The 142,023-nt window shown below is 48.7% G+C and overlaps 2 protein-coding genes across 12 annotated transcripts; one reads left to right on the forward strand and one right to left on the reverse strand.

Moving 5' to 3' along the window:
• Positions 1-35,056: 35,056 nt before the first annotated feature.
• Positions 35,057-111,040, forward strand: SCMH1 (Scm polycomb group protein homolog 1). Of its 11 annotated transcripts, none has more exons than XM_075047708.1 (16): positions 35,057-35,153; positions 52,119-52,225; positions 55,585-55,669; positions 58,403-58,471; positions 64,397-64,467; positions 65,243-65,477; positions 68,536-68,624; positions 69,585-69,828; positions 90,475-90,707; positions 91,274-91,400; positions 92,468-92,668; positions 93,345-93,530; positions 99,605-99,736; positions 105,472-105,675; positions 106,867-107,009; positions 108,879-111,040. In XM_075047708.1, the coding sequence occupies exons 3-16, from the start codon at positions 55,645-55,647 to the stop codon at positions 109,002-109,004; spliced, it is 2,085 nt and encodes a 694-aa protein (XP_074903809.1). In that variant the 5' UTR covers positions 35,057-35,153; positions 52,119-52,225; positions 55,585-55,644; the 3' UTR covers positions 109,005-111,040. The 11 variants fall into 11 exon arrangements, with proteins under 11 accessions (XP_074903809.1, XP_074903817.1, XP_074903815.1 ...); XM_075047712.1 differs by lacking the exon at positions 35,057-35,153 and adding an exon at positions 35,696-36,091; XM_075047709.1 differs by lacking the exon at positions 35,057-35,153 and adding an exon at positions 37,527-37,959.
• Positions 111,041-113,822: 2,782 nt separating this feature from the next.
• Positions 113,823-135,788, reverse strand: CTPS1 (CTP synthase 1). Its single transcript, XM_075047719.1, has 19 exons — positions 135,658-135,788; positions 135,100-135,273; positions 134,473-134,643; positions 133,595-133,695; positions 132,280-132,396; positions 130,720-130,803; positions 130,394-130,474; positions 128,514-128,665; positions 125,570-125,702; positions 124,043-124,131; positions 123,029-123,123; positions 122,438-122,500; positions 121,508-121,551; positions 120,436-120,532; positions 120,111-120,166; positions 119,930-120,026; positions 119,538-119,682; positions 117,109-117,199; positions 113,823-115,560 (listed from the first exon to the last, which is right to left on the reverse strand). Exons 2-18 carry the CDS (start codon positions 135,263-135,265, stop codon positions 117,115-117,117), a joined length of 1,776 nt encoding a protein of 591 aa, XP_074903820.1. The 5' UTR covers positions 135,266-135,273; positions 135,658-135,788; the 3' UTR covers positions 113,823-115,560; positions 117,109-117,114.
• Positions 135,789-142,023: the final 6,235 nt, after the last annotated feature.

The raw sequence follows: 142,023 nt of genomic DNA on the forward strand, positions 1-142,023 counted from the left end.
CTTGGCACAATAAAGCCTTGGTAATTATTTCCAATAACTAATTTAGATTATCATTAGCCCCACATTGGAGGCACAGAGAATGCTGCCCTTTCAAACACTTGAACCACTGAGCCTCAAAAATAAAACGTTCGCTCTCTGCAAAGAGATCTTTGCCAGCTCTAATAAATTAGAATATATTTGTGTGCGTTAGCGCCTGTGGTGGCTCAGGATAATGAGAGCAGGTTGTGTCTGGGAACGGAGGAGAAGGCGGCACCTCCTCTGCCCCCCTGCCTCCCCCTGCTCCGCATGGTGCACATTCCTTCAGGCCCCAATTTGTCCCCATTATCCTCCCGCACCCCCCAACCCCAAATCACCCAGGCCTGGCAGCCGACCCTGTCACAGCCAGTAATAACCCATAAATCACTCCACGCCTTAAAAGAAAATTTCTATGCGGTGTTAACAGCCTCCTGTGACCCAGCCTTTGCTGCCAGCCCCGTGCTGAGCTGGGCTCTGCACCCCATGGCGGATGCTCTGCCCCGACCCTGCTGCCCTCTGCAGCTGGGGGAGGTCCAGCAGCTCTGCCCACACCTTCCCTGCAGTGCCCAGGCAAAGCTCCCCAGCTCCTCGGCTGCCTGTGCTGCCATCGCATCCAGCTCTGGGCATCCCCAGGAGGATCGCAGCACTGTGGTCCCCAATACTGTGGGGCTCCTCCAGCTACTGTCAGGCTCGTGGGGAGCTTGTGCTGCCTGTCTACCTGCCTGCCTGCCTGCTCACCCGCTGCCACAGACTCAACCTCCATGGAGCAATCACCGGCCAGCAAGGATGTCCCTGGGAGGAGGTGGCAATATGGCACACCTCCAACCCGCAACCAGCCAGCTAACCTCCGACTTCCCCAAGACGAAGGCGAAGCTCTTGGTGCCCCCGCCCCGACCCCAGAGCCTGCCCTGCACCCCCTGCCTGCACCGAGGAGACCTGCCTGTAACTCCTGCCTCTGCCACCGCAGGGGCCTTGGGACCTTGGGTGAATCACTCCAGCTTTCACAGCCTCCGTTTCATCAACCGTGTCATTAGGCTAATGATAATTAATGCCTGCAAAGGGCTTTATGCTCTTCAGCTGGAAGGTGATAGTGAAGGGTAAATTATTGTTATTACCATAAACACAGGGTACCTACTACTTACCACGGGTGGGACCTGCTTTCTGACTTGCCTCAGCTCTTCTTGGATTAGGACCAGGGTCAGGTGCAAGCTTCGCTTCCTCTGTTGTTTCCAAGTGAACCTGTGTTTGAGACAGGCACAGCTGGGGTCTGATCCTTTCTCATGTAAAGACGCAAAAATAAGGGTTGAGCTAATTTCATGGAAGCGTGCATGTTGCAGCACCGCTGGGGTAGGATGCAAGAGCTTCCTCCTCCATCTCCATGCCCATTCTCCAAGGGGATGGTCACTTTCCTCTCACTAGCTTTGCTATCTACCCCTTTAGTGGTGAAACCATCTGAGCTGCACCCCTTCTTCAGTACATAAACATGTGTACGTCCATGGATGTGTGTGTGCACCGAGAACATGCGTGTGCTAGAAAATGCCTTGTGCATTTCTGGAAGGGATGCAGAGGACAGTGTCCAGCAGATGTGCAGGCAAACCACACTGCTGACCTGCCACGGGCTGAAGCAGCCATGACGCAGTTTAGCCACTGTCCCTGGAGCTGTGGACATCCAGTGTCCCCACGTGCCTGTCGCAGCCAGACCAGACAGCAGCTAGTGATGGGATGTGAGCAAACCCTTCAGCCCGGGGGAGGACCCCACATCACACAGTGCAATTCTGCATGTCCCAAATCTTCCTGCCACTTGTCCACCATCATGGCAAAAAAAAAAAAAAAATCTCCATCATGGCCACGCATCCCAACACCCTTCCCATCACCGTCACACCACTTCTTCCCACTTTCTTATTAAACTTGTTTGTGGCTCAAATTTGGTTGGACAGCTGATTGACTTCATTATTTACTATTTTTTTAAGCTTCTGTTCCCTATGGACAGTTTCAGTTTTCATTAAAAATCTTTCATCAGAATGAGCCAAAATTGTCAAAGTCTGTTTCTGGTTTTTGATTAAAAGCTGAAATCTGCAGTGGAAAAAAAAAAAATTAGATATTTCCCTCCATCCCTTCCCACCCCTCCTCCCCATTTTTATTGAAATCCTCCTTACGGAAAATTCCCGTTGCTGGTCTACAGGATTGCCTGCTGTGTGGGATGAAGCGGGGGCTCATTTCTCCCAGGGAAAGAGAGCAGGAGCATCGCCTAGCCATGCCAGTTCCTCGCCGACTCCACAAGCACTGCTGAAGTTTAACAGCAAGTTCAGATCAGGTGCTTGCTTATCCTTGGCTGTTGTGACCAAGCTGGGACATCAGCATGAGCAGGCATGCTGGTGGCATCAGGTGCCCGCTGGTGGGCTCTCCCCAGGGCTGTGTCTGGCTGCACGGCTTGTCTGCTCCATCTGTCCAACCTCCCCCAGTCTTTGCAGAGTCACAGCAGTGCTGGTGGTGGGGACATCTGGAGGTCCCAGTCCATCCTCCCTCTTGGAACAGGGCTGTCACCAGCAGTAGATCAGGGTAGCCATGGCTTTTCCTAGCCAAGTCTCACCAAGGATGGAGATGCCTGTGTCTCTCTGACCCTTCTCAGAGCTGCACCACCCTCCTGGGGAAAAAGGTTTCCCTCCTATCCAACCTGAACCTCCCGAGCTGCAATCTGTGGACACTGCCCCTTGTTATTGTGTCTGCCACAAGCAAGAAGAGTTTGGCTCCATCATCTTTTTATTGACCCTTCAGGTAGCTGCAGGCTGTTACCAGCTCGTGTTTCCCCAGACTAACCCAGCCCAGCTCCCTCCCGCTCTCCTTGCAGGTCGTGTGCCCCAGGCCCATCACCATCTCTTCCTTCTAGTTTCCTCGTGTCCCTTCTGAACTGGAGGCCTGGCACTGGACATGGTACTCCAGATGCAGCCTCACCCACGCTGCGTGGAGGGGATAACTGCCCTTGATCTGCCAGCCGTGGCTGTCCCAGCATACCATGGTACATTTGCCTTACATGCAGTGAGCATGCGTTGTTGGCTAACACTCAGTCCAGTCTCCACTGTAACCTCCAGGTCCTCCATAGCCTGCTGCTCAGCCAGTCATGTCCCAGTCGGGACCAGTGCACAGGGCTAATCTGCCCCAGGTGCACTACTCTGTACTCCTCATTGCCCTCAATAGAAATCAAGCAGCTATGACTGAATCACTTTTCACCAGCAGCTGAACCAGCCAGCTGGTGTGTACCAGCGCTCTCAGCACCTAATTTCTTTCTGTACTTGACCTGAAGCTGCCCCTCAAATTAACCTCTACTCAAATGCACCATTCCCACCTTGTGTTGTAAACACACACGGCACTATAAGCATCGCATCTTCAAAGACCTTCATAATCCTCGTCATTCACAAGTGGACCAGGAGCACTTGCCACAGCATGCTGCTCAGAGGGATGCCCCGCAGCCCCACCACTGTCCATGCACCCCTCCTGCCTCCTGGCCACTGGGCCAGGGTTCTTGTTCTTGGTTCATGCCATCTAAATCGTTATCTATGAAATGTAATTACCTCTCCTCCTTCCCCCTCCTCCCCGCCCCCCCCCCCCCCCCCCCAGTTCCTCTCTCTCAATCCCGGAGTGATTTCTTCCAGCCCATGTTAATGTTCTTGGAGGAAATGGGTTATCTTTCCTATCTTTCCATATGTGCAAAATCGCAGCTCCTACCCCCCTGGCTCAGCACTGCATACTAATAGGGAGGAGGCTGAGATTGAAATGTATCAAAATGCAAGAACTCAGCTTTGCTTTTGCATCCTCAGAAGCCTTATTTTGCTTTTTGGGCCAAACATATTGTGCATTTTCTGTAACAATGAACTTATCACACTTATTATGATAAACTGAGAAGGCACTTTCCACAGTAGACTAAAATCCTGCAGACTGACTTCAATTCTCAAATATTTTTGGATACACATACATTTTTCCATGGCTTTTCTGACAAGGGGAGTATCCTGTCTGCAGCTAGTCTTTGTGCGAGTGCAGCAGCTAAGCCCCAAACAACGGGACCTCTCACCACTCCTCCTTGCGCTGGGAGTAGGCAGCTGATGCCATTGTCCTTGCTCCCTGGGCAGTGCCAGGGCCTTACCCTGCATAGGAACTGGATACCCTGCATAGAAGTACTGGAAAATGTTTATTTTGCCACTCTAGGATAAGTCCAGTCCCAGCCCTGTGACTACCCAAGGCAGAGGGGCTTTTCAGCCGCCCCGCCTGCCAGGACATCCCACCCAGCCTGTGCAACCACCCACTGAGCTGCACTGCAGAAATCATACCCACTCTTGAACACCATCCCTTGGGTTCCTGATTAGCAGGAGGCATTGGAGAGCCTCTGGAAAACTAAGCCAGGCAGATATCCCTGTAGCTTTGCTCTCTTGCTAAGCAAGATGAGACAAGAAGACTCATTCACCTAATGCCCGACCACAGCTAAGCCGCCACTGCAAAATCCCAAGCTAAGCAAACATCTGGCAATTACAGCTGGAGCATTTCCCTGTGTGACAATCAGTGAGGGCACCAAACACATCCCCTTGTATCCCACACTGGCCAGCTACATCCCAAAGCCTCTGCATCTCCTTGAGTGCACTCACCCAGTGCTACCTCGACCTCCCCAATCACCTTTTGTAGACACTTGGTTGCACATTTCTCTAGACACCAGAGATCCTCCATCTCCTGCATCCATCACATCCCCACCAAGTAGTGTCCAACCACCTGTCTCCAGGGACCATGAGCAGAAATATGCTTAAAACCACACCATATATGGTAAAAAAGTGTTTTCCTTCTTCCCGCAGACTGGTCAAACCTGGGAGGATGCTGTGTGGGAATAAATCCTCAGGACGCAGCAACCTACAGCCAGCTTGTCAGCCAGTCCCTTTAAGCACATTTGGTGACATGGGGAAATAAGCACTGTGTAAAACTCTCTGGAGTTAATTCCTGGGAAACGAGAGTGCCACGCCGTGGTGAGCGCCCGGCAAGCGCAGAGAGCTCACCCCGTGCATCGCCCCGGGTGGCCGCCCCAGCCCTCAGCCTCTAGTCGAGGGCAAGAGCTGGGCCAGTGGGAAGCTGTATTTTTGCACATCACCTCCATCCTTCACCTTCAGAAACGAAGCATGCAGAAAATGAGAGCAGAAATGCCTTCGCTGACAGGTTTGAATTAAGAGATTCCAGCTTTTTATAAACAGTCTTCAGATTTCCTGAAAGTTACAGTGCCGGGCATCATTTGTATGCAGGATGTATTCTAGCTCAAAGGTACCAGAACTAATGCTGTCCTGTTAATGAACTGAGTGAGTAATAGCCATGGGTATAGAAAGCTTATGTCTGAAACTAATCCTAGTTAATGAATCTATTGTTACAGGTATTAAATGGTGACAGGGGGTTTCATCCATCAGCCCTCCATTAATCACGGCGTCCCCGCCTATGCTTATTATTTAGAAGCCAGCAAAGGGATCTTAATGATATTAGTAATAGACCAGTTGTGGTACGTGACCTAGGACAAGCTAGGGATTTAAGGTGATAAGTGTCTGATCGCATAAGGCATTTTAGAGGTGATCCAAGCGGCTTTGCTCCCCATGGCATGTTATCTTGTCTCTGCCAGCTTGCTCTGCTCAGACAGCACACTGCTCTGAGAGCATTAGTGCACAGAGCCATGGTGGCCACACTGGGAGTCTCACCTCACCTGCTGCTGCCAGCGAGGAAAGCCAGCGGCTGCACGGGGGTCTGCCCATGTTCTTCAGCCACCCCCTCCCTGCAGACACACACCAGTTGCCCGAGCCTGCAGGGGCAAAACACAGGGCCTGAGTATGCCCACAGGGTGCACGCATGGACACGGGATGAATTTGTCTGCACAAGTAGCCAGGTGCAAGCCCACGTGCATGAGCACAAATACTCACACACCCACACAGCCTTGGAGCAAATGACTCAAAGGTTTCTCTGGAAAGACGTGAAGAGCATCTGATATTCTACGCTAATTCTCCATCTGGACACTCTCAGCATGTACATTGGGATGGGATACATCTCATTGTGGTCCCCTAAAGTCAGAGATATTTCAGCCCAGCAAAGGGACACCATCAACTCCAGGGCAAGGCAGGCTCTCTGAGAGGGCCAGGACAGTGTCTAAGGTAAAACAAGGCACCACCTTCAGGGATGGCCCTTTGCTGCCTGCCTGCAAGGCAGCCTGCATGGTTGGCTTTGACTGCATGGACCACCTTGGGTTGCTGTTGGTGGGAATGAGTCCCAGCTCTGCATGCCTTGGCTCCAAAAGGGTGAGGCTGCATTTCATGAGACCTCTCAATGGCGGCATGCATGGATAGGTTTGGGAGGAGGTCTTGCTCTGGTGGGTTAAATAGTTCCTGTCCATTCTTCTCCAGAAGACTACCGTACCCTGAAGGTTCCTTCTCCTGAAGATTACCACGGTGGCCCTGGGTGAGGGATGTACCCAGAGCCACTGCAGCAAGGCTGGCTGGACACCACGGCAGCAGGGCCAGCAGGTCATCCTGGTGAGGTGGGCAGGGATGCTATGTGAGCCAGGAGCCTTCCACCAAGATGCGAGTGCAAAATCTCAAATATAAAAACCAGAGGTCCCCACATTCCTGCACAGCTTTCACCTTCAGCCACCACTGCAGTTCATGATCTGCTTACAATTTCCAGTTGAGAGCTAGCTCCCCAGTTAGGTAGGTGCCATAACTATAGCAGTCCTGGTGATCTACTCCCACTGATGGAAATAGAGGGATGCCCAGACACCATACAGGCAGCTGTGGTGCTGGAAGAGCAACGGTCCTAGAGCTCAGTGCTCAGGCACCCACTGTCCCTGAGGTGCTCACAGCACGTAGGGAGCATCTCCCTGCCAGGCCAAGGCTGCAGGGGACAAGATGGACCGATTTGATAACCAAATGTAATGACTTCAGAGGTAGCCACTGATTCGCCTGCTCAGGGAACATCACACACTGCTGAAGAACACTCCAGCAGAGACCAGCTCTGAAAGGGAGCCGCAGACCGGGGGTGAACCGATTCCTCTCTCCCAGCAGATTGAAGAGGAGAGGTGAATATCACCTGCCACCATGAGACACTTTTGGGGAGCTGTGCTGTCAGGACATCTTGGGGCCACTTAGGTGATGGGAGGTCAAACTACATGGTCCAGCAGCCCTGGAAATAGGTGATCCTACCTTCTTTTGTGGGAAGCCAGGAACTCAGATGGGCACTGAGATAATTTGCAGAAGAGGGGTGCTGAGAACTGGGACTCCCCAGGGCTCCCTCTGTCCGCAGCAGGGGAACCTGCTCTGGTAGCTGGTGTGGGAGACCTGTGTGATACCCACTGCTCTGGGGGAAAAGCTGAGCTGTGATAAATGCTGTGCATCCAAACATCGACTGGGCATCCTCAGGGTTTCTTCCCACCGTGCCCATTTCACAGTGTCATCCTGTGCTGCATTGGCACCGACAAGCTGGGCATGGACCAGCTCCAGAGACCTGCAGGGTTGATCAGTCCTTTTCTATTCTCTGCAAGGTCTCTGAATTTCCATGAAAAACCAAGACAGGTAATCTGCCACTCGATTATATTTTTAGGTTAATAACAGATGTGTAAATATATATATGTCTCATCTTCACAGGTATTCAGAGCCAGGAGCTCACCACTTGCCAGTGTTTAAAACAAGCCCAGATCTAACCCGATAAGCTGAGTGTAAACCCAGATCTAACTTGACACCTTGCATTGCCAGCCACACAAACATCACCCTGTTGCGCTGCCATTTGCACAACGCAGCCCCACATGACTGGAGCCCAGCAGTGAGACTTCGGAGCCTGCTGCTCCGCAATAGCCAGCCCCATCCCTAGCCCTGCTAGCTCCCCACAGCCTGCTTTTGCTCTGCTCTCTGGGTTGAGGTTGCAGAGCTTCCCAGGACAGCTGACGCCAGAATCAGCCCACAAGCAGGAGGGTGACCCCTCCAGCTGAAGACTCACCCCAAACCCTCCTGCCACAAGAATGATGCGGTTTGGGGGTTGTGTTTTTTTGCAGTGTTAAGAAACCATCCTCACTTTCCTGCCTGCTCCAGAGGGAGAAGATGAACGATGGCTCCAAGGGCTACATTACCATGATCATGCCCCCAGAAAACAGGAGACTGCCCAGAAATCTCTTTTAAAGAGGGCAAGAAATGTTGGTGCCTTTGCTTTGTCTGTTCTCACGGCTTGCTTCCCCATCAAGCAGGAAACTGCCTTTATCCAGCAAGGAGAGCTGAGATCCTCCCATCACCTGCTTCCAAGAGCTGGGGTTTTCAGCAAAATCCCCAAGACTGCAGGGTCTGGCAAACAAGGCTAAGCCTTGGCCAAGGCTGGCCAGAAAAAAGAAGCAGGGCTTGGTCTCCACATGCTGCGTGAGCCCTGGCACGAGGCAGGTGGATACCTGGTCTCCAGTAGTTCCACACTGCGCTAGGACAGCAGCCAGCAGAGGAGGAAAAAGGAAGAGGAGAGATAATTATTAGTGATTGAAACTGATTGCATGAAAGAAGGACAGATGTTTCTTGTTGTGCTTGTGTGCCTGAGGCTACAGAGCCATGCAAGGGACCGGGGAAAACTCCTTCTCAGCCTGGGAATGCTGTGGCACTGAGCTGCATTCAAACGAGGACTGAAATCCACACACACTTTCCCTCTGACTCTTGCAAATTCACACAGGATCTGGTTAAAATGCCAGTCTCCTGATTTCCCCCATGCAGCTAGGTGATGTCCATATAGGCACTCTCTAGCCATGGGCCACAAGGTGCTGCAGAGATCCCCCAGCTTACCTCCACCCCCCCAGACATGCAGCCATCCTAGTAAGGCCAAGGCACTGGGAGATGATGGGACTGGAGACGGCGCAGCCAGATCTGGGAAGGCAGGCAGGGGGTAGAAATTTTGAGCACAGCATCATATAAAGCACAGGACTGAAGGCAGGGAAAGTTCCTGGCCATCCTGCTGCAAGAGCAAAACAGGCCTTTCTGTGAGAGCAGGAGGATTTACTAGTCATCGTCCTCCCTTGTAGCACGCAGGATGGGGGATCCTCCTGGTGTTTTCCTTCAGAAAGGATGGGTCACACACAGGGAGAGCCAGCTGGTGTCCCCAGCAAGCAGAGGAGCTGCTGTCGAGGGGACACAAAGCCCCTGTGATGCGTTGTGTGGGCTGCAGTGCATGTTTAATGCTATAAAATATGTAAATAGAGGGCTTGTCTTAGCAATGTTAATGTTGGTGGTGATGTGCATTTGGCACCAGTTCAGATGGCTTCAGTGTAAAGGCAGGATGGAGCTGGAGATGGGTAAGGGAGCTGAGAAGGGGTCTTGCCCCATCAGGAGAGGAATCAGCCCCCTCCAGCATGGCGTGGCTCCCTTGGGATGACCTGAGCTCCTCCCCTGGGAGCTGTTCGAGGGACCATCCAGACTCAGATCTGCACCGGTTTCACGGGAAATAACTGTTCGAGCACCTTAGGTTAACGGAGGTTTTAGGGAAGGTCCGCAGGAGGCAGCAGGGCTCAGACCAGTGTGGGTCTCACTTCCGAGGGAATACAAGGGAGATTAAATGAGCAAGCGGTGCAGCGGGCTGGGAGAAGGTGGCAGCTCAGCCCTGCAGGTGCCAACATCAGTGCCTGCCGTCGGCCGAACCAGAGGACCCGCAAGGAGGAGAAGATGCTCACTACCCCAGCAGGTCCACGTCCCCGGGCTGACCCCAGGGCTCCCCGAGCTCACAGCCGAGAACGGCACCGGGTGCCCCGAAGATGAGCGGGGTGCGCGCCCCCTCACCCGTGGGGTGCTACCGTCCGATCCCCGCAGCTCCTTCCCCACGGCGGGCTGCAAAGGCCTCCGGCGTGGAGGGCCGAGGCCCGGGACCCCGTCCTGGGACCCCGGACCGGCAGCGGGGCCGGCTGCCCCCCGCCGCCCCCCGTTCCCCCCGCCCAGCCCGGCCCCTCCCCGGGGCAGCGGCGCATCCGCGGGCGCCCAGTGCCCTCTGGTGGGGATCTCCTCCGCCGGGAGACGCTCGGTTGCCACGGAAACGGGACGTTCCGCTCCTCGGCGCCGGTCCAGCCATGCCTCCGGCTGCTCCCAGCCCCGGGCGGCGGGACCGAGGGACGGGGAGGGCAGGGGAGGGAGGGCGGCTCCCACCCGGGTCCTCAGGTCACGGGCCACGGGGCGGGCTGGGGATGCCGGACGTGCGGGGAAGGCCCACGGCTGGGTGAGGGCACGGCTGCCCATCACCCGTACCACCATGAACTGTCCCCCCCCATCTTAACTGCTCCAACAGCACAGCGTTGGCCTTTTCCCACACAAACCCCTGGTCCTGGGTGTCCCCGATCCTCTCCAGTGGCCCCCTGGACTGGCACTGCGCAGAGGAAGGTCAAACACTCACCTCTTCAGTTTGGGGGAAAGGCCCTGATCTTCAGGACTTCAGTCCTTCTAGGCCATTCCTGCTCATTTCAGGAACACCCATGCACGTACGGCCTTTGGAGGGGTCCGCAGTGACCTGGTGGCAGCCAGGGACCAGCCCCTGGGGTTTCTCCAGTCACCGTCTGCCCTGCATTGCAATATCAAACAGTACTATGCCCCCCTTCCCCCGCCAAAAATCACCTTCTTCCCCCAAGAAAGGGCACCAAGGAAAGCCTTGTTCCCCCCACACTGCAGATGTCCCCTGGATATCCCATGTCATGCTCCCAGGCTGGACTGGTTGCTCCATGAAACGAGGTGCAAGCCAGTGAAGAATCCATGCCCATCCACAGCTCTCCCCTGCCCACAGAGCAGCTTCCCCCAGCCCCACAGGACTGCCTGCCTGCCCACATCTCCTCTCCATCCCCTGGGAGCAGCCAGGGGCTTGGGGTAGGCTGGAGCAGCCCTTGGCAGTTGAGTTCTCCTGGTGCCTGGACACGTTCCTGGGAAGGCCCTGGAGTCATGCTGGGGCCCTGAAGAAGGAGGAATCCTGTTTCCATGACCTTCTCCACATCTTGTTGTGAAGATCTGCTCATCCAAGGGAGCTGGTTGCATGGTTTGGGTGTTCACTTGGACATGTCTTTCATTTACCCTGTGCAGACCTAGCCCAGCACTTAGCTGGGGGGCTGAGGCAGCAGCGGGGCAGTGTCAGCCCATGGCAGGGACAGGAGGGACCAACCCCATCCCACCTCCATAGCAGTGATGGCTGCATGGTCTAGGTGAGACAGCCCACTACAGCCGCAGGAGCCCTGTTTCTGCTTTGCCCAGCATAACTCCCGCATCAGAAGCAAACACAGAGGAGATGGGCACAGCCCCACAGGACGGTGCAAAAGGCAGGGAGAACAGGCAAAGAAGGGGAAAAAAATGATTTATTAATCCTGCAGAGCCTTTCTCCTCCACCTGCTCCTCCCACTGCCCACCAGTCCACGTGCTTGGGCTGGGACCAGCAGGAGCAGGGAGCAGGGCACAGCCATCCTCAGCCAAGAGCTGCCCAGCAGGGTCCAGGCGTGCTGAAGGCTGATGTACACCACCGAGACCTCCCATTCCCAAACCTCTCATGGGTGCTGACTGTCATGAGCTCAAGGTGAGGGGAGTCCCAGCACACTGCTCCCTGGGACAGCCCCAATTCTAGCCAGCAGCAGGGATAGAAGTGTGTCCACTGCTGGCTCCTATCTTCTCATCTTCTTCCAAATAAAATATCATGTGAAGTGCACTCAAAGAGAAGGAACTGGGCCCAAAAATTTTTGCCACCTGGAGGAAGGGCTTACAGGCTCCCTGGTGCTTGGGCACTTGCATGTCTCCTACCTGCCTTCCCTGGATGTTTTCTGGCAGAGCTGCAGCAGGGCTCGGTGCAAGGACCCTCTCCTCTGCCTAGCACTGACACCAAGCAGGTCTCTGCCTCCATTCAGTCCCAGGAAGCTGCCTGCTGCCCCTGCCTGACGCTCAGTCTGACTGGCACATTGCATGTCACCCAGACCTAGTCTGGCCCCCACGATGCAGGACTTCATCCCTTCGTCTTTGACTCCGCTCCAGCCCAAGGATGCTCCTCCTACATGCACCTCTCTTACCCCACGCTGTGTCCAGTCAGGTACATCCTGCACCCAGATCCGGCAGCCTTCAGCTACTGCCCCATGGGCCAAAAATTAATCCAGAGCAATGGGGTGGAGAGATCAACCCTCACAGCCTCTACCATACTGGGACATGTGGGGTGTGCTGCCAAGGCAGGTCAGCCTCTTGGTAAGGAGCCCTTTGGCATCAGCTGCATCCTGCTGGCACTGTGGCTCCATTGGCACAGGCATCAGGTCAGGGCAGGCGATGCCAAGCGAGAGCCAAGCACAGCCCCCAGGGCCCCTCTGGGTCTTGCTGCTGGAATGGGGTCGCTGGCAGGGAGCAGCCTGTGGGCTGGAGAAGAGGACGCCAGCCAGGGCTTGGAGCTGCCCCAGGGCATTCACCTCCTCCACACTTTGCATGGGAGCGAGGACCACAGCTCTGCCACAGTGGCCAAGGCAGGCGTACACAGCACATGGCGTACATACACAGTGCTAGAGAGGTCTTGGTGTGAATGTCCCTCATGCTGGGCAGGAAGGCAAAGCATTGCAGTCCACCAGCCACCCTCTCTCCCATCTCACCCCAGGCTTGTAGGTCCTTGCTCCACACAGCCAGACTGGTCCTGCCTGTACAGCTCCACTCCAGGACCACAGGTCCTGCCCAGGACAGCCATGGAGATTTGACCTGGTCAGAGGCTCAGCTCATCCAACCATATCTCCCTGCAGCCTGACACTGTAATGAGAGCCCAAGCAGAGCTGTGTGTGGTTGGCAGTTCTGCTCTATCTCCATGCATTTCCTGCAAAGGATAAAACCTTTCACAGATGACAGAACAGCTGAGGCTGGAAGGAACCTCTGGAGATAGTCTGCTCCAAGCTCTGCTCAGAGTATCCGTACGTGTGTGTGTGTCACCAAGCGCATGCCTGTGCACGCGTGTCTAGCCATGGTGTGCGTGTGTGTCCATGTGAGCGTCTCTCCCCCTGCAGCTCCCTGCCTGGGATTGCAGCTCTCAGCACAACACAGGCAGGCAGAGAAGTTCTGTAATTTGAAAGAGCTGCTTCTCCAGACATCAGTGCTGCCTTTGAAAGCACATGAAAGGCAGGCAGCTTGTGAGCAACCAAAGCCCAGCTCAGGGAGAAAAACGTCCTTCTACGCACCCCCAGCCCTTTCCTGCGACACGTGTGATCTACCCCGCTCTCCTAGGCGCTGGGGTTTGAAAGGCTGCTATTGTACTGGGGGCTGCGAGCGTTTGAGAGGATTAGCTGCCTGGGAAGGGGCTTGGCTTGAGCCAGGGAGCTGCTGGAGACACGTGCCGCACACCCCATGTCGCAGGGAGAGCAGCCACATGCCAGCACTGGCCCCAAGGGCCTCGTGTTTGGGTATGTGGGGAGGAAGAGTAGCAGGGCCCCCCGGCACTGCCCCGACACCTCTTCTCCCTGCCCTGGCCTTTTGCAGGGACCAGGAGTTGCAGCCCCAGTTCCCCCCGTGGAAGGTGAGGGCAGGGCTGTGCACCCTGCCTGGGGCAGGGCGGCTTGCCCCATCCCTCTGCCATGCCAGGCTGGCAGCGAAGCAGACATGGACCACCCCCTGGCAGGGCAATTGAGCCCTGAGACCTATGGGGGGGCTGTGCCAAGTCTCATCCTTGCGGGTCTGATGCACCCACTAGACCCTACCTCTCTGCTTTGCAAACCTCCTTTGGCTGCACTGACCACAATCCAGGAGACCTGTGGCAAGGTGCAACCTTCTTCTTCTGCTCCCCAGCACAGTGCCCAAGCACAGTTCTCCTTCCTGAACCTACAGCAGACAAGGCCATACTCACAGTGACTGCACAAGACGATGCACGGCCCCGGCCTCTCCCACTCGTGGCATCCCCCAACTCCTACAAACTCCCAGCTATCCACCGGCTCCTGCTCCAACCTTGGCTAACCTCCTCTGCAGTCTCCCAGGACCAGAAATCACACCCTGGACCAGAGGGAAGCTCCTGACAATGGTTTAATCACAACCAAAACCTTTCTGCAGGAAGTTTGGGGTTTGGGAAATCACTGCTCAACTTTTGTCCTGGTGTAACTTGGTGTTCCCGACTCGTCTCAAAAAGCCTCTTGTTCTTTCATCACTTCTCCCCTCACACTGGAGAATAATATTTTCACTCACACGCTGAAATTAGATCCTGATGTTTCTGCCAGCAAGGCTTTTCAATAACTTGCTTATGTTCCTGGATGTAATTGCCTGGCAGACTTTCGGCCCCTGTGCATTCGGGGGCGAGGGTGTGTGTGAAAAGAGACCCATTAATCTCCTGCAGCAGACCCGAGCCCATTTTGGCTGCATTGTTGGACCCCAGATGAATGAAGGGCAGAGGAGATCAGAGTGTGAGCATGGAGATGGGGCAACCCCTCAGTCCAGCACTGCAAGGATGGACAAGCTCCGGAGGAGCCAGGATCCCCAGGCTCAGTGGCGTGCAGCTCCCTATTGCACACCAGCAGGTCAGTGCAGAGCCCAGACCCTTCCCCAACTGCTCATGGGGGGACCTGCACTGTGTCCCAGCCTGGAGGGCTCTGACAGTGGATGAGGGGTGCCAGCGAGTGGGGACAACAGCACCCCTGCCTCAGTGGAACCCTGCTAGATGCAGCAGCAGGGGAAGAGCCCCAAAGTGCTGCAGTGCTACAGATGGGATTTAGTTTCTGGGGATCCCTGAACTCACAGCTTTCCCACTCCGCAGTGGCTGGCCAGGTAGGCACCTGGAAGTCCTGCCAGTCCCAGCTGCTGAGCATCCTTCCAGGTTGCCAGAGCACTGGGCCAAAGCACCCCGGGGAGCGGGCCAGCCCGGGGATGCCGACAGCCTGCCAAGCGGGCAGCAAGGAGCAGACAATTCCTGCCAGCCTGGTGGTCCATCTGGCAAGCTGTGGAGCAGTTTGGCAATCCCAGCTCTGCAGCAACCTGTGTGGCAAGCTGCTGAGGACTCAGCGAACCTGGAAGCCATGGGTGCCCATCTGCCGGCCTGGCAAGCGCTGGGCAGCGGAGGAGCCCCGGCTCCCAGTGCCAGTGGGGTGGAGCTGGGAGGCAGGCAAACCATCCTGTAGGTCGCTGCAAGGAGTTTCAGCAAGCTTGGCAGGGGCTGGAGAGCCCCAAACACTGCCTGAGCCACACTCATATTTCGGGAAATCAACCTAGGGAGGAAGCTCCCTCACCCGTCAGGACTTCACAACTCTCCAGGCTGCAATTGCAAAGTTATCCTTGAACCACATCTCCAACCAGGCTGTTGCAGCTCTGCACCAAACGGCTGGTGTATCCTCCAGGTTCACAGCCATACACCGTCTACTGAGGCTCTGAAGAGCTGCTGCACCAGTGGCATTGCCTGCACCTTCCCGCACCCTCCCTGGGCATGTCATCCATGCTGCCTGCCTGGCCCCAGTGCTCAAGACCACTGCTCCCCACAGTTTCCCATTTCAAAGCTTGGTGACCCATCTCAAGTATCAGGGCTTGGTGCTGGAGCTGCTGGGCGCACCGAGCCCCTCATCAGCACAGCCTCGGTGGGGACCACATCACTGCTGAACTCCAGCATCTCCCCATGGGCTCTTCCAGCTGTAGAGCTGAACTTTTTGAAGGCACAAGAAGTTGTTTATAAACAACAGGGAAATAATATCTGCCTCCTCACATCCTCAGAAGTATCATGGTAATTTTCCTTTGGTTTTTCCAAAACAGCTCATCCTCTGGCACAGAGAGTGTGTGGGAATCTCAGCTGGATGTTTCAGACAATTACGAACATCTAAAAAAATGGATGTAAGTGGTCTCTGGCGTTAGCTGCAGCAGTTTCTTAAACTACTGATGGCTTACTAATAAGCATCAGGATGGTAACAGTTACAGCCCAGATCCTGCAAACTTTCCACACATAATTAACCTGAAGTTGGAGTGTGCTCCTTTGGGAGTGGAGGTGCTGGCTGGCTCGGAGCTAGCAGGGTGCAGCGTTACCCCTGAGCAAACCTTGTTGAGGGAGATGGAGCGTAAGCCAGCAGGTCCAACACTGCTGGTGTCATTGCTGACCTCCCAGCATGAGGCTTTCACAGCCACCCAGCGCCTGCCCAGCAGGTTGCTTCCTAAGCTGGGTTCAAACCAGCTCTGGTTCTGCTGCTCTTGTTCAGAGGAGGCTTTCAATGACTTCAGAGGAGGTTTGCAGGACCAGGCCTGTTAATTTCTGGTTTGAGCCCTCCCAGTTACCACACAACCTAGCTGTTATGGACAGTCCGCATGCCCAGCCTAGTTATAAAACCACCGTCCATGGAGCAGAGCATCCCAGGGCACGAGGCAAGAGACCCGTGTGCACTGAGGAAAGTTGGGCCCCACTCATCTGAATTCCCTTACAGCATCTGTCAGGGATGTCAGTCTTTTTCCAGCCCTGTCCCCTCTGCTCGAGGGACAATGCTTCTCAGCCTGGGCACTGCGGTGGGACCAGGAGGTGAAGCCTCCTCAGACCTTGGGGCCAGATGACCAAATATAATCTGCCACAGAGGCATGGAAGGAGGCTGCACTGTGCAGTGTGCAATGAAGGACAAAGCTGGCATGGCAGTTAGTCCTTCCTTTGCTTGGTTTTGAAAGAACAGACATTGCAAGCTTTTTTTTTTTATTCAGCTCTTGGAAACTGTGTCTCTTTCTACCTCCAACAGCCTGAATTCCTGCCCGCGTTTCGTGTGGTTTCAGCTGGCTGTAAAATTGCCCGTACTGGGGAGAAGAAAGACCATTCGCTCCTCTTGCATGAACCACACTTTCCAACAACAGTTGCTAATAATTCATGGCACAATCAAGTGTGTGTAATTTGGAGATATTTCACCTTGCGAGTGTGCTGCCACAGGGAGCAGGGGCTCCCACGGCCAGCCGGATGGCAGGAGCTCACCTCTCCCCTTACTGCAAGCAGGAGCAGCCTGGAAAAGGTCTGGCAGGATTTATTGCCTCCTATAAAGGGGCAGTAGGTGGATGCTCGCTATTATTACAGGCTGTATTTCTCTTCTGCAGCAACCTGCAGCTTTTACCCCCTCCAGCAGGTTGCTGCTGCCATCCCTTGCTAGAGCCCAACAGGGCAGAAAGAGCTCAGCTTGGGCTCACACAGCTGTAGCCTCAGCCTCTGTGCTCGGGCACAGGGACCTGCTGTGCCAGGAGTACATCGCACCGCAGAGCTGCAGCCCGGTGGGTGTGAGAGGATGAGGTAGACACAGGACCGATGCCTCCCCAGGGCATCTGTGTCCTCCTCCTCCTGCTGCCAGCCTGCCTGTCCCATTGGAGGGCAGAAGCGCAGCAGACAGGAGCACGCTGTGGTCCGGGTGCTCGGATATGGGGAGAGCTGCAGTAGCACAGCCCAGTCCTGGACCCCTTCTTTGACTTCCAGGTGGGGGATTATAATAAATGAACCATCCGTATTAAAAGTGACACCATTCAAGCCACATCTTTGGCTGTTGTAGGGCTAAAACAGTCAACTCAGTCTTTCTTGAATCAAAGAGTAGAAACTGAAGGCTTTGCATCAGGAGTGTCTGTTCTGGATGTTCCCAACTGGCCTTTCTGCAATGAAATGTGTAAATCAAGAAGAAAACGACAGGACTGTGCAGAGCCTGCAGTGCATCCAAAGAGTCTGGTCACTTGGTGTGACCGATAAGTAGTGTAGCAGGGAGCTCCCCAAATTCTCGTGCTGCCTCAGTTTCCCCCTCGTGGGCACCAAAAATTGTCCAGCACCAAAGACTCAAACAAACTACTTTATTTCCTAAAAAGCATCCCTATCCCCATCTCAGAACAAGGTCTCTAACCCATTTCCTTTTCCTTTTCCCTCAGTGGTCTTTTAATATGGCCAGGTCCTAGGCTCTTCAAAAATCAGCCTCAACTCAACCCACCTCTCATGGCCAGCCCAGATCTTTTTCCAGGTTGTTGCACCTGGTAATGGGTGCAATCAAGGGTCTTTTTGGAAGAAAGGAGAGGAGGTAGCTGGGAGCCGTTTGGGTCAGGAGCCAGGTCCTTGGGATATGAAATCTGCTGAAGGCAGCACCGCACCTTCCCACTTCCAGAGCGTTGCGGTCCCCAGGCCCATGGAGAGCCCTTCCCTCGCTGGCAGCAGCAACGGCACAAGGGGTTATTGCTGCACGGGTCGGTATGTCTAGCAAGGAAGGAGCACGGGCAACAAGGAGCTGAAGTGGCTAAAATGAAGCTAAAGGAAAATGCAGTTTTAAGGAAAGTCAACTAGCACATGAAAAGTCTAGAATGCACCTTGAAAAATGCAGGAAAACAGCAGGTTTGGGTTTTTTTCCCCCAAGATTGAGAGAAATCATCTTCTGAAGTACTGCCAAAAGCACCAGCCTCCCCTTCAAACGAAGGACCCTGTGCAGCTCATCACGCCACAGAGAGCCCAGGGGAGCTTCGATCAGGCACAGGGCAGGTGACACAGCACGGGGCTCTGCCCAGCCACAGGCGGTGCGAAAGCAGCTCCAGGTTTCAGAGGGACTTGAGAAATCTGCAGCTGACGTCACTACTGTCATGAGCTCACTGCAAATCCGGCTGGCTCTAATTAATACTAGGGAGCTGGAGCCTCACACTAACGTGCTCCAGCAGTGATTCAGAGCAGTGAGGGAGCCTTTCCATTACCTAACGAACATGGCTGGCCCCAAAAGCAAAGGAACAGCCCGAGCCCAGGCGAGGTACCAAGAAACGTAGCAGCTGGGGTCCCCTGCAGTATCACCCACCCCTCCGTCCTGCTCCCTCCTGGCGAAGCGCCTGTGCCACCAGCTCTGCAGCACGGCAGGGAACTTGGGCAGGGAAACTTTTAGAGGCAGGAAAGAAATTAACCTGCTGTCGTTAAGTTTTAAATCTCCTAGCTGTGCTGAGTCAGTATTGGACTGGGCTTTAGCTTGTTGGATGGGGTTAGCCCCAGCTGGGTGTGTTAGAGCATCTTCTCCTCAGATGGAGGAGCTAGATGTGGGGATGGCAGTGATGGTCATAAGAGCTTTGCTGCTATTACCAGAGCTTCAAAATTGTTCTTCCTCTCTGCTCGGGCTAAAAAAATGCCCCCAACTCCAACAGTGCTTCATCTCAGTCCACCTCCAAGAAGCAAAGACCTCTCTGGCTTTGTAGAAGGATCATCTCTCCGTTGCCCTGGGTGCCAGGTGAGCCCAAGAAGGAGCTGCCTCAGCCTCTACCTTATAATCTGGCACAGAGGAGCTGAGGAACATAAAGTTCCTCTGACCCCAATGCAGCAGCACGAGCAGAGCTATCTGGTTTCCCAAGGGAGGCTTGTGGGTGACTATGGCACCCTAAAGCCTCTCCTGGCTTCTGGGTGTCCACACGCAGCCCCAGCTGGTCCCACTGCTGCCCAGGCACCACAGGAGCCTGTCTGCGTGGGGCTCGGCTGGGCAGCAGCGCCCATCGCAGGGCCACATCCCTGGGTGCCACCACAAAGAGACCCACCAGGAGACCCCGAGCCAGTGCTCTCTCCACCATGCAGCCCAACATGAGTCACCCACATGCTGGGACAGAGCATGTGAAGAGCTCTGTGTGCAAGGGCTCTGCCGTCTCAAACACAGGGGAGATCAGGGATGGGGATGAATTAATGCTGGAAGTGGATTTGGTTTAACTCCTTTTCCTCTAAGGATGGCTTCCCCACAGGGACTTGGTCAGGTAACCACAGCCCATGCCAACAGGCACAGGGATGAAGGTAGAAAGCAAGACCCTGCTCCTCCCACAGCAGCTGTCACTCCACACTTGCTAGACCTGGACTTGCTAAAAGCTGTTCAAACTGCCAGGCTTCAGGGAAAGTTTACCAAGATTTTACCATCCTCAGATCAAAGCCAGTCTCCCACAGGACCCTCTCCTTTCCCGACCTGCCTCATTTCACATCGCAGAAGGCAATAGAGCTCCGATGCCAGCACTGCACAACACCACTGCATCAGGTCTGGATGGGGATGCAACACCTTTGAGCATCAAGCACTGCCTTGGACCATCTCATAAGCCCCTGGAGAGCTGGGCACAGGTTGGGTCACGGCCAACCGTAAGGGCATGCAGGAGCAGCGCTTGCTTTTTTACTGTACCCCCATCTCTCTCACATTCCCTTCAGTACTGCCAGTCTGTTTTTCACAGCTTCACCTACTTATTTCCTTCTCTGGGACTAAAAGGAGAGTCAAGTCCAGGCCTTTGAAGATTGCTTTAGCTGGAAGGGAAAACAGCAATTCTTTTTAAAACCTTGATATCACTAATTTCATCAGTTTCAAACAATATGTTTTTTCCTACCCTATGTTTCATATGTTGTTTGCCTTTTCTCTTCTAATCGTTTTCTCCCCCCTTTTCTTCATCCTGTGCCTTGCCACTGAAACACTGTACACTAGAAAGGATGAAAGCAAGATCCCAAAACTGTCTTTTCTTCATTTCCAATTTTGTCAAAATGGAAATGTAAAAAATAAGCTTCTCCAGGCTTGCTTTTTCTTATTTAACAAAAGGCACTGTTGCAAGGGAAACATAACTCTGAGCAGCTGTGCTTCCAGGCTGCTCAGCACCACCAGCGTGTCTCCTACCTATGAAAGCAGATGGAGAACCATGGTACCTGTGAGGCTTTCATCTCCTATCTGTTTTTCTCTCTCTTTCTCATGAGTATCATGTGTTTCTTTCATCTTTCAGACTCATAAGTCCCGCTGGAGTTGTCCCATGCATTGCTGTACTTTGGCTCTTTCTCTTTAGACATTTTTCCTGTATACCATCAGTATCCTGATATGAACTTACACATCTGTAGATCACTTTTTCTAGGATTTTTTTTATGAGCTTGTTGCTTCTCCCTTGCTAAAATTCCCCAAGGTTTTTCCCTCCTCAGTGCTCAGGCACACTCTTGTATCTCTTCCTATGCTTAAATTGCCACGGCCACTTACAGACATAGTTTCTTGGAAAAAGTTTGATCTCCTTTGAGCCCCTCCTGGAGCCTGTCTCGCACTGCCCTTGCCACGCAGACATGTCATGCCCTTCAGGGTCATCAGTGGGAAATCACTGTCGGCCATGCTCGACGATGCCACAAGCAGCCTCAAGCTTAGGTCAGCACTATTTTGCTCCTAAAATAAGGAATGCTCCCTAAGAAGGAGGCAGAGCTCTTAAAAAAGAGCAATTTTGTAATTTTCAACCATTGCGTGACCACTACTACGATGTCTTCCCCTTCACAAGATTTGGGTCAAGAAGGGACCTATCCTTCCCTGATCTGCCAAGGACCGCTGGAGTTTTTGCTTCCTTCACATCAGGAGCACTGCTCACCTCCTATTCATCTCCTCATTTTACTAATTATTGGAAAGCAGGATCAGGAACTCAAGGCACTGGCAATGCCCATCCTCTTGTCTCCTGTAGGCCACCACAAGCTCTGAGGCTCCATCCTACAAATCTCATGCCTGTTGTACGGTTGGTAACACTGTAATAAACAGTGAAACTCATAGCAGGTATTTGTGAGTCATATTTTGTTCTCTGCAAAATGTTAATGAAGAAAAATCTGCAGCACCATGCCAGGAAATCTTTTGATATCTTATTTCCAGAATACTCTAATATCAGTTTATATCTGCAATTCAATTAATGTTCTGGGAGAGGCAAATTAGCATCCCCAGGACCCTCTGTTCTCAGCAAAGCAAGTCCCCACAAAGGGGGAAAGTCTTGCACGGCCTTTCTCAATGGCTCAGAGCGGATCAAGACAAGACCCCAAACACACAGAGATTCCCTAAATAACCAGGGGGAGACTTCAGGAGTGCCTTGAAACACTCTTTGTATCACATAACAGCACTTAACTCCTCCTGGATCTGGTAGTGGGTGCAGTGTGACAATTCATCTGTAAATCTGCCTGCTATTGAGTGCATCGTGTCTGGCCTCTATAGATTTTAAAATATGAATCAAATCAGATGATGTTGCTCAGTTGTGCATGTGGCCATTGGATTTTATGCTCCCAGAAGCAGTAGGATGCTGCAGTTGAAGAGCGTAATAAGGGAGCTGGTCTTAAAAGACAACCAGGGCCCCGTGGCAAAGAGGAGTCTTCTGGTCCCATTTTGCTCAGCTGACACTTGCCAGCACCAAGGAACTCGTGTCCCTCAGCGTTTCAGAAACAACCAACCTGGTAATGAATGCCGGGAGAAAGGAAGGAACCTAATACCAATCTTATGGACCATTTTCCCCACTGGCGTCCCTGTTTCCCCCAGTCTGCAACCGAAGCAGCACAAGCGGAGCTGGGAGAACAACTGAAAGCCGCCATGGCAGGATGCTGCGTTGCCTTAGAGCAGGGACACATCTACTCCAGGAGCCTGCAGAGCTTCATGGGAGCAGGACCCAGATCTTCCACCATGGCCACAGCCAGGGAGATGCTGGGAACAGGCCACACAAGACCTGTGGGCTGCAGCATTACAGCCCCAGGGCAGAGCAAGCTGCTGGAGAAGCATCACGACTCATGCATGACTGCTGGCTGGCGAGAGCAAAGTGGCTCATCCGCACATCCCATTTCCCGGCTGCCGGCCGGATTCCCAGGTACAGCCACATCCGACACTGCCTGCCAGCCTGGGGCAAGACAGGCTGGCTGGAGCCAAAGTGCTTGTTGTCATTGCTCAGGCATGCAGTGCTGGAGCATCCCACTGCAAGCCAGGACAAGGGAATAGACCCCTCAAATCTGTCCACAAATTCCCAGAAGTGCCCAAAACAATCCTGATTTGGTGGTCCGTGAGGTCAAGCCTGGAGGAGGGGGGAAGGTGTGGGCAAACAACATTTTCTTCCACTCCAAGTAGCCCAGACAGGCTCAGGTTTGAGGCTACTTGAGCCTGGCGGGTCACCCAGTGTGGTCGTGTCACCACGCTGACCATGCTGCCTGCACTGCCTGTGCTGCCTGCACTGCCCGTGCTGCCTGCACTGCCTGTGCTGCCTGCACTGCCCATGCTGCCCTCGCCAACCCAGCCACATGGAGAAGGACTTCCAGAAAACTGCACTGCTGGGACATCCTTCTCCACTCCTCCAGCAGCACAGGGTCGGCTCCCTGAAGCCCACCCCAAGGCTTCTCCCAGGAGCTGCACAGATCATTTTAGGCACCAGCATTAAAAACAGCTGCTTAATTATCACGATTGCTCCAAGATGAGCCCAGACACTTTGCAACACTTATTCCACCATGGAGTGTAACAGGGGAAGACTGCTATCAAATGTTTTCTTACAGATGCTGCTATTTTGGGAGAAAGGCAAAGCCCTTCACTTCTAATGAGTGAAATGACCACTTGCAAATTAAGATACAGAGAAAGTTTTTTCTTTTTAGCCTGTGCTTGTGCCAAAATGTCCCTGCAGGCCATGGGTTGGAGTGTCCCTCAGTGCACGGCTGAATTCTTCTCTGGAGGTCCATTTTCATGAGGTACAGCATACCACAATGGACATAAAGTGCCTTAGAGGAAATCCTACTTCTGTTTCAGCCTTTTTTAAGCAAAAAGTCAGCTTTGCAAATGTGCCATCAGGCCCTCACAGCACTGCAGTGTTGGTGGGTCTGCACTTGTGTACATTGCCCTCCCAAGCCTGTGCAAGCACTGGCTGCTCATAGCACTGCGTTGCTGACCCAGGGATCTTCCAGGCCTTGCTCTTCTGCTGGGGGTTTGTTTCGCAGCCCCTTCCCCTGGCGTTGGGGCTGGCATCAGCAGGCACACCCCATGCAGCAGGTGCTTCCAGGCACACAGGACTTTTCCCAGCTCTCCCAGGACTCACAGCTCGCCCGCCCGCCAGGCTGGTGCTGCTGAAGTTTTTCTCTCCTGCAAGGCAGCTTACTGATAATCTTCAGGATATGCAACTTTGCAGAAGGTCTGAAATATCAGATGTAAGGAAAGCTGTGATGTTGTCCTGGGCATTGATGTACTCAGGTGGAAAGAGAGCAGGACCAGGCACGCTGCAGCAGCAACTCCCCATTGTGACACATCTGGCATTTGCTGTCCTAAATGGCCCAGGTGACGGCAGAGATGCCCAAGCTGGCCGTGATCAAATGGACCCCCTGTGTTGTGTGCAAGCACAGAGGAAAAGCAGGGCTGGGGCTCCGCGTTGCTGTCTCCCCACACCGGCAACATGACAGGCTCCTGCCCAGTCCTCATAAAACACAACATGGCATTTGGCAAAGTCGTTTTGGTCCTACAGACCTGCCAGGCTGTGATACAGCCCATAGGCTTTCTCATGCTCTCTGGCAGCATTTCCAAACTTGGTCACAGACTCAGATGACAAAGCAATCCCAAGTCCCCGCAGAGAGTCACCCACAGCACAGGGAGGCCAGATCACCCAAACAGTGGGACACGCGTTGCAGAGGGAAGCAAAAGCCACTGCTCCATGCAGTGCTGCAGGGTGCAACGCACACAGCAGCTCAGGGCAGCTCTCACAGCACCATGACAGCCTGGCCATGTTTTGAGTGCACATGGATGACTGTCCTGGTTTTGGCGGGGATAGAGTTAATCGTCTGCCTAGTAGCTGGTATAGTGCTATGTTCTGAGTTTGTATGAGAAGAATGTTGATAACACACTGATGTTTTCAGTCGTTGCTAAGTAATGTTTACTCTAAAGTGAAGGACTTTTCAGCTTCTCATGCCCAGCCAGCAAGAAGGCTGGAGGGGCACAAGAAGTTGGGAGGGGACACAGTCAGGGCAGCTGACCCAAACTGGCCAAAGGGGTTTTCCATACCATGTGACACCATGCCCAGTACACAAATGGGGGGGGGGGGGGCCTGGGATGGGGGCAGTGCAGATCACTGCTCAGGAAGTAACTGGGCATCAGTCAGAGAGTGCTGAGCAATTTGCATTGTGCATCACTTGTATATTCCAATCCTTTTAGTATTATTATTGTTATTTTATTATTGTTGTTATCATTATTAGTTTCTTCCTTTCTGTTCTATTAAACTGTTCTTATCTCAATCCCCGAGTTTTACTTTTTTTTCCCGATTCTCTCCCCTATGCCACTGGGGGGGGGGGAGGAAGTGAGTGAGCGGCTGCGTGGTGCTTAGTTGCTGGCCGGGGTTAAACCACGACAACGGCCAAGCTCCTTAACACACTGAGCAATCCCAGTGAGCCCAAACACCCCCTCGCCCCTTCTTCCAAACCTGCATGTGGCTCCCAGCCTCCCGCATGCTGCAGTGCACCGCTCACACCTTCTCCCCACCCTGCTGCACCTACCCGTGCTCAGCTACGCAGCATGCCTCGGGACAGCTGAGTAATGCTACCAGTCCCACTGCAGCCTGCAGCTCCCCTGCGGCGAGGGAGCGTGGCCCAGCCTCCGGGCTCTGCAACTGCTGCCCTGCAGGGCAGGGCAGTTTGTAGCACCGCAAGGGGTGCGTGGTGCGAAGCAGAGGCCATGGATGGTGCAGGCAGTGCGCCACGCAGCGCACCACACAGAGCTGCAGGCGGTGCGGGCAGGTGGTGCGCGGTGCCGCGGGCAGCGCCCAGCACTGCAGGCGGTGCCCGGGGCACCAGTCGGTGCACAGCACTGGAGGCGCGCGTGGTGCTGCAGGGGGGACAGAGCGCAGGCAGCGCAGGGCGCAGGCACTCGCGTGGGGCAGCGGGCAGCGTGACGGCGCCGGCAGCGCACAGGGCTGGCAGCGCGCGGCGCTGCGGGCAGCGACTAGCGCTACAGAGAGAGCAGAGCGCCGCAGGCAAGGCACGGCACAGGCAGCGCCGGGCACTGCCGGCAGCACGGGGCACAGGAGCTGCGGGCGGCAGGCGGCGCGGGCGCAGAGCAGCGCCCCGTGCTGGCGGCAGCGCGCCAGGCAGGCGGCACACGGCGGAGGCGGAGCGCGGCGGAGGCGGTGTGAGGCAGGCGGCGGCCTCGGCTCCCCCCGCCCGGCCGGGCCCCGCTTCGGCCCCGTCGCTGCCCTCAGCTCCCCCCCGCCCCGGGCGGGGTTTCCCCGCCGGTTCGAGCCCTTGCGGTGGCAGCGCTTTGCCCCCGGAGCCCAGCGTCGAGCCCGCAGACCGTGGAGCCGAGGGTGAGCTCAGGGGGGCTGAAAACGTGAAGCCGGAGCGTGGGCGATAGGGAACAGCCGCCTGCTGGACCCCCCCGCGCAGCACGGCCCGTCCTGGGCAGGAGGGGATCGGCTGGTGCCTGGTTTGGGCGGCTGCAAACCCTGCGTTACCCCTGGAAAGGAAAAAAAAAAAAAAAATTCTCATGCAAGTCTCCTCAGCACACTGGCAGGGGTTGAAGGCAACGTCCCGAGGAGAGCTAAGACATTATGTAGGAAAAGTACTTTTGGAAACAGAGACAGCTCCATTTCCATATTGAACAGCCTGATTTCCAAGTTCATGTCCTGAAATAGCCCTGTAAGCCATTTACCAGCAGGACTGCACAGGAACGCCTTGCCCTTTCTTTACCTCAGTCTCTGCATTCCTGTATGTCTAGATGGGCGATAAATAAGGAAGCGACATATCTGTAGGAAAACAAAGTGATGCCCTGGAAATCGCTTTTACAAGCCCAACCCCGGGGCTCCCCATGGCCACCAGCACCCGCCTGTGCTGGGAGCTGCGCCCCCGCAGCGCCCAGTCACCCGTCAATAATCAGAATTAACAGCTCACTCAAATTAATTCGCCAAAATGATTTTTCCAACCGGCTTTGAGCGGAGCATGCATCCAAGGATCTCCTGCAAGTAGTGACGAGAAAAAGGCAAATGCAGACTAGAAATGGTTGCCAACTGTCGATCCAGTGAGCAGGCAAGCTCAGCAGGGAGCTGATGCTGCTGGAGCAAGGAGCTTGCAGCGAGGGCTTGCCTGAAGCAGGGGAGTTCGGAGTACTGCCAGCTCCGTGGGAAGGACTGAGTGCTGGCCCCGCTTTCCCACTATCACTAGCTACAGGATTTACCCCCACCAGGCCATGGCACCACGGCAGCCAGGCACGGGGTGAGTGAAAGCGGCTGAGATCTGTTGACCTGCAAGAGGCTCTTCACATGCAAACAGCAAATAATTTTATTTAATTTGGAAGAGATGAATGGGCTGAGCAGCTATTTCTACCCACAGAGGGGCTGCAAGAATTAAAGCCAAAAGTAACAATTACTTACTTGCACTTACTTTATCTGTCCTCCATCATAGTCTCACCCAAATACTCTCTACTGAGCCCAAAGACTGTAGTGAGGCTAACTATTTCAATCCTGTAAGACCCAGCTGCCAGCAGAAAGGGACCAGGAGGACCACTGCATCAGGTGAGATCCACCATGACGCCCGCACAGGTGAACATGGCAAACCACGTGCTTTCCGTGAGATGGAAACCCCTCAGGTCTCTGCCAGCCTGCGGAGTAGATTCCTCCCGGGGTTTGTGCTTGGTTAAAAGACATCGGTCAGGGCCAGTGGAGACTCTCCATCATAGGTGAAAACAGGGTCCACCACGCTCCATCTCCAGGTGGGATGGATCGGCAATAATTTGGAGAAAGGAAACCCCAGAAAGGCACGACAAGTCTTTCTACAGATAAAAACTGAAGCTCAGTGTGTAGTATTTAAATATAACCACTGCTTCAGTGCAGGAATTCCCCTGTTCCACCAGGATCAGCAATGAAGGGGTAAAGCCCAAAAACGTGACTCGGAGCTCTGCCTGGCTGGAGGTGCTCAGTTTCCCTGGCCCTGGTCAGGCCACCCCCAACACTGGCAGCTCTCCCCACTCTGCACCACCCACGTTTACATTCCCAGCCCCTCCATCCCGTTGCACCATCCAGCCGCTTCCCCACAAGAGGGGCATGCCACGGTGAAGATCTTTCAGCTTTCTGTGCCGAGCGTAAAGGGCTCCTTGACCTGAAGTCAAGGATGTGTTCCAGCCCCCGAAGACTTTTGTAGCTTTTCTTCCAACTCTCTTTTGTGCTCCTACAGGCCTCATCGGAAGCTGACAGCAGAGCTGCCGCGGTGTTCCTGTAATAGCTTTTCCAATGCTGTGTGAAAGATCTAGGTCACTCCTGACTTCTTGCTCTTCTTTTATAAACCCAATGTCAGGCAGATGCACAGAATGACTCTGAAGCCAGCCTGAATGATGCTTTGTGAGACAGAGTCTCTCATCCTGGGGAATGTGTTTTCCTGGCTCTCGGGTGTGGTTTTGTGGATGGCTCTTCAAACACAGCAGCTGGACTGGGACTATTTCATGATCCTGATGGTTTTGCAGCAGTAACCTGTTCCGCTCAGTCTTTTTTTCATCTGCAAACGTTACTATAGATTTTATGATTGTCATCTACATCTTTAATAAAATGAATCCATAGCTCTGTCTTTCTAATTTCTAGTCCCAGTAGGAACAGCATCTCTCCTTCATCTCAAGGTGCTGGTGTTGGTAGGGAGATCCGTCATGAAGCCAGAGACAGCTAATGTTTAACATTCCTACTTTAGAGCATTTAATGATTTCCTTGGTGGTACCATTTCCACACTGACTTGTATTCAGTCTCCCTATCTCATGGTGATGCCAAGGTGCCTGTTTAAAACTGCTCGGACATGGCCTGGACCAGCATGGATGTTTTCACCAGCTCCAATCTCTCACAGCAAAGACCATAAATTTGTCTGGCAAGACCTGCTTTCCATGCCAAAAGCCATTAATTACATTGTTTAGCCAACACTTAGCTGTAGAAACTCAATTATCCTTCCCACTATTTGATCTGGGTTCGTGGCTTCCTTTCTCAAACCATCATGACAATTTTGTAATCCCCCAGTCCCTTGGGATTTTCCAAGTTTTCAAGGCTTGCTAAATCTCACCATTCATAAGTCAGACAGCTTCCCAGCTAACTCCGTTGTGAGTCCTGGGTTTAGGTTTTCCAGAGTGTCAACTTGAAAATATCCAGTGTCATTGAGCTTGCACCCTCCTCGATGCAAAATGATAGATTTTCCAAGAACAACCAGCCAAGCTGGAGCAGTACTTAGATGAACTCATACCAGATTCACAAAGAAAAGCTACCCAAAAAGACACATACAACCTTCCGTCACTTGTGGACTCTACATTCTGGTTTGTTGATTATGTAGTCCTTAAATTAGCATGAAATAATTTTTTTTTTTTTTTTGTATTCTAAAGGGATATTCTATTCTGAAGAGACTAGAAAGGTGCCATGCTCACTGGGAGGGTGATCCCAGCCAGCAGTCTATGAGTCTGTTGCTTTGAAGGAGCTGCAAGCTATTGGCCAGATTTTCGGGGAGGTAAAATTTGGTCAGAGAGATTGAACGAAGGTGAGGACTCCCTGGAGAAACTTTTTCAGATACTCAGAATAGTCACAACATTGGGAGGAGAGCAACAGGAATCCTGTCCTGTTTCACTGGAAAAGGAGGGGAAAAAATGGTAAATTGATCATCACAAATTGATACATATGTGTCAGAGAGCAGTAAGGGCAAACAAATAGCAAGACATATAAATAATAACATTTTATATCATCCAAGTTCAATGAGTCCAAGATGACCCTGAATCTGAGCAATGCCAGAAATGCACCAGGCAGTTAAGAAAAGATGAATTAAATTGAATCAATAACCTGAGCTGTTTCCTCATTCCAATAGTTTATTATGATTCTGAAAAGAAAAATATTTTGCTTGAAACTTTCTACAATAATTTGAAAAGCAAAGCAGGTGTTGTGTTGGGAAAAATGGCAAAAAGGAAAGAAGGGAGAAAGTGCAAGAGGAGGACTGAACATGAGAACTTTCCTTACTAAATTCAATACCTCAAACAATTGGTTTCAAAGGTTGGACGGGACGGGAAGAGGAAGGTTGGGTTTGGGGTGGTTTTTTCTTTTTTTGTGCAAGAGAAAACTGATGAAAATTTTCATCCAGCTCTGACCTGCTTAGCGTTACCCCTGTGTGCCGGGCATCAGAGGACAGGACTTACGGACATGATTTATATTCTCCCACATCCAGCTGCGCCTGCGAGCATCAGGAAGGATCCCTCCACTCTCTTGACACAGGCCACTGAGCAGCAAGCGAGCGTGCCTCGGCTCTTCCGTGTCCCTGCTGCTCAGTCCCACACCCCCTGCCCCTTCCCCGCAGACCGAGGGATTGACTCACCCCATGCCGCCCGGCTGGCAGCCTGCGAGCCAGCAGTGGCAGCGCTATTGACCCATCCGCAGCAGCTTGTTATGTCCTGGGGAACGGCGTTTCTTTCCCATAGGTGGATCAAAGAGGACTCTTGAGTCGTGAATCCCTATGGGAGGATGAGACGTCGGCTTGGATTAAGATGTGCAGTAATTTGTGAAGGGTACGAATAGAGAAACAAGCTGTTAGGGAAAGTCTTCGTGGCTGGTGGGATTAAAGAGCAACAGTAGGAAATGTTTAGAATAATCTAGGAACAAAGAAAATTCAAACCCATATGAATCTATTAACAGACATAGGGAATTTATTAACAGCGGTAACAAATCAGGTGTTCAACAACTTCCTAAATTCTGCTTTTGCAGAGAAACTGGATCATTTTTCTTGTAATACATAAGGCTGATGAGGCACTTGCCAGACTGCTATTAGCCAAGAAATTTAAATAACATACACTCAAAATAAACTTATTTTTTATGCTTAGGCCTGGATAGCCCAAACAGAAGCATCCTTGAAGAGTTGACAGAGGTATATAGTGGGCTTTTGAAATACCAAACAACTGCTGAGACAGGAAGGGTGCTGGTATTGAGCTATCGCAAGAGCCTGAAATCAGAGAATTATGGGCTGGCTAGTTTGATACTAGTATAACAGAAAGATGATATATATGTACCCAAGCTTGGTGGGGTGCTGAGCAACAAAAGCATGATGGATGGGATAGGCAATTGTGCTCAACAAAGCAGCAATTCTGGGAAGAAGTTAGGGGTGAGAAAAGCAAACCTGTACTGCAGGAGCGACCCTGTAACACAGGGGTTTTAGCTTAAATTTGGGTGCATATACTGGAGAGCCGTGGGTATGATGAACAGGGGGGAGTGAGCTCTGAATATGGCACGGTAACACCTTGGTGCTTTGCACCCAAGCTTGGTGTCCACAGTGGATGTGGTTTCCCACATAGATAGAAATAGTTGAAAAGAGCTATCGGAAATAGGAGAAAGAGAAATGTGTTATAGTGAGAAAATTTGTTCTTTTGCCTCACAAGGAGATTGAAAGGGGAGTGGGTTTGCATGGGTTTGCAGTGTGCAGCCTTCCTGTAGAGGATCACTCTGCAATCTGGCAGGGAAAGGCAGAGCTGCCTGCAAACATTTGGGACATGAAGCCAGATGATTTCTCACTACCAAAAGAGCTTACTTGTGAATACAAGGTGATTTTACAGCCCATGAAGTCTTCGGAACAAAAATGAACCCTTTTGGGAAGACATATCCAGGTCAATTCAACAGCTGGTCTCAATATGAGGCTGCTTTGGGAAAGGGAATGTACAGGAGGTCCTTCAAGGTGATCTGCTGCTTGTCGGGGCTTTCAACTCTGTAAATAACCTTTCCTCCTGCCTTTTAAAGGCATGGGGAGGAGATTCCCACCTTCTCTCTCCAAGGGAGATGTCAGGTCAAAAAACATATCGAGGAGAGATCCAGGATTACTGTGTGCACATGTTCCTTTAGATCATCCTCCTCTGCATCCGTCCCTGTGCCCTATTATTCACCTTTTTATTAAATATCAGATTCAGGATAAGAAGGTCATGGATCATGGGATGTTAGGCTTTCTTTCTAGCAGAACATGGTCTATATTTATACCATCCATGCCAGATTCAGGATCAATTTCTGGCAGAAAACAAAGTCAATGATATAATGGGAACATTGCAAATAGTGGGAACCAGCCTAGGAGGAAGTCTGGTCCTGGATTGCTGAAAGGCACTAACGAGGGAGGAAGAGGGAGGGGAGAAGTACAGACAGTAGGAGGTTTTCTTCCCAGTCACATTGCCTTATATTCACCTCCATCCTCTCCTTCTGAAGGTCCTGCTCTGGTGTGTCTGAAACCACATGCATCAGGGTATCGGTGCCCTTTTGTAGCGGTTAGCTCCCAGTCATTTATTGTGCTGGCACTCTCCAAGAGCTGGCCCAAAGCAGACTGCAAATGTGCTTGAGCTTTTTTGGCAACACTTCATAATAAATGGCAAACCATTTCTGCGGCTCGTTTCCATTGTAATATTAATCAAACTGAATTCCTGTGGTGCTCATATGGATGTCATATGTAAATCCTTCTGAAGTCAGCTGCTGCTAACTCCAAATTGAAGTCAATGGGGAAATTTCTCTCCTGTCTGCATCTTGCAGCTCTTAGCTTGTGCGCATTTATTCCATTCATGAAATCCCAATTATTGTGGAAATGAGGAAATACCAGAGTTGATGAAACCCATGAGGAGCACTGATAATACTTCTGAATTTATAGGGAAGGTGCTCAGATGCCAAGTTGATAGGCAGCACCGTGAAGCCCTGATATGGAAGTAAACACTCCTCTGTGTCTTACCATAACTGAGTACTCCACATATTAAAAAAAAAAAAAAGTCCTCGCCAGCATTTCCAACCGTCCATCCCTTCAATGCGAATATTTTAGGAACAAGAGGTTTTCCAGGCCAGTACTCGTCTTCAGCAGTGGTCAGTACTGCTGTTCAGAAAAAGACATGAGAAACCTCCAAACAGCAGTTCTGGAACAGCTCACTCTTTGAGAGTTTTCTTCGCAGGCTTTAGAAATCCCACCCCATTCAATGAAGTATAGGTCTTTATTTAATTTTTCAGGGGGAGAAACAGGCAAATACAGGTTGTATTTTGCTCTGAGAGTACTGATCCCTTTTTTTTTTTCCTGAGAAAGGGATTGAAGAGCTGTAGACTAGTTGCTGGACCCCGGAGGTTAGCTACTGGCCAGGCAGGAGCTCATTTGGCCTTGGGCAGGATCTTAAGCCTCGCATAGGCTGGACCAAGTCCAGCATCTGAACCAGGACAGCGTTAGCACCTACATTGTGTTGCCTCTTGTCTTCAGTAGACAGAGGCCAGCCATCCATTTGTGTTCTTTGGAAACCCTCCTGCAGCCTTCTGCCCAACACAGGAGATGGCATTAACTTCCCTGAAGGAAAAGGCAAGAGCACAGGAATGGGCTGAGGTGGTTTCAGACCTCCCTGATGGGTTGCCCCATGGGCAGCAGTGGGAAGGTCCCCCCTCTCATTGCACCACCAGAGCCCTTGTTCACTGTGTGCCTCTCTGCTCAGCATCAGCGTGGGTTCCTGGCCAGGAACAGGAGGTATTGCAGATTTGGCAGCGGGCAGTAAACAGATGAATCATGGCTTTACCTTCCCTCCATCGCATATAACAAAGCTACTTACTGTAGGAAGCCCTGCGTTTGGCAGAGCTTTCTCATGCACAGCCTTTCCAAACTCCACCAAGCCCTGTCTGCACCAGGGATGCTTCCTTCTGATCTTTTGCTTCAGTTTTAACCTAAAACACACAAGTTTCCATGTAATCCCCCAGAACAAGAAATCATTCAGGGAGAGACTCAGATGTTGGCCATGTCACTACACACACTTTGGAAAGTGTTCAGGTGCTTTCTCCCTGAGAAGACTTGTCACATATGTCTGTGAGTCACTCCAAAGTGATGTCTCCATTGGCCCAGTGAAATATCTAGGTCATGAGAAGTCGCTGTTACCTAGCAGGGGTCCTTTAGATCCACTGACCATTCACATAAGCAGCTTAGAAGATGAGAACTGGACCTCCAGAACCCAATAATTTCTTAATTTTTTTTCTCCTGGCAATCCAGCAAGCAGAGAGAGGACATGATCTCATACTCTGTATCCAGCTGCAGCGTGACCTGCTTGCTATTTAAGACGAATGGCTCTCTTTAGTTGTGATAGTAGGGTCTTCAGCATGGCAAACCCAGCAGCCAGAATATTTGCATGGAGCAAATGGGAAATGGCATTCTCAGCTGGGAACCTGGCTCCGGGAACACTGTGTCCTGACTGGCAGGGATGGGAGGTGGCTACAATGGACAGAGGGTGGAGGGCTTGGGGCGAACAGATGGTGGGCTCTGCTACGGATAGATGTGCTGGCGAGGCTGCTGTGGGTGTGTCGGTGCAAGGGGCTCAAAGGGATGTGGGGGAAGACATCACTGATGGGGGGTCGTGGGGGCAAAGGTGGCCCTTGCAGTAGCCATGTGTCACATAGAGGGTTCCCTAGCTAAGAGGTGCTAGGGGATGTTTTTGGGGTACCAAGCGTAGGCTCTGGTTGCTCTACAGGACAGAGGAGGTCTACAGGGAGGTCCGTCTCGGGCCGGGAGAGGTCACCAAGGTTCATGGGTGCTCATGGGGTTGGCTTGCACAGTGGTCTCACTGGATGCAAGCTGGGGATGGCGCCACAAAGGTAATGAGATACAATAGCAGCATGAGGTATCCTTTTAGCCAGGAGGCAAAGGGGTCTTACTCTGTCTGGGGGGGATTTGGGGCACTGAGGTACATCTGTGGTATCTCTAGCTGGAAGGGTGCTGCAGGGGTGCGTGCAGGGCGAGGTCCTGCTCGGGGTGGGAGGAAAGGGAGTATCTGGGGGTTGTCTGTCCCCAGGGCCTGGCTGTGCTGCGTGGGGTCCACCCCGGTCCCGGGTGTCTCCAGTGGGGCCTGGGGCAGGCAGAGGGCTGTCCCCAGTGGGGACCCAGACATGAATGGACATCACTCTCCGGTACCCAGAGGGTCTCTGGTGGCCGCTGGGGGTCCATCCCCTGGCTGGGGCTCACAGTGGGCGTCTGCCCTGATCCCAGGAGGTCCTGGGTGGGCACGGCGGGCTCCGCACCCAGGCTGGAGATCATGGTGGGGGGTCTGCCCTGTGCCCAGAGGGTCCCGGGTGGGTACAGGGGGGTTGCTCCGCAGGCGTGGGGAACACGGTGAGGGTCTGCCCCATGCCCGGAGCGTGGGCCGAGGACGGGGGTCTACCCCTGCGGGAGGACCAGTCCCGAGCGGACACGGCGTGGGGCCGCCCGCAGCGCTCAGCAACGCCCGGGGGGGAGTTCGTGAGGGCCGGGCCGAGCCGAGCCCGGCCGAACCGAACCGAACCGAACCGAGCGGAGCCGAGCCCGGCCCGGCCCTCACGAACTGCCCCCCAGCGTCGCGTGGCGGCGCCGTCCCGGGCGGCAGGGGGCGGCGCGGGGCCGGGCCGGGCCGGGCCGGGTCTGTCCGCGCTCCCTCCCCCGCTCCCCGCCTTCACTGCGCATCGGAAACATGGCGGCGGCGAGGGACTGAGCAGCCCCAGCGCTCGGCGGCCGCGCAGGTGAGGGGGGCGGCGGGGGCGGCACCGTGCGCTGCGGCCCGGCCCGGCCCGGCGAGGCGCTGCCGGAGGCCGGCCGGGGGTCGGGCGCGTAGGCCCCGCGGCGGCAGCGCGGCAGGCCCGGCCCGGCCGCGGATCCCGCCTGTCAGCGCGGCCCGGCCGCCGCCTCACCCGCGGGGCCGGGCCGCGGGGGCCGGGGGCCGGAGGCGGCCTGTCACCGCCGACACCTGTTGGTGCCCGTCAGGGCCCGCCCCGCCTCCCCCCCCGGGGGGCCTCCCCGGCGGCGCCGCGACTCCCGCCGGCGGCGGGGCAGAGGCCCGGGGGGGCGTCGGGGTCTGCGCCGGCCTCCCCCGCCTGCCCGGCGGCCGCCTGCCTCTTGCCGGGCGGGCTGTAGCTCCCGGTAAAGCACCTTCGAGGGGCTTTGTTGTTCTTCCCGGTGTCCGCGGGCAGGGCTCGACCGGGACGGCCCCGCCAGCGCGGGGGGACGGGGCGCAGCAGCTCTTCCAGCAGCACCGGGCCACGGTTATCGTGTTCACCCGAAGGCCTCAGAGCGGTTTTTGCAGACTGCCTGAGCCTGCCCTGCTCCCCGGCGCCGTGCATTATCTGCCGGACACTCCTTGCATGGAAAGGGAAGCAAGACCGAGCTGGTGGAGGATTTGCAGGAGGTGGCCCCTGCCTGCGGGTTGTGCCCGGGGAAGGTCTGTGCCCTTCCCTCCCCCCCGAGCCCTTTAGGACGTCGGTGAAACCCTCCTGTCACCGCGGTGTGTTGTGGAGACGGATGGCGATGCTCTGAGCAGGACCTGCCGCCAGGTCCCTGCCGCTGGAGGTGTCGAGGGTGGTCCCGGGAACCGGACGGAGAAATCCCATAACCACCCTCCCTGGGGAAATGTCTGCGCCTCCTTCACAGCCCCCCCGAGTAGAGTGCTTGAACAGACCTGGGGGTAAGACGAGGTTTGAGCTTTTCGTGCACAGTGAGGTGGTTAAAAATACATACGGTGTCAGGCTGGCTCCTGCTGCACGCCGTTCAGGTTTAATCCGCAGGCTCTTTGAAGCTCCCCTGTAAAACCGTGGCAGCAGTTTGGAGTCTTGACTACTACAGGTAGAAATAGCAAATATAAACAGGCAGCCTAAGTTTCGGATGCGCTGAGCAACTTGCCTCTCGTTGGCCTTGGATGTTTTAGGTTCAGCAGCTGAATACTAAACTGTTTCCATGGGTGAAGTCAGGATGTGGAGACCCAGCTCCGGGGTACCCAGCTTTGATTTTTGGCTCTGTTTCTGTTTACTGTTGTTGTTTATAGTAAACACTGTGCACTGAGTGGCTGAGAACAGCCATGTGGTAGCTCCTCTTCAGCAGCCAGTAATATTGGGGAAAAATATTCTCCCACCTCGGTTCAACTGCCTGAGCGACGGCATGCGGCGGGTTGTACTGAGGCTGCTGGCAGAGGGATGGCTGCCTCTCCTCCTCTCTGCCTTCTTCTTCTCTTCCCCTCACGCTTTTTCTGGCTGGGCTGCAGTGTCCCCATGCGCTCGCTGGAAATATTTGGAGTATGGGATGGTGGTTTCATACCTCCCTTGCGCTTCATAGCAAGCACTGGCTTGTGGCTTGCTGCTAATGTGGGGAATAAAACTTGGCTCGTGGGGGGCTCAGCTGGGGTTGAACTGCCATGGGATGCAGCCTTGCAGGGCCTGTGCTGTGTCGTTGGGTAGTTCAGGATCTGCCCAGTAGATGGTATGAAAATGCAGACAAAAATAGGGGAGTCCTTTACAATGAGCAAGAGGGAAATACAGGTATTTCTGTGTTGTTTAAAGCATTTATTTTATTAAGGGTTAAAGTGTGTTTTATTTGAGAGAGATACATTGACCCTTGGTCCTCCTGTTTCAGTATTTACATCTTAGGAAATGATAAATCTACATCTTGATAATCTGCTTTTTAGTCAAATATTTGGTATTAAATAAATCAGGTCATTAATTAAAAGAAAGCAAATGCACAGTTTAGAACAGGAGCACAAGTGGCATCCCCTGCAAGTTATGGGCCTGTGCCCCCTGGTTTTCCTGTGTCTAAAATTTTAATAATGTTTAACTCTTGAGTCACTTCTCATGAATTTTGCAGCACAGTTTGGTGTCTTTAAACGAAAGATGCTGTTAGAGTATAAAATGTTGATGTTATTCATCAAGTAGCTGTGTTTCAGACTAGGATGTGGGTGGTCTGGGGCTTGTGTCCTTGCGGTGTATCTAACTTGCCTTTAAATTAGATATTAAATATCTGAGACTTTGTTTCATAGCCTCAGGCACAGTGTGTCTAGAGAGGACCTCCAGAGATGTCATCATTGTTTCCCAACCTGGGCGTAAGGTCAGGTACACAGGTAAACCCTCCCTGAGTAATGTTTCTTCTTTTAAGGCTCTTCCTGCTGGCAATTCACATCCTGTGCAGATGATGTACGCTGAGACTCGGGCCTCCTCACCATTAGAGATATTTTTGTGGTGTTTATCTTTGTCTTGCACTTTAAGTCTGTTCCTTTTTCTCTGATCTCCAGGGCACGTGGACAACACTCTACTCCCTATATCTCTGCATCTAAATTTGAAGTATTTGAAGACTTTTTTTTCTCTTCCGAAGCTGAACAAGCTCTGTTTCTCTGCTCTTTTCACATGGGCTTGTTGCTTGCACAGCTGATCTCTGTCCCTCTTTGGACTCTACTGTCAATCCACACTTTCCTTAAAGCGCTGTGGTCACGCTGGGCTTGGTAGGACTGTGTTAGTTGAGCTTCTGTGGCGTGGTTGTAATAAGTGGGCCCAAATGACCTCATTTTGGGTATGTCTAAGTACTGTTATGTGAAAAAAGAATGCAGATCAGACATTTGCGTATTTGCATGTTGAACTGTGCATTTGTGGCAAAGGGCTTGGAGTGGCTTGGTGAACTCATGTTTGCAAAACCTGGAGTAGCATTCTAGCGGTGTGGGCTCGGAGCTGGTATAAGTTAAAGCTTGGCATGTTTGGGTCTCTTAAAGCCATAATGTTTGCATCTAGCCCACTGTCTTTTTTCATTTTTTTTCTTGGCTGCGACTGAAATGCAGTTTGTGATGAGACAAGCAGATTTTGAGTTGTTTACTTGTCCATATATGTTTGAAAAGTTTCCTAACAAGATGGCCAGGAGGGGTCCATGAGAAATGAAGCAAAATGCATTGAGGACAGAGCAGCAGCTCTGGCTGCCAGTTTCTTTTGCAAGGTGGTTAATCTCCTGCATATGTGTCTATTTTATATAATTCAGGAACATGCCAAGGTAAAAATCATCCCCACAGTTAAACTCTTAGTGTAGTGGAACTGTAACTCTGACCCTTCCCTTTGCCTCAGTGGTATGCGCTGGTGTAGCACATGCACTCTAAGCTGTGTGACATGAACAATGTTTCATCCCACTTTATTTGCAGGTTGACAGGGTCTAGTCGTAAAGGAAATGCCTTTTTTTTTTTTAAATACATTTGTAAAGAACTCCTTTCTTACCAAACTTAAATAATCTGACAAGGGAGACTTTTATAAAATGCTTGCTCAATGTTTAAAGTGATAATGCAAGCCTGAAAGTAGCAGGAAACACATGAAATCTTCCGTCTGTGTCACCAGGTCTCTCTGGGCTTGGGCTTGGAGCAAACAGGACTTGTCCATGTCTAGTGGCCTGAGCTGGTGGTGTCAAACCAGTATCTGGTGGGGGCACATGAGCACTGGAGATCACCACTGCTTCTTGTTTGCAAAGCTGTGCTCTTTGCTGATTGCCCTGCATAGCAGTCTCTGTTAATAGGAAATTTAGAGATAGCTTCAGTTGTGAGCTCTCACCAAGCAGAAGGAGAGTTCGGTGCAGGGGCATCGCTGCAGCCTGGCTGGTGCTGAAAACTTTAATTCCCAGAGATCTCCATCTGTGTTAAATTTCCTTAAAAAACCAGAATAATACTTAGCTCTTTTACAAAGGTTTCTGGCAGACAACCTCTAGCAGATTTAGACGCTGTGGTATACAGTATTGTAATCTGCTGGGTTCACTCAGACACCTACCAAATGTTTCTGCCACTGTAGCAGGGATTTAAGCAGAGTTTGTGTCTGTGCCTCCGCTCTTGCTGTGCACAGTCTCACGGTTTTATGCAGACTCATCCTGAGCAAAAGTTCAAGAATTTGGCTGTGAACTGAAGGAAAAGATGAACGTCCGTTTTGCTGCCTCCACTGTTTGCATGGCAGCCTTGTCCAACAGGCCAGATGGACGGGATGATGTCTTAAGCTGCTGTAGAGGAGTCTACCAGCACTTGTCTTCCTGAGATCTGACTTTATCAGCAGTGGTAAGCCACCCTTGCAGCTCCTCTGTCTGGTTGGTAACTGGTCATTGGAGATAAGGAAACAAGAGGAGAGATAAGTCAATATGGCCATTACCAACAGGAGGGAGCTGACATGAGAGTTCAGTGCAGGACTGTTTGGTTTTTGGTTTTTTTTCTTTTTCCCCTGGGACAAGCTTGTGCTTGTGAATTACATACACCCCCGTCCATTTCTTGCTCAGAAGTTTTTTTGTATGTGTTATAAATCGAATGGTATTAGCACCAGTTAGAAGCCTACCTCCTTTTGGAGGTACCTTCTCCCAGCCAATGTGTTCTGAGTTACCCAACTTCAATTAGCTCTTATGTTTTCCAGACTGACACAGTGTGAACAGTCCAGAAACCTCCCTGTGGCTCGGTTTTGTTTTTAACAATGGAAAGCGTAGGAGTAGATGCCAGTGGAAATTTGTGAAGCTCCATCTTTGCCCATTGAGAAACATGCAATTTCTCCCCTTTCCTGGCCCTTCCAGCATTGCACTGGACACTCTGTCAGGTCCCTTCTCCTGGCTATCATGGCAAGGAGACAAATTTGGTTCACACATTGCTGGAGCTACATCTGCTGCAGTTTGCTTGGGTTTGTGGGGGGCGGGCTCACCCTTCTGAGCTCCTCCAGGGTACTGCTGATGTTTGGCTCCAGGGAAGGGTCCTGCTGGGAAAAGTGGTTGCTTTCCAGCAAGGAATTTGCATCTTGGGGGGAGCTGGAGGATGCTTGTGCTGTTTCTTTCAGTTTGGCATTGGCAGAGCGCTGCACAGGGTCAAAAGCCCAGCGTTGCTTCGGCCCGCAGCTGGTTTGCACCGAGTGAGCCATGGTCCTTTCGGATGCCGTTTGCAATCGCCTTGCCCGCTGCCCGCCTGGAAGAAGCAGTGCTGCAGTGCCTCCCAGAAGCCAGTGCCCAGTGCCAGTTTTTGTCCGCCCTGACCTCCCTGTGTGCGACGGCTGCACCTTATCTCCTGCTCCTGGGCCTCTCTTTCCCTTCCCCATTTCGAGCAAGCCCCTGCCTCCTCCCATCACGCTGAGCCCTCTCCGCCTGCGTTTGAAGCAGTGGGATGCGTGTGCAGCTGCGTCTCCAGCGAGCGGGGTGGGGGGGCAGCTTGTGTTCCCTCTCCACTACCTCCTGGCTGTTGGCGGTCGGAGAGCCTCCCTGGGCCGCTTGCCAGAGGCTGCCTGCCCTCCCCGTGTCCCCTGCTGCCTGCAGCCTGCTGCTGCCTGCAGCCCGCGGGGGAGGCCAGCAGCCAGCCAGCAGAGTCCTTAGGAAGCTGGGCTGGGCTGCACGAACGTCGTGGGGGGACAGGGATGAGCAGCACTTCTCCGAGGCGAGAACGCGGGCTTGGCTCTGGCTCCCAGCGACACGAAATGCCGACCGCACCGTGCTGCTTTATGTTCCTGAAACTGGCCGGCCTGCAGAGGTGATGGCGTTAAGGTGATGCTGGCTCCCCAAGCTCGGGTTGAACGCGCTGGGTGGGCTCCGCAGCATGTTTGAGCATCTCCTAGCAGGCGCTCCCCTCCCTGCTGTCACTTCTGCAAAGAGGCCCTCGCCTTCCCGCTCCCCTCTTTTGCCAGAGTGTGGCCTTTCCTGCCCAAGTGGCACACGTAAGGTAGGAGAAATTTCTGCTCTACGCACATGGAGCATTATTTAAGTGAAGGCGCAAAGAGCAGGCAGAAGAGCTGATGAAGTCTGATGTGGACCGAGGAGGAAGTTGCACCAATTCCACTTTCTAAAAATAAGTCAAGCGAATGTTCCCGCAGCCTGGAGGCTGCCGATCTCTGTGTATGCTGAGTTTGTTTGCCTTTTTTTTTTTTTTTTTTTTTTGTGTGTCTTGTTCCAGCAAATTTAAAAAAAGTGTGCTACAGTCCATTGAAATACTGCAGTAGTTGTGTGATCAGATATATGCTTCTGAAGAGAGTCTTGGTTGTTTCAGTATTTCTAGAAGTGACCTTGAAAGATTACCTACACATACTGTTTCCTAGAGGTTTGTCTAAGCTGTTCTTAAAGATTTCCAATGATGGTGATTCAGACTTTCCTCGGCAATCTACTCCAGTGCCTGACTATTCAGAAGATTAAGGAGCTTTGCTTCATTTCAGGCTGGTATTGCTGTACGTTAACCCCCATCATTTTGACATTTAACCTTCTCTCTGGCAGGCTACCAAAGAGATGAAAAATTCTGTAAATGTAAAAACAATCATTTGTGTAGAGTTTGATCTTCCTTTCTACCTTTCCCTTCTGTGTTCAGAGAGCATCGGCTGGCCCTTGTGCACTGTAGTATATTTAATTACATGTGTGTGGCAGCCGGGAAGCCCTAGTCCCGACTCTTCGTGCTGTATTGGCCATAACTGATGTCAGTGAAAGTGTGGTACTTGAAGAGATGTGTGTTTTATTAAAATTGTATATCACAAATTCCACAGCTGTCTCATACTTCTATAGCAAAATGCACATCTCAAACATCTTACAGAGTTTTTGGTTAGTAATACATTTTATAAAAATCAATAATATGACATTAAAAGTTACATTACTTCAAAAAGTCATATAGAGATGCTGCTGATAAAACTGTTGCTGGGTAGGAAGGAGCAGAATATTGTTTTCTGTCATGGGGTGGGGTTTTGTCTCCTTTGCCTGTGGTTGAACATTTTATGAAATGTGCATTTGCTGTGGAACTTCACAATCTGCAGCTGATTTCCCATACCTTTCCATGCTACAATGGGTCTTTCTAATAACTTCAAGGTGCTAGAATATTTCTTCAGTTCAGTCATTGATAAAATTGTTACGATGCATTTCAGGGAGGGATCTACAGTTGAAATAGGCTGTGATTTTTTTTTTCCGAATGGGGGGGAAAAAAAGGGATGAGGCACTCTCACATTATTCCTGGGATGAGAGTTACTGCCTCGCAATGCCCGGATGGGCTGGGGTGGACTCCTAGCCGTAAAGCAGTAACAATATTGAAGACCTCTGTGTTGCATGAATATTTCTGTAACACAGTTATCCTGCTTCTTTACTGTATTTTCTAGCCACTACTATCTGCTAATTGTTATCTCTGGGGCTCATCTGTTTTCCTGGATTGTGTTTTTGTCCTGTTCCTGTTCTTGGCTGTTCCTGCAGCCCCGCAAGGAGAGACTGCAGCAATGTGCAAATGTGCACAATGCCTTTATGGTGCTCCTGCCCTCCTATCTGCCCAGCTCCTGGAAATCATTGTAGTCTTTAGTCTCATTATGTATTAAACCTCATAATTTTATTTCCATTTTGCTTCTGCAGAAGTCCTTGGTGAAACTTTTCACTGTCACGTGTACATAGAGCACATTCGTGTTGTCAGGCAGTTGTTTGAACACTTCTGGTGGCTGGATGTTGCTACAGCCTGATAAGAAATGCCCTTCTGTGTGTGCCTATGCTAGCTCTCCAGACCTGCAAGACTGTTGAAAGGTACCTGGCAGGTGGAAAGCAATACTCCCTGCTTTTTGCTGGTAGCAAGCCCAGTGCAAGGCAGCCCTGAACTGGGAGCCCTGTAGCTGCATGATGCTGTGTTTAGGCTGGGCAGCGGTGTACTGATTGCAATTGCACAGTTTCAGCTCAGAGTTTCTGGTGTCTGGCAAGCTTGCACCTGCCTGCAAAAAGACTGTGGAGACACCCTTGTCATCAGCTTGCGTCCGAGTTGTTAGTCAGACTCTTAAAGAAGATAACTCTTTGTGGTAGTGCAGCATCATTAAAAAAAAGTTTTCAGGTGGGGGTGTCTATTAGAGTATCAGCTGTGAATGGAAGATTGAAAACTCTGCTAATGTGTAGTGATGTGCTATCAGCCACCAAATGTTGGCATTGTTGTTAGTTTACATCTCTGTTAGTAGTTCTTACTAGTTCAGTAACAGTGTAATGCATGGTCCCCACATTGTTCCCTAGGTGGTGGAAGTTTACATCTTTCAGGTTTTGGTGCTATTAGTATTTCTCTCCTTGTGTGCAGATTACTCAGTAAAATGTTTTTCTTCCCCGTAGAAGAATACCTGCTGTACCTCATGTTATGTACAGTTGACATAGCATCATCCAGAAGGTATTGGTGACTGATTGGCAACAGGTATCATCTCTAAACTGCGAGGCCACCACCTTGCTGCTTGCCTGGAGCCCTTGACTCTTACCACAGGGAAAATAAACTGTGACAGACGGCCGATCTTCCTGGCTTGCCACATGTCTTCAGAGGTGAAGTCCATGTTGTCATTTCTGCAGTCCCAAAATGGAGATTGTTGGGTGGCTGTACAACGTCACACGTCCCCCAGCATGGCAGGAGGTAGCAGCTTGCTTGATGGTGAATTGCCTGTGCCCCAGACAGGGCAGGAGGAACTGATTCCACATTAACCAAGCCCCTACACTGTAAATCTGACGGTCCCACTGTTGTGCAGCATTACAGTGGGGGTGAGGGATGGCTTTGTTATCTTGGCTCATTTTCCATCAAGAGCTTTGCTCTTGTCTTGTGCATTGCTGGCACAATTTCTAGTTGTATATGTGGCAGTATATATTCAGCATTATCCACTGTGCCTGACCAGAGGACCTGGTCTGTTCTGGGTCTGTTCAGTTATTTCATGTTGTTGTCAGCTGGAAAATCTGTAAATGCCCTGTGATACTTTATGGCTTTATAAGCTGTGCAAAATGTCCAGCAGGTAGTTTAATGTCTAGCAGATACACTCTATAAGAGTGCGTTTTTTTCATTAGCTCTTTGGCAGACACTGAACATACTTTCATAGCTGCAGGATGGACTTTTGGTTGCTTGTGGTCATGGTTGTTTGGGTTTTTTTATATTGGCATCTACCATATGTACATGTTGTTGCCAAAATAAGAGATTTTGTAGTGTCTTGTACAGACAACAGTGGAGGGCCTCACAATATATTTTTTAGTTTTCCAAACTCTTGGCCCTTCAGGAATGTAAAGCAGCCTAACAACTTTTTCTTTGCATAATTAAAAGCAATCTGTTCAGCATTTCTTGCAGGAACTGGCTAGTGATTTTTCCTCTCTGGGAGTAATTCTCTTGAGATAATATTTCTGTGTACTGCTAGATTGCTGTCTCTTTTCTTATTAAAATTTACAGAAGTTTTGATGTGCACTTGTTAGAATTTCTTTGTATCCAGACTTTGCAGCCCATAGAGGATATTTCACCTATTTCAATAGATTTACAGTTTCAACTCCTGAGATTTTAGCTCCTTAAGTCACAGATGAGACCAGAGTTATACACAAGATAAAAATAGAAAGCAGTAATTAATACCCATCCTCGGTGAGCCTGGCTCTTCTCTTCTCTCTTGACATGTTGCACTGCTGCAATTTCCTTTCCTTTTCTGAAGAAATAGATGAATTATTATCTCCCTACATGAGCAAGAAAATAAAACAAAGATGCTTGCTTCCTGCCCTGGCACGCCACTCCCTTGGGGTACAGTGAGTTTCTGTGAGCTCTCTTCTCCTGTGCAGCCCTGTTGCTTTGGCAGGCTGCTGCTGGGCTCAAGGGGGCCAGGCAGCAGAAGTAATGGCACAGCCTCTTCCCTTGCCCACCCGGACATCACTCTTTCCCCCTATCAGAGACTGGATTTCTGTCTCCATGCTCCAAGCAGTAGAGACCAACTCCTCTCCAGCTCTAGCAGGGCTAAATCCAGGTTTGTGTGGCTCTGCTCCATACTGTGAGGGTTCGGATTTTTTTTTTTTTTCATTTCTTTCGCAGATGGGGCAGATCAGTAGGAACTTTTCCTTGTCTGTCCTCTGCGCAAGAAGAATCAGCTGCTGGGAGTGTTGGAGGGAAGCGCTTCATTCTGAATCTGGCTCTACTGCTTGGCAGGGGAGATCCTGAGTTTTGTCACTCTAAGGATATATATATACTAAAGGGATCGTCTTACCTTGTCTTCTCTGAGAAAACAGGTTCAGGAGGACAGAAAGAGTTGTATTTGGCAGGTCTGGGAAGGTTGGCTGTATGGGTGTTGAGGCAGGGACAGGGTTTTGTATATGGATCTATGAAGAATTCACCCCTGAGTGTGACTTGAGTCGCATGCGTCCCTAGTGCTGCTTTCCAGTAAGGATGTGACTGTTTTGGTGCTGGACCCCAGGAAGTTAAAAAATACTTAACTCCAGAGAAGGTCATTACTTTGTTCTGGGTGCGGGAAGAGAGCACCTTAAGCGCTCTAAGTAACATGCTTAGCGATTGCTTTGATGCCATGTGAGGCTTAAGGATGAAAGTTTTCATCCTGTATATTTTCCCAAGGGTTATTGCTAAGCATTCAATTTAATTGTTAGGATCAGTTATAGAAGGAAAGCAGAAGACAGCAAAATGCAATTCTAGGTGTATGTAACCATCATCATACCCCATGTCTCTAGTATTTTAGCTCATTAGAGAGTGGTGATTTTGTCCTTTACCTTTTCTTCAGGGCTGGTTTGCTCTTGTCCATTCCCTGAGCTCTCATCTCCCTTTCTGCTGTTTCAGTGGAAACACCTTGCCCTTGTGTGTCTGCCCCTGGGGAGCATCCTCCTCCTTTGTGCCGGAGTGCTTGCAAGGTACATGGTAATGTAAGGGATCAGATCATCTCCTTCCCCTCTCTTTCCAAGGCTTTCCCCATTTACATTTCTGTTGTGTCCCCTAATTACCATCCCTTTGGTTTTTTATTCCCCCTCGAGCTGCCTTTTCCTGCTTATGGTCTCCTGAGAATGCTATGCTGAAACTTTATCAAACTTACATTACTAGAAATAGTTAATGCAAAATCTTCTTTCAGGAATTCTCACATCCAGCTTGTAGCATCGTTGCACAGTCTGTTATGATATTTCCAATAGAGACACAACTGGAAGTCAGACTTTTCTTTCTGGATTGCATCTTGTTTCCCCTTGCTAGAGACATGGGTATATAATATCTTCCAGGAGTTAAGGTACATTCATTTAATCAATTAGTATTACAAATTATGTATATATTTATCCACCTGATACTTCCTTCCCATATCTCCCATCCCATAAAGAGCTTAATTTTTAAGAAGACACAGTCCAGCAGAGAGTAAATACAAGGTTGATTAACCAGGTTTTTGTAGAATATATGTACTGGGTGTTGAACAGAGACCTGTGAAGAGTTTACACGTTGGGGCACATTTCTGGTGTCACATACATCGTGTGTGTAACTGCTGTCTGGAAAAGCAGTCATGACTTACTGTGGGAAGGGTGCTGTATTAGCCTGTTATGTAGCTGGGAGAGAAGGCTGTGCCTCTCTTACAGCCTGGTGATGATATGGAAACCATGCACCATGGGGTTTTTTTTGTACTCCTGTTTAAATTCTTACTTAAAGACTTTGAAGTATCCTATTGTGTGCTTTTGTATGGGGTGACTTTGTAACAGTCATGGGCAGAATCCCATTTCAAGGTCTTCTGTAAGCCATCTGCTTTCATTAATAGCTTTTGGATTTGGCATGTGGCTCAGTGCAGATTAAAATAGCCACATTTCTGCAAAACTTTCTTTACCACCTGCATCAGTTTGGCCTTCCCATTGAGCCTTCGCAGGCTGGGTGCACCCTCATGGGAGAGGGTGCTCTGTGTTACACCCTGCTCTCAGTGTGTGCCCTCCAGCTTCTCCCTGGGTGATGGGGGATGTGTGACCCAGCGCAGAGGCCTGCTGGGGTGCACCATGTCTGCACCTCTACGTGCTCCTGGGATTGCTTTGAAAGGAAACCCAGCTATGTGCAAAACTGGCACATGGCCTGGCTCCCAACCATCAGGGTGTCAGGGTATGGTCAGAATATGCTGGGGTCAGGACTGCAGAGTGCCGCATGTGTGATAAATTTTCTCTCTGCTTCAAGGTGACCTCTGTGGGTTGGGTGTTGGGTACACTGGCATGCCACTCTAGATAGCTTCCACTGCTGTAGCCCAAGCCTCTTCTAAAGGGAGAAAACTTTAACTTTTGACTGTGTGAGTCCTGCTGACACCAAATAGTTATAACGCAGGTGGTTCAGTGGCAGAAACATCAGCCTAGGGCACACAGATTCAATTCCTTGCTTTGGCATGTCCTTCCCTTACAGCACTTGATAAGTCCATCAGTCCGTCGGTTTTCTACATGTAAAAGATGCCTCATCTGCCCCAAAAGTCAGTCTTCTGTGTTGGTTTCTGTTACAGTGCATTTGGGAGAGCTCAACTGGAGGTACAGTGGTGGTATGGGTCAGAAATGTTTCTGCTTAACACGCAGAAACAGAGACCTGCTGTTTTTCCCAAAGCTCCTTCAGAACATTTATGGTGAGCCGTGGTCTTGGTGGCCTCGTTCACAGCAATGCCTGTGTACCACTGTCGTGGTTTAACCCAGCAACTTTGCTCACCCAAGGGGAAACAACGGCAACGCAAAGCCTGAAAGTCAGTTCAGCAGCGGGACCAGCAATGAAGGGATCCTCTGAAATAGTTCCAGAGCGTAATGAAGCTTCCTTAAGCCGAACTGTAATGACAGGGGATTGGTTTTGTATGATTAGCTTAAGTCTACGCCACATCAGCCAGTCTTCATGGTGGGCCATTCCCTGTCTCCCTGGCAATGGGAGGCAACCCAGATCTTCGCTCCAAGCCTTCAGCGCAGTACTGCCTTGGGGAGGAGCAACGCAGGATTGTCTGCTTGATGTTTATCCCTGCCCATGGCAGGGGTGTGGGAACTAGATGATCTTTAAGGTCCCTTCCAACCCAAACCATTCTGTGATTCTATGTTGCCCTGCATGGGGAGGCTTTAGGTTTTGCACTGTTTTCATTTGTGTGGGTTTTTTTTAAGAAGCAAAGCAACACCGGTCTTAAAACAAAAGCAGTTCTGATTTTTCAACAACGTGTGAGTTTCTTACAGCAGTCAAAGACGATTTGAAGGGCCAGAGTGCTCACTCCCATCACTACAGAAATGGTAGGTGTGGATGGACCAGGCCGGCTTTTAACTCTTAGCTCATAAGTAGAAGAGTCTGTACTGAGAAGATTCCACATGTTAAGGGGCTTCCTCTTAGCAAACTCAAGCCGGACTATCTCACCTGGCTTTTTTTTTTAAGCCCTTTCCTCTCTCCGTTTCTCTCGGCCTGGGTATCCTGTTCCTGGAGCATGCCAAACATAGTTTTTATTGCAACCTCTTGAATCTTTGTGGAGAGCAAGGTCTGCTTGCAGTGATACGTGGCGAGATGTTTCTATTTTGAGCCAAGGCTCATGTTGGGGTGTTTTTTGAGAGAGAAGGAGACCTTTATTGGAATCCTGCAAGGTTTTGTTTCATTTCCTCCACAGTATGAGACACGGTAACTGCTGCAGCCTCCCTCGCGGTGGTGAGTGATTCCTTCCAGTGGTCCTTGGTTTTCACCCTCATCCTGAGCCGTTGGCTTTCCCTTGAGCTCGACTCAGCAGTGTCTGATGATCCAGCTGTCATATGCTAGGAGGTTGACCCATCTCCTCTCCCCTCCAACCTGAAGGTGTTCATAAGGAAGTCATAAAGTTGATATTTTCATTGTAGATACATGGTCTATCCAAGTTTTTTTACATGTTTTTGTCTCTCTTAAAGTATGTTGTCCCCTGAGACTTGGCTCAGGGGCTAAGGAAGTGTGTTGCTCATGATCACATCTTTGAGACACCTCAGTGTCTTAACATCTTTCACAAGAATGTGTTTCTGAGGAGCCAGTCATGAAGTCTGGAGTTTATCAGTCAACTTCTTACATGGTAGAAAGATAAAATTAGTTCCAGAGAGAGAGAGATGTTGGAAAGGACACAAAATCCTTCTGATAGAAAGCGGAGTAATGGTTTGCAGCCATCAGATATTTCAGATCACACAAGGGGATCAGTACTCCAGATGGAAATACGAACATTCATTGTTACCGTGTTTCTTTGAAAAATTTCCTAGCATGAATGTAAGGACCCTCGAGACCTAATGAGGGGAGATGCTTTCAGAGGAGCTGTAGCTTCATCCGCCTTTGTTCAGAGCTGCCAAAAAGTGAAACAAGAAGTAAAACTCCAGTCTTGTCCGGGAAGACAGTAGCAGGGAGGTAGAAGGAAATAAACCTGTTGGTCAAGACAAATTCTGACTTGCCTCTTCAAACTTTGCAGCTGCTTGCTCTTGAGAGTTTCCTTCAGGTCCCATGTAAGCACTTGTTTGTCATTTTGTTTCAGTACTCCTTGTTGGTTGTGGCTGGCTCTGAGAAGGTTGGTGTTCAGGCTGGTGCTGGAAGCTGTCTGCTGGTCATTGGCTTCTACCCAGAAGAGGAGTCAGTTGGCTGCCTCATCAGAGCTTGCTTTGAGGGGGAAAACCATGATTTTAGACCAGCAAAAGTTACAGTGTCCGCAGGTCAGGCAGAAATCTGAGGAGCTAAGCCTGGTATGAAAACCAAAAGAGGTAAGAAGTGTTTCAAATCACATGCTGGCAGTCCTGTAATTTCTCAAGTGTGCTGAAAGTGCCTTTCTTTCTCCACCATAGAAATTAAAAATGGCAAAAAAAGATGTTAAAAGAGCAGGCTGAGGTGGTTATATGCATCTGCTCATCATGTCTCTGTGCCTGCTTTTCTGATCCGGTCGGGATGCAACTGGATGCTCCCATGTAACCTGTGACACACGTATGGTCTTCCAGAATGGTGCTGAAACAGGAGCCAGCACGGCCTGAGCCTCCAGCTGGGAAGCTGGAATGACAGCACCACCATCACCCTTGACAGGCAGGAACTTACAATGCTGCCCTCACATTTCCCTGAGGGAATTTGTAAGGGGTCGCTCTTCATTATTGGAAACATTGATAGTGTTTGATGGAAAGATACCTGTGAAGAAAAAACTCAGAAGGTTGAAGCAGAGGTTATATGGAAGGGATTTTTACTAGCTGGACTGGTCATGGTGCTCAAGACCCATGCTTTTGTGGGGAAAAAAATCAATGACTGCAGGCATTTTGCATTATGAGAAACCATCAGGATTCTCTTGTTGCTCTCCCATGGGATTTCCAAGAAGCGTCATTCTCACAGTCCTCTGGCAATATGCAGAGTTTTCTTTTTTTTTCATGATCCTAATCTGTGGGGTATGTATCTGACCTAATAAAACCATTTTTCATCTTCACTGTTGGTAGTTTTCTTCCTCTTCTTTCTGAAAACATCTTGCCTGCTGGCATCTGCATTGTCCAAAGAGGTTTGAAGCTTGGCATGCTGTCAACAAAACTTCAGTTACCCTTTCAATCAAACATGGTAGCACTGTGAACTGACTTGGCCTCCATCCCAAGGTTCACCATAATCTTCATCATATAATAGGAAGTCCAAACAACCCCAGGAAATAATTCAGATGCGAGTGGTGCCTTTAGTCGAATAAAGAAGTGCCTAGAAGAGACATTAAGAACCTCAGCTTTAACTCTTTTCATAATTATGCACTCTGAAGGAGCAGAGGCTTTGTAGATAAAGAGATTACATGCATCTTATGAGGTCTGTATAGATGTGACGGTATCTTCCACCCACATTTTCACACTTTTTGTTTTACTGACATTGCCCTTGCAATGTTTAGTGGAAGAATATTGCAGAGAGGCTACCCTATAACCCTGAAGGTCCTTTCCAATCTGGCACAGGTAAATTGAATCATTCTCCCCTTAGGGATGATAAGGATGAACTTTTGGAAGAGCCTGTTGGTAAGAGCAGGGGGGGGGGAGAATGTAATTAGATTAAGATGCATTTTGGTGATGTTTATGCTGAGGGTTGTGCAGGGTGGCCGCTGGAGAGAACGGCAGTCTGAGCTGGGGATGCCCTGGGACGCTCTTCCCAGCCCTGGCTGCCTCTGTGCTGCCTTTATTTTTTGAACAAGAAAAAGGAAAATACATCTGAGGTGTAAATCTTGGTATAAAGCAATGCAGGGAGTCACTGGTGTGCTAACAAAACTGTGTCTCAAGCTGGTGTCCTGCCTCTGGTCATAACCCGGTGCCGGCAGCCTGGCAGCAAGGGAAAGGCTTGGCTTTTCTTTGGCAAAGTGCAGCAGCTAACATGGTAATGTGGTGAGCAGGATTTGGCTGGTCACCTCACCTTTCAGTCAGCTTTTTCTTGAGGTGTGAGTACCAATGGCTTGTGCATTTCGTACTTTGATACAGTTATAAATGCTGTTTTGCTTTTGAATGTCTTTGTCCTTTTTTTAGTGCTACTTGTTTACTTGTTTTGATAACATCCTCCATGAGGAATTTGCATGTCTGTCAGTTTCCAATAAACAAAATTTCCTTCTCCCTGGTATATACTTGGGTTTTTTTAGTATTATAGGTTTGCCCTGCTGCACTGTGGAAGGGATAATTTGGAGTCCACAGTTCACTCCCTTCATGCTATTCATTATTTTATATGCCTCTCCTGTGGCGTCTCTCCTTTTTATTACTAATCAGGTCTAGTCTTTTAAATCCTTCTTTGTGTGATAGTTTCATTTTACAAAAGCTGAACTAGTTTATATCAACTCAGTTGATGTGATCTTACTCATATCAAAGGTGTTTAACAGCTGCAGTCCCGTGTACTCATTGCAAGCTGAACTTAAATTGTGTCAAGTTCTGCGCTGCTTTGCTATGGGAAGTGGGAATGTTTGTTGCAGCTGTCTTTAAATTTAAATTTGGATGTTTTAAATGAATTAAATATGAACATGAATAATGTAACTGGTAACCTAGCCTTTCTGCAATTAAATGCAAACTTTTTCATTTTGTCTCTATGCTTTCAGGTTTTGATATGCCGCAGTACTTGTACTGACTTTGCTGTCTTGTAGAAATGATGGGCAACTAGACCCCATGACAGTTCAGTGGAGCCGTTGGCACTTTTGATATCTCGGTGAGTGGAAGTTGTTTGAAACTGTGGGAAAGGCACTTTATCTGCTAAAAAAGGCAGCAAATCAGTTGGCCTTTTTAGATTTTAAGGTAGCATCCTGCTGAAATGAATTTGCACATTGATCTGTCCTTTCAGGGTATAAATTCTGGAAACCAACACCATGTAAAACTGTGGTCCATGCTTGCAAGATTATCTTGATATCCACAAACATGAGAAATACAGCTTTTGAAAAAGAGGGAGTTTTAACTCTAGTATGCAGCTTTGTACAAGTGTCAGGTTCTGGAGACGGAATGTTGCAGCATGTGCTGGGCTATGTAAATCTCCAATGCTTTATCTGATGCAAAAGTAAGATTGTCTCCTTTGTGTCACTGACCCAGCCGACAAGTTCTCATTAGGGGCATGTTTGTGTCTAAGGTCATTCAGGAAGATCTACCTGTGTGGATAGCCCATTTTTCCTCCCTGGATATCAAACTGTAGCTTCTACTATTTTTTACTTTAAGATTTATTTTTTTTTTAGTCTTCAATCCCTGAACAGTGTAAAGACCACATACATCCATACTGCGTTTCTCCCTGTCCTGCAGTGCCTGTTAGCTTGCTTGTTCTGCCGTTCCCTTTCTTCTCTCTAGACTGAAGTCTGTCTTCTTCACTGGGGTGTTTCAGGCTTGCTAAAGCTTATAGGGCAATTCTGCTTGCCTTCCAATCAGTTGTCAGTGAAATAAAATCATACAGTATTTCAGGTTGGAAGGAACTTTTGGAGGTTGTCTGGTCCAGCCCTGCATGCAGAGCTAGGCTGGCTTTGAGGTCAGACTCAACTTCAAGGTTAGAACAGGCTGCTCAGGATGGTAGCTGGTGACGCTTGGAGTATCTCCAAGGATGGAGATTTTACAGCTTCTCTGCGCAACTATAGAATGAAATTACAGCCAGTGAGAATTACCAATTCCCAAGCCGTATGTTAGTAAAGCCCACCTTATACCAGTTTCAGGAGGGCTGGGGTACGCAGGCTATGTCTCTGTGGTTAAAGAAGAATGGGCAGGGACCAGTCTCTGTCCCTGGGATGTGATGAGGCTGGTGGCTCTGGTGGCTGGCATCTGCGCTACGCAGGGCTAGCTGCCACCAGGGCAGGCAGGCTGAAGCCACGCATTGTGGAGTTTGGCTCTGGCTCTTCTCTGGGCATTATAAGGCCCTGAAATACACTAATTATTTTGCCTTTTTTTTTTTCTCCATTTTTGAGTTATGATTTTGCAGGATGAAACCATGTGTTTCTGTCCTGTGGTATGAGAATGTACGGGGGAGCTAAATGGTGCAAAGCTGCAGTGGAGGACAGTGAAGGGTGGCAGGAGTCATAGGGCCATCTCATTTGGACAGTTTCTTGGAAGCAGGTTTTGGAGCATGCTGTACCCAGGCTCGCACCCATGTGGCTCTCAGCAGAGTAGGAGTCCCCATGGAGCCTAAGTCTTCTCCTTTGGGGCAGAGTTGCGTTTTTTTTGTTGTGGTTTTTTTTTTTTTTTTTTTTATAGGAGTAACATTTACAATGTCTCATTCTCTTCCACCACATGAGATCTTGCTGGGAGCCCACTACAGTGTTGGCTGGGGGACACCAGCAGTCATCTGTGTGCTTTACAAGTAGTTATGGTTACTCCCATTGCCGTCTGCACAAGGACAGAGGGTGCAGGAGTTTCACCTCTCCTCCCGAGATGCAACCTTCCACAAATTGTGTCTGAGCATCTCATAAGCGGTCACAAATTTTTCCTCCAAATACTTACACAGAGAAGGGTTACACATCCCTGCCGGGCAAGGCTCAAAGTGCTCAGGCTGAAGCAGCTTTTCAAAAGCCAAGCGGCACAGGAGCACCCATCCTGTCCCAAACACGTGAGATTTATGATTAGTGTTCAGGTACTTCAGAAAGTCCCACGTCTGGGGGAGCCGAGCAGTCAGCAGAGGTGCAGAGCCAGGGATGGTCAATGCTTGTCTGGTGCCTTTATGTAACACCTTTCACCCTGGGTTTTATGGCTGGGGGACTTTTCCTACCATGACTGCTAGCTTTTAATAAAAATTACTGAAGAAAATTATGGAAAGAAGCATTAAAAGTTGTAAATAAGCTTTCACATGTAGATTACCTTCCGCTGTTGAAAGGAAAAGAAACTTTACTCCTTTCACAAGTATGTACAAGCACGCTATTTATGAGAGAGGCAATAAGAAACTACTATATACCTTTTGATTTGGATTAAAAAACAACTAGGCTTTTTTATTTCCTTTAGTATTTAATATTTCTTTAGTATTTTCCTTCTCAGAGTATTGCTCAATGTTGCAAGCACTGCATGTAAAGGCTGAAGTTTGTAGTGCTTTTATAAAAAAAATTAAACTCTTTATTTCTCTTAGGTTTGGAAGAAGGCTGGTTTTCAAAATCAAAACTTCTTGCCAAGTTGGATCTGTAAATAACCCTTTAAGCAGAAACGCAGCATTGCATCCTGAGACAGCTTCCTCTTACATCCTCCTGCCTGACTGCCCCACTGTGAACAAAATGGAGTTATATTGACACAATTAATCTTTCATTAGTTAGTGTAGTGTCAAAACATGCTTTTACTAGCTTTCCTAAGGGCTTGTTTGCAGCTCAGCCATTCATTTAGATATTTTCTGTCAGGGCTTGGCAAGGCTCGGCATATGCAATAGGCACTGCCCTGCGAGACCGGTGGTGCAGGAGCACTGGTCTCTGTCTACATGTCCAGCACACATCTCCCAAGAGCTCTGATTTTTGGTAACATTTGCTTATAACAAGAAGGCAAATGCTTTTTTCTTGTTGGGAACAGTCCAGCCAGTTTTCCTCCAACCAGGAAGAAAAAAATGCAGCGCAACTTGGACACTCGTTGCAGTACTAACAGCAAAAATATTTCCTGGGTCATTGTCCAATTTCTCATCCTTATTACCCAGAACTGCTGTGAGCAATTTGAATTGCAAGTGGCGAGCTGGGGATTGTGGTGCTGCTTTGCCAGAGTTAATGTTATGTATCCATGTGTTTTCTTTCATAAATTTCAGCTCTATCTCCCTTTGTTAGTGAGCAAGAGCAGCCCCCCCTTCCATGCACACACTCGGGACTCGCTGTAGAGTTAGCACGGAGACTGGCATATGCTCCTCTCACTTATTTATGCCACTCCCGCTGCCACAAATTTGAAGTTGTCCTCATATTGGAGAAAGACTTGTAGTTTCCGGGGCATTGAAATGAATTGTCTGTGTTCAGTAGATGTTCTGTGCAACCCAGGGTGAAAGAGTATTTATTTTCTCCCCACTATGTGATTACTTAATGTTGCAGATAACTGTGTGCTCCAGAATGGAGAATTTTCTCATGTTTGTTTCTTTTGTCCTAGACATCTTCAGTTGTCTAAAAGCAAGCCAGTTCCAGAATAAGGACAGCAGCAGGTGATATAATGCGGAAACCAGGCCCTCAAAAAGGTAAGCAGTGATGCTGGGCACAGCCAAAGGCCCGGTAGCGAGCTGGCATGGACCGAACGACTGAGCACATCGGGAGGCCAGCGATGGCGTGCGAGCCTGGGGGACGTGTGCTTGCAAGCTTGAAACGGAGCCGCTTGTTTCTCCGGCAGCATGCAAAGAACACTTCATCAATCCACCCCTGAGATGGGTGGAGGAAGAGTCCCTTGCCAGGTGCACCCCTGCAGCTTGTGGGGCACAGTGTCAGGCGGTGAGGGTGCTCTGCGGAGCCTGCAGCACGCACCATCTGCTAGTGCTCCCAGCGTGAGGCAAACTGCTTCTCTGCTGGCACAAGCCTCCCCCTTCTAATGAGGCGTGAAACCAAAGACCAGCCTACCTTGTGGAGACGAAATCTGTTACGGACGCTTACCTCTCGCCACCTGAGTGTCTCATCCTGTTACACGCAGTGGCAGCCGCAGAGCTCAGGGTGGCCGCGCGCATGCTACCTGTGTCCTGCTTGCCCCAACAAAAAGAGTGAAGTCAAGCAGGCTGCCTGTAGCTGGGCTGCTCAGACTTCGTGTGCTTAACAAAAATATTGATTTCCTTTAGTGTTGTGCCATGAATGTGTGTTTGACTGGAGTGATCTCATCACATGCGCTTCAGAGGATGGGGGAAGGGAGAAGCGTAGAGGATTGAGCATCCTCCGCAGTTCTTTGTTCACATCTGCTACACGCTCACAAGGTTTATTGCAGGAGATTTCTATGCTCAATTTCTCTCCTTCCTTTATTTTTTTTTAAACGTCTCCTTTGCTTCTCTGGTGGTTCATCTTACAGAAGCATTATCCTCTTCCTAACACTGCTTGTCCTTTAATGAAGTGAAAATAAATGAAGGAAAGCAGGGAATGGGGAGAGCCTGCTGTGAGGCAGCTGGAGGGCTTGATAATAAAAGAGGCAGGTTGATTAGTCAGCAGTGTGGCCATGGACCGGGCTGGCTGAATTTAGCCTTGCACATAGCTTGTCCTCTCTGCCTCGTAGAGCAGGGTGCCTCCAGCCAGCGTAGCTGTGTGACCTGTGCTGTGAATACTGTGCCATAGGTTGCAGAAGCAACACCTGCATCATACACACATGGGTTTCTGTCCTACTTACCTGTTTTTTTTAATAATGCATGGAACTTTTCCTTTTTCTTTATTTGCCTGCAGAAATTCTTGTTTCTTTCCCTCTCTGCTGCTTTTGCAGCATGCTTAATGAGGATTTTTGCATGTTAAAGGTTAAGAGTAAAATGTAACTTCACCTGCAGAGTATGGCAAAGGGCTATTTTTCATGCACAGATGCTATTAGAGAGCTATCCTGCAACACTTGAGAGGAGCATTACCCATCCTGGGGGGCTTTTTTGCTTCCGACTTAAATACTTTGTGTCCTTTATTCTTAGTTTCTTAAGGAGCTGGCAGAATACTGTCCTTCATAGGAATACATTCATAGGAAAGGTGTCCTTCCATCCTTTTCATTCATTTGTGCCTCTCCAAGGAGGCTCTTTGTCTGGTCCATGTCTGGATGCTGTGGCCATGCTCCATATGTCCCTCGCGTTCATTTAAGGGATAAAACCTACATGCTGTCCTCCTGTCCATTGTATTGAAAAGAATGTCAAGAAGAGAAGATTGCAAAAATAATGATCCAAAAGCAATTTCAGACATCTTAAGACCCACCAGGCCACTCTAGCAGTAGCTCATGGTCTGCCTCTTTCAACTGCTTCTCAGCTTCTCAAAACTTTTCCTGTTTTCTTTTTTCTTCCTTTCACAAGGAGCTGCTTTTTGTGGGGTCAAGGTGCATTTTGTAGAGCACTACCAAATTGTTCTTTATAATAGCCCTAAAAATGCTTTGTAAAATGAGCTGGACTGCAGCAGCGCTCCCAGGGTGCATCAGTCAGGCAGCAGTGGGTGGAGGAGCTCGTGCAGGGAAAACTCTGCCGTGGCACGCTGATCTGGCATCCCTCCGTTGGGCTGGAGGCTGCTAGAAGCAGGGATGGGCTTCCCCTGCTTCTTGCTCTGTCATTTTTTCCAGAGCTGTCTCGGGTCAATTTTTATCTTTTTGTTGTTCCGAGGTCCAAAGCTGTTGTGAACAAAGATAACTCAGATGAGATGCTCTTCAGAGCTAGTGCTACTTTGCTGTGCTCTCCTGTGAGCTGTGCAGGACAGGTGGTGGTAACCCAGTGTTGCATGTGGAAAGGGCAGTTGTGCAGAATTTCAGAGAAGTCCTCTCCCCATCACCACAGAGGGTCGAGGCTGTTTGTGTGAGTAAGGCTAGCTGCAGTAACCTGGAGTTCATAAACAAGGAGCAATTCAGGCTCCAGTTCTCGGCATAGATGTTCCACATGAGCCGTTTTTAGTGGCTTTCGCACTTGTTCCTCTCGAGCCTCGCCACCTCTTCACATAGTTAAAATTATGAAGCTCTAGCAGTTTGCTGCTTTTTACATTATTGCTTGCCATTGTGGAAGAACACCAGTTGGTGAGGACTAGGCAGAGACTAAGATGCAAATGCAGATACCTCATGTCGGGTCTTCTCTTGAGCTGTGTGGAGGAAGGGAGCACACCCCACAGATTTAAGTAAATCGTCCATGTTACCTGGGGTCATGACAGGGAGGACAGGGTGGTCACTCCTCTCCTCTGAAGTGCCTGTAAAGCAAGTGACATGAGCAGATAATGTTGAAGAGCACATTAGCTGGCTTCTTTCACTGACACAAATGCTTTATTTCTTGTCTCAGCCATAGACTGGAAAGATGGTAAAAAGCACAAGTATGGCCGCCCGTCAGAGTCTCCCTCCCAGTATCAAGGTAAGAGAGCTCCCTCCTTTCTCCCGATGTGGGAAACTGCAGCATGCCAAATTAGTTTACAGATAAAAACTGCTTTTGGACAGTCCTCGTGTATTTAATTCTGACCACAGTCAAAAATGGCTGAGAAGACACCAGGGTAAGCACACAGCTGAGCCGGCTCATTTTTAAATCAGACAGGATTGAGCAGATGTTTTTTACTGCCCAGCCGTGAGTGCCAAGGAGCGACTCTGCCCACATTTTCACATGTGTGCTGGGCATAAGGAGCCTCTTACTCTGCCATGAGGTCCTCTTCCATGTTCACAGCAGCGGCTAGCCCAGTCATTGTTGCTGTAGCAGAGACATGGTGTGACCTGCACTCCTCCTTCCCCAGTGGCAGGAATTTGGCCCTTACCCCAATAGAGGCAATGCTGGCTGGCTCAGTGGAGCACTGGGTGAAGGCTGGCAGTAGCAGCACAGGAATTGGTCACTTCTTGCTCTCTTTGGAGATGAGATGTCCCGTGCACAGGCAGGGTGGGCTGTGGCCCTGTGCACAACGCCTGCAGGTTGAGTTTATAAAACTGGTAGCTCCTGCTATCTCTCAGAGGGGATATGCAGGTGACTTCTGATTTAGGAGTTTTATGTAAGGCTTGTATAATTTAGTAAAAGATTTTAGGACCTGTATTTTACTTACAGAATATAAGAAGGTGATGTCCTTATATTCTCCATGTCCTTATATTAAGAAGGTGATGTCTGTACTTCCCACCAAGTACAGAGCAACAATAAACTAAACGATTGCCTGAGTTAAGCCATCTCTAACAGGAAATGTGTTTGCCTTTGTGAAAGGCTCTCCTGTCTTAGAGCCCCTGGGAGAGTTGAGGTGGCTGCTGTGCCTCAAGGGCTTGGTTATCCTGGGCCCTGAGGTGAGACTCAGGCTGGTGGTTCTCGGGCATGTTGCACTGTGGCCCACCATCAGCCCTCACCGTTCTCTCTTGGGCCATCTTGTCTGTCCTTGTCTGCCCTTACACTGAACTAATACGCATCACAGTTTGGGAAGGACCTTCTCCAAGAGGAGGAAGTTTATTAGCACCTCTGATAAAGTCCTGGGTACTCTGTCACCCTGTGCTGAGTTCCACATGATATTATGGGGCACAGTCACAGCTCACATGGCCTGTGTACAGCCAGCCTTTGGGGTGTTGGGGGCTCCATTGCAGTTTCCCCTCTGCTCCATGCACTGCACTGTTTGCAGATGTCAGAGGACTGGCTGTTGTTCAATGGCAATGCCAACCTGAAATGGAGCTTTCTGTGAAATTCAGAGGCGTGCTTTCCCATCAGCACTCATGGTAACCCAGTACACCAACCTCCGTGCCTCACTTCATTGCAGAGCTTGCTGGCCTAGGGAGGAAATGCTGCAGATAGGCCGATGTGCATGTGTCTGCTTGACAAGCACATGGTGTAGCAGCGAGGTTCAGGGATTGTCTCCCTACAAGAAACTCTGAGCAGCTCATCACTGCCCGAAGCTTGGGTACACAGTGAGGGGGGTGAAACTGCAGCACCTTTCTGGCACGGAGCACCCTGTAATCCGGGCTGAAAGGATTTCTGCTCAAAGCTAATACTGAATTGGGACACAACTGAGAATAAGCAAAGCAGACAGCATCCTGGTGTTTGAAACCTATTAGTTTTGGCCCACACATTCTCGAGTTTCTTCTGAGCAAGACAGTGAGTAAGTGGGATCATGTTATCGGTTGTAGCTGTTACCAGTGGAGAATGTGCAGCCGGTTTGATGGCTGAGCAAAGTGCCTGGAAATTATAACAGGTAGGACATGCAGGAGCTCCGCCATCATGGTGGGAGAGCTGACCCCTTGAGAAGCTGCAGCCAGACGTAGTGGAACGCCGCCGTCGCCTTTGGATCTGCGAGCAGAGACAATACTCTGCTAATTTTCATACTGAGTTGGCTCAAACTGTGCTGCTTTCATGTGCTGCCTTGATGCTCGTTAGCAGACACACATATGGGCTGCAGACTTTAATGGGATGCCTTGATCTGCGTAGGGCACGTTCTCCTTCACAGATGTGACCTGAAACGCACATGTATCGTTTCAGTTGGATTGATGACCCCTTGGGAGCCGAAATGCTAATGGAGCCCAAACCAGACTTCGGTTAAAGATATAAACAGAAACTCCATCTTCATTTAAATTCTGGGCAAAAGATCAACATTAAATGCAACATGATGAGAATCCAAACACAAGAGTGCAGAGTTGCATTGTTCACAACTACTGTAGTTTGACCCCTTGGGTGTGTGGAGTGTTTTGTTTGTAGTAAATATTTTTGAAGGTTAAGACATCAGAGTCCAAATCTGACACTCTGCCTGCAAGTAATATCTCCCTTTGGCACAAGTGCACAGTAAGGAACTTTCCAAAGGCAAGCAAAAGTGATAGACAGTCACCCTTAGTAGGCATTTTCACAGCCGAGTTACAGGGAGTCATATAGGTTTACAATCCTTGTCTTTTGTTTAGCTCACAGATGTAATTACGAAACTGTGGTGTTTTTCATTAAGTGTTGTTCTCTCATTTCTTCCTGTAAAGATCTGATGTATGTTATACAGAGGAACCCAGTCCATTCAAACAGTGATCCTTCAAGTCTGTGGGAATACGGTGTGCTTTGCAAGGTGGGGGAGAGAACATGAAAGGGAAGGCAGAGACCAGGCAAGAGACGGTGATTTTAGGGCTGGTAGGACATTTTGCATATTGTACTGGAAGCCAGCAGCAGCAGAGCAAGTGTTCTCCTTTCCTTTTCAGCGCGAGAGAGGTTTTCAGTCCCTATAGTGAGCTCTGTCCTTGGACACTCCTGCTCCATTACTAGTAAAAGGGACACTTTAGGACTGGCTGAAGTGCTGTTTTTTCGTGAAGCGAAGTAATTCACTGGCAAGTGGAGAAAAGTCACCAGGGTTTTTTGACCAACACTCAGAAAACATTTGCCAGTGTTACCTGCCCAGGCCAGATAAGAAACAATCATCTTGCTGACTAAAATGTCCTATCCCTCTACAGTAAGGCATCCAATTTATTAATATGAATAAGAATATTGAGAGAATATAAAATACAAGATAGCTGGTCTGTGCTAACGAGAAAGCCAAGCAAGATATTCTCAATGTTTCCCTCTGGTCTTATAACCTCCATACACAGGGCGCCTGTAAAATGGCATCAGCCAGCAGCTTTGGTGTCCTGGCCAACAGCATGCCTGGTGTGGAGGGTCCAGAATAGATCCATTTGGAGCTGACTGTTGGAATTGAGTGGGGATTAGTATGGCGAGCAGGGTTTGGGTATGGTCCAGAGGAGTTAAGGTTGAGAGGGCCAAGTGTGATGTGTCCATCTTCAAGTATATGCGCTCTTTCTCAAGTACAGAGCTCAGGGCTTGTTCTCTGCTCCCCGATTAAAAAAGCCTTAAGCGCCTGCCGCTTTTTTCTGTTTTATTGGCAGCTCTCCCTTTGTTGTAAAAAGAAAACCCCAACTTCTGTGTTATGCCATTTTCTTCTGATTCTTCCAGCAGTTCTTAGGTTGAAGCTGATCGTATTTGGTTAAGTTTAAGTGTACTTTGAAATTCCTGCTTGAAAAACATTGTATTGTGAACTAATTAACTAATAATTCATTTAAAACTATTCCCTACGTTCTGTGCAAGGCTTCTTCTCACGCTAAGGCAATGGTGGCAGCCTCCCAATTTCAATATGCAGTTTCTGTCCTGGTTTGAGAGTAATCCTGAAAAAGAAGTGCAGTCTTTAATTGTGCTTGTCATGCCATCTTTATGTAAAGAAATGGCCAGCAGTGAACAGAGGAGGAAGGAAGGCTTAACTCTGCTGTATCTGCTCTGTCTTTTCTTAGAGTTTAGAGAAGTCTTTCTGCTGCTCCTACTTTTCTTTGCAAAATAAGTCACCAGAACTATGAGTTGTAAGTAGCTGCAGTTGTAGTGTTGTGTGTGTCTTTGTATGGTGGTTGGGTCTCAACAGGCTCTAGAATTAATCTCCAATAAGTTCCATGTCCAAACACTATTTTTAGAGGCATGCAGCTGCCTCAGAAATTTGCTGCTCCTGCTGGGATTGTGCAGCGTCAATCTCAACAGCAGCGTGAGCTGCTGCAGGGAGCAGAAGGGCCTCGCTTGGTGCAGAGTGAGTGAAAAGTGGAAGGATTAAAACCATGACTACTTTTAATAGCGAGGGATTGAAACCAGCTGAGGGGAGGGTAGGTTTCCTTTTTAAGATAAAATTGTCAAGCGCAGCTGATCCTTTTCAAGATACTTGCTCAGGCCCTGGGGCTGAGGCTTGCACTCCTTGTCCTGGTGCTGTTACCATGGGCATCCTCTGTGCTTCATGGACAAGGGCCTCTGAAGGGCCACCACAGTCTGAGATGAGCCCAGATCAGCAACCAGAGTAAAGGGGTGGGATGCATAAGGCACTTCGATGCCAGGAGTGCCTGGGTTTGCTTTGCCTGGGTTTTTATTACACATTATTCATACAAAGAGTTTCATTGACGTAACAGAGTGTAAAATCATACCTTCAATTAAAGCAAAAGAAATTTGTTTTTGTGAGAACATCATTGCAGTAAATCACTGAATTTCTTCATTCGTCCTGGTGTGAGACCGTTGGCTGAAAAGAAAATACATGCCAATGGATAGAAATGCGTACTCTGAGGAATGGAGAGCTGCTGTCAGAGTCTGTAAACAGAATTATATTCAACCAGTGTGGCAACGAAACTATTTTTTTCTGTTCTTTTCCACTGTATTTACCAGCGCGCTAGTCGTCTGCATGGGAGGGCAAGAAAGCAGCATTTCTTTTATTTATTTGAAGCTAGTAGATTATCAAGCCCTTATGGCTTCTCTGTGCACGTGAGGCAGAAATAAAGTAACGTGTGCTGACCTTTATGCCTGAATTTTTAGAGGTGTGGTGTGCACTGCAGTAGCTAAAATGGCTCGTAATGTAGCTTTTGTTTTGAAAATAGACTGATTAAAAACTTGACGTGAATAGGGGAATCGGTAGCTGACTCTTTAATTGTGTTGCCACCAATGCTCTTGAAATGACTTGAAAACAGTGGTCTCCTGGGAACCATTCAGATGAATACAAGCTAATGTCATGCTGGAAGGATCCTTTCCCAGCTGCTCAGCTTAAATGGCAAAAGTCGTGATTTGCTTGGATCACAGGAGCTTTTAATTCCTAATTTAATAACAGGTTTCCCTGGATGGCATATTGCTTTTACCCTTCCTGCTGCACATGGGAAAGGTGCAGGCAAGGATAAAATGCACTTCCCCCAGCAGCAGCACTCAGTGGAAGGGGCTTTGGTGTTGGATGTGAGCCGTTGTGTTCAGTAAATCCCCATTTGGACGATCCCTGCTTCCATCCTGCCTAAGCTATGGGCCCCGTGTCCACTTCAGGAAATTAATTACTGACCTGTACACTAGTTGCTGGGGATGGGCTGATACCTGCTTCAAGCTGCTGGCTCGTGGGGCAGGCTGTGTGCATGCTGGACCATGCACAGCACAGTGCAGTTTCCTGTTGATTTGGGCTGCTTTTAGCCCACAGTGACTGTTCTTAGTCCCCAGACTGAGCAATGTGTTCAACAAATGATTTTTAAGAGGCAGTTCTCTGGAAGACTCCATGAATTCCCATCTGTGCTAGGTATTTTCTATTAAGTTGTAAGTTGTTATCTTCACTTTTTGCAGACCCTTCTTGGCAGTGCAGAGGCAGTAAGATGCCGTAGGCAACGCCATGCTTTGTTCTGCCTGTCAGCTGCAGTTGTAAATCTTCTGTGGTCACAAACATCAGAGGATCTTGATGAAAACATATTGCCTGTGAGCACCTCCTCTGTGAGAAGTTGAGAACTGCCGGCGTTAGGATTCCAGCCATCTCTTTTTCTGAGCTTTTTGCTCGTCAGTTCCTATTTGAATCCTTTTGTTTTCTCTTCTCAGGTCACTTCACCTGGGAGAAATACCTGAAAGAGACATGTGCCATCCCAGCTCCTGCCCATTGCTTCAAGCAGGTAAGACGGTGAAAACAAGAAAGGTCAAGGGTGATGGTGCATTGGTGACCCAGGAGTTCTGTGCCTGGGATAGGCCCCTTCTTGTCAAGGAAAATGCTTAAGGATATTGGAGACTTAATAGAAATCCAAGTGTGCTGAAGCAAAAAATAAAAAAGATACATTTAGGCACTGCAAATGTTAGAGTAGCACAGAAGATTTTACTGTCAGCTGTGCATGGATAGGAACACGACGATGTTTTTACTCTGCCAAGCACTGGCCCTTGGAGAAAATATTCTGCTGTGACCCAGCTTTTGGTGGATCCTGCTCAGCATGGAGATTTTCTGCAGAATTCACCTGATCTTTGTGAATGGAATAGCAGCCCACTGGGCATCAGGTATTTGAGCACAGACGTGGTCATGTTGAGTACAGGGGATACAGGAGTGAATCAGCGTGGTACACCTGAGTCCAGATGGAGTGGCAGCAGCAGAAAGGAGTATCTGTTTGGGTCTTAGATTGGCTGGGTGATTCTCCTGGGAAGAGGGCTAAGAGGAAAATGTAGGTCTAGTTGTCTAGATGATGCAGTACCAAAAGGTGATTGTCTGGGTTACAGATCTGCCAGGGCTTGACAAACTTTCTTTGCTGCTCTGTGGTGTCTGCTCCCATGCTGTGCTTGGAGGATGCTGTCAGTCTTTGGTAGAATCAGTTTTGGTGTTCTTATGGCTTAAGCTTTATGACTGAGGTGGTGCATGTATTGGAAATTGTAGCTCTAACTGCATCCCTGTTTTTCTCTTTGCAGTCATACACTCCACCCACAAATGAATTCAAGATCAGTATGAAACTAGAAGCCCAGGACCCCAGGAACACCACCTCCACTTGCATTGCCACAGTGGTGGGTCTGACAGGTGCACGCCTCCGCCTGCGCCTTGATGGCAGCGATAACAAGAATGACTTCTGGCGGCTGGTGGACTCAGCTGAAATCCAGCCTATAGGAAACTGTGAGAAGAATGGAGGGATGCTGCAGCCTCCACTGGGTGAGCTGAAGTTCAACTCTCCAGCAAGCGCCTACATTGTCTGTGGGGAAAACCCTAGGGTTTTTTATATTTATGTTCTTGGGACAGAGACGCATGGACTGCCCCTGCCTACCACTGTGTTGTAGACCAGCCCTGTTAGCTTGGACTGTTAAACAGATGTATCCCACACCAGGTCTGTATTTCCACATGGACACCGTGGCATGGATAGGAAGATGCTTTAGAGTGTATATGAAAGAGCTCTTTGCACCTAAGTGAGCTGCTTGCACTTTTTGTGGCTCAAGCTCAGGATTAGCACATGCTGACCATGCTCTTAAGCCTTCTGAAATTCTCCCTGTGTACCTCAAAGGGAAAACACATTTTCCATGCATTCGTGTGAAAGGATGCCAGAGCCACTCCATTTCCCAGAGGACACACAAGCAATCAAGGGCCACCCCAAAGTCCTGGTGACCAGGGTGTGGGCGATAATATTGAAGGCAGAACAACTGTGATGGCCTTTGCTGGGTGATTGCCTGTATAAGGACAGAATGAATCCGGGTTCTTTTTTGCTGGGAGACACCACACAGTCACACAGGCAGTGCTGCCACATAGCTCTAGCAATGGCTCAATCTCTGGCCATTGCCCATTGCTTTAGGCTTCTGATCCTGCTTGCAAGCACTGTCATCTCAAAGGTGTGCTTGACATGAAATGGCTGCCATCCATCAGTGCTTTCCCCTGCACTCCCCCTTCAAGCTGAGCACAGTACTGGTGTCTGGGTAGAGGTGCTTTGCTGGGCATCTGTAAAACTTGATGTAGAGAATAACCAAGAGGGCAATTAGGGCTGAGGCATCTGCTGTATCACTGCTAATCCTGACACTGTGATTTCAAAAACATTTAAATTTTCATTTATGCTGTCTAAGTGTATTTGTGTCCAAGTGTCTTTGGGGCAATAACAGGTTCACTGGAGATGATGGGGAAACATAATGTCTGAAAAGGTTCCCAGTGATTTAAGTACTGTCTCACGTGAAGGGACATTTGCGATATTTCATCTGTTTGTTTATTTAATTTTGCTTGGCTACACCTTTATAAATAACCTGGACAGTTGAACACTTCTTCCAGTCTTGTCTTCAGTTTAACACACTTTTTTTTTTTTGACACTGGCCAAATGATGAGCTGATTTGCTGGTTCTTTCCTGATTAAGCAGCAAGATTAATCTGCTTTTGCATTCTGCTGCCCATTATTTTTGAAGTGTCTTCATAAATCTGTCTCTCAATTAGCAAATCCCCAAATAATATCAAGCCGATCTATAGTGATGCAAGAAACCTTCAATAGCATACCTTGAGTTAGGAATATTTTTATTCGTGTTTTTTCCTGGAGCACCATTTGTGAGCTTTGGTGGAAGTACAGTCTAAATTGCAATGGGACACTTGGGACTGACCATTCTGAAGAAGGAAGAAACGTCAGCAGGTGCATGTTTTGGCACATCACACCACACAAAGCTGTGTATATGCAAGTCTAATTACACTCTTTCCCTTCCTAATTGCTACAGACAAAACCTGCTGCAGCTATTAACATTAAAGCTGCCATTTTGTATATTACTTTCATGCATGCTGCTGTCCATTTGCAGACATCTCTTTGAAACCTTGGTCCTAGGGTGCAACTCACAGCTCTGGTGCGGCCTGCCCAGCAGGCATGGGTACCTGTCCTAGCTGGCAGTGATGGGTTCCTCCTGTGCCTTGTCTGGGTTTTGCCAGCAGATGGCAATAAGTGTAATCGAGTTGAGAGCAAAACTCATTTCCGACTGTGCCAAAGGAGAGGGTTCATATGCTGGAAGAAGCCTGTGTGCCCAGCTCTGATCTATATTGCCTGCTTAACCATGGGCCAGACAAGAGTGGTTCTGTTGCACCCAGCATAAAGACAGGTAACAAATAGCTAGTTTTGCAGTTGTCGTTTCTGTCTGCAGAGTGCAAGGGCCCAGAAGACCCAGCAAGGATTTTCTGTGTTCCTTGTAGTATTTTCCATGTGTACACATCCACTGCTGCTCCCCTTCTTTACGTAGATAATTAATGTAAAGGATTATCTTTGCCCCTCAGGAAGCTTAGCTCTCCCATCCCCTGAGATTTGTGGCTAGCTTGTTTGGTTTCCAAGCTGCTCTGTCAGAGTTGCAGGGCTGGCAGGGTGGCCTGTAATGAGCTGGCTGTGTTCTGGCATTTCAACCCTGGCAAAACTTTGCCATGTTAATCATCATGCACTGTTGTGGTTTAACCCAAGCCAGCAAATTAACTCTATCCCAGCTGAAACCAGGACAATGGGATGCTTTCCATCTAGGTGCAGTCCCAGGATTACCGTCAAAACACAGTAAATACAGAAAGTGCAATGCCTTGTTCAGCTGAGCAGCAGAAATTGCCTGTACAGGAAGATGCACATTCAGCAAAGATGGTGTTTTGTGGTATCTGGAGACTTTTGTCAGTTGTGCAGTCATACTCAGTGCCATAGACTCACAGCATGTGAATTTGCTTTTTTCTTCCCATAAGCCCCTTCCTGTTATTTCTCTACTTTTTTCCACAGAAGGTGTCGAGCCAAAAACTGCTATCTTTTCCTGTAATGGTTAAATATGTTTCCCAGCCAAGTCACAGCCACTTTATTTCTTCAGGTTAGCTTGCCTGCAGCTCACTCTAAAAGGTGGAGGAGGCCACCCAGAAACTGAGATTCCCTATTGAGGAAGAAATTTTATAGCCTCAGTGTGCACTTGCTGATTCATGTCTCCCCTGTAGTAGGATAGTGCCACCAGCACTAGTGCTGCACAAAATGCTCTGCCTGTATGGTCAATGTACAGACTTTTCTTACGATAAGCAAATATTGCAGTCAAAAATCCTTGTCCAGATGTTTCTTTTCAACAACATAATGTTTTGTGTTCAGAGTACCTGGAAAAGGTCAAACCTGACTGTCCAGCCTGAGGGGGGGGGTGGGGTGGGATCACAGTATGTGCCCGCTGCAAAGTTCCCATCAGAGCAGGCATGTGCTGCCAGATCCAGTGGCCCCCACAGCCTTAAAGACTCCATCTCTGCTTCCTTCTCTGCAGGCTTTCGGCTGAATGCCTCCTCTTGGCCCATGTTCCTTCTGAAGACTCTGAATGGAGCAGAGATGGCTCCTGTCCGGATTTTTCACAAGGTATTTTACCATACTGTTTGTGAAGACATCCTTCTGGCATGTCCCCTTTACTGCAAAGCACCAGAATCACAGCTGGCATCTCACATGAGATCTGCTGATCCCAGAGGAGATGAACATTGCCCAGCTTTGCCAGAGTGCTGCTTCTCTAGTAGAGACCCGGACCCTCTGCAGCTGTGTTGTAGCAGTGTCAGGATGCAGACAGAGGTCTGCTAAGAAAGTGTCCTAGGCTTCAACACTTGGGCTTGAGAGATGTGCTTGTTTTTTCACTTGGGCTACAGGTGCTACTCAAAGTCAGGAATGCAATATGTGAAAGCACCTCTCTGAAACTTTTTAGTGTACCAGAGCTTGTAAGGAGTGCAAATACTGCTGTGAGGCAACACTATTCTCACACCCCTAGTGAAGTCAGAGAGAGACAGAAGCCAGTATAGAACCGTGTGCTGTGGTATGGGAAGGTTGGTGTGGCTTTAGTGTATCTCAGGTATAAAACACTAGGAAGAGCAAGCCCCGGATAAGGATGGATGGTGGATCTCTCACATGTCTAGCAAAGCCAAAGGTGGGGGAAGAATGAGAGAGAGAGACTGTCATATCTCAGGTTTTCCTGCTCTGAGATAACAAGGTGAGAGTATCCTGTAGAGGCTCTTTTCTTTGGACCTCTATTTTCTGCCTGTGTTGGGTGACAGTTGCCCCAGGGTGCAGTGTTAACACCGCACTGTCTGGATTTGGTCCAGCAGCCAGGTGATGGCAGAGCAGTCAGTAGTGGACTTTGTTGCCTCTTGACTTAAAGGGCATGTGGTTGCATAGATAGGCCAGTGTGTGAACACCTAATTGGGTTCAAGTCCAGCTCACTAGCTCCCTTCTTCACCTGCTTGTGGAGGTGATTTTGCTGATGGAGGGGACAGCCCTGGTCTGGGGAGGCACTGGCATATCCTCTTTGAGCACATTTTCAACTTCTCCTTGTAGGAACCACCATCTCCATCCCAAAACTTCTTCAAGACAGGTATGAAGCTGGAGGCAGTGGACAGGAAGAACCCTCACTTCATCTGCCCGGCCACCATTGGGGAGGTGAGAGGTTCTGAGGTCCTCATAACATTTGATGGCTGGAGAGGTGCCTTCGATTACTGGTGCCGATATGATTCCCGGGACATCTTTCCCGTAGGCTGGTGCTCGCTGACTGGAGATAATCTGCAGCCCCCTGGGACAAAAGGTAAGGCCCATGTTGTTGCTTAGCTGTCTTCCTTCTCCACTCAGCTCTCAAAGAGCAGAAAAACAGGCAGAGGCTGGTAGCAAGGACATCTGCGTGCCCTGTCTGGCTTGCTTATGTTGCTTCATGCGTGGTAAAGGTACAGACGATCATACCTATTAGCAGTGTAACAGCCTGGCACCAAGGTGCTAAGGAACAGCCATCCATAAAGATGGGCAGGATGATGGCTCTCTGGAGGGATAGTGGTGCTGTACAATATTGCTGGGGTCTGCTCCTCTTCAGGAATTTCCTTGGAGTCTTTCCTGTGTCTTTGGAACGCATATTCCTAGGGACTTTTTCACAGGGGGACTGGGCTATTTGTGGATATAAGGGAATAGTGAGAACTAAGTTGCAAGACTGCGCCTGCCTGTACTTCTGACAGTTATCTTGCTCTGCCTTGTGCTGTGATCTCTACTGTGAACATGGAAAAAGCAGGTCTGAATGAGGTTGTACTTGCCTTGTTTCTAGAACCATGATTGTTGGTTAGGAATGGTATTGGGGAACTTGCTGCCTTGCAAAGGTCCGAGCATTGGCTGTTGAGATTTTCAGATGTGTCTCTAGCTTGCTAGCATTGCAGTTGTGTTTAGAACCAGGGGAGCTGTCATTGTCCCCATGCACATGCCTCTGGCATTTGCTGGCTGGCAAGTCTGACGCATGCCTGTCAATGAAATGAGAAGCAGGAAAGCAACCTCTCTACTGGAGCTGAAGGCTTACTTAGGAAAGGCATTCTTGTGATAAGACTGTTCCTCTTGAAAATCCAGGGTCAGCTTGTGCTAACCCGTCAGGCTGTGCTTTCCTGCTGTCCCTTGATGTGAGCCAGTTCTGTCCTCTGTGCTGCAAGTCTGTTGTCGGGGTGGATTGCCTTAGGTCGTCTCGCATGGCCTGTGTGCAAGCCAAGCTGCGGGCTCCCCTTGGATAGAGATGATTTCTGTTATGGTTGGGAACTGAAAGGCACTCTTGCTGTTTATCTTGGATTTATGCATTTGGCCTTGATGTTCCCAGCCTCTCCCTTGCTTCCTGCTGTTTGTTTGTGTCCTGCCTGCTGCCGCCCTGCAGGCTCTGCAGAGCTGCCGGGGACCTCCCAGCCAGTGGCTGACCTCTCCAGTGGTACCCTGGAGTCAGGGGCTCTCGCCCAGCATCTCCAAGGTGCTTCTCAGGTACTGCATGAGTGGCTAAAGACGTGTTTGTTTTGGGTGGGAGATTTCCTGGCAGTAAACTGGGGGTGGAAGGTTTCAGGAGCAAGGTGGAAGCTGCCTTCCCAGGAGAAGTGGGAACCTCCCTCTGACACACAGCATGCAGCACAGGCAGCTCTGTTCCTCTCCAGCCTCCTTGTGCCAGGGGCTGAAGCGGGGAGCAAGCAGAAAATCCAGAAATAATACCCCATCATGGGGGCAACACCGTGGTAACTTGGAGCCATCTTGAGAAGCATTTGCTTCCCCCTTTGGCAGGCAGCAGTGACAGGCTCTCCCTCTCGCATTGGCTCCATCGGCAGCAACTCTGCAGTTCCCACTTATGTACAAAAATAGTGAACGCTGAAAGTCACATCTCCCCACTCCCAGGCAGAGGCAGTGCTTGCTCTCGGGCAGATTTCTGCTCTCTTTGCTGCGTTTTTCAAGTACTGGGGCAAGAGCAGGGATTGGCAGAGGTTGCATGAGCCATGTAAAAATGCCGTGGAGTTGGGATCAGCCTTGTCTTTGTGGTATTTTACTTTCCTCTCTGTGGCTACCCCCTCCCTTTCCTGCCCCAGTCTTTCCAGTTTCCACTTAGTGGGATTAAACCAAAAGAAAGGAGCACTGGGAACTTTCCTCATCTGTAATTAAATTCCTCCCTTGTTCCTTTACTCCTCAGCCCTGCTTTGGAGGAGGATTGAGCACAGTCCTCCCAGGACCTGAGAGTGCTGCCTTTGGCAGGGTTGGAGGATGCTTCACCACAGAGGGATCCCCCTTTCCTTCAGCTCCGATAAAGTTTCCCTCTGTGCCAGCCTGGAGCCTGCAGGACCACATGGTGGAGTTGGGCAGGTTCCCTTTCCTGGTGGGAATTCCCCTTAAATCAGGGAGACATGAAGGACGTCAGTGCTAACCGTGGTTATACTGGGCTCTGCTCACATACCAGACTGACTGCCTTGCCCTGAGCTGATGGGTACCAGCAGGGAGAGCTGAGAAGTCCTGTAAAGAGTTAACTCCGTCGAGACTGATGGCTTCCTGGGGCTGAGCGAAAAGAGGCCTCGCAAAATGAGTCCACTTTCAAGGGAAGCAGAACTTCAAAGAGGCCAGGCATATTTGTTTAATGCTGGTAACTTAATTCAGCTCTAATCTGTCCCTTCTGCTGGTTGCCAGCAGAGGTGGAGGAGTGCAGAGCTTCTCCCAGGCACATCCCCTCTCCAGCTCCGGGGCCTCCCACTCCCACCAGTGTTTGCTTAGCTGGGGCGGCTGGGCAGGGTGCTGGTGGAGCTTGGGCCAGGCCAGCCACGCTGAGGGCAGCTTTCAGAAGGGCACATGTGTGTGAAGGGAGGAAAGGGAGGTCAAACAGCGAGGAGGAACAGCTCTCTGCGCACCAGGTTGGTAATTACATCGCTCTCAGGATGTGCTGTCTGTGCGGTGGCCTGCAGGGAGAGCTCCGCTGCGGCCGGTGGCCAGATGGCTGCAGGCTCCCGGGTGTCTCCTGGAGCTCCTCTCTTGATGCAGCACAGCTTGGAGCTGGGGGGTTCAAATAAACACACACCACAGGGGAAACGTAGCTCCAGGGATGCCTGGTTGGTCCTGATCCTCTCTGCCCCATGTAAGCCTGTGGGCTGGTGTTGGAGGTCAGCTCTGCTGGGCTTACAGAGCAAGGTGAAATGCCTGTGCATCCTGAGCTCATCCTGTGCATCCTCAGCTTCTTCACACCAGCTTGGCAGCAGTTGGGGAAGGCAGGTCCCCATGACCATCCTAAAGGGAGGGGGGTTTCTATGGGTGTGCAGCAGGCTTCCTCCAGCTTCCCACCCATGCCAGCAGGGCACTCCCAGGGTTGTCTCTTGGCCAGGAATCCCCACTCCGCTCTTCACATGTAGTGTACAGCATCTTATATGTCTTCTCATGCCTCTTACACACGTGCTTTTTTACCCTTAAATGCATATCCTGGGCTTTGAGGAATATAAGGTGAGGTGGACTTCTATTAAACTAAGCGCTGGATTGCAGCTTTGAGCTCTGCTCAAAGGGCAGACTGTGTTAATGATAGTTTCTGTAGTTACCTTGTACACGAGGTGCTCGTGACTTGTGGGTTCACTTCAGTTTTAGAAATTAGCTTTTTTTGACTGTTTCCAAAAGAGCTGTTTGCACATCCGTTCAGAGTCAAGCAGTCATCCTAGAGAAATATTGATTGAGAAATATTTATCTATCACAGAGCATATACATAAAACAGCTGAATTAAGATTGCCTGGGGCATTGAACCCAAACATACTGCAAAGGTTTTGAACTTTCCTGTTGCATGATGGGGTCAGAGTTTCAGAATTAGGGCAAACAGAGGAGAATGGTGTTTTCCCCATATTTAGATATTGCAGCACACAAAAGCGCGGCCAAAATACACTGCATGCACTTTACTAACAATGTTGATTTTTTCAACAGAAGACCCTGAAGGTGTGTTGAGTAGGGAAGGAATTATCCCCATCTGCCAGGCCTGCGTGCTTTTCTGTATGAGTTATGTAGTGACTCAGCTGACATTGTAGTAGATACAGTGCAGGAGGTAGCTGATATTTCTCAAGCTGAGAGCTTCAAGGTCTAGATTAAGTCGTGATGCATACAAGGAGTGCACAAGTCTGTGCACTGTGGCAATGTTAGGTAGAAGTGTAAATTGGAAGGAAAGCAGAGATTGAAGGGTAAAATACGTGTTGTGGGTTAGCCCTGGTAGACAGCTGAGCCCCCCTCTGCCACTTGCTCACCCCCGCAGTGGGATGGGGCAGAGAATGAGAAGGGTAAAGGTGTGAAAACTTGTGGGTTGAGATACAGACAGCTTAATAAGTAAAGCAAAAGCTGTACATGCAAGGCAAAGCCAGGTGTTCACTCACTGCTTCCCATCGACAGGCAGGTGTTCAGCCATCTCCAGGAAAGCAGGGCTTCATCACCTGTAATGGTGACTTGGGAAGACAAATGCCATTGCTCTGATCATCCCCCCCTTCCTCTTTCTTTCCCCCAGCTTCTCTTGATGAGCACAGCATCATATGGTATGGAATATCCCTTTGGTCAGTTGGGGTCAGTTGTCACGGCTGTGCCCCCTCCCAGCATCTTGTGCACCCCCAGCCTGCTCGCTGTGAGAAACAGAGAAGACCTTGACGCTCTGCAAGCCCAGCTCAGCAATAGCTAAAACATGGGTGTGTTACCAATGCTGTTTTGGCCACAGATCTGAAACACAGCACCATACGAGCTATTACTAAAGAAAGTTAACTCTAGCACAGCCAAAACCAGTACAGTACTTTTGAAAAACTTTGCATGCATTTTACTTTTTCTAAACTTCCTGCTCCTTGGGGAGTCTGGGGGCAACTCAAACTTTCATGGCTCTTAAACGGGACAGAAACAATCCTGCTCTCAGGTCACTGACGTAAGTGGAGCGCAGATTTGGAAAGCTGCTTTGGAGAGTCCCTCTCCATTGTAAGCAGTACAGAAAATCAATATTTAGGATCAACCTAAAGAATGAGGATTGTTGCTTAGTTACTTTAAATCATGTCTGGGGAGAAAGAGCAACAGATGCACACACAAATGGAGGTGCTGCTGCTAAGGTTCAGGGCAAAACGGATTGAAGAGGGAATATGAGACTGGGATAAAAATCACTGAGAAGAAAAGAGGAAGTTAGAAGCTGGTTAATGATTGTAGTTTCCAGGGCCACCTGCCCTGGAAACCTCAGCAGGGAGGGGGGCTGAGGGAAATCCCCCATCAGCCAAGGCATGATCTTGTAGAGAGATGTGTCTGCTTCTGTTATCTGTGGGAAATTTGGGTTTTCACAACTGATCACAGGCTAGAGTAAAGTTCAGTCCTTTGTAGTCAGGGAAACACATTGGAATAGGTTCCATGAGCAGTTATTTTCCTTTCTGAAGTGGTTTGTGGGGTGGAGAGCTGTGAGCCCCTGGGGGAAGAGAAACCAACCCGGGGTCTTCTCAGGTACCTGTGCAAGGCAGCTTCCAGCTCTGAGCTCTTCACCCAAGGAGGTGATGCACTCAGGAGTCTATCTACACCAGCAAAAGGACACCAGTTGGGAAAAAGAGACTGAGCAGACAGGATCAGGGCTTTCTGCCTATATGTGCTGATTGTGGGTGCAGGAATCTGAGATTTTCTGCAAGATCTGGGTCTTTACACAAGAAAGCTTGTAGAACTCTTATTTAAACATTAACTTTAAATTTCAGAGAAACACATGCATTTTTCTTGTGTTTATGCTACTTTAGCAGTGATTTGCCTCAAAAATTGTGAGACTTTTACAGGCGCCCTTCTTACAGCTGAGTGCTGGTGGCTCCGTGCATGATCCCAACAGTACTGCTGCTGGAAGATGCTGTGGTAGGGACAGTCTTTTCTGGCCTCTTGAAAAGCAGCTCATTTTCCTGGTCCTGAGAAATCCAGATTTAGTCCATACCTGCACAAGGACCTTCCCCACACACACATGCATACACACACCTCTTCCACTGTAATAGCGTCCCTTAAGTCTGCTCCACCACGTTTCTTTTCGTACATCACTGCTGGAGGGCAGGGAGATACTGTAACCTTAAAAACAAGGATGCAGGGACACATGCAGCCTGTACCAACCTGCCCACAGTCACAAGTATAGCCATTAAAGTCTGTAACTCAGAAGGTCCCTGCACCATTCTTCCATTTGGGCTATGCCTCTGGCTGATGCCAAGTTCCTCTGGAGTTCCCTGGTGGGTTTGTTAACACCCTTTTCCACCCTTCTGGATGCTCCGTAACAGAGAGAGGGGTGACGCCGTGCTGGGTGTGGGAGAGGGGCAGCAGTGAAAGCGTTAAGGCTGGGCAGGCAGAGCTGGAAGCAGCTCCAGTGCTGGAATTTGGAGGAGTGGAGTTGCTGCCTTGGCACGAGCCTAGCTGGCGGAGAGGCCCCACACTCAGCTGGGTCAGGGAGAGCTAATGCAGAGCATGTCCTTCTGGCTGCAGTGCCAAGGCTGATAGGGAGCTGCAGTGAGGGCAGTGGAGACCCTGGTGCTCGGCGCGGTTAAACAGCAGGCACTTGCCTTGACTGCCTTCTCCCGGGTCTGCTGCGAGCTGTCAGCACACTGCTCCCTCTCTCTGGGCTTGGCTGCCTTGAAAGCATTTCCCTCTGCTTGCAAAGCAAGCAAAAGTTAATAGTTTTAGATAGTTACCATGGGGATATGTTGAAGTGGAGCTCACATCCACTCCTGGCTCACCATCTGTTGCATGCGTTACACAGCCTGCCGAAGAGACCGGAGTGTGCTGGCAGGGCCTGGGCTGCCCTTGCGTGGGTGCTGTGCCAGGAGCGATAACTCCGGGAGGTAACAGAGAGGCAGAAAATGCTGACCCTGGGTAGAAAGTTCATGAAGTTCTTCATCTCTCACCACCGTTGCTGCCATGTGATTTATTGGTTAACTGCTTGTTGTCTTCAAATGGAGAGGATGATCAGATGCTAGATTTTCTGCCCATGGGCAAAGGTAATGTGTATTTTTTGGCTTTTCTTTATTTTTGATGTTGCTTGGTTTCTCTTCTCCTTCAGGGAGAGAACACAGCGGTGGGTGGAGGAGCCTCATCAGGGGTAGCTGGCAGGGTAACACTCAGGTGAGCTTCTGTGCTTTCCTGCTTGGAGGAAATGGAAAAATATTAATTACTGTCACTTCAGGACTGAGCTGGGATCTGGAGCTCATACATCAAGCTGAGTGACACTTGTTTGTGTTGGGGTGGCTGGATTTGGGACCACACAGGCAGAGTTTATGTACTGACAGAAGGTTACGCAAAGAAGTTAATCATTTTCTCTTTTATGCGTGAGTCTAATGCATGTACAGTCATGGTACCTGGGTGTTGCTGCCTTCGTGACTGCTATCGGAAGATCCCACGAAAAAACTCTTGAGCTGTTCAGAGCACAGAGCCAAGGCACTTAGCCGTAATCCTGGCTTGGCTCAAATGTGTGTCCTGGAATACACTATGGCTTTGGAGGTCTGGGGGCTCGGACAAGAGCAGCCCAGCGCTGCAGGAGGGTGTGCTGCTCCCCCAACCCTCTTTGGATGCTGATGGTGCCCGCAGCTCAACAAACAGCAAATCTGTGGCTCAGTGGGAATGGTGGATCTGGCATTTCAGAGACTTGATATTACTGTGTGATGTCTTGGGGCTGGCAAGAGCCTCTGAGAAGAGGGGCTGACCTGGGAAAGGCAGAGTTTCCGCTATCCCCCAGCCTGTGCTTAATACCAGTGTCTAGGCCTTCCTCCCAACTTGACTTTTCCTCGTGTGTTTTATTCTAAGATGCTTCATAACCCAGAGAGCCTGGGTTGTATTCAGGATGTTTCCTTCCCTTTTCTATCCTACTTCCTGGCCCAAAACAGGGTTTCAAAATCTCAGGGCATTACTGAGTCTTGGCAGGACATTTCAACAGGAGCCTCACTGTTGAAACCTTCCTCTTTCTGGGTGAATAGCGCTGGGGTCGCTGCTCCGTTTCTGCAAGATCTCTGACCAGTAACAATGCTTCTGCTGATGGGACATGGTACAGGGCTGTGCTTGTGTAGGCTGAAGGTCTGAGTGCTTTCAGGGTAGAATTGGACAAACTCAAGGAAGAACAGCTGTCTGGGACTTTTATTTCTGGGGGTCTAAAAGTGTCTGAGTCAGGATGTCCTGAGTTGCTGGTTACAAGAAGGGCTGGTGTTTCTGCCTAACCATCTTTTGCTGCCAGGTTTGGAAGCAGAGTTAAATAAGCTTAAAGTATGCCCAGTGTAACAGTTTGTATAACTTCAGGAGAGCCACAGGGAGAGCATAGTTTCCCACCTAGATGAAGTGTTTTAAACACTTAAGAACCTTCGCATCAACGATTTAGGGCTCCACGCCTTGTTTCAGCCTGTCACCAGCACACATATGCCAGCCGTTGGTGGCAGGAGCTTGGTCCCTTGGAGGGATGCTGCTTCTGATGCGGGTAAGTGCCAGAGCAGCCAAAATGATCGACCAGACTGTTCTCACAAAGGTCTGTGAAGGCTGTGCACAGTTAATGGGATGGTTGTGATCAGAGCAGTGTATGCACATATGGGAGAAATGGACCCATTTGGGTGGGATTTTTCGCAGTGATTCTATGGGAGCAAGAACATTACATCCTCTTCTTGTGACCTACTGGGTAGTTTCTTCATTTTCTTGTTTCCTCCCCATTTTTTGGAGAGGGGAAGTAAATGCTGTTGAGCCCAGCTCTGACCCTGGCTTTGGCTAACAGTTATATGTTGCCACAGCGTGCATTTTTATTGAATCTAGGAACTTTGTACTGAACATACAGCCCCACTTGTTATAAAGATCGGACCTTTTGTGGCTTGTCATGGTTCTCCTCTTGATCTTCAGTGTTTTTATAGCTTCTGAACAGCTTTAAAAAAAGAACAAAAGGTGGAATAAACTGCACCCACCTAGCAGTCTCCTTGTTCTTTCTGCACTGATATGTTGAAGGTGTTCTGCTAATATTTAACCAGGAAGCCAAAGCTAAAAAAAGAGCTTCAGAGAAGATCAGAACAAGCAGAAACCCCAGGAACGGTCCTGAATAGCCTGAATATGGCAAGAGTACAGAACCATTCTCAACATGGGGTTTTGGAAACCCACTGGTAATTAACTCCCAGGGGCAGAAGACGTGATCAGTCAGTAGATAGACTGTGGTGGCCACTCATGCCACATATTCTTATGGAATGTATGTCCTTGAGCTAGCTGGATATAAATAGCAGTATAGCCATGCCGTTGCAAACTTCCCACAGGCTGTAAATCTGTGAAGAAACTACTGACCTCTGTCCTGCTGCAGGTGTAGTTCAGGTTGGCTTGGGCATGCTTGCACAAGCTGAAGTCTTACCTAGTCTGCAGGTTGCTTGCTTCCTAAGACCATGGCTCTGGGATTTTCTTGAGGACTGCTATGTGGACCAGACATGTGTCAGTCATCCCTGGTGCTTTTGGCAGCCCTCTTTGAGTACACGCTCTGCTGATGGCCTCTCCTGAAGCACTAAGCCTGGAAAAGCTGCAGTACAATGGTTTTCCTGAGGTGTGGAAACAAGTTTATTTACGTTGTCGGTGTCTGTGTCAGGACCAAAAGTGCCAGTTCTGCTCATTTACCATCTACTGAACAACTCCGGGGCCTCATAGGTGGGCTCTTGCAGTTGCTGCTGGAGTACTCACCATGTGTCCATGGGCACTGTCATGCAGGAGACAATATCAGCCTGGCTTTGGGGTAATCAGATTAAGCTTGAGTATTGAAGTGCAGATTTTTACTTGATTTTGTTCTGACTTTGCCAATAAATATTGGCATTGCCATTTCTCTTGGTGCTCCCTGATTGCCGCTGTATGTGTTCTTTCACCTGCTAGTGCATCTCTTCAGTCAGGGGTTTGAGTTTCAACTCTGCTGATGCGTTTCTCATGCTGGAGCTGCCCAGCTCAGTTGTCCTTTTTGTAGTTCAGAATTTCTCTGTTTTAATTCCATAGATGCTTCACAGCTGATTAAAACAACACATTGTTACAACAGCTTTATTTTTGCAGTGGACTGGTGAAGATGAGGCTAATAAGGGGATCACAAGCAAGAACACAGGTTGTATTGCAGCCAGTTTGTTTGGAATAAGAGGTAGAGGAATGGGGACAGGAGGAAAACTGGTGGTTTGGGATGTGAAGAGGGTGATTATAGACAAATCTGGCATTTGCTTGTCCTCTTCATTTGAACCATATGCCCCTGTAGGTTCATTGCAGCTCCTTGTTGTCCGACCTGGTAGCTGCGCTTCAGACAGGCTGGGGGAGCTGGTAGCACCCGTTCTCTTGGCTGCACCTGCAAAGGAGTATCTAACTGTCCTTGCAGAACTGGACCCAGAGTTAAGTTGTCTGATCATTGAAGAAATAAAAAATGGTGCTGGCACAAAGAGTGCAAGCCAAGGCCACCACCTTCATAAAAATGGGCTGCAAAGATTGCTGGACACTGGCTCATACAAGCAAGTGTTTCTCTAAGGGTGATGAGGATACTCTGCATAGAATAAATAATAGCGCTGTTGCAGTATGGGCTGTAATTCTGTTGAGGGCTTCCTGTGCAATCCAGATCTTCACACTAAATCCCTGGAACCAGCCCCACCATCCAAAGCTGCCATTTTTCTCTACAGTGTAAATGCCTATGCCAGGTCCATTCCCAGCACGATCTTTCTGCTCCTTTGCTTTGCCTTCTGGGAGCTGGAAGAGAGGATGGCAGGGAAAAGAGGGGCTGAAGAAGCAGGAATGTGGGATGTTTATGGCTGGTTGTGCAGATGTTCTACAGCAAAGGTGCTGAGAGATGAGGGGCTTGTGAGCTGCTATTCGGGGAGAAGCTTGCTTGACTGCTCCAGTGGTGGCAGGCATGATGCCATTTTCCCTTACCCAAATGCTAGCCTTTGCAGTATTTTATAAAAAAGATGCATAACTCAGTTTACCCATTCATTTTTTAATGCTACCAAGTGGATAGAAAGCAGTTAATTTCTTTCCTGTATGGGGGAGAAATTAAGACCTGGGTTTGGGGACTAAGTAAATCTGTGTGCTCAGCACTAAACTGAAAATGACTTTTGCTGAGGACAACGATTTGGGCATCCTTGTTCTCCACAGCACTGTCACTGTCTTTGTCTCTGATCATGAGCCAGTCACTTATCTCTGTTTATTTTGCCATCAGCAGAATGGGGACTGTGCTGACCCCCAGGGCATTTTGATGAATAAGTCTATTGTGTTGCACATGCATAACACTTGTGGTGGTGGGTCTCAGAGCACTTTCCCCCTGCATTGGGGAATATCTGTACACGTATGTTTATACTCTAAAAAGCGTCAATAACTGCTAAGTAATAATAAGAGTTACTGTCTGTGAAATGATGCTGGAAACCAGTTAAAAACATTAAAAGATATTTTACATTGTATGCTAAGCAGAAGAGCCAAAGCAGCATGAAGGAACTCTTAAAAATGCTCAATCTGATCAAAGAGTTTTCTTAATAGGATGAGTGAAGGGCAGACTCGGAGTGGCTCTCGGCATGCAGCGGGGCAAGGCAGAGCTTAGCCCTGGCTGAAGATATCCCCGGAAAGGCTGGAACTCTGTGAAAACGAGAATCCAGGGATCGGCTGCAGGTTTGGGGGCTTTTTGCTTGATTTTTAACTAGTGTAATGAGGCTTTCTTTTCAGTTTCTACCGTGACGTCCAATGTCCTGATCTCTCATTTTTCCAAAGCGGAATCTTTTCCCCTAGCTCTTTCTGGCCACTGCTGTGCTTTGAGCTGATATTCTTGTGCAGTGAACATTACAGCCCAAGTTCTCCCTCCTGAAGGAGCACCAGGCAGCTCAGAGCCCATCATTTTGCATCTGAAGGTAGGATTCTTTTTCTCCACACTCATTGCTTTATATTTATCGGCGTGATGGTCACCTGCTGTTTTCTTGCCCTGAAACTCAGTCTCCTAGCTTCAGTCTGGAACTGCTCATGGGCTGCCATCATCCTGTCTGCCCTGGGAAGTGTGGAACATTAGAAAACTGAGCTTATCCCCTTCCCAGGTCACTCATGAATACGCTGAGCAGTACAGATCCCTGTGTCTTCCACATAGATCTCCTCCACAAGAATGACTGTTTACCCCTACCTCTTCTAACCCTTGATTTATCCTTATAGAAGCCTTTCCTCTTACCCCATGGCTCTTTAGTTTTTATAAAAGCCTTTGGTGAGGTTCTCAGAGACTTTGTGGAAAGGCAGGTAGGCTGTGTCATGTCCGTCCACGTGGTCACTGACCAGTCCAGACCCTTCCGGGTTCACAAGACTGGGTTTCTGTTATAGAAGCTGTATTGGCACTGCCCAGATAGGTCACATTCCTCTTTGGGGCCGTGTTAATGGATACAGCCTCAGTTTTGTTTTGGAAAATGTTTTAGCCAGATGCACTTTGTGCTTGGGTAAAATTAGCTACTTGGATTTAGCAAATTCACTGGGTGAATGGGGCAGACGGAGATTTGCAGAAGGGCAGCCTTGGTGATGGAGAGGTCTCTTTGGGTTGTGAGTTCTGTTTGATCCATGTAAGCAGACCCTGCAGGTCCAGAATAGGGCTTTTCTCGTCTTCAGCTGCAGTAGCACGGACTGCAGTCTTCAGTTGTTCTTTTTCACGTATCTGTATGTGGTTATAATTAGAGGTAGGACACTTGGGACGTTTTGCAATGCTGTTATTGGTCTGGCACTTCAGGCAAGTCACTAAACCTCTAGCTGTCAGTGGGCTGCCCAGCATCTCTGAGATGTGTTGCAAGGTGCAGTGAATGCCTGGGAAGGTTTTTAAGATCCCTGGCTGCACTGCCTTCGGAAAGTGCTGAGTGTAATTACCAATATGGTTTAGGGCACACAGGAATGCTGCCTTGAGAGCTGTAAATGTAAGACTTGTGCAAAAAGCAAATAGCAGTTGCTGGTATCACTGTGACTCTTGAGACTTATTTTTCTAAATAAAACAACCATAAAAATGCTACAGCTTGTGCCAGTGGGATGTACAGTGGCATCTGCAGTGCACAGAGCTCATCCAAGCACATGCAAACAGTTAAAATAAGAAAATTGCTGCTGCAGACCGTGCAGATTTCTAAGCCTTTAAGAAATGAGACTCTCATGGTGAATATTCAGAGCCTTTCTCAGCTTCAACAAATGCATAAGGCATTGCTTTAGTTTTAAGTAACCTCTCTTCCTCGTATGCCTATGGATGTCCAGCCCAAAACCGGACATTAAAATGCAACACAATCGTCAGGATAGGTAGGATGACACAGTTTGAGGGACTGTGGGTTTGCATTTTTGTGTGTGCTGCTGTGTAACCACTGGCCAGTGAGGTGTGGGAGGGGATTGGTGAATAAAACACCTCATGGCTTCCAGCAAAGGCAACAGCAAGTTTCAGTAGTTGAAAGCTGAAACTAGACAAATCTTTTGTAAAAAGAAGATGCATCTTTGGGAGTTAAGATAACTGATCGTGAGAACATCTAGAACATGCTGAATCATACAGCACTTGGGTCCTCTTGCTCTATTACTGTATTAGATGTATCCTCTGGTCTCTCAGCCTTAGCTCAAGCAGATGTTTTAGGCTGGAGAGCAGGAATCCCTGCAGGAAATACTGCATTATCAGAATAATTGCATTCTGACTTTCAAATTCCAGGATTTGAAGGATTGTCCTTAATCCCCATCTTTGCAAGGAGCCCGTGTCTCCCACCCATGCTCTGATCTTTTCTCCTGTGTTCTGTCTGCCTAGCCTGCTCAGAGCTCAGGTCATACCAAGTCTTGAGCCTTCCCAGAGCCCACATTTATGTCCCAGTCATGCTCATGGTGGCCAGCGATGGTGGTCTCTGCTTTGGGAAGAATCACAGAGGTTTGAAGCTTTCACATCTTACTCTCAGACGGGCACTGAGCTCTGTTTCGTGTCCAGCTCCAGCCTTCAAGATGTCTAGGTTTGAACTGCTGCATCCAGGGAAGGATTTAGCCAGATCTCAACAAGATTTCTGTTCTCTGGCAAATGTGCTTATCTTAAATGTGTCTCTAATCTACCTCTTTGAGTCTTGCTTCTGACCGTGAATTGCTGAAGATGGAACAAGGGGCAGCTGGAGTACCAAAGAACCACTGGACAGGTGGCCTACAGGACATTCTTCATAGATGCTTTAAAATGGGTATGAATGGCGTGTTCAGTCTTCCCAGAAACCACCCCCTGTGTTTCAGTCACTGTAATGGTCATTACTGATATCTCTAGAGAGAAGGGGTGTGAGCTACAGCTGCATCTGAGAGTACAGTAGCCCTTAGCAGGTAAAATGGAGATTTCAGGTTTTGTGGTCCAGCAGCTGTTAGTAAATGCAGACTGTTAAATAGCTGGTGTATTGGAGAGAAAGGCAGGAAACTGTTCTCCATCTTCAACTCTTCTATTCCTTATTTTCCTACATGTTTTGGCTTTGTTATTCTTATGCCAAGGACATAATTTTGTCATCTTCAAGCTGTGACAAGCCTGAGATAAGCTGATGAGCGACAAATGCTGCTTTGTAGTATTGGCTAACCCTCAAAGTGTGGACGGCAACTTTAGAGAGTCTTCTGTAAATAATAGTTTGAGTCACAGTGTGGTGGGTAGCTGCAGGTGCTGCTGGTGCCATGTATCAACTGGCAAGGGATATTTTGGCATTAGGAAATAGACCCTAAAGTCTTGAATTGTCTGTCAAGTCTCTTTGTTTCTGCAGGAAGCTCAGAACTCTTGTTTAAAATAATACTTCAGTGATTAATAGCCCAGTCAGTGGTGCCTGTCTTTTCTTTGGCTTTGAGTTCAGCAATGTTTGATCCTGCCCCCTTAGGGTGATGTTTCTCACTGCAGCCAAACTAATCCGATGCCAGACAGCCCAACAAGGAGCTGGCCCATTCCTCCATATCCACTCTCATGCCGGATGCCTGTATGACCCAAGACAAGACAGTTCAGCCAGCAGAAAACCTTCATTCATTTCATTTTCTGTTCCATTAATGAGCTGAAATGATTAACCATGAGTTCAGATCACAGAATAATCCAGATCAGAAGGGATCTCTGGAGGTTGCATGGCCCAACGCCTTGCCTAGAGCAAGGCCAGCTTTGGAGTTGCGTTAGATTCCTCAGAGCTCATGGGAGCACCAAAGCTGTGGGGCAGAGAGACATTGCTTTTCTCAGCTACAGCAAATTGTTGATTCTTTTAAGTAAGAGGGCCTCACTTGGTTTTCTGAAAATTTGGCTCCTCTCGGTGGCTCACCATGGGGTGAAGACAGTGGTACAAGGAAGAAAAAGGTGGGGATGTCCCTGGCAGATGCTCACTGTTGGGCTGGCACCATCACCAGCTGAATAAGGTGCAGTAAACTGAAGCTTTTGGCAGTCAAAGGATATGTGGGCAATGGTTTGCAGCTGCGAGATGAGCCTGCCTGCTGGGCACAGCTGTTACCAATGCTGGAGCTCAGTGGGTACAAGCAGGGCTGAGCGCTCTGCACTGCTCCTTGCTGCAGCAATCCCGTGCTGCTTAACCATGTCCTTGTAACATCAGGGGCTGAAATCCTGAAGGAAAATTAACAGGCAGCTGGCAAAAACTTTAGGCTTCTTTAGGAAGCATCTAGTCACTGGAAGTGGTTATGAATGCCTTGGTGACAAGACAGCAGTGTGGCCAGCCGTACCTTTGTGTTTTTGGGGCTGTGCCGTTGCTGTGGAGGTGCAGCTGGTGGGACAACTCTGCTCTGAAGTGGTTGGTGTCTCCTCATCACGCTGATTGCGTGCAGCTCAGTACATCTGACAGGGGCAAGAGAAATGAATTAGGACTGGCTGGTGTTTTCTCAGATCCTGCTTAAAATCGAACAAAAAGCCAGGCAAGTCTGCTGAATGGTGTTAGATCGTGGGATTATAAGACCTCGTTTCATTAAATCACTCTAGGTCAGGAAAATATCTATGCATTGTATCAGTCTCATTGAAGCAGCTACAGGAAGAAATATTAGTGCATATTCAGCAATGTATTCAGCAATACTATTAGGCACAAAGTAACAATCTATGTCATTTTCTGTGTATTTATGCCCTGGGCTGGCTGCACATTTAGATGTAACTTAGCCTGTTTCTTTGAACAGTCTGCTGAGGTGTAGCAGCTCCTCCATCCCTGCGGGAGCTGTGGCAGGGATGTGCTGCCAGGGGCTGAAGGCACAGTGGAAATTCCTCTGGTGTGGCTAAATGAAATGAGGTTTCCTATTGTGTGGTCTGTCTGCACCAAGTTACAAGCTTTCACTGCTCTAAAACCAAAACTGATTCCTTAAGCTTGGCAAATTAGTGTTACCTGTAATATCTTTACGGCTGAAGTGGACAATAGATCTTCCTAGCATTTATTGCACCAAAAGATGAAACCATTTTTTATTATAAAATTATACAGTGAAACTTGCACACTAGGAGTTCACCTGACATCAGTCTCTTTTTCCCTGGCAGTGGGATTTCTCTACAACATGGTTCCAGCCTGGGAGCCAAGAGTGCAGTTCAGCTGCTCTGCCTGCTGTATCCCAACTTCCAAATGCACCATTTCTGTGGGTTTTTCACTAGTAAAACTGAGATTGTGTGTTTGGTTCACAGCTTGTCTGTAGAATCCTCAATTTCTCTTCCAGGTTAGAGAAACCTTATTGCAGCACAGCTTGGTTTAGACACTTAAGCATTGGTGCAGATTGCAAACAGAATGCCCCCCACATTGGTTTACACATTCCTTTGATGAGTTTCTTTGAAGTACAGAGCGTTTTACCTGTGTTTATCCTTGTTCTATCAACTTGTAGGATTCTAGTAAATCCTTTAATAAAAATATTTCTCCACTGAGATCAGCCATGCACATGTAAGGCAGGAGGTACAGCAATTTAGTGATCAGTGCCTGTCCTATCTGTGCCATTCCTCTCTGCTAGCACTGCTCGCTTTCAGATGTCACCTGTAGCAGGTGACACTGTCCTCAAAAACCATCAACTGTAAGAAGCATTTGAGCTATTGTATTCCTTTTCTTGCCAGCAAAGTAGCCTTGCTGTTAATATTAACATCTCAAACAAGGGCTAGTAAAACCCTACTTCTACCGCGATTCTCTGTATCTGCCTGACACAAAAGACATTACTTGGGAAGTTAGATAGATGCCTGAATGACAGTGTACTTCTCCCCAGCATCTGAAACAGAATGCTAATGCACAAAAGCAAGGAAATAAAATTAAAACTAAACAAAAAAATTTAAGGCACCAGAAGTCTTACCCTGCCTACATGACAAACAGAATGGGGCCAGTTCCTGGATGCACCATGCACTGTGTTATTTGCACCAGTGCAAAGTGAGGTTAGGGTGGATGTAAACCACCTGAAGACAACTGCAGGACATTCTGCACTTCCCTTTTTGTGCAGGTTACTCGCAGCAGCACCCAGGAGCTCAGTGCAATAGGGCAGAGACAGAGTTCATCATCTCATAGCAGCGAGTGGAAGCGTACGCAAGATTTGCCAGTGGCAGCAGTCGTTGTCGGCAGCAGGAGGAGTACCGCCTGGTGTTCCTGGCCCATCTCTGAGGTACTTGCTGACCTCTGCATCCAAAATGTGCCCTGGCTAGGCAGCCTCGCTGTGACACTGAGCTGGCAGCTGAGGGTCAGCTCTGTCTGCCCTCCTGCCCCCTACATGGCCGTCTTTGGCACTGCCACAAGACAGAGATGCCCGCAAGGCTGGAGACTGGGAGTCCTGGTGGCTGCTTAGACCTGTCTGGTGCATCTGCCCACGTGAAGTCATCTAGTCCTGCTGTGAGATAACACCAGTCCTGGTTTCAAGCTGCCTGAATGAACTATTTGCTCAGATTTTCTTGGACCTGACAGCCAGGTTCATTCATGCCCAGTCTCCCTGTGGAGAGCACAGGGTAGCCCAGAGTTAGAGCTGGTGAACGGATCCTTCACCTCCAGTGGCTTGTTCACTTAAGACCAAAATGAGCTGCCACTGATGGGACCTTATATACATCTTCTCATACCAGCCATGCCAGGTGATGAGGCCCAGTAGCCATGGGTTGACCAGTTGTTCTCAGGGTACCCAGCCCCCTGAGCTGGAAAACAGGGATGGGGAGCAGAATGAAGCCCCCATAATCCAAGGGGAATTGGTTAGTGACCTGCTACACCGCTTAGACACACACGCAGGTCTCTGGGGCTGGATGGGATCCACCCAAGGGTACTGAGGGAGCTGGCAGAAGAGCTCACCGATCCACTCTCCATCATTTATCAGCAGTCCTGACTAACCAGGGAGGTCCCGGTTGACTGGGGGTTAGCAAATGTGACATCCATCTGCAAGAAGGGCCAGAAGGAGGATCTGGGGAGCTGCAGGCCTGTCAGTCTGACCTCGGTGCCAGGGAAGGTTATGAAGCAGATCATCCTGAGTGCCATCGCATGGCACGTACAGGACAACCAGATGATCAGGACCAGTCAGCATGGGTTTGTGAAAGGCAGGTCCTGCTTGACCAACCTGATGTCCTTCTGTGACAAGGTGACCTACTTAGTGGATGAGGGGGAGGCTGTGTATGTTGTCTACCTAAACTTTAGTAGTCTTTGACACCATTTCCCACAGCATTCCCCTGGAGAAACTGGCTGCTCATGGCTTGGACAGGCATACTCTTCACTGGGTAAAAACTGGCTGGATGGCCAGGGCCAAAGAGTGGTGGAGAATGGAGTTGAATCCAGTTGGTAGCCAGTCACAAGTGGTGTTCCCCAAGGCTCAGTATTGGGGCCGGTTCCATTTAATATCTTTATCAATGATCTGGACGAGGGGATCGAGTGCACCCTCAGTAAGTTTGCAGATGACACCAAGTTGGGCAGGAGTGTTGATCTGCTTGAGGATAGGAAAGGTCTACAGAGGGATCTGGACAGGCTGGATCGATGGGCCCAGGCCAATTGTATGAGGTTCAACAAGGCTCAGTGCCGGGTCCTGCACTTGGGTCACAACAACCCCATGCAACACTACGGGCTTGGGGAGAGTGGCTGGAAAGCTGCCCGGCAGAAAAGGACCTGGGGGTGTTGGTCAACAGCTGGCTGAATATGAGCCAGCAGTGTGCCGATGTGGCCAAGAAGGCCAATAGCATCCTGGCTTCTATCAGAAATAGTGTGGCCAGCAGGACTAGGAAAGTGATCCTCCCCCTGTACTCGGCACTGGTGAGGCTGCACCTCGAATACTGTGTTCAGTTTTGGCCCCCTCACTACAAGACAGACGTTGAGGTGCTGGAGTGTCTCCAGAGAAGGGCAACGAAGCTGGTGAAGGGTCTAGTGCACAAGTCTTATGAGGAGCAGCTGAGGGAGCTGGGGTGGTTTAGCCTGGAGAAAAGGAGGCTGAGGGGAGACCTTATCGCTCTCTACAACTAGCTGAAAGGAGGTTGTAGTGAGGTGGGTGTTGGTCTCTTTTCCAAAGTAACAAGCAATAGGACGAGAGGAAATGGACTCAAGTTGCAGCAGGGGAGGTTTAGATTGGACATTAGGAAAAATTCCTTCACCGAAAGGGCTGTCAAGCACTGGAACAGGCTGCCAGAGGAAGTGGTTGAGTCACCATCTCTGGAGGTATTTCAAAGATGTGTAGATGTGGTGCTTAGGGACATGGTTTAGTGGTGGACTTGGCAATGCTAGTTTATGGTTGGACTGGATGATCTTAAAGGTCTTTTCCAACCAAAACAATTTTATGATTCTATGCCGTTTGCTTGGTCTGTGCTTTCGTTAGCAGTGAAGTAGTTAACAGCCATCAGCTCACTGCCCCATCCCTGGAGTATCTCCTGACTCTGGGCTTGCTGCTGTCACCTCGCAGCCCACTGATCTTCTCCAGACCCCTAGAAAGTTGGACCCGGCTCAGTTCGCTGCTTCTGAGCTGTCGGCAGGAAACGGTGTCTTTGTGCCAAGGGAATGAGTCCTTGCTCGCAGTAACTGCTCATAAAATGCTCGTTAGAAAAACCTTAAAAATCTCTTTATATACCCACAGTTTTGCCACTGTTAGGGCTGCGTGCCATCCTGGTATCAATCTTTTATTGTATTCTGTTTCCTTGGCCAAGATTTTCTCCTTAGCTATAAAGCCCCTCACTTCAGAAGTGGGTTTTTTTTCGAATTCAGAACCCCCATGTTGAATACAGAGTGAGGTTTCCAGGTCTGAGAAACAAGACATCCTAAAGGTCACTGTGCATTTTTCAAAATCTAGGAGGGTTTTGTTTTGTTTCTTTTTAGCAGAAGTTTAAATCTAAAGGAAATACTGGTCTGCTGAGCTGGGCCAGTTCATCTTTAGCCTTTAGCAGGACTTGGGTAAGATGAATGACCAAATTCAGGGGATTCGTGGGCAAATAACACCAGAAACCTGCTTTTGTTATGGAAAGCATGAGAAGATAAGAAGGAATGGACTGTGTGCTGGCACTTTGCTTACCTCTGGCAGTATGTGATAGGAGCAGGTCAGCTGATCCAACTGAGATGAGCTTTTACTTAGGGCCAGGAGCAATAGTCCTTGCAGGCATCGAGGATGGAGCTGGTACCTTCCACTGCAGTTCACTGGTAATTTAGGGACAGAGCAAATTTGACTTCTGCCTTGAAAGAGGGGATTTCCAGCACAGCACTGGCTCTGTGACAATCAGGCAGGTCTTGACTGATCCTTCCCCTAGGAATGCTTTTGAGTGCATTTTACATGATTGCTGGCAGGTCACCACTCGCAGAAGGAAGAGGTGTAGGTACCATTTATTTTCAGGAAGGAAGGTATGGCTGAAAGTGTGATCCTTCTGGAGTTCAGCCCATCCAGGCTAAGCCACAGTGTCCCACAGCTCCAGTGCTGAACCAAGGATCAGTGCGTTTGGTTTTTATTCTGGCATGGAGAGCAGTAGCCTCCATTTAGGGGGCTCTGAATGCTTCAGTTTTTCCATGTGACACTGTATGAAGATGGAGGCTGGTCTTGTTTTCATTCTCGCCTGATTTAATTATATTTGCTTTTTCTCTTTTTATTTCAGTTGTGATTCCAAAGAGCCCTTTACCTGCCTCCGAAGTAAACTCGGAGAAACCTAGCATGCACAGTAGCACAAAGACTGTTTTGGGGCATCAACAAGGGCAAAGGCGTCGCAAAACAGGGAAGAAGCGTGGTCGAACGACCAAAGCGCTAATCCATCACCCCATGCCTACACCCTCCAAGTCAGTGGAGCCTTTGAAATTCCCCAGAAAGAGAGGCCCCAAGCCTGGCAGTAAGGTAAAAGCTGATGCTGATGCAGGCGGGTGAAAAGCAGGTGCTGCAAGTTCTGCCATGGGATGGTGCATGCGTGTGTTGTGCACGTTTGTCTCAACCTCTGGCTGTATGACTGCAGCAAGTAGGAGACAGAAGGGGTTTGTGGGCTGGGAATATCCCTCAGAGTCCAGCCCCAGAGCTGTAGAGAATGTCTGTGTCCTAAAGATCATTTCCATCAAGAAACTGTGTCTTTGGAGCTGCAAAGCTTCATTAGCTGTGAAGTAGCATGGCAGATGCTGTGATCATGACAGGATGGCCAAACGGTGGAATAAGCTCTTTCGTCCATCGTGTGTAGCTAGTCTAAGTCAAGCAGAGGTGGCAGATCTCAGGCTTGTTATTTTTTCAGGATTGTGGTTTATAAAATACACACATATTGATTACTAGGTTCTTGAGACTCCCCGTCATCACCATCAGAAGTGTGTCATGTTCCACAGTGCCTTGTCTGTTGGATGCAGAGGAGAGAGTGTAGTGATCATGGGTCGTAAAGGAGAGCAGGGATAAAAGGAGAAATATCTCCTCTTTTTCTGCAGAGGAAACCTAGGACATTGCTGAACCCAGCACCCACCTCTCCAACAACCAGTACCCCAGAACCAGACACAAGCACTGTGCCCCAGGATGCTGCTACAATCCCCAGCTCTGCCATGCAGGCTCCCACAGGTAAGGGTCTCAAACCACATTCTTGACAAGATTGCACAGTTAGGAGGTGCATCAGTTAGAAAGTGACACACCAAGATACTACCATTTCTTCCTAAACCTGTAAACCAGCAAACGTTACAATTCCAGAAAGGCTGGCCTAATAGAGAGTGTGTTGGGAGGAAAAGAGAGGCACACGAGTTCAGGACAGCTGTTCATTTATCTCTCTGTCCATTTTGGAAATAATGAAGTCATAGGAAGATTGTGAGTCCATCTGTTCAGTGCAGGGACCCCTTTCCCTGAGTTACCACATGCATGCTAGTGACTCCACAGCTCTCGAAGGGCATTTTTTGTGGCCCATCATGCCCAGAGGCAGTACGGTGTGCAGCACCTCTCATGAGTCCAGAGTGCGAGCTCTCCCAAACCATGCCAGGCACAGCTGCTGAAGCTACAGCAAGATGCAGAACAACTGCTGAATGACAGTGGCAATGATCTGTTTAGCTTCAGCCAGGATATCAAGGCAAACAGGGACAAGAGGGAGCAAGGGAAGTAGTAGGAGCAGCAGTGCAGACTATATGCTTTGCTACAGCTGCGGGATGTAGCTGAAGATGAATCTGGGCAGGAAAGTCTAATGCAAAACTGCTTTTTATATGTTCAGTCAAGCACTGGATATGGTCTGAGCCCTCTGTTTCCCCAGAACATAATTGGCCTGTTTTCAGAGGAACCTAAAGAACTCAGTTTCCCTAAAAAGTGGAGGCTGTGTGCCTTCATCTCCTTTGAACATCGTGGCTACCTTACCTGGCAGGCATGGGAACCACTTTGCAGCCTGCCTTTGGGAGCCTGAGTGCTGGGGAAAGCATAGGAGAAACAGCAGCAGCTTGGAAGGTGAGTGTGAGGCAGGAAGGTTTTGGAGGTGATTCCCCTCTGTAAGTGGCTCTGCTGTTAGGATGCAGACAGGCAGTCATGGTGGATTCCCCTTTGTGAGTGACTTGACAGTCTTAAAATCTCAGCATCTCTCAGGCTGGCTTTTAGGCATCTGTTTCTTGCTTTCTTGAGTGGGTTAATGGCAAACACATTTCTCATCTTGGCAGTTTGCATTTACTTGAACAAGAATGGCAGCACTGGGCCCCACCTAGACAAGAAGAAGGTTCAGCAGCTGCCGGACCATTTTGGACCAGCTCGAGCTTCTGTTGTCCTGCAGCAAGCAGTACAGGCCTGCATTGATTGCGCTTATCATCAGAAAACAGTCTTCTCCTTCTTAAAACAAGGCCACGGGGGAGAGGTCATCTCAGGTGAGAACTGGCCCGCAGCACTTTGCCTTCAGAGATGTCATTGCAAGAATTCGCTCGTTGGAAGATGTCTCTCCTGAAGCTTGGTGCAGTCATGGGCCAGGGGCAGACAGAAGATTTCTGTCTTCTCTTTCTTGCCAAACATCTGTGTCAGTGAAGCAACAGCTAGCAGCTGATTCAGAGCAGAGCAGTTAGTGTGGCCTCCAGGCACAGCTGCTGGAGAAGGCAGCATGCAGCCCTGGTATCAGCCTGGGCAGCGTTATGCTCCACCTATCATCCCCCAGCACTGCCTGAGCCCCAGGAGGCGGCAGATTGGGTGGGATTTTCTGAACTCCTGATGGAAAGACAAGAAACACCCCGGTTTTTAATTTTGCTTTTAAGTCCGTGTTTACCCGGATGCTGGGAGTGCAGGCCCCTCCTTGAATGCCTTTCCATTCCCTCAAACGCAGCTTCTCAGGCGCTGCAGCCCCATACCTGATGCTGGGTGCAGCAGACTGGTTTTAGCCTGTCCCAGGGAAGCAAGCTCACCAGCGCTCAGCCAGCGGAAGGCAGTGGCTTTTGTTTGCTCTAGTCTAGACCAGTGATGCTGAGATACAGAAGCTGGCTGTGCAGCCCTGGGCGTAGGCTCCTGCCTTTGCTGGGGGTTTACGTGTTGGGCTCTGTTTGTTTCTGTCTCCAGCTGTGTTTGATCGGGAACAGCACACTCTGAACCTGCCAGCAGTAAACAGTATCACCTACGTCCTCCGCTTCCTGGAGAAGCTCTGCCACAATCTTCGCAGTGACAACCTCTTTGGGAACCAGCCTTTCACTCAGAACAGCCACATGCAGCGCTCACACGAGTACGACCACGACAGGTATCTACCAGGTAGGAGCTGGGGCGGGGGCGGCATTGTAGGGACCTCAGGTGCTCTTAACCCAGATTTTATCTTTATCTCGGGAGGCAGGCGTGTGTTTCAGAGCCCTCTCTGCAGGGTTCATTGCATCACACCCAGTGTCATGCACATGCCCGCAGGGCTCTTTTTGCGCAGGATTCAAGTTGCCTATTTTCTGCCTGTCGGTCTGATTTCCATCTCTGCCTGTAGGTTTCCACTCATCCGTGCTGTCTCCTTGTCTTCCCTCCTCTCCTTGTCCCCCAGTCCTTCCCACTTCCTGCAATCTGATTATAGTGACTTCATCCAGTTAGGAATTAAGGTGAAAGACTGCATGAGAAGTAGAAGAGTGATAACGTGCAGCAGGTAAACTGTAATTAGAAATGGAATTAAAACCTAGCAGAGTGCTTTACACACTGGCCATGAATCTGCTGCCAGCAGAGAGCACATCCAGCCCTTGGTGAAAGCATAGCCTGTTCAGGGATGATGTACACTGCAGCGATCTGAGGCATAGGTGGCTTTGTTTTTCTTGGCATGGCTAATGCTCCTCTGTGTTGAAGCAACACACCCCTGGCAAGATAGTTCATGCCACAATGCAAATTGTCAGGCTGCAAAGTTGCTCTTAAATGAAAGTGGTGGAAAAAAAGAAGACCAGTAGTTTTCCCCGCAGTGCTGTGTAGTGGCAGAAACCCCTGGGGTGATAGCTGCCTCCCCATGCTTGCTGTGAGCCTCTTGGGGAACTACTGCTGTAGGAATGCCAGTTGTGGAGAGGATAAAAGCTATCTGCACCCTCTTTAGGTAGTTGACAAGTGTCTTGTGCTGATCTGCTCTCCTGTCTTATTTCATCCACTATCTTTCTGCCCCCCGAGTCAGCAAATACCTGTTGTACTGTTTGAGGTCTTTCCAAAGTTAATCCTTGGGATAATTATGGCTCTGACGAGAAAAGCAAGAATTTCTAATGTAAAAGGATAAGCACTTAGGAAGAACTGTTTAAGAAAAAGTTGCTAAGCATGAAGCTTAGGGGCAGCAGTGTAATGCCACAGTTCTTCATTGCATCTTGCAAAGCACCAGTACTCAGGGGAGGGGATTAGCAAGAGTCTAAAGAGCGTGAGGATCTTGGAGTGACTGTCCCCTGCTTCCTCCATGGGTGATCAGCTGCCTGCAGGCTGGGGCTGTGCAGAGCCATGCTGGAGCCAGCAATGCCAGGAGCAGGGACCCATGCTGTGCTGTAGGAAGAGGAGCTGTAGGAAGTGGGTTGGCTGCTGTGGCAAGTAAAGGACCAGCATGTCTAGGTACTGGGACTAGAGGTTACCCCTCTAGGGAACCCTCAGTTAGAAGAAATCCCCATGTTTCAGTGTGGAAGTACCCTGTTGTCATGAGAGAGAGCAAAACCAGAATGGGAGGAAGAAGACCCAGGGTCTGGGCATGGTAGCAGGCTTGGATGGAGAGGGTCCTGTAGCTCACACACATGGTTTCAAGCCACCATGAGATGTCAGTGGTGTCTGTGCTGAGAGCTGGGTTGCCTGGCAGGGTGGAAAAGTATAAAAAGCAAAGTCAGAGTTCAGGGATCTCAGGCAGAGCACCAGATATGACATGATGCTGAGACTTGCCCATCCTGAACTTTTCTTTAGGGTGTTTGCAGGGATTAAAGAAAGATTAACAACAGTCAAGAGAAGTGATAACACCTAGTCTTGTAGTCTATACTGATATCTCAGGGATTGTTGGGCATCTGGTCATCTAACACCTTTCTCAAGCACCTTAAAGAAGATGATAAACATTGTTATCTACGCATTACAGTGGCTTTTGGTGAGGGCAAAGAAACAGTACCGGCAATTTTGAGAGGTTAGGGCTGGTCATGGAAGAATGAGGATGCAGTTGAACATCAGCTTAAACCACACCAAGTGTCAAGGCTGCCCTGTTCTCACCTTCAGCTCTGTGTGTCCTGCCTTGTTTCCTCTACAGTACAGGTGCTTGTGTGCCTGAATGGGGCTGGCTCTTAGAAAAAACTATCACTGGTTAGGACTGGGAGCTGGTCTCAATTCCCAGAACAAATGCGCTTTACAGGAGCACCAATGTGGATGCTGTGGAGAATTCGTGTGTGTGCTTGGGGCAAAAGAAGGAAGGTCTGCAGCAGGCCTTAGGTCAGCTGCATCCTAGCATTTTCTCTTGCTAAGTAAGGCATAGTCATGGAAATAAGGGGAAATAGATCAAGTTGTACATCAGGAAACTGTAGAGTTGCAAGAAAATGGGAAGCTAATTGCTGTTAATAGGAACGGGGATGGACTGTGAAATGTTGTGAACAGGTAGGTCTGATCTGAAGCCATCTGAAAACATAGGACTGGAGGGACCTTCTGGACTATTTTGCCTTGGGTCCTGTTATTACAGGCACCACAGCATACAGTGTTGCTTTAGTTAACTCTGGATTTGGGGATTTTGCTTTTCTGCTGGAGCCTGCTCCAAGGTTTTTTTCTGAATTTTTAGAAACTATGTTGTAGTTTCTAGCCCAGATTTGTTCTTGGGCAGCTTGGTATCCATGTCTCCTTGTCTTAACAATGTCTTTTAGTTTAACTCAGTTCTCCTTCTTCTGGAAGTAGTTAGAGAGCAGTTGTATCCTTCAGGGGAGCTCACCTTTTGGCTGCTCTGGTGAGAAAGGCTCTGTGCTCTCCTCATCTAGTGCTGGTTTGAATTAAACTTCATGAGGTGACCAGAGTGCCACCCAGCGCTCTGGGGAAGAGCTCATGGGGACCTGGTGCCACAGCACTGGCACCACCATGTTCACAAGAAATGTCTCTGGATGCCTCTTTTCGTCACTGTATCCTTGTAGCAGGTGATGATCAACCCGTCCTGATTGCATACTCTGTTCTTCTCATCCATTATTTTCAACTGCAAGTTCCCAGCTCATGGGACAATGTTTCAAGTGCACATCTGTGTTTTGCTGCTGGATTTACCTCTGTTCTGTTACTCTGTTCTATATATATTTTTTTCTGCATAATTTCAAATGCTACTTTATCTGGCCTGATGTGGGAAGACATGAGCAGATTTCATTGATGAACCTCTAAAATTTGTGCCAAAGTTATTAATAAAAATATTAAATGACACTGGGCTCAAGAATGATCCTCAAGAAAACTTATTAGCAATTGCTTTCCAGCCTCATGTTGTGGCTTAGTGCTCTGCTGACTGATTTTTCCCTCAAATTAGATGTTTGTGCATATAACAAGGCTTCTGGTAATCCTCACATTCTCTGTCTCAGCTAGTGGTTCTCTATATCAAACACCTTGCTGAATTCCAGGTAAATGAGATTGACCTCTCTTCCTTTGCCTGATACATTTTATTAGATTTTATTTTCCCATGATAAGGAAGCTATTGGGTTAGTCTCCTTTGATGAACGCCTACCTCAGTATGTGCCATGTGTAATTGCAATATTTTCCCTACCCTTTCCTTCAGAACCTCTTAGAACCCTTGCAGTACTGCTGAGGTCAGACTTGAGCATTTTGTTGCCAAAATCATTTTTTCACCTTCTTTTCTAAATGTTAGCACCATGTTTCCAGTCCCTCTGAGCAGTGCCTCACTGAGTTTTGTTACAATTTGCTGCAGCAGACCCAGGGTTTCATGTGCGCCTTCTTTCTTAAGTTACATTTTGGCTTCTTGTGCACCCTCATGTTGCCGGTTTGAGTACATTCAGTTATTTGACTTCCACCTCTTAGACAACGGTGTATATTTTTGTTCCTGTCCTGTTTCTTTTATCCCTGGAGCCTTGCCCTGGTGTTCAGCATGGGTGCAACTGGAACTGAAGGGTGGGATTTGTTTTACTGAACACAGGTGGATGTCACAGAGGCATCAACACCTGAGCTAGTTGTGTAGGCACGCTCTGCAGTTGAGCAGAAGGTACCAGTGCAATCGGTGCAAGTTGCAGCATCCTAAAATAGGAGCCTTGACTTTGACTTGATGAGATGAGGTGAGCAGACTCTCACTGACTGTAAAGGCATCTGTCCGGACTGCCTTGGGATGGCCAACAGCACAAACCAGGCATGGGCAGATGTGCTTCTCTTCCTCCCCACCAACCTCCCAAGGCAGGTGAGGTGAAATATCTCTCAAAGCTGTCCCATCATTTGCAGGCAAGGACAACCTTTTTGTCCTTTTTCTCAATCCTTACCTTTCTGCACAGTATCCTCTCGCTCCGTTCCCATGCGTTTGTTACTTCTGTAGCTGAAAATGCAGTCCTGTCTTTTCCTTTGCACTGTGTCAAAAGACAGAATGAGTTAAAAAGTTCACTTTGTCCCTGTACTCACCATCCTCTGAGGTATACAACTACATGTTGAGCAGGTCCTTTTCATGTCCAGTAAATGATCTGCTTGTTCTCAGCATCATTCTCAAAGTGAACATTTATCCGCTTAGATTTGGGGTCCTTTCCTCCCAGATTATTTCCTCACTGATGATACACATTCATGATGTTTATGGCATCTTTTGAACTGAAGGTATTTTCTTTTTTTCCTGATGATCCGCATTGTGAGTGCTGAGTGCAGCTCTATATATTACTCTATTTCTTTATTTTCTTAAAATTAGTCCTTTAAAATCGGACACCCTAACTACAGACCTACTTTTGGTTTATCCTTCCATTAATTTACACTGACCTAACTTCTGATTCTCTGGCTTATCTTCTACAACCTGACCTTCTGTGTTTGCATTACTTTTAAAATCAATCAATATAAAAAAAATAACCCAGACCAAAACCTGATGAAACCTTTAAAAAGCATCCCCTTTTGTTGTGATTCTGTGACTGTTTGGTGAAGTAAGTCATGCAGTTTTATATTTAGAGATACCCAGAGACATGACTAAGAGCATTTGTTTCTCATCTCTGTCTGGGCAATGAATGTTTCTTACAGGGACTTGTCCTGAGGACAGTATTTGTCTTTTCTAATAATGTTACAGTGATTTTGGATCATACTTGCATGGAGTCCCAGGACCTCAGTATAAGCAGCTTATCTTTTGTTTCCCCAAAGGATTTTGATAGACAGATACTTTTCTCTACCTTTGTATTTCTCTTTAGTCAACTAAATTGTGACTGTCTGATGCTTCCCAGCCATCTGTACCTTCATTTCTTTGTTTGGCATGATGCATCTCCCTTGGTGTCTGGTCCCAATCGCTCCCCACCGTATTTCTGTCACCCCTCCAGCACCCGTTCCTGCCCTGCTTCAGCAGCTGGGGCTGCTCTGTGGTGTTGTCCAGCTTCCAACATTTGTCTATGAGCATTTCACCTGTCTCTCCCCGCATACCTCAAACGCTGCAGGCTCACACGTGTCACCCGTGCTCGGGGCAGCTGGCAGGGGCCAGCCGGGAGCACTGGTGGCCCACGTGGGCAGGCAGTGGCTGGTGTGTCACCTCTTCATTGCTTCTCAATTGACCATGCCTTGCGCAGATGGGGCATGGTCTGCCACCCACTGTATCACTTGCCTGGCTGCTGTTCCCATTCCATTCTCTGTGTTCATCCACCCCCTGACACTTTGTGCACAGCCTTTAGCCGTCTGCAAAGAGACGTCTCGCAGCCCAGCCTGACGTCTCATCTGCCATGTACAATACGGAGAATCCCGTTGTTGGGAAGCATTTGGAGAAGAGCAGCAGCGACAGCTGGGGCACTTGAGGGATCCATTTGGGGAAAGATTGAAAATTTGAGTACGGTTTAATCAAGCACTGTGTATGGCATAGAGTGTTTGCAAATCGTCCAAGGGTTATATGCGTCTGAAAGGTGAAGAGTGGGGAGGAGCAGGAATCATGCGGGATGAGCGAAGGGGTAGAATGAGGAGAAGTGGAATTAAGTCAATCAGAGGTGATATTTGGGGTGAAATACAGCAAAATGTGGCTAAGGTTCTTCATTAGGTTTCTCACCACCCTTTTTCTCTGACAAAACTTGCAAAGCAAAATATAAAATGTTAAGCACTGACAGATGTGCTGGATTGCAGTTTTAACAGGCTGTTACCAGGCTGGCAATGCATGCGAGTCTGAATTGACTCTGGCAAGACTGAATTTCCCAGAAAGTCTCCACTCCTAAATAGGGCTTGTTCTCTTTTCCTAGACAGAAGCAGTTCGTTAGACGGCACTCTGCAGGGACCAGGCCGGGGTACAAAGCGATATTCCCAAGATTCCCCTCCATACAGTGCTCCTCTCTCCCCCAAGTTACCAAAGAATGACCGTCACCCTTTGGAAGGTGAGCACTGCGTCTCTTCCCAAAGCAGGCTGTTTATAGCAACTTGTAATGGATACAGCAGGATTAGATTTGCCATGCCAAATCGAGCCGTGGGTTTAGGAAGTCTGTTTTGCTTTGTCTGTGGCATGGATTGGTGCTTGGTGTTTCAGAGAGAAGTGAAGAAACCACTCTATGCCAAGGCAGGTTCCCCAAGCAGTTGTGTAAGGCGTGTGGAACGCAGGGAGAATTCCTTCTAACCCTGATAGTCATCATCTAATACCATATAATCTGGGATTTAATTACCCATATTTTAGCTTCCATTGCTCTGCATGGTATTAACAGTCATAAAACTGCCCAGTTGCTTCAGTCAATCTTCCCCAGAATTTTTCCATGATGGTTTGCTGCAGTGTATTGTACAGATGCTGATGTGCAGCTGTACGGCCAGGAACATGCTGCCCTTTCCCAGGATCCCATCTTGTTCCTCACAATCCTCCCTAAGTAGCAGGGAGGGTCTCATTAGTGTGTGCTCCACCAGCTGAACCGGATCAAATCACATCCCGCAGTGCTGCTGCTTCCTGCAGTGTCCGTTGGGTAATGCTGGTACAGATGTGCTGTGCCACGTTCTCAAAAGCAATTGCAGAAATGTCCTCTTTGGTATGTGGTCCACAGGTGTCCCTTGCATGTGCAGGTGGGAGATTTCCAGGGGGTCCAGGTAGCTGGAGGACTACCTGAGCCTGAGCAGGAGCCTTCAATAAATACACTTCCACCTTCCCTTTTGTTTTGAACTGCAAACTCTCCATAATGCACACTGGAGATTTAACCTTACTGAAGCCTTTTAATTAATTAATGGTGAAATCTGCCAAGGTGTTAGTCTCAATTCTTTGTGATATGTCCCTGAAAAATTGCTGAAGACTCTTTGCTGGGCTTATAGTTCAGTGGGTTTGTTCCCTGTTGCTGTCCCTTTAGAATCACCATTTCCCTGGTCCTTGCTGAGTTTGCTGGGCTTGGGTTATTGATCCGAGATTTGAAAGTGCACAGCCTCCCAGCGCTGTAGTGTAATTTTAGTCTCCATCCATCACTGTGCCCTGTGCTCTTCAGGGTTACTGACCCCGTATCTAAGCACAGCTGATCTGAACTTGCACCCTATGATGGACAGTTTCTAGTGGCCTTAGTATCTGCATTGATTAAAATTGTAGGTTTGTCACATAGCTGAAGCAAAGAACAGGGTGACGTGTGGGACTGTCTCATCTATTCCAGCATATTGACAAGTCAAAAATTGTTCCCTGAGGCCCAGTCTGTTTCTCACCTCTAGATACATGTCCTTGCTGGTCTCCTTGACGTTCTCCTTTAATACATCAACTGGTGCACTTAGGTAACCATTAGCAAAGCCTGTCCGCTCCTCCTCTATCAGCAGGTGGAACATGCAGTGTTTGGCCTGTTCTTGAAGTGCAGTGGTGTGCTCTAAAGGTTAAGGTGCCTTGGTTGGGTGGTGAATATTGTACACTCTCTTTATTGCCGGTGAAGAGAGAAGGCTTCTGTAATGGGTAATTCCAAGGAGGAACCTGTGTTAGGTTGTCTACAAGATTGATTCTTAGTCTACTTCAAAGCCTATTCACTTATCTCTTGGCCTTTGAATGGGTCATGCCATCTGGATGCCCAGAATACTCCAGCCTCTTCTGTAAAAGTAGAGACAAGTGGGCAGAAGGCGTGCCTTCATGTGAGGGTGATGATCCTGTTGGTGTGTGAACTTCCTACAGCAACTTGGTCTTGTTCTGTTCTTGGTCCAAGCAGGGCAAAATACAGTACAGGGCAGGGGGAAATGAGGTGCAGTTCCAAATTCTGTCTAGAAATTAATTTTTATCCCACAGCTAAAAGCCTATTCATCCTCCTCCACCATGAAATTTAAGTACAGGCAGGAATATTGGCATTTCAGAGGATGTATTTTAAGAATATGAGCCTGAAATACCCAGATATTGAATATTTCTCGAGCAAGGAGGTACATCTTCTTATGATGATGAACTCCCCCAGCAGAGCGCATTCTGGCTTCAGCAGTGTGACGGACAATAGTACCTGAACAGTTTCCAGTTTGCCAAATGGAAGGCAGCGAGTAGCAGTGGGAAGTATTCATTCATCGAGCCTTTGGCAAGAAGTCAGAAAGACAAGGAGGGGATCTCACTTCTTACATTGTTTTTCCTCTTGCATCCAGTGGCATTTATGTAGCTTTCTGCTAAAAAGCTGCAGTTCCAGCACAGTGGGGACCTGCTTTTCAAAGACTATCATTTGTTGGAAACAGTGGGTGTTTAGTAGTTGTGCAAATCAGATTTATGCTTGTGGCCAAACTCCATGTTTTAGCAGTAAAACAACACTCTTGAATCTATAGCACTATTTGTTTAATTAAACTTTAATTATCTGCTCCCTGCCTCTCTGCCACTAATCGTGGCATGTTTTCTTACAATGCTCTAAATGCAAGCCTTTATTTAAAACTAGCAGTTTGTATAACGAAATCTGCCTAAGAATTAGCCACCTCCTCCTTGCTCTGAAGCTAGTTACCAAGAGCAAAAGGATTCTGGATAGTGTATATGCCTGAACACAGTCTGTGCCCTGCCACTTGCAGAAGCATGTTGTCTTCTGCTACAGATGATTCACAGGGCTAGTAATCATTCCCCTCTTGCCTTGTTTCCCTCTCCTCTTTCTGGAGGTATGATTCATCTGAGCGGTTCTCCGTGTGTTTGTATTTTTAAGAAAATCCTAAATCTCTCTTGCATTGACTCTGCCAAGAAGCCTCCAGCTCTGCTGCAATATTTACAGCACAACCAAGCACTCACCAGTCCAGAGACAGGTAACCCGAGGATGAACATGCAGCTTCAATTCTACCTCTTGGGCAAAACAAAGTAGTGCTCCCCAGTTGCATGGCCTCATCCTCTTCTTCGGATGTATGATCATAAGCACATGTGAGAACATGATCACATATTTGAAGAATGCATCACAGTGCATTCACATCAGAATAACGACAGCGTGTTAATTGTCGAGATAAATATTTTCTGAGAGTGAGTTTTGGATCCTTAGCATTGCACTGACATGAACCTGTGCACATGGTCTCCCAGCCTTCCAAACTGTAGTATTTTCTAGCTGAGCCCAGAAATTCCTTCTGCTGACATGAACCCCCTCTGTGTGAGCTTTGGGGTCTTCACGAGCAGTTAGATGCACACGTTTGCCTGACCCAGCACATCTGGGGCAAGTGTCCCAGGACTTCCTGGCAAGTTGAAGCTGTGCGTCACCTCGCAGGGGGTGCTGGGTTTCCTTGGAGGATGGAGATTGCAGCACAGACCTGTTCCCATGCTCACAGCTGCCGTCCTGTTACAAAGCATCCAGACCGGTGCAGAGAGCTGTGCCCACTGACCCCTCTCATGCCTCTGCACTTCCTGCGAGTCAGGCATCACCCTTTTGCACAGATCTTTAACGGGAAGTGGTTTGGGTTTTAAGCAAAACTGTCCTGTTGGAGAGGAGACCAAATGTGAAGAAGCTCCTATGGAGTGCCACTGGTATAAGTCGCATCCACTGTGTCAGTCTGTCTGGGCCTGGGCCATGGAATCTCTATGCACCCCTGGGCCAGAGCAGCCACCTCAGTGCTGGGTTTGCATCTGGTCTTGTGCTGAAATGGGATGGTGGGAAAGTGGTGCGAGAGTGAAGGAGGGGTCCAAAGTTATTCAGGAGTAGTCACGAGTCAGAAAGCCTTCGTTAATGCATAGAGAACAGGTGAAAACACATCTGCCCACATGGGAAGCTAGTGACATGTGGGCCAGCACACAGCACAGGTCACATAAGTCTTCACACCAGTACTGTTTCTACATGAGATTTTAAGGATGTGCTGCTGGTTTCTGAGAGCATCCCAGAGACCTAAAAGCAAAGAAAGGCAGAAATGCCTGAAGTGCAGAGTGACAAAGCCCATGAGATAGAGGGTTGCAGTTACGCAGATGATAACCTCATATCTGCTGCACTGAATTGCCAAACAGCAAGAGGAATGTTTCCATTCTGTAGCCTTATGAGATGAAGCCAGGGAAGGTATGGGCTGGCTGCCTCCAGCTGAAGTCGCCTCTGGGATCTCTGCTCAAACACAGACAGCAGAAGCACTGAAACCAGAGGATCCCAGTTCACAGAACACTCCTGTAGTTCATAGAAACCAGAGGAAAATAATGTGCCTACAAGAGAGGTTGCCCCAGTTGGTGCCGTCTCACCTCTGCAGTGCTCAGGTACCACTTCAGGCTCTGGCAAGCTGCATTTCCCTTCACTGGAACATGGCAGCATCAGCTTAGCAGGAAAGTTTGGGAAGATCTCAACAGCTTTTGGGTCTCACAGGCTGCAGTATCGACTCTGCACCCTCACCACCATCCCAGGTCAGCACTATGTCACTGTGCTGGCTTCTCACCTGCTGCTGCTGTGATCTGGGAAGTCCCAGGGAAGAAACCCAGGGCCTGGCTGAGGCAGTTGCTCAGGTTTCTTCATCCTTTTCACCTACCGTGGTGTTTGAGTGGCAGTAGCTCAGGACTGTGAGCTGCCCTCAGGGTCTCCTCTATGGATGCTGGTAGAGGAGCTCCAGCTCGCAGCCAGATGCAGTGGCCCAGACTAGAGTGCACAGGCAGTACCCCTCATTGTAGGAGCTGCTTTCCTCTTTGGCTGTACGAACTTGCCAGGTATTTCATAATAAATAACACAGGTATTTGAGGCTGACTCATGAGGCATCAGGTCCACCTGGACTCAGACTAGATTATGCATGCCATAGTAAAATCTACAAACAGGTGGTCCTAGGATGAAGCTGTCACAGTGTAACAGTAAAGGGAGATCTTGCTGGCTCAGCCAATACAGTATATCACCCCAGATAGTTTCCTCAGCCTCTCCATCCTAATGCTGCCATTGATAGCTGAAAATTAAATGTTTCTGGAAGAGAAGTTGAGGAAGCCAGTCTCACACTGGGACCCCTGCTCAGGGAGAGCCCTCTACGCATGTCCCAGCAAAGGGTGTTGGTCACCATCTTGGTTAGGCAATGAAAAAGGGCCCAGCAGGAGGTCAGGAGGGGTGAGCAGCTGGTCACTGGCACCTTGCTTTTGGGGCTGGAGGATCAGCACGGTATGAGAGTGTTGCAAGGCCATGACGGTGCAGCTGAGCTGCTCAGAGGAGCCTGCTGCTCCGTCCTGCTCTGCCTGTGTGCTGCTATCCAGGCTACAGCATGAGTCTTACTAAATATGCCCCACAACCCCAAATGCCTGGTCCATTACTTTGCACACTAATGTGGGTGATGAGCGGCACTTGACCCCTTGGGGAGCTTCCTCTCCCCAGTCAGGGCTGTTGTGTGACTCCTGTGTCCGTTGACATCCAGAACGGGCAGCCCTCCACAGCCTGCCACCGTGGTGCCCCACTGCCACAGAAAGGCCTCTGGAGGCAGTAAGGACATGGGACTGCAGCTGGAGCTGGTGGTGGCATTAACAGAGGAGCTGTTGCTCCAGTATGGCTACCAACCATTATCACTAATGCTAACTGGATGGACTGCAGTTTGCCAGGCAAACACCAGGCTGCAGCTCTTTAGCAGTGCCTGTTTTAATTTCTGTGCTTTGGAGGAGACCGCCAATGCGGTAGTTCAGCCCTGCTCCCACAGCCGTGTGCAAGCGCTGCCTTTGCTGCGGTTCTGCTTTCTGCCGCCGAGCGGTAACTTCGGGCTGCGTGGCGTTCGGGTGCACTGACTGCAGCTTGGTGCGTTCTAGGTGAAACCTTTGTTCTGGGAGATGGCCTCCCAGGGCCCTTGGAGCCTCGCCTGGACCCCATGGACTCAGCCTTGAACTCTGTCAATTCATCCAGCCACAGCAGGAGCTCCAGAGACTATCGCCTGCAAGGATACAGGCACCTGCACCAACCCTCTAGCCTCACCCAGGGCAGTACCTCTGCCTTGCGTAGGCTTAGCTCTGGGGGTAAGAGAGTTAAGAAGCCAGCCCTCCGATTGTAAATTTGGCAATAAAGGGCTTTTCTAACTCCAGTTACACCTTTCTAACTTCAGCAAGTACCAGAGACTGGCCTCTACACTGTTAAACAGGTAGTCTGTTAGGTTTAACGGTAGCTCTAGAGACATGGCAGATGGGCGGGTGGAAATACGGAGAGGTGATGCTTGCAGGGTCACTTGTTTGGCGTGGTGACTAGGTGGACCTGGAGGTCAGTGGAGAGGAAGGAGTAGACAGGAGCTGAACTTGCAAGGATGGGCAGCAGGCTGTCAAAGCGATAAATGGGCGTCCGAGTCCATGAGGGTGGATTGGGAATGGCCAGGGAGTCAAAAACTGCCCGATGAGGCCGGGAGCTGGGGCGGGTGGCCAGGATGATGGGCGGATGCGTGAACAGCACTTGTCTGTCTGGAGGAATAGGGGCAGGAGAGCTGTTCATTGCAGTAAATCAGTATATGTCAAATCTAGGTGCTTGCAAAAAAAAGTTGTAATTTTAGGTGCACGGCATCAATAAAAGCCTCTAAAAAGGTCAGGCTGCTGATGCCTTGGTCCATCTGCCTCCCCCCACATCTATGTATGCAGGCAGAGAGAGCTGACACAACGGGCTGTGCTGATGCTGCCACGTTGGGAGCAGAACTTCTGTTAGCTCGGGCAGTGCTTCAGGACAACAGAATTTCACATATGGGCTCAGTCCGTCAGAAAACGCAGCCGATGAAAACATAAAACAGCTTTGCCATGTTAAATTTGCTAAAGGTGGTGTTCAGAGCTGGGGAGCGAGGGGAGAAATGGTGCGTGGGGAGAGAAGTGGGAACAGAGGATTGTTTTCTGCAAAGGTGGGAACCATCAGCAGATGGACAAGGAAGAGTGGGAACGGGGGGGCCAAACTCAGCTGAAGGGGGGCAAGGGGAAATTGGGGTTTAGAGTGAACAAAAGGGCTCAGTTTAGAAGTCTGCCTTGAAAAGTAAGGCCTAAGGAAAGAGAATAAGGCTTTGGTGCTAGACGTGTGCCTCAGGAATCTCTGGGGCACAGTTGGAATGTGCCCTTTGCGTTGTCTCTGCCATTGCTTTGAGAAAGGAGACTGAGTGGTAGATCAAGGGTAAATAACTGCTGGAGCGATGCTGCGGGGATACTTGGAGTAATGGGTGCTTTTTCACAATTCCTCCCCAGGCTCAGACAGATACCTTGGATCTCGAGACGTCTCGCGGCTGAGCAGCCGCGACCCCTCGTCCTGGACAGTGGAGGAGGTGATGCAGTTCATACGGGAATCGGATCCACAGCTGGGACCCCACGCTGACCTCTTTCGAAAACATGTAAGTATGTTTGTATATGTATATATATGTATGTGTGCGTGTATATACATGTGTATATTATATATGGGAGGGGGCAGATCATCACACAAGGAAAATCTAGGAGAGTCAGAAGAACGGCAGCACTTTGTACCAGCTGGAGTTTTGTGCTAAGAAAAACATCCTCATAAATCCTGCTCGTATCGTGTTCAGGCTTGGGATCCTCTTACTTAGAAATCGTCGAGGGGAAGACATCGCAGCCCACCTAACGCTCCAAGCACCGCCACCTTTGCGCATATGGAGAGCTCAGCTCTTAGTTGGATTTGAAACCTAGCACTGAAAACACAAAACCCTGTTCATCCTGGAGTCTTAATATTCACCTCGTAACAAATTTCTCCTGGCAAGAAGCATGTTCCAAGTGGAATTCATTGAGTGCATTGCTGCTAAACGCACATCCCCCCGCCCCCCCCCCCCCCCGCCCACCATTTCCTATAAAGAGGATTCTCCTAAGGCTCTGGCTCTTGTGCATGTCTTTTAAGTGTAAAATAGCTGCAGACATACAGCATGGAGTTTGTACAATTAAAGCTACAAAAATTTTGGCAGCTCCATGTCCTGATTGCTGCCAGACAGTTCGTCTTCCCTCTGCCTTTTGATTCATTCCATGTTATACCTGGTGGTGCTCATGAAGTCAGAAGAGCAGTAGGAGGAAATACCTGCCTTCCCCAGGCAGGAGAGGCAGATGGGATGCTTCTTAATCTGTGCTGGGCTGAGACAACACTCTCTTTTTTTTTTAATTAGTTCTATTTTAGAACCACCAGTAATTGAAAAATGTTTTGTTTTAATTATGCAAGAGAGTGCTCAGCTCTGCTAAGGGATGAAAGTCCTCTGTATTTGCAATCCTGAGGAAGAACTTCGCTTTCATCTGAAGAAGGGAAAAGCAGAACGAACCTGGTACTGGAGATCTTACCAAGTGTGAGACCTAACTGAGCATCGACATAGGACAGGATTTTCTGTTGTTCAAGGTTGTGACTTTTATTTTTCATTTGTAAGTCCATTAACATTTTCTTCATGGAAAACTGTCCGCTGCAGAACTCCGGGCCAAGCCTGGACTAGGTCAAGGAAAGGAGTGCTGCAAGGGACTGAAATCTTGCACTCACAGATGCTAAGTGCAAAGCTGCTGTCTGTTTATTTTGAGCTTTGTGATCCCTGCCCTCCTGAGCCTCAGTGAGGGACTCATCTGGCTCAGCTGTAAAGCATCAGATACTTTTGAAAGCTGTGATGCTGAAATCAGCCCAGCTGGAGATGAGATGCTCCACCCTTGCTCTGCCAGCTCCTGGGACTTAGGAACTCCAGAAATTTGCTTTGCACACAGTGGCAGTCTTTTTGGGTTTACGAGGTTTGGTCCCTTGCCTCCTTCTTCAACCTTGACTTCAGGGCTGCGTGTGTCATGGCAAGACTGCTGTCAGGGTCAACACATCCTGTGCTGGGAGATCTCTCCTGCAGCGGGATGACAATGCTTTTGAGTGAGACTGCTCCCTTGCACTGCCACTGCCTCAACCGTTCCCCTGTCAGGGAAACCCCCATCTTTTCCTTCCTCCATGCCTCCCTTCAGGATTTGCTGACCAGCTGGACATGGCTCCTGGGTGTGTATCACCCAGCAGATTTCCCACCGCCACACAGGGGCCTGGGGCTGAACCCTCGTGCTGCAGGCAGGGCGGGATGCCTGTGCTGGGACGCTGCAGTTATGTGCAACCCACCTCCACTGTTGAGCAGTGCTCTCGCACCTAGCCGTGCTGCTTCAGCCCTCGTCATTTTGGGCATGGCCTGGCTCAGCAGCCAGGATTAGGGCTTACAGGTGTAGTCACCAGTGCTGTTGTTTCCCCCTCCTTGCAGGAGATCGACGGGAAAGCCCTTCTCTTGCTACGGAGTGACATGATGATGAAGTACATGGGGCTGAAGCTGGGGCCAGCCCTGAAGCTCACTTACCACATCGACAAGCTAAAGCAAGGCAAGTTCTGAGAGGACGCTTGGCAGGACGGATCCTGGAAGCTCCGCTCCTGGCCATCCATACCCGCGCTCGCCTGCTGACAGGTACGCATGCACACACACCCATTTACGCCGCAGACGGACACCTCGCCGACACCCCGGCCCCGCTGCAGGGGTCCAGCTGCCTGCCCGCCCCTGCGCCAGCAGCCAGGCCCCAGCAGGCGCTTGGGAGGAGGCTGGCACACAGTTGGCCCCGGGCCTTCGCACTGGACTCGAGTCATGGGCATCCTGTTGGAAGCGGAGGGTCTCTCCCTGCTGCCCAGCCGGCGCTTCTCCGCAGGGTCCTGGTCCTGCTTCCCTGGGATGGAGCAGCGGCTCCGGGCAGAGCCCGTGGGGACAGGGCACTCGCGCCGGCTCCTCTCCCTCTCGCTGTGGTTCGTGCGCTCCTAGTCTCACCTGCTCGGGGCGGCCCTCGGCTCCCATCCCCTCAGAGGGGCGGTGGGCCGGCGGGGCTGGACACTTTGTGCTTCACTGGGCAGCCTGGCTGCGAGGGGGACGGTGACCCTGACCCACGTTCAGCCCCCGTAGCACCGCGCCGAGCTCAGAGCAACGACTGCCCCCATGCCCGTCTTCCATGCCTTGGGGGAGCCCGTCCGCCTGTCCCGGGGGCCGCTCACCTCCCAAGCTCTGCCGGCCCCTCAGCTCCCAGCCTTCCTCCAGCTGGGGACGCCGGGCCGGGAATGGAGGCCTTTGTATTTATTTCTGACTGGGGAGGCTGTGGGGCGGCACACGGCGCTGTCCAGCAGTGTGGAGCGAGCTGTGGGAGAGCTGAGAAGCATGGCTGGGTCTGGCATACCCGTGGCAACGACGGGCCTGGGTCGGCATCAGAGACTGGCTGGATGCTGCAGGACTCGACTGATCCTTCTCTCCTTTTTTTTTTTTTTGAGTATTTTTTTCTTTTTTTTTTTTTTTATAAGGAGTTGTCTGTTTAAAATGATGAAATGATTTTTCTACCTGTTGCTGAACTTGCAACTCTTGGCGATTTTTAGCCAGAGATGCAAAGGTTCATCTTCCCAGGGGCCCTCCTGGTCCTCTGGTGTTTCGGTCCGTCCCAGCTCAGCGTGTGCGAGAGGGTGTTGGGTCTGGCAAGTCAGAGGATCCTGGTGTGGTGACCTGCCCTTGCGTTGCTCTTCCTGCGAGGGCTTTGCCTTACCCGGGGGCATCTGTTTGTTTCAGACAGTCTAATGTATTTATTTTTGATGGCACTTGAGCAGTAACCCGCTGTCCCACGCATGTTACTGCAGCTGCAAGAGGAGTATCGGAGTGGAGGCCGCCCAGCTGTGCCGCCCTGTCCCCTGGGCAGCGGCTTCCAGGCTCGGGGCTGTCTGGGGGGACAGGGGCTGTGTGGTCCCCTGGAGCATCACCTCCCCCGGCCTGGGAGGAGCTGGGGAAGGGCTGACGGGGAGAGGCGCAGTGGAGGCGAGGGCTGTCCCAGGCGTGTGCCCACGCATGCACCCACAGCACGCTCCCGCACACGCTTCCTTTCTGCAATGACCAAAGGGCTGGGACGGAGATCTCCACCGCAAGCACTTCTTTCTTCTCCTGCCTTTAGCTCACCCTCTGTGCATCCAGAGCAACGTCTCACACCCTCTTCCCGCCAGCCTTGAGGGCCCTGGCCAGCAGCAGAATGGGCGCCCTGGTGAACAACCCTCCAGTCTCTTGCACTGGGTCAGGTTTACCCCTAAGGGGAAAAGTTGCAAAAAAAAAAAACAAAAAAACAAAACCCAAACCCCAAAGTAATAAAAAGGCTTTTTGTTGTACAGCAAAGTCTGTGCTTGCAGTCCCTGCTGCGGTCCCTGCTGCTGCCCCGGTGTGGTCGGAGGGAGGTGGGGCTCTGGCCACTCACAGAGCCCCGTCGCTCACAGCCTCAGCCCCGGGATGGCCCTCGTTTTTACCTGATGCTGATCCTGCTGGCCCACTACAGACAGGTCCCCGTGCGGGGTCAGCCAGTGCTTTCCTCTGCACTTATTTTACATTGATTTGTTTATAAATAAAAGGATAACTAAGTTCCTCCCTGCTGGTTGTGTGTGCACTGATGGGAGTGCTTGGCTGGGCCCCTGGCAGTGTCTCCCTGCGGGCACCTGCCATGGGGGACCCTGGGGAGCACGGGGACAGGGCATGGGGTGTTGCTTCAGGACAAACCCCTGGCCGCTCCTGCCCTGCTCCTCTGGTGCTGTTTGTGGGGGAGCTGGGCCAGACCTGGGCTGAGAAAAGCAAAACGACACAAGCGAACTGGTGATGCAGTGAACGCGGGCTCATTAGTGACAATAGCAAGGTGCATTGGCTTCTGCCCGATCTCTGCTCAGCCCCTCTGACACCCCCCCAGGCTCCTGCTCTTTGCAGCTCTGCCTCTCAAAAGCCTCCAGCCTTGCTTGGTCCCACCCAAAGCAGCTGTTTGCTGCTCCCCAGGAGCATCCCCGCTGCAGGGCCCTGCACTGCATCATACACACGGTGGAGGGGCTCCGTCGCTACATGAACACAGCCACCTTTCCAGTGCTGGCTCGGAGCCCTCCGGCATCACCAGTTCCTGGTCCAGGAGCGCGGCTGCTCTCAGGGATGTGTGGGATTGGCAGTAGTGCAGGCAGAGGGTTTTGCAATTCTTTGTTCCTGCCTGGAGCTCGTGGGGGGGTGTTGGGGCAGGGAGCAGCCCCCCGCTGCAGCCCCTGAACCCATTACTGTGCAAACACACCTCAAATCTGCACATCTGCCCTGTGACGGTGCCCTGAGGCAGGTAACAGCAGGTGGGCAAACACCACCCACAGCCAGACGGTGGGCACAAGGCCGGGGGAAGGGGGGGAAACAGCTGAGCCCCCCATGTTGCTCGCCAACACAGACCGTTGCCATGACCATGGACCCCACACTTGGGTGGCTGCAGGTCAGCCAGGAGCCCCTGTGAGCTGTCGGGGCCGCTCCATCCCACAGGGAGGGGGCTGGTGGCATGGGCTGGGCAACACAGAGGGGCCAGAGACCAAGGGGGCTCAGCCAGGCCCCACACCATGCTAAGGGCACCTGCACCCACAGCACACCCCGGGGTGCTCTGCGCATGTCGCTGGGTTCAGCAGGGCTGGCCTTCCAGCAGCACCACGACGAGGTGGGGACGAAGTCAAGGTGGGTCTCACCTTCATGTGCCATGAGCCTGGGGTTTGTGTCCTGGCTCAAAATGCACCTGGAGCACCTTGTGACATCTGCTCAGGGGCTGGTGGTGAAGACGCTGGTGGTTGGAGAAGAAGGCAGGTGAGAGGCACCCGGCCCCAGGGAGGGCAGTGAAGTGGGTGCTGCTGGGGAGAAGAGGTCTTGGCTGGTCCTGGAGGTCCAGCACCGCGTGCGGTGGGAGAAGCACCCCAGGTCTCTCCTGCAGCCTTGGCTCTGCTGCCTTGAGGCATGCTGGGCACCGCACAACTTCTGTTCAGGTGCCTCTGGCTCAAACCTGCCCCTCAGACCACTTGTCAGCTGTGTGGTGCTCCCAGCCCCGGCTGATGGGGACCTGGGGCTCCGCCGTGCCAGCCCTGCCCCCCACAGCCAGCATCTCCTCCCGCAGCAGCTGCGGGAGTGGGGGTGTCTCTGCCCCCAGCCCCGCAGAGCCTGGGTGGCGGCCACATCCCTCCCCCTTTTGGGCTGAGCTGTTGAGGCACGGTGGTGCCTGAGCCAGGTCCCACAGCGACCACACTCCCACACCCCCATGCCGAGCCCCAAGAGGCCCATTTTATTTGTAAAATTTCACTGCATCATCCTTCTTTTAAATGCTCCTTTCTGTTGCGGCCCCAGCCCAGGAGGCAGAATGCAGCAGCTAAGGGTGGGCGTCAAAGCGGAGAACAGCTGCCACCCTGGGGCGCCTGCCCCAGCCCTGCCAGGGCATGCAGGGGGCTGCCTCCCCCCGTCCCACCACAGCAGGAGCCAGGAGCCCAGCTCGGGGGGGGCTTTACCAACGCGGCCACGAGTCGGGCTGTGGAGACAGCCACGTCCTCCCTTAGGGCAAGAGGAGAGAGGTGGGCTGGCACCCGGTGCCCAGGGAGGGCTGCGGCGTTTGTCCCCGGGGGGAGCCAAGCCCTCCTCCCCACCGAGCAGCTCCCAGGGAGCAGCCACAGCTCGGGGCAATCAATCAGCCCGCTCTTGACGACCGTAATTGACTGAGGAAAACACACAGCCGTCCCTCGCGGGAGTGGAGCACCCGGGTCCCCGCAGGCTGCAGGCAGGACACAGCTGGGGGAGGGCAGGGAGAGCCCGGCCACTGCGCTTGGCCACCGCGAAGCGAGATGAGGAGTGAGGGGAGAAAGTGCTTCCCTGCTCCCCGCCAGACCCCAGGGCAGCGGTCAGCACCCGCAGGGTGCCCCGGGCCCTGCACCCAGGCAAGGGCAGCCCCGGGACACTTGTCCCCAGGGCAGCTTTGGGCCAGGGGAAGCTGGTGATTTCACCTGCAGCCGAGGCCCCATGCGGCTGTGGCCATCCCCGTGTTCCCACCAGCCCTCAGTGGGCACCAGGCGTGCAGCCCTCCCCGCTGTGGAGGAAGAGGCAGCAAACCACCCAACAGGCAGCTTGCAGCATAAATCAATTAAAAACTCGTTTTTCTACCCTGCAGAGGCTGTAGGCTCAGTCCGGGTTCCCCAGATTTTTCTCCAGTGCTGGGGGGAAGCCTCGTAATTTCAGCCAGACTTTAGAAATACATGTCTAAAACCCACTGAAGTACAGCTAACTTTTTCTAGCTTACACTGGTTTGATTCAAAATTAGACAGTATTATACTTTAGTCCTTTTCCTCCCTCTGAGCTATGGAAGTAATATAGCAAGCTCTTGGCTAGTTACTCATTTTATTACAAATAAGCATTTAATAACCAACTCAGTTGCACAGTTTTGGCCAAAACAAAAACATTTCAGAAGAAAGAAAACAAAGTTGTGCTACAGATAAGGAATGGTCTCACACTGCTGGAGGACCAGCCATTTCATGGCTGGTGTTTGCTCAGTACAGAGAGCATCTCGACTCGGTTGCTCATTTTTGCAGAACTGTTGTAACTGGCACACACGAAGAATGCTCAAAGCTTTCCAGGCTAAAAGCAGCTTTACAGCGTGTGTTTAAAATAATTGAGGAACAAAGCAAGAGGGGCTGTGGAAAAAATCACTTAAGATGAGACAGGACAGTGTTTATTCAAGTTTGGCATCAGACAACACAGGAGTTAGTACTCAGCCAGGCTCAAGACGTTCAGCTTTCTCCAAACTTTAATGAAGAGATCTGAACATACGACACTTCAGACAACTGAGACACTTTCTTCCTTTCTTCTAAATTACCAAAGACCAAAAACTCTGTTGCTTACACTGCAGCAGGGGCTGGGGGGGGGAGGGGGGGGGACACGAGTGCATTTCCCACCCCAGAACTGCAAAGCTGAGCTCGTCATCGCAGGACAGCACGCATCTACAAACTGAACCGAGTAACACTGCAGGCAAATGGCAAAGCCCCTCCCTCAGAAAACAGCACTTCTGTATTGCATCGAGTGCGGGACACGCGGCTCCGCTGTATAAAAAAAGGCAACGGAAGGCTCCACTTCCAATCAACGAAAAAAAGCACCATGAACTGTTCAGTCCAAGGCAAATCGCACGGGAGCTGTTAAAGGCAGCATCTGAAAGTAGTTCACTTTCTTTTCTGTACCTCCCCCTTGATGCAAGGAGTTGAAAGTTCCCAGCCCAAGAAGCAGCACCAGCAAACACTGGCATAGGAAGGGCTAACAGTTACGCCTCGTTTCAGGCAACAATGGGCTTTCCTGACAGTTGTGATTTTTTTTTTTTCTTCTTCTTTTTTCCCCACACAATCCAAGTTAATTGCATCCCTGCAGAGTGACGTTATCACAGTTAGAGCTGATCATGTTCCAGATTAACTCTATTCCAGGAAGATTTTCCTGGTTAAAAGTTCATTGCCGGCAATGAATGCAGCAAGATCACCAGTGCCAAATGTTTTTAAATACTAGTGAAAAAAAAAAAAAAAAAAAAAAAAGAACAAAATATCTCCCCCCCCCCAAAAAAAAAAGACTGCATAAAGCTGAACAGACCCATCCTCTGCAGCGCAGCACAGCATAGCTCAAAGAACTGAGCAAGCCCCCAAAATCTAGTCTCATCCACACAATTTCACCAGTAAGTAACAAAGACTGCTGAGGGAGCAGAAAGGCTGGAGAAAGCAACTGAACTGTCAGTGTCCAAGATATAAACTCATGCCAGCGTTACCATGCATTAGGAAGGAAGTGTGTAGCTGGATTCTCCCCAACACATCAAATCCCATACCCAAATTTGCTTTTTATCTCCAAGATGGTGCTAACTGAAGAAAGTCTAGAGGTGCATGTGCTGTGATGAGCTCTCCTCCAGAAATAAACAATCTACGCAGAAGATAAACCAAGGACAGAAGAGTTGAGGAAATAAAAGGGACATGATTTCATAACAAAAATTATAAAACCATAACTTAAGAAAGCCCAAAGCTGACAGTGTTCAAGCTATTGCTATAAGAATGCCTGGAAAATCTAATGAAGACTCTTCTCTTCAGCGAAGACACATCTGGAGAAGAGAGAAAAAAAAGGAACAGGAAATTACTGACAGCAAAGAGCAACAGGCTGGAACTGCCCAGCACACTGAAGTCCGAGTCTTATGTACGTCACCCCAGACAAACGTTAACGCATGGGACCTGACAACACTCTTCCTCCCAGGACAAGAGATGTCTATTAGTTTTAGAGGGGCACTATAGCAACATTAAGACCAGTGTATTACACCCCTAAGAAAGCAAGCTCCTTCTTGAAGTCAACATTTAAATAAATTGTAGGGAGTGAGCACTGTTAAGCTAAGAATTAACTTCCCAGCACTGCCCATGGCCAGTACCAAAGGAAAAGCTTCATTATGATACAGCTATTAAGAGAGAGTCAAGCTGAGACGTGTACCAGCAGGCCAGTCAGCTGGACAGGGGACACACCACACATGCAATGTCATTTTCCCTACAATTTCTTCATTTGGGGATGGCCTCCAAGCAGTCGGGTATTGATGCAGCACCCAGACTGGTCACATTAGTGAGCACACTGGATACTGTCAGCAAGCCAAAGGTTCAGAATATCTTCAGGAGGATAAAAATTTACAGAGAGGATTCTTCAGCTTTTTAGTTTGCTACTGTGCCAGATTGGAACAACCCAACACCAAGCAATGTCAGCTATCTTCAGCACCACAAAGGCCCAGTCCCATGACCATGGATGGGGAAGTAATTCTGTGCTAGACTCAGGCTAACCCTAGTTTTCACTCTGCAGTTAGCTTTGGAAGCATCTGTTATATGAAGGAAAGGGGGAGGAGGGAAGAGTTGGACATCCTTGGTCCCCTGGCATTCAGCAATGAACCCCTGCTCTCACTTGACATGAGTGTGCACAAATGCTGCTTAACTTCTCCAAAACCACCACATGAAACCAGCTAGAGCAGTGGGAAAAAAAAAAAATGTTACATCCACAATCACCTACCGCACAAAGGGAGAACTCATTTAAAAATTAAGTCTACCTTTTTTTGCTGGTGAAGTCTGAATGCTAAGTTTTAGTGCCCCACCCCCCCTCCAAGACTGGATTATATACATCTGATTTTCGCATCCACCTAACATCTGTAGCAGCTATTAGAATTCAGAGCTCAAGCGCACTGGTTTGACAGAGAAACTTGCTGTCTCAAGAGATGGGGGAGAATGGCAATTTCAAAAAAGTTCTTTAGCAAAGGTGACAGATTGCTCCCAAAATACTAAACTTTCTACATCCAGTAACCCCTTGCTCAGCTTTGCCTCCATTTTCAGGAATGTGTGCTGTATTTGTGCTTTGTTTCTTTATTTGAATTTAATCTCAAACTCCTACATGTATTTTTATACTTTAATATGTGTCAATTTGCTAAGGAAATACCCACCCACATCTGTTACAGAGACATGAGGCATTATGCACCCCACAGCATAGCTGGAACATGTGTGTGAGCACCAGCACTTCTCATGGTGTGCTAGTTTTCTACTGATATGAAACATTCAGAAGCCAGGAGGAAAGACTGAGCAAGGAATTTTTTCCGTAAGTAAAGGAGGTTGAGGTCATTAGAAGTTACCAGGAATCAGTCATGATTTACTGATGGAAACTTCAGCTCTGTTATCTCCAAGTCAGGCGAGCTGCTGCCACTTCTGTCACTGTAGGTGTCTCTGCAGAATTCAGAAAGATTTTGTTTTATGGAGCACAAGTCCTTTATAGACCTAGATTTGCATCAGCAGTTAGTGGGGTTTGATAGTAAGTACCGCTAAGCTGAGGTTGAAAAGCAGAGCACACAAAATTCCTAGTGTAGCTGTCCCTTTGGAAATAGGGCTGAGTCATCATCAATTTTAAGGTTTGTGAATTAAAATCATTATACATGTAATAGGTATTTTATAAGGCAAAGTTATTCTACATGAAATTCATTAAATAGGAAATAGGAGACTGGTTAACCACCCATAAGCCATTCTATTTCAGCTTTCCAGTAACAGCTGATTGCCTTTAATCCATTAAACAGCTTTTTCAGAATCACAAAATAATTCAGATCAGAAGGGACCTCAGGAAAGTTACACCACAGGGACAGCTATCAGATCAGACACAGCTGCTCAGGGCTTTATCCAGTCACATGCTGAAATTCTCCAAGGACAGAGACTGCGCAGCCTTTCTGGGCAACTTGCACCAATGCACAACTGATCTAATGGTGAAAAAGATTTTCCTTATAACCAGTCGGACCTCTTATTTCCATTTACGTCCATTGTGTCTCATCCTCCCACTATGCACTTCTGTAAAGATCCTGTTTTCATCTTCTTGATAACGTTTTTGTAGGTATTGGCAGGCTGCTCCTAGGTGCCCCATAAAGTCTTCCCTCCTCCAGGCTGAACAAGCCCAGCTCCTTTGCCCTCTACTCACTGGGCAAGTACTCCAACCTCCTGGCCTTCTCAGTAGCCCTCCACTAACCTCTCTCCAATTTATCAATGTTTTACTTTTACTGGGCAACCCCAAACTGCACAGAATATTCTAGATGTGGTCTAACAAATGCCAAGTGAAGAGACATAATCTCTTCTCTCCATCTACTGGCTGTGCTTTTACTTATACAGCCCAGGATGCTGTTTGTCCTTCCTTCGCTGCCAGCACGCACTGCTGGTTCATGTTCAGTTTGCTGTTCGCCAAGACCTCGTCAGCAGAGCTTCTGCCCAGCTGCTCAGTCCCCAGCCTGTGTGACTGCAAGGGGTTCCTAGGCGCAGGATTCTGCATTTGTCCTTGTTAAGCTTCATCAGGTTCCTGTCGGCCCACTCCTCCAGCCCAGGTCCCTCAGAATAGCAGCCTCATCCTCAAGTGTATAGTCTGTTCCCCCAAGTTTGTTGTCACATGCAAACCTCATTAAAGTGCAATGATCGAGACTTACCTGAAAATTTGATAAGAGTTACAAAAGCACAGGAATAATGGGAAGTACAGGCTGGGCTATAACTGTCACCAATATTTTTAGATAATATGCTAACCATGAAACAGTTTGTGACCACAATCACAAAGGACTCCAAAAGCAGATAAAACTAACTTAGGATGCTGCAGTACAGAGGAAACTTCAGCTCCTCTGCTGTGAGAAGTAAATTCAAACTCAAATGTGCAAAAGCAGGAAATTAAAATATCCCTCAACCCTTGGAAGCATGGAAATGAGGCACCTTCACAGAGAAACTCTCTTCAGAGCAGATCAGTCAGAGCACAACTGACAGCCATTCTCCAGACACTGACTCAGGGATTCCTGTGGTGCAGCTGCATTGCAGCTCAACCCAGAAAGGCCAATACTTTCCTTTTTGCATTGCTTTAGTTTAATACATTCAGCGCTATTTCTCTTTTGCATTTAGTTTGGGTTTTTTTGTTTAGTGCATGTTAGCACTCCAGCTACACAAGCAAATCCTCTGTGTTCTCCATAAGGACAAAAATGGGTCACTACCAAAGTGACGTTTATTTGTTGCACATTGCCACAACTGCTGAGCAGAACTGCAAGGCATTAGGGAGTAGCAGAAGAAAGTAAATGCACCATTAAGTCTACCCAAAACATTAGTTGCTTTGCAAACTGAGAAAAAAGACAGCTTAAGTCAGCAGAAAAAAAAAAAGAAGCTGCTACCACCAGGGCTCACTCTTTAAACCAGCAACAGGAACAAGTTTCTTAAGGACCAACCTGTACCTAGAACTTGTGCAAGGAACATTGGGAAAACCCCATGAGGTCTCCAATCACCTAAAAGAGCAGGCCCAGCTGCAGTTTCCCCAAACACAAGACTACAGAGTTACTCTCCCTGAAGTCAGGACCTCACTGTGGGACAGCTCTATGGCACTACAGTCAATCTTAAAATGCAAGACAAGAAGTTTCAAAGAAAGAGTGGAAAGAAGAGGTGTTGCAAATACCCCCTAGTTACCACACAGTAACTTTGTGCCAAGAGGATTCTCTGGTTTATCCTGTAGGAAGAAGCACTGCCCTGTGAAAGGTCTGACTGGTGTCTTCCTTCAACCTACCTGGGTGAGAGCCTGCAGCCCTTTTGTAGATAATGTGTGAGTCTTCCTGCAGATGCCAGGAGGAGGCCGAAGTATGGGGGAGATGGCTTAATTGGTCTAGAGAGGAATTCAGGGTGGTACTGAACACCAACGAAGAAAGGATGGTCTAAGAAACAGAAAATATTAATGTCAAGTCACTTAAGCCTGTGGCTGAACTGCAGTTAAAAGTGCTGATCACACTGAAGCCCTGATGATGGGGAAGAAGTGTCATTTCTTTTCTGCCTTTTGTCCCTAAATGGACAGGCACATGGGATTCTTCTTTTAGTGTCCCACACAAAAACCTGCTCGATTACCCTCCAAACATTTTCCCTTGTAAATACCACCACCCACAAACTAACTGCTTAAGTACCTACCTTCCAACTCAACTACTTCCATTCGCTCTCCTTCCTCATCCTGGCCTACAAACTTCAAACCTTGCTCTTCGAAACACTTCTTCAATTCTGGATTGACCTAGAAGACCGGAAGCAAGAAAACCCATGATCTCTTGTGTTTGTATTACACAGAAAAGCTCAATACCTACAACAGCAATTTTACCTCAAATCTGTGTCTATGTCTCTCTTCCAAGAAATCATGATCTCCGTATAGCTTCCCTGCACCAAAAGGAAGACATTTCTTAGAGCAAATGCTGAACAGTTCGCACGATGCCAAGTTTTAACAAGTTCATATGAACAGCATCACCAGAATCTGCCACTTCTAGAAGGGACCAAATTCATTGATCTCCACTTCACTACCAGAACAAAATCTGCAAACACCCACCATTCAAGGATGCTTAACACTCCCAGGTCTCACTTCCCAATGCCCACCACACATGCACATCATTCCCAGGAAACACTTCCAAAAGAGGTAAGAAATGCCTTACTCATGACTGAATTCTTGGTTTGGAAGAGTGTCCGTCTCTTGCCAAGCCTCATGGTCCCACCCATTTGCCCAGGATTATGTTCTGGCATGTCTATGACCTGCAAAAAGCATTCAGAGAGGAAGGTGAGACTGAGGGAGGGATAACAGTCCCAGGCAGACTCTGAAACATTAATGAGGGGAAAAAAACCAACATCCTTACAGAAAACAGGCAAACTAACCCAAGCAACATTGTCTTGACAAGGTAGACCAACAGAACTAGATTAGTTAGCTGAGTTATCCTAGTAAAGGCTGTGCAGAACATACAGAAGGTTTGCAGCTTTTCAGGAACCTTTAGCATAGGAAATGGTCTCAGTCAAAGCCTACACAGATCACATGCACTAATAAATACTGTGCTATTTACTGAACCAAATGTTAAAAAAAAAAAAAAAAAAAAAAAAAAAAAAAAAAAAAAAATTTACAGAAACAAAACCCCCAAATCAGAATCCCTTATACTTTGATAAATAACTTCATAAGCTGTTGTTTTTGAAAACTTCTTCCTTTTCAGTAGCATTTTAAATTATAGCAGAAGCAAATCATTATGGTGGACCCTGGACAAGGCACGTAGAGCCTGCAGTCTTAGAAAGGCAGGTTCAGAAATCTGTCCACAAATGTTGCAAGGAATTTATGTCTGTCTATGTTAATTTCTGAGATCATAATTAAACAGTTATGCAGTGGAATTTGGATATCACCAAATCTTTAACATTTACCTGTGAAATCAGTTAGCTTTCAAACTGCCCTTTAAGAACCTTTTACCTCCTAGAAAACACCTTGTTTTATGAAAAAGTGCAATTAAAAATAAAAATAAAATAAAAAAAAAATCAGTGTTTCACCTATAATGAGCACTGCAATCTTCTATGAAGCAGCAACTGCCATACAGTTAACTAGGCAAAGACATTTTTTCAGATTAGTAGATGACAGAAGACAGACTTAAAAGCCAAAAGAAATAATAATCCAAGCTCTTAACTGTACCAACAGGTATGTGGAGAGAAGTCTAGCACAGAAAGGGTATTACAAGCAAGTCATCATAAACTCACCACTGGATGAGCAGTTCTGGGGTCAAATTCTGTCGAGTTAGCATCTGCAATGTAACATTCATCAATTAGAAACACAAAGTCCCTCACACTGTGACATGCATGTACAGGACCTCCCCCATGTACAGCTGCAGCTCATCCCCACGCTTCTGGCAAGTGGCAACCTTAACTGTGCTGAGCCACTCACCTGCACAGAGCTGCCAGCTCAGCTCCAGACAACAGAAACAGAACTCTGTCAGCACTGTTTGACATGAATTTCTGAGACTGCCTGGAGGTTACAATCTTAGGGCAACTAGTTCAGTGCTATCAGTGATGAAAGCAAGGGTCATTCAGGAAAAGCACATATTGAACAGCTTAGAATATTTTAAATAAAGCCAGGGAGCAAGAAGGGAGCAGAAGTACTCTGAGAAACACATTTTCCCCTATCTTCACTACTAGTGAGACTCAGAATCAGGCTGAGAAACTAAATTTAGCACTCTGTAAAGGGAGTTTTGACAAGAGGGACTTAGTCAATCCAAGCAGTGGACCCCAGAAAGCAATTCAACTTGGTGCAGTAGGTGCAACTGCCTGGTCAGCTGAATTGCTTTTTGGTCTTCATTCCCGCTGGCTACAATGGGAATTTAGGATGTCTAGCATACACAAGCACAACTCCACTGAGGTGTTTTATTCAGGAGCTGAACCTCACTCTAAGCAACAGAAAGTTTTCTGTCATAAGCATGCCTTACTCCATTGATTTTTATCTGAATAGGATACGGAAACTGTTCTTTTTCCTTTGAATTAGCAGAGGAGATGGGGAATTTTACAGGCCTAGAAAAAAATTTTAAATCTACCTAGCAATGAAAAACTAAAAGTTACAGGTATTAAAAAAATTACAGGTATTACTCAAGCAATCAAAGAAATTATGAAAACCCAGGAAGGCTTTTATGCAATTACCTTGCCAACCAAGAACACTGCGTGCAAATTCCACAACTGCTAGCTGCATTCCCAAACAAACTCCTGCAGAAGGCAAGGCAGAACACAGATCAAGTCAAGACAAGGACTGCTGAGCCCATATTGCAAAGCACACACACCTTCACAGAGCAGACGTGAGTCAGAGGAAAACATGGATGAGACAGACCTTTGACTTGGATTTAGGGGTCTGCTCACTCTGTACCAAGTAGCTCTGACAAGTTTTACTCCACTGCTCCCTTCCCTATCCACAGCTCACACATTTCCAGTCTCTCATTTTGTTTAAATGCAGTCACATATTTCTTTGTGCCAAGATCACCACAGCCTCCTCTGAAACTTCCTTGGAGACTCCTACCCCCTCGTTATAGAGATTCCTTGTCATCACATCCCAGCCAACTCCAAGCACTTCAGAGCTAACTACAGATGATGGCTGTATTACCCAGTTGGCCTTCCTCCGCCAATTATCTTCAGAATTGTACATTCTAGATACTAATGAAAATCAGTAAAGCTCTTGCTGCAGACCAGTTAGGCTGTTATTCAATGTCCTCCTCCTTATGGATGAAACATCTTTCTCACCTAAGAAGGGTTTTTTCTGTTTTCTTGCCCAGGAAATAGCTTGAATTTTGCCTTCTGTCCCTCGAACACCAAATCCACCAGGAACCAGAACTCCGCTGTATGAGGATGAAAAGATTCTATTCACATGGGGCTCACCAGCGTAGTTCCCCCCAACCACATACCACCCTTCTCCTGTAAAATCTTGGACTTGCAATATCTTGCTCATGAAAAGGGCTTTAAAGTGCCCCGTGTGGCAAAGCCTGTCTGCAGCACGGTTTCCGTATGACTTCACATGAGCCACCATATAAAATGTCACAGAATTTTCAGGGAAACATTTTAGAAATGCAAATTTTACCTTTCCAAGAAATTACAAATACAATGCAGGTTACAATACTGGAATGGTTCATGTTGCATGACTCACATGCTCTGCACCAAACATGTCTGCAAACATATCATCCAGTCAGGCTCATGCTGCAGAAGCTGCTGGCTGCAGTATCAAGTTGTCTTAACCACAGGCACAAGGACACCAGATTCTGCAGGAGGTTCTTTGTTCTCCTGGTAGCACCCAAAGCCCGCCTCCCTGAGGGCTACCAAGCCCTACTTGTTCTTGTTTTCTGGGCTAACTCGTAGCATTCTTCTGCATCCTAACACTTTGTCCGTTCTCACACTTTCTTCCTAAAGAACTTTATACCACATTTACATCTTCTGTCCTCTCTCTCTGGCTTTAATAGCCTTTGCCAGCACCTATCCTTTCCCCTCATTTCCTTTCACCCTGTTTCCCCACTAAACCTGTGCATATCCTCATCTGCATGATCATCTCCCCTCCTGCTGCCTTTCACAAACTCCCTCACTTATTTAACAATTTTCCATTTTACATCTTATCCTAAATTTCACTGAGAGTATTTGGTGCAATGTCAGAGTGTGCCGGTACAGTGCCTAAGAAAATAATCTCCAGTGAGGCTCTTAATTCCAAAACTGTCAATAGCAGCAAGTTTATTAGACATGCTCCAAAGAAATAGCAAGTATTGGTCTTACTCAGCACCACACAGCTTCTGCCAAGCTTCATGGTATCGGACAGGTTCTTCCTGCAGAGTATCTGGCTCCAAGTCAGCAGAGTCAATATACTGGGAAGAAATCCAAAAAAGGATGATGAAATACTGCCACAAGAGTGTACAGGGTCTCCTTAATTCTCATTAAATTAAGATGTCATCATTCTTCCTGCATAGCTCTAGAATTGTTTCCTACTGGATACTTGCTTATGTTTTTTCTGGGCTGATTTCCTGTCTGCTAGTCAGCAAAACTGCTTTCCCCCACCATCCTACTACTGATGCACAAAGAGACACCATGTTTTTTCTGTCTTCCCTTCTCTGCAGCTCTACTGTGACATACATGAAGTCCATGAGACCTAGACTCATTAAATGTGAAGCCTTAATGGAGCACAGCAAGACGGGAATGCACAGCTATGCAGGCAGAAACAACCACACAGCAGGAAAAAATTGCATCACTACCTCTTCAAATATACATCATTTAATCTTCAAGAGGGGCTGAAGAACAAAATAGGATATGGTGAAACACAGGCTGTTGTAATTAAATGATGTTATGACCAATGCTCCATATTTATGGAAAAACCCTGCAAATTTTCCAGTTTCTCATCTCCAGCATTCCAGTATCTCTGAACTTCTGAACGTTCTGGCAGTCTGCTAACCCTTTTGAACAGCCATTTTTGTTCTTTGGGTTTTTTTTAAGGTTGGAATACTGCTAAACAGTTCTTTTAACCCAACATAAGATCTCCATGCATGGGGCTCACAGAACCCATTCCCCTTCTGAACTATACAAATACAGCTGTGTCAGGAAGTACCCATGGATGCATGTGCAGGGTTTACCCTTCACCAGTCTTACTTGTTTTTCTTCTTTTCTCCTTTACTGCTTTTGTAAGTTGAAAAGTAACCCAAACATAGAACAGTGCTGTTATAAAGCAAGCACCTATTTCCATGACTCTCTGGCATGATGAAATGGCTAGACATTTAAAAAGTATATTTAAATGAAAGTAAAATTTCTGACAACAGATACATATTCCACCTCTTCAGAGCATATAGCTACAACCAAGACCCTTAGAAGCACCTGTGCAGCCAAACCAGCATTAAAACCTTAATAAAGCATGAGGCAGAAGCATCATAAAACCTGTGAGTACCACAGCAACAACCCTAAAAAAAGGATTACTTTCAACAACTGTCAGAGAAATTAAAGCAAACAGTGCCCTCCTCAAATACATCTACCACTCTATCACAGTTCAGCACGCAACACTGAGCACTGAAGAGTTCCCATCAATTATATGGACACGTTGTATATCTTACAGGATGAAAGGCTGGTTTCCTTTGAAGCCTTTTTATGCCTGACAACAGATGTTTTCATGCTGTAATCCAAGGACAATTTAAAGTTCACTGGCTGAATCAACTCCCCCTTACTGTCTATAGGTTTGTGAAAAACTTAATTAAGATGGGTAGCACTGTATATGGAAGGAGTATGGAGGAGAAATTTTAACACACACGCACCCACCCCTACCTTAATGTCAAGTTTGTGGTTGATAGCCAGTGCAGAATGCTCCAGTGCTTTAATGACTGATGCGTAGGAATCTGAAAACTTGGTGTATTTGCCAACGAGCGCAATGGAACATGTTTCAAGGAGACGGTCATACCTACATAAAATCAAAACACAATGGTTATTTCACAGGAAAATGGGGGCAAGAATCACATTCTATTCAGCTTTTCAAGTAACATCAACAGTTGGGCTCTTGAAAGTCTGTCCAACTAGAAAGATGACGACTTTGGAAGAGATGACCTTTTATAGTAATTATGACTTAAAAACATCAAAGCAAGATTAAAAGAAAGAAGAAAAAAAAAGTGACAGAGAAAAACAGTTGCAGAAAGTCATGTATACGTTAACTCATCTCTCATTATGCTGAAAAGCCATTTTGAGTAGATCCAAACTGTCTTTTCAGGAAGCTGTATTAGATTCAAAGTCTGCAGTAAACTATTAGAAGAGAGGATCAAGGCACAACTCTGCATATGTTTATACTGTACAGCATCTTCCCACGCTGCTTCTGACTGAGTTCACTTCAACAGCTAGAAATACAGAAAGGACTTTTGTCATGGTTTAACCCCAGCCAGCAACTAAGCACAACACAGCCACTCACTCACCTCCCCTCACAGTGAGATGGGGGAGAGAATCAGAAGGATAAAAGTGAGAAAACCCACGGGTTGAGGTAAAGACAGTTTAATTGGTAAAGCAAAAGCCACACACCCAAGCAAAGCAAAACAAGGAATTCATTCACCACTGCCCATCTGCAGGCAGGTATTCAGCCATCTCCAGGAAAGCAGGGCTCCATCACGCATAACAGTTACTTGGGAAGACAAACACCATCACTCCAAATGTGTCCCCCCCTTCCTTCTTCTTCCCCCAGCTTTATATACTGAGCATGATGTCATATGCTATGGAATATCCCTTGCGTCAGTTGGGGTCAGCTGTCCCGGCTGTGTCCCTCCTGACTTCTTGTGTGCCCCCAGCCTACTTGCTGGTGGGGTGGGGTAAGAAGCAGAAAAGGCCTTCACTCTGTGTAAGCACTGCTCAGCAGTAATGAAAGTATCTCTCTACATGATCAACACTGTTTTCAGCACAAATCCAAAACATAGCCCTGCACTAGCTACTATGAAGAAAATTAACTCTATCCCAGCCAAAACCAGCACAGACTTCTAGAGTCCTAAGGCCGTACTGCCTACACTTTCAATCCTCAGCACCTGGCAGCATGGGATTTACACAGCATTCTTGGCTACAGCTAAGAGATTGTTGAAGTTTATTTCAGAATTGCTAAGTACCTTCAACCAAGATGGTTATGGAGGGCTTTCCCCATCCAAAGAAAATGTTATTGACAGTGGTGGCTTGTGTCCGGCATATAAAGGAAAATACCTAGATCTTGAAAATTAATTTCGTATAAGGATGTCATGGTTTAACCCCAACCAGCAGCTAAGCACCACGCAGCTGCTCACTCACTTCCCCCCCACCCAGTGGGATAGGGGAGAGAATCGGAAAGAAACCCTAAAACTCAAGGGTTGAGATAAGAAGAGTTTAATATAACAGAAATGAAGAAAATAATAATTATAATATTAACAATAATAAAAGACTTGGAATATACAAAACAAGTGATGCACAATGCAATTGCTCACCACTCGCCAACAGATGCCCAGTTAGCTCCTGAGCAGTAATCCATCCACACCTCCCCAGGGCCAACTTCCCCCAGTTTGGGTCAGCTGCCGTGGCTGTGTCCCCTCCCAGCTTCTTGTGCCCCTCCAGCCTTCTTGCTGGCTGGGCATGAGAAGCTGAAAAATCCTTGGCTTTAGACTAAGCATTACTTAGAAACAACTGTAAACATCAGTGTTATCAACATTCTTCTCATACTGAATCCAAAACTAACACTATACCAGCTACTAGAAAGTTAACTCTATCCCAGCCAAAACCAGGACAAAGGACAAACATACTTACGGCTTCAGAAAGGGCCAGAATGCTGACTGAGAAGACTCAATTCACTATTTCCCCATGAACATGGAGTCTATTCCCCACAATAAAAAAATCACTGTGTCCTAGGAGTCTCAGAACAGTTACAAAACAGTCGTTTCACTTGCTTGAAAGCATACTCAAAAGGTATGTTTTTATCGACGCTCCTGATGACTCCTACATATACCTACAAAAGGATTTCAACACTTTGTAATGTCACTGGGGTTTTTTGTATAAAAAGGGAGGGCAGAGCTGTCCACGTTTTAATTACTTCAAACTGATTTTGACATAGACAGTAAACTACCAACACAAGATATGGAACTCAGCAACATTATCTTACAGGATTTTGTGAAGAAAGGCTGAGAGAGTCGGGGTTGTTGAGCCCTGGAGAAGAGAAGGCTCTGGGGAGACCTTCTTGAGGCCTTTCAATACTTAAAGTGGGCTTATAAGGAAGATGGAGACAGACTTTTTAGTAGGGCCTGTAGCAATAGGACAAGGGGTAATGGTTTTAAACTAAAAAAGAGTAGATTTAGAGTAGATATAAGGAAGAGATCTTTCACAATGAGTGTGGTGAAACACTGGCACAGGTTGCCCAGAGAGGTGGTCGATGCCCCATCGCTGGAAACATTCAAGGGCAGGCTGGACAGGGCTCTGAGCAACCTGATCTAGTTGAAGATGTCCTTCCTCATGGCAGGGGGGTTGGACTAGATGACTGTTAAAGGTCCCTTCCAAACCAAACCATTCTGTGATTCTATGATTCTCATGTTGAAGAATATTTTTTTTCAAACAGTTAAACATCTAGGAAGAAAATACATTGGCGGGGGCGGGGGGGTGGAAATTTGAGCACATAAGAACACTTGAGGAACATGAAGTAACACTCATCACCTAATAACCAACGACCAAGAAGAGAAACTAATCTGGACCCTTAACTCAAACTATGCCCAGTGGTGCAGCTCACCTGTCAGCCATTTCCTTCCACTTCATGAGCATCCTCCTGGGCTGCCTCTCAATGGGAAGGTCAAGCCTGTGTCTGAAGTAGTCAACAACTCCCTGCTCCTCTAACAACAGAGGAACCCGATAGATAGAAGAGACATCATGAACACAGATGACCTGTTCATACAAAATGAATGTCATTAAAACAGATCTAAGTGCCTGGGCAATTATTTGAAGACAGATATTCAGAGAGCTTCTGTCTCTAGCAGACAATCATATGACCACCTAAACTTCCAGGAAATAGTATCTATTGAACAACATATGAATAGCTTAATACTAGTTTCCACATGCTTGAAAAGGTCACCCTTCAACATTTCCCAGGTATTACTGCTCACTGGAACTCCTTGGGAAGGGCTGTAACATGATAACCTAGCAGTAAGAAGGTCAGCTGCTATGCAAGTTATGTGAGCACACAGCAAAGTTCAAAAAACACTTCAAAGAGACTTCTCCTATGATATAGCCTTCTTGGCAATCTTAATTGAAAGTACAGCTAAACTGCCCACAGGCCCAGCTTCCCCGTTTCCCACCACTGTTGCTCTTAACCAGGGCTCCCAGTTTAATTAAAGCCCAGGGAAATCTGCGATCTAAATATAGCAATAAATTTTACAGGGTGTCCTTCATCAAACTTCAGATTAAACAACTATAAGCAAAGAATTCTTAGGTCAATGAGGAATATCTACATCAACAGTTCTAGTTCACTGAAATGGTCTTCCTCAGAAAAGGAAAGATGGCTCTGGACAACTGTCACCTATCTATCAAGAATGAGACTGTACTTTAAGGATCAAAAATATACTGGCACAACTATTTTTAAATCCTCATTTCTCTGGACTCAAATTGAAAGCAGAGTTCAACACTGCACCAGTAAACCCCTTAGGCTGCAAATTTTCCTCCTTTATAGTCAATAGCACTTACTTCTCAATTCAAGTACAACTGCAGTCAGAGAAACAACCATGTAAAATTGCACTAAACTTCCTGGAAAGGGACTGACAAGAGCCAACTTACTTTCAACTCCTGGCCAACAAGAGGTAGGTATCATACTCCTAACACATCAATATTATTGCCAGCTAATTCTGAATGTAATACTTGAAACTGCAAGACTCAGTTTGATCTTGCTGTACAGAAAATTAATAAAAATTACTTGACAGAGACTGGAATTGCAAAGTGATACTCAGTCTTTCACAAAAAGACAAAATTTTTCAAGCTCCAGCTAGACTGGAAGATGCTAATATTTAACCTACAGACCATTTGATTATTTTCCAAGGTCTACCTCAGACTATGCTATGCAGAGTAGTCTCAGTATAAAAAGAATCATGCTAACATGGAATTTTTGCATATCATGCAACATTCAAGTGAAGCAATGCTTCTCTCAAATACCATTTCAACTTTTCTGTGCAATCTCTCCACATGAAATCTCGAGCGGAAGAATAATACCATGAAAAGAGCAGTGTACAAAATACATTCATGTATCCTCTAAACCTAATTTGGGGCAAATACTCTTTGGCATCTCAATACTGGAAAATCTCATTCTTCTGTATTCACAGAAGGAATGTGGAAGGATAACTAAGGTCAAAACCAGCTATTCAGAAAATACCTTGGATTCCATAGAATTCTGTAAGCCTATGCTAACTACCTTGGAAGAAAACGTGGGTGCTGGCATAAAAAGGACTATTTTTACAGCCGTTACATTTGTAAGGAACATAGGTAAGACAAAGCAGCAAATGAATTATGCAGCTAACAAAAGATGCAGCTAGAACACAAAAACACTACACTCAGATAAAACTCCACTCAGCATTTGACAAACAGCTAGAATATTTATTGCAAAGAAGTGCAGATAGCAATCTTTACCTGTTCTGGTTCAACATGACAGAACATGGAAATCTTTTCTTTTACTGAGGTATCCAATGGAGTGGAGCACCTGCAAACAATCTAACAAAACAGCAACATCAAGGTTGTGAAGCAAAACGGAAGTACTCAGACATTCATATAATAAACCTCTAAAAAGCTGCCCTTCTGCAGTCTCCACAGCCTGGGGAAAAAACCCAACTCAGTTACTCTTACTTGTTTACTACCAATACACAAGAGCTCTCAACCTAAGCATTACTTAGACTAGGATGTTGTTGCAATATGCCAGTACTGCATTTTTAAATACAAAGCCATGCAGCAAACCTTACCAGATCTGGTGAGAGACCAAGACCTCTGAGTTCACGAACACTGTTTTGGGTGGGTTTAGTCTTCTGCTCGCCTGTAGAGCTTGGCTGGTCAGAGAAGAGCAGAAATTAGCATATCAAATTGTGATGATATGTAGCAGTGATTTGTCAGGCTAATTGGGACTCTCCACCCCAATTCATCTTGTAAAAACTTTGACCCAGTTCTTAGACAATTCACATGAAGTTTAAATACCCCTGTACAGTACCATTTTAATCTCCAAGACTGAAAGCAACTGGCAGAAAGCAGAGTTCAAGTTTGTACAGTGAGTAGGTATGCATTATAGTAGGGAAGGAGAGAGCAGAGAACCTAAGGATTTTATCTACTGCTCCCTCCAAATACCTAGTATTTCATATTTCTAATTTTTTCTCTGTAAATCACCTAGCCTGGACAGAAGTGGAAAGGAAGAGAGGGAGAGAGGAGAAGAGAACGAAGATTGATCTGCGCTCCAGTAACTATCAAGCTGCTCTGTTAAATCCAGTTTCAAGACGAGGAACACTCTCTGCTGTTGTTAACATAACCATGGAAGAATTTTTTCAGCAGTGACTCCTGCAGTAGAGATTTTTTTTGTTTGGTTAATACCATAAATTGTCTCCAAAACCAGAGCAGATAATACAGATGAGGTTATATCACGCATTATATGGCATAAAACACCTTCACATGCTTCTGATATTAACTGGAGTTCACCCCATCTACTTGGCACATAAGGATATTTTGTTTTTCTTTGTGATTCCTAATTAACTGATTCTTATCATAGCACTGCTTCATAATACATTTTCTTAGTTGAATCTCTGAACCAAGGGCAACTGCCACTCAGATTGTTATGGCTTACATAGCATCAGATGTGAGAGTCTATGAAATTACTGTTAAAGATCAAAACACACACTAAAAATATTAACTCGGGGCGGGGGGGGCGGGAAACCAGGTTATGTTTCAAAACACAGTATCGTATTTTGAAATTACAAAAGTAACCTGACCTATTTCATGAACTACAGGTAATGTAAATCTGCATGGGGAAAAAAGAAAAAAAAACCAAAAAAACACAAAAAACACAGAGCAACAAATATTAAAGAACTCCAGGAAAAGCTTGGAATATGATCTTATTAATAAGTCTAAATGGCTGTGAAGTCTGGCTATTTCACTGACTTTTATATTAGCTTTGCAGAAATGAAAGGCTATGCAAATGAAAGTAAACTGGAAGTTTTCAGCCCTAGAAAGCAAATTTACCTGCAAAAGCTAGGAGATAATTCCATAGAGAAAAATAGCAGTTAAAGATGCAAAATTGCATTTGCTGCAACTCTCAACTATTTATTACACATTTACACACTTTGAAAAGTTTCTGTTCACTTCTTGCGAACCTTTCTAAATACATAACCATATATTCTCTGCATGTCTTCCAGAAGTTTCTATATATAGAAATACAAATATAACAGTGCCTATAGGTATAGCATTTCAGAAACACATATTTAGAAAGCAAGTGTTGGATTGGGGAAGCCTCTGACCACCAAAACATTTTGGGTCCTTACCTGGGGAACTAGACTGACATGAATGTTACAAAAATTCTCTCTTTTGGCTTTGAACTGGAACTGGCGGAAAGCTTCAATAAAAGGCATGCTTTCAATATCGCCTACTGTCCCACCAAGCTAAAAAAGACAAAAGACATTTAGAATTAAAGTTAGTACCAAAACATCACCTACTGAATTTGTACACTAAAGCATACTAAAACATACATAAAAGAACACTAAAACATCTCCCCACCACCTCCCTCCGATTCCCTAAAGGAGCATCAACACCCAATATGAAAAGCACCAGGATTCGCCAGTTGTATGTACTACTTCTACAGCCTCCAATCTACCCCAACTATTATTTTACCTTCATGATTTCCCCCAAAATCAAAAAGCCACAAGAAAAACAGCTTCTCATATGGGCAGCACCTCTCCAGGGACATTAGCTTTACCTCTATTCTCTCTTCAGGGAAAAGATTTAGATGTTAAAATTATCATTTATGAACATTAGGTGGAACTGAGAAGCAAAATTTCTGTTAAGTTTTAATAACAATATAGAGTAGTTTTGGACACATGCAGGAACAAAGACTAGGCATTCTTTGGAGCACTGACAACCTCCTGTGTTTTGTCAGATAGTGCCTCCTAGGTACTTCAGGATCCAGGCTTGTAAATCCTGGAACAGAAATTGGCACTCAAGCTGCAGAGATAGTCCTATGTCACCATGACCCCGGCACTCTGACAAGCTCCCTCTCTCCTCTATTAGCATACCCCACCAGCCAACTCAGCAGTCTCAGAGCCTTTACCCTACTCTGTCTCCTCTGGCAGCAGGATGTCCCATACGATGCACAGGAAACTGCATTTGGTTTGTCACCACTAACTTGTGCCATTCCCTTTTCTAGGTCTATGCTTGAACTAGTCACTGCAAGGCTTCCTTTACCGCTAAGGAGGTTAGACAACTGTTTCCAGGGGATTTACCTACCCTCCCTCTATCCACCAAGGGAGAAATGGGCACAGCGTGATTAACTCATCAACTTTGGCATATAAAGTTACAAGAGCTAAAATTAATTCTACAGACTAATTCACATTACACTAGAGAGCAAAGCATCTCAAAAATATAACTGTCCAAGACCTCAGTCCTTCTACATGCAGATGCAGACACAGAGCATTCAAAAGATTAGACTGAATAAGCGATGCTAACAAGGGGGATTTTTAACCAACTCAATAACATGCAAAGTTGAACATGACTGTAAAAAAATTTTACTAAGCCAAATATAGTTCAGTTTACTCCATACAAGAAGCAAAACTGTAGGTTTTGGTTTTTTTAAGAGCTACAAACCTCAATCACACAAACTTGGGGTTCAATGCCATCTTCATCTACAGGAATTCGTGCCTGCCTCATTACCCATTCTTGTATAGCATCTGTGATGTGAGGAACAACTGAAAAAGAAAACCAGGCAAGGGTTAAAGCCACAACCCATGCGTTTTTTTCCCTCTAACTAATTACAGAGCAAATTATTGAAAATAACTAGCCAGTGCTTCCCATATCACTTCAGCACTGATTTGTGACTTTAAAGAAGTATACATTTTTGAAGTGATTATTCTTGGCTGTGATTTTCAAGAGAAGTGTCTTGGCAGGAAATGTAATCCTGCCTCAATTTAAACACATGTAAGCAATGTTTCCTTTAAGCTGCAAGATTCAAGTACAAACAGTTCTTTGCTCTAAGCAGAGCGAGTTACTCTGTTTTAAACTGTCTGTAAAAGTCCTTATCCAAACCAGCTGTGGAGGATGCTCAGAAAGGAAAGGGACTGATCTGATCCTCAACGAGCCTCTGGGTTTTCTAATAATGCGACAGCTATCAAAAGCAATAACCATTTTAACCAGCTAACAAATAATCCACAGGTATATTAGTCTGAAGTCTGTTTGCATTTACTATTGGCTACGTTAGACAGTCAGACCCAAGTCCAGCATACAGTCCAAACAATAGGCCATATATTGCTGTGCACTGCAAAGTTTTGAGAGGCTTACAGGTAACCTGATTCAGTGTGGCACGCACCACTACACCTGCACTGGTGTGTCTTCTACTTCCCCTCTTAAAAAAAACCAAACTAAAAAAAAATAATCACAAGGACAGCATCTAACAAATGCAGAAGCATCCAACCAGGACAGAAATACAGAACATATTACTAAGCATCAGAAGTGAAGCTTCACGTCACCTTGGACAGTTTTGCCAAGATAGTCTCCCTTCCTCTCCTTGTTGATGACATATTGGTAGATCTTCCCAGTAGTCAGATTGTTGTCTTTGGTGAGTCGGATATCGAGGAAGCGCTCATAGTTACCAAGGTCCAGGTCCACTTCCCCTCCATCATCTAGCACAAACACCTCCCCTGTAGCACACAGAAAAAGGCACAAGCGCACATGTCAAGGTGAAATGGTCCACATAAGCAATTTGTTGGTATTGCCTGTGACAGCTGAATGAATTCAATGTAAGGAAACACCTTCTTTGATTGCTGCAGCAAGTTTAGGAGTGGCTAATAAAACTAAAAGCCTTATATAACAAAGACGACTGAATCCCTCGACCAGGAAGCAATCATAAAAGACCAGAGAGCTCATCCCTGCTGTTTGCTGGTGGCACGATCAGCCCGACCAGTCAGTCAGGAGCTGCTGACAGGCTCAGCCTGCAGGTCCGACACACAGGACCAGATGCAACCTCTTCCACCATGCAAAGGAGATGGTTCCTTCCAGGCAAAGCCAGCCCCAGGACCCACCTGGAAGACCCCGGTGCCCAGCTCAGGGCCGGCTGCCCGCTGACAGCTCGGCCCCGGCCCCGCGAGGCCACTCACCGTGCTCGTACGGGGAGAAGGTGCCAGCGTCAATGTTGATGTAGGGGTCGATCTTGATGGAGGTGACATGCAGCCCGCAGGACTTGAGGATGGTGCCGATGCTGCTGGCGATGATCCCCTTGCCGATGCCCGAGATCACCCCACCCGTGACCAGGATGTACTTCATCTGCCTCGCTGCCCGACACCGACACCGCCTCAGCGAGGGCTCTCCCCGGGGCAGGCGGGGACAGACCCGCTGCCTGGAGGAGCCCCGGGCCCCCGCCATTCCTGACAGCCACCAGACCTCCATTGCCCCCTATCAGCGACCAGCCCCCGCCATTCCCTCCCTGTCAGCGACCCCCCGAGTTCCCCCGCCTGTCAGCGGCCCCCTCCCGCCATTCCCGCCTGTCGGTGAGGGCCGCTCGCCCCCGCCAGAAGTTCCCGCCGGAGTCGCGGCCCCCGCTGAGCCATCAGCGCCCGCCACCCCTGCGTCGCCCCCCCTCCGCGGGGGTCCGCGTGGTCCCGCCCGCCCTCCCCCCCGCGCCTGCCCACATGGTCCCGTCCGCTGCCGCCCCTCACCTGTGCCCGCCGGGCCCCCGGGGCGGCGCGCGGAGGGTGCGTGGCGGGCGGGGTGAGGGACGGAGCGCGCGCCGCGCTGCTGCCGGCCGGCTCGGCGGCCAAGCGCATGAGGCCGGCGCGCGGCGGGGCGCAGGCGCAGCTCTCCCTCGGCGCCTGCGCAGTAGGGGGAAGAGGGGAGGCTACCGCGCTGCAGAGCGGGCGGGGCCAGGGCCGCGCCCCGCCCCGCCCCGCCCCGCCCCGCCCCCAGCGCCTCAGCGGGCGGCGGGCTCGGTGCCGGCAGCGGCAGGAGTCCGGTGCCAGCGGGTCCTGGACTTGGCAGGTCTCCCGTCCAGCCGCTGGGGCCTGTCACCCTGTCCATCCCCGAGGGCCGGGGGGGGCTCCAGCGCCGCGGGGTGGGAGGGCAGCAGCTCCGCGGAAGGCTGGGTGGGTGATTTGCAGCTCTGGAAACGTCGGTCTCGGGCCAGGAGAGCTTGCGGTGGCTCCCGAGGGCGGTCCAAGAACAGAGGGGAGCCTGGGGAGGCTTGGCCCTGTCAGGAGGAGGGGGGCGGGGGGATTCGGCGTCCCTTCAGACTGGGTGCTAACAGCTGCTCTTTGTGTGCTAGGGAAGCAGCTGAAAGGACCTCGAAGTATCAGAGAAAAGTTTCTTTACAATCACTTTTGTGCTCTTTTCCAACCAGCTGGTGAGTGGGACCCAGGCAGCCGGTTCCTGCAGGAAAAGGAATACACCTGAGCAAATGGAGGGGAGGATGGAGGGAAGCCCTGGCCCTGTTAGGTCCAGAAGTTTTGCCTTGGTCTTCAGCAGGCCAGTGTTTTGCCTTCAGCATGTTGAGTGGTGTCTCATAGGAAGGGATTTCTCTTGGCTGTTGCACAGACCAACCCATTTCACTGTCGGGCTCCTGATGCACCACACGCATCTTCCTCTTTCCTTTTACTCAGTTTCACCTGGTTGTAAGTTATCCAAAATGTTCTCACAGATTTTTAGCTGTGGAGCTGTAAGTTGATCTATGTGTGTCTTAATCACCCTGCTTGTCTATGACAAATGCGATTGCTTGCATGGAAGTACAGTCTTAAGAAATAAATCACTCAGTCTCTTGGTTTTGTGATATTACTTAATGTTGCCTTAAGCTGTTTATCGCCTTCTATTTTCTCCTACCTTCCTTTCTTTGTTATGCATCTTCCTTGCAGTTAGGTCCCTGCAGTTTGAAAAGCATCACTTCTCGCTTTTGTGACCATTGCTGTGCTCCTCCTCCTCAGCACTGCAGCCTTTCCAGCTGTTCTTCTTCCACAATTCGTGCTCTTTAATCTTAGTTAAAAGTATTACCCTTTCTGTGCAGGTGATGTGACAACCCTCGCAGCAAGAGGAGTTGTCTGGCTATACAAAAGGCATATTCCAATGATTTAAGAAATTAAAAATACTGCTCCCTGACCCAAATGCTCGGAGGGTTTTTCCTCTGAAGAGCTTACTGACATTTTGGTGGGTGGTGTGCACATAGGAAAAGCAGCCTGTGTGTATTCACACCGAACGGGTTATGGGTGAAACGCATTGCTGTTGATTGCAGCTAATATGCCCAAGTTACTTCTCCCCCATCCACCAAATCACAATACCTCATTGCACCAGGCGTTCCTGGCCTAGGGAAGATTACAGCATGAGTACCCCTGGGGTGTGTGGGATCCCCAGTCCCTCTGCAGTTGAGGTTTCTGCCTGGGGGTTCCTGTCCAGCATGGGAAGTGTGAGCACCCTCTCTGCTGTGGAGGGAGCGGATGCAGTAGTATTTGGTGTGGGTGAGTATATTGGGTTTACGTGGCAAGGTTTTGGTAGCAGGGGGGGCTACAGGGTTGGCTTCAGTGAAAAGATGCTAGAAGCTTCCCCTATGTCTGGCAGAGCCAGTGCCAGCCAGCTCCAAGACAGACCCGCTGCTGGCTAAGGCTGAGCCCATCAGCGACGGTTCTAGTACCTCTGGGATAAGAGATTTAAGAAGAGGAAAAACCACCTGCACAGCAGTAATTGCAGCCAGAGAGAGGAGTGAGAATATGTGAGAGAAACAACCCTGCAGACCCCCAGGTCAGTGCAGAAGGAGGGGAAGGAGGTGCTCCAGGTGCCAGAGCAGAGATTCCTGGGCAGCCCATGGTGGGGAAGACCACGGTGAGGCAGGCTGTCCCCCTGCAGCCCATGGAGGTCCACGGTGGAGCAGATACCCACCTGCAGCCCATGGAGGACCCCACGCCGGAGCAGGTGGGTGCCCGAAGGAAGCTGTGATCCCGTGGGAAGCCCATGCTGGAGCAGGCTCCTGGCAGGACCTGTGGCCCCAAGGAGAATGGAGCCCACGCTGGCACAGGTTTTCTGGCAGGACTTGTGACCTCATGAGCAACCCACTCTGGAGCAGTCTGTGCCTGAAGGACTGCAGCCCGGGGAAGGGACCTACGCTGGAGCAGTTCATGAAGAACTGCAGCCCATGGGAAGGACTCACGCTGGAGAAGTTCATGGAGGACTGTCTCCCATGGGAGGGACCCCACGCTGCAGCAGGGAAAGAGTGTGATGAGTCCTGCCCCTGAGGAGGAAGGAGTGGCAGAGACGATGTGTGATGAACTGACCGTAAACCCCATTCCCCATGCCCCTGTGCTGCTGGGGGGGTAGGCAGAGAACCTGGGAGTGAAGCTGTACCCAGGGAGGAGGGAGGGGTAGGGGGAAGGGGTTTCAAGATTTGGGATTATTTCTCATTATCCTGCTCTGATTTGATTGGTAATAAATTAAGCTGATTTCCCCAAGTTTAGTCTGTTTTCCCTGTGATGGTAATTGGTGAATGATGTCTCCCTGTACTTATCTCAGCCCATAAGCTTTTTGTTATATTTTCTCTCCCCTGTCCAGCTGAGGGGGGAGTGATAGAGCAGTTTGGTGGGCACCTGGTGTCCAGCCAGGGCCAACCCACTACAATGAGGCATGCACTGATTTCACAAGCATATATTGTCCTGCCTGGGGACTGAGGTGAGCCCAGGCTGAGGTTGGACTTGATGATTTTAAGGGTCTTTTCCAACCTAAATGATTCTGTGATTCTATTCCAGGTCACCTGGTGTTTGTGGAGGTCAGCACAGAGCAGGCCCTATCAGCCTGTGAGGTGGGTTTAGACACATTGCCACGTCCCCAGGCAGCTGTGCCAGGAACTGGGGGGGGGGGGGGGGGGGGGGGGAATGCTCTTCCTGGCCCTCCTTGCAGGCAGTTACCTGTCTGTTGCCTGTGCTGTGGATGTATGTGTGATGGTGGATTCTGTCACTGTCGGTCATCTTCTCTTCCAGTGTTCATCTGGCCTGCTGGAATATTTCTCCGTGGACATGTTCTTCTGTGTGTTGATCAGTTGTAGGAGCAAAGCTTCCTCTTGCTTTCCCCAGAGGCAGGAGGTTTCCCCTTGCTGCTAGTGTGCAGTGACTGCACAGGAGTAGTGCACAGTGTCTGGTGCCTTCGCTGAGAAAGCATTTGCTTTCAAATTGCCTGGCAGTGCTGTTTTTTTTCTCCATGAAGGGCTCCTCTTGCTTTCTTCTGTTACACAAGTAGCTCATAAGTGAGAAGAACATAGTTTTCCAACACCTTTTTTAAGGAAGGAATGGTGATGGGTCTGATGAAGGGGTGACACAAATGCAGGAAAGGGGGTGGGGGGTTGTATGTGCACTGTCTGTGTGAGCTGGCTGTGAGTATCCAGTGGCACATCCCAGTAAGACAGGGAGGCTGAGCTGTTCCAGGGCTGGGTCTAGGCGTCCCAGGTTTTCCCATTTCATGAGTGGAGCGTAAGACATCTGCCTGTGGCAACTGCTTTGTGGCTGAAGGCAGGTCCTTACTTTCAGAGGTGTATGTAACAAAAATGTAAGCATCTCCTTTTACACACATAAATCATTCCCTCAGTGCCTAATTAAGGCCTCAGAGGTCGGATATCCAGTGGTGCTTAAGAGATAACTACACTCAGTGGGAGCTATTGTGAACATTAAATGGTGTGGAATAAATGACCCAGAAAAGTCAATCAAAAATATCTCAAGTTATGCAAAATTCTGGAGAAGTAGGGAAGAGTGGTGGTGTTGTTTCACCCTTAGTTTTGCCCTTAATAAGTTTTGCCCTTATAATGTTTTGTTCTCAGCTCTCAGTAGAATACAGAATGTGAATATTTTCCTTTTGGAAATGTGAACAAGATGAAATGGATCCACTCTGTTTATTTAACAGGATTTGATTCACAGCAGAACAAATTAACTGCAAAGCATTGCTCAGAGGACTGGCATAGTTCTGGTGAATATTAATGTGTTACAGGGATTATGCAAGGAAAGAATATACTGGAATCCTCAAATACTCACTTGAACTTCCTTATTGTTTAAGTGCCTATTGATGCAGGGAAATGCTTATTGTCATATTATATGTATATAATATTAATGATTATGAGAATAATAATACATTATTATATTAGTATTTTGATATATTAAGATATTGTTTGTCATTATATTGTATTATAATCCCAATTATAGGTATTGGGATTCGTATTTTCTCTGAAAGGTACATTTAACTTTTTTTTTCAAGTGAGGGCTTTTCTTAACAAGTTCACTTTGTTCATCATTGGGTTTGCATTTTTTTCTTTGATTGCCTTAAAATTTCACAGAAAAGTTGATTTTGCCTAATTATAATATCTGCAAGATGCAAGTCCTGATCTACAAACAAAAGGAGGCCTGCTGAACCTGATTCTGCAGGCTCTCATAAATCCACCCGAAGAGTACCTGGAAGAATTATCAGATGAAGAAGAGAAATGTGCACAAACATTTTTAAGCAGGTGGTGGAACTTTATTTGCCATGTTAGTGCAAAATGTCGCACATTGGTGATGTGTGCCCTCCTTTGGTGCATCGACAGTGAAGTCAGCTTAGCGTGGTGTGAGACGGGGTGTGCTACAGGTACCTTGGCAGATGTGTTGGGGGGATTGATGTGAGCTGGTGGTGTCCATAAGGCCACTGCTTTGTGTGCACCTCATGATGTTCTTTCTCCCTGCCATTTAAAAGGGCTGTCTCCACAGTGCTGGAGGTGATGGGAGTGTTCTGCTTTCCCACTGGGGCTATGCCTTTGTAGCCTCTATTTCTGCATTCACTAATCAGGATCACCATTTAATGCCCATGCAGAACCAATTATCTTAAGCCTTCAGGTGTAAGCCAGATGTCCACTAACCTGAATCACACTGTTGCCCCATATTCCGAGATCTTGCTGCCAAAACAGAGAGTTTCAACTGTGACTTTGCCATATTTCTTGGCTCTAGTTCCACTTGAGAAGCAGGAAGCCCCCTCTGCCTAGGCGGTACCATGCAGCAGTTCCTGGGTGGTGTGTGATAAGCAGGGCTGTGTTTGGAAGTATTGAAACAAGCCTGAGTTTCAAAAGAACAAGCAAGCACAGATGGAATTACAAGTGCCTGACTTGGCTGACGTGGTATTCAGTGCCTACAGCACAGATGTGTTCCCCTAAGCTAGTTGTTTATACTCCTCTTACAGACAGTGGAGAGGCATGCACCTCTCGGAGATGCTGCCCTGAGAAGGGATGGCTGACATCCAAGAAGCATCTGCTTCTATAGTAAGGATGAACACAGTTATCGCAGTCGGGACTTTTGCAGCCTCCTCTTAGCATGGTCACTCCTGAAGATGAAAATGTGACCTATTGCAACAAGATTTTGAGAATGGGTTATCAGTTCAGGCCGGTAACTCTTCTGCTCTATGACCAGTGGAAGAAGCAGCTAAAGATGGCCCTGCACTGGAGTGTTTCTGACAGTGATGGGATATCCAGGAGCTTGGCTGAGACCCTGTGGAGAGAGTCTGGCAGCTATGTGGGCTCGCTGCCACCCCACCACTGGGCAGCGCTGCAGAGAAAACATTTTGTCTTTGTTGTTATTGGTATTGCGTATCACCATACATGTCTGGTATTTACATTTAGCACCTGTCTCGGTCATATCATGTTGGGTGGGTTTCAGCTCATACTCTTCCATACTCTTTGCCTACTCCAAATGCCCTCCACATGCCCCAAATGCCAACAGTGTGAGTGAGGACATCCCTGACACCATCCCCATCCACCCTGACCTATCTCTTGATGGCAGCAGAAGGCTTTGCAGGAGAAGGCTGGAGTCAGCAAGGGCAGGCTGGACACTCACTCCCTGTCCTTTCTAGTTTAAGCTGAATCAGCTGGCTATCACCCCAGTGCTCTGCCACCTGCTCTGCCTGAGCCCAGAGCCAGCTCTGATCTGCCCCTAAGAGTTTGCTATAGTATCTGCGGTGAGCCAAACCCTCCAAGCCCTGTGAAATTAAATGCCCTTTTGTTTTGCTTAAAACCCTACTGCTTGCCCTTATTGCTGTTTATGAAATTT

The sequence above is a fragment of the Buteo buteo genome, chromosome 16, assembly GCF_964188355.1.
Source record: "Buteo buteo chromosome 16, bButBut1.hap1.1, whole genome shotgun sequence".
NCBI classification, from domain to species: Eukaryota; Metazoa; Chordata; class Aves; order Accipitriformes; family Accipitridae; genus Buteo; species Buteo buteo.

Bases quoted from the DNA above. Each gene is read 5' to 3' on its own strand.
- SCMH1 (XM_075047708.1), top strand. From the start codon at position 55,645: ATGCGGAAACCAGGCCCTCAAAAAG. The intron at 58,472-64,396 runs GTAAGAGAGCTC...TTCTCTTCTCAG, and splicing joins GTCTCCCTCCCAGTATCAAG to GTCACTTCACCTGGGAGAAA. The intron at 107,010-108,878 runs GTAAGTATGTTT...CCCTCCTTGCAG, and splicing joins CTGACCTCTTTCGAAAACAT to GAGATCGACGGGAAAGCCCT.
- CTPS1 (XM_075047719.1), bottom strand. From the start codon at position 135,265: ATGAAGTACATCCTGGTCACGGGTGGGGTGATCTCGGGCATCGGCAAG. The intron at 120,027-120,110 runs GTAAAATTGCTG...CCGGTCTTCTAG, and splicing joins GACATAGACACAGATTTGAG to GTCAATCCAGAATTGAAGAA. The intron at 117,200-119,537 runs GTAGGTTGAAGG...TGAATTCTGCAG, and splicing joins GGCTGCAGGCTCTCACCCAG to AGACACCTACAGTGACAGAA.